Source organism: Eptatretus burgeri, chromosome 11, assembly GCF_056783735.1.
Source record: "Eptatretus burgeri isolate ZD-2024b chromosome 11, Ebu_testis_v1, whole genome shotgun sequence".
In the NCBI taxonomy this organism is placed as follows: domain Eukaryota; kingdom Metazoa; phylum Chordata; class Myxini; order Myxiniformes; family Myxinidae; genus Eptatretus; species Eptatretus burgeri.
In genome coordinates this window covers 19,562,779-19,705,278 of record NC_140971.1, presented here as the reverse complement: position 1 = coordinate 19,705,278, position 142,500 = coordinate 19,562,779, and the positions used below count along the sequence as shown (strand labels likewise).

The window sequence follows — 142,500 nt, the reverse complement described above, 5'->3', positions numbered from 1 at the left end:
CGCAGCAACAAAAGCCTGTGTGAGGGAACATCGAGGTCCATCACCAGGAACTCTGCTTGTATCCGACGAAGACCAACACCAGTGCAGTTTCCAAGTCTGCACGTGGTGTGTCTGTTTCACCCATTAGGTAAGTGTAACTAAAGAATACCTGATGCCAAAAACATGGGTGCTTGATACCCACGAACAGCAGTGCAAATTCAAAACAGGATAGTGAGCTAAAAACAAAGCCCATAATTTGCGTCCTCTTCTGTTCGGAATTGTTCATTTAATTTTGGTACTTTTCTCAAAAGTCTCAAGTTAGCACAAACATTGAAGTTTCTACACTCGATCACCCCCAAACACTCTTACTGCCCGTATAATGTTGTACGTCATGTCTTTCACTGTTTACCTGCTATTTTGCTCTGAAATGAGCCACCGCTTCAGTCGAGAAAACCCATAAATAAATAAAAATCCTATGAATGACCCCACTCCCCCATGCTTCATCAATTCCTCTTTTTCTTCAATCCAATCAAATGTCCATACTCTTTCCACAGCATCGTTGCTGCCGAAGCAACAGCAGTCATAGAATACGTTCTACTCTTCACTGAGCCTCGATAGTTAGTCAAACAAAATCAAATCGATACATCGTGGGGTGGTTTTCCACTGCCTGTTGCAGAGGTAGAAGCAGTCAAGACAGGAATTTGAAACTTGTACAGGATGCGAGCACACAATGACCTACTCTTACAAAAGACACACAGTGGGATCTTTAGCATCCTGTTAATGCTGGCACACAGGTCCCCGCTAAAGGTCCATCCGAGGTCCTGTGCACTCGATGATGCAACAACCCTCTGCCCACGAAGCACCAATTCAACGGTTATATAGTGGGGAATTGAACCAGGCTAGACAGCTCAAAGGTAAGAGCACAACTTCTGAGCTATCCCATCAACCCATCCTTATACTCACAACCTCCTTATACTATCCCATTCTCTATTCTTCCTCCTTCCCTTAAGTATAGTTCCATCATCCAACTTCCCCCACTCCACCTTTATCCTGCATTGAAAAAAATCCAATTACCTCTAAGTATCATAAAGCAACACAATTTGCTTCACTCAGTCAGTACCAGTGCACACACACAATCTCAAGCAATGGTACGCGTGCGCAGAATCACACACGGGGTCGCGTTCGCTGATCAGACATTTTGCATTCCAGGGGATGGTTTGCTATTCATTTGCTACAATCAGGGGTGATACCTTGTTAAAGTTCATCCGATTGCGTTTTCGGCTGGCAGGATGACCTCGAGATACGCACACTCACCTCAAAGCTGTCTAGTCTGGGTTTGAATCCCGACGCAACTATAAACTGTCATCCTGGTATTTTACAAGCAAGACCATTCGTCAAGGTATATGCTGTCCCTCGAATGGACTTTAAACTAGGTGTCCAGTCAACTAGCATTAGTTGGTGGATGTTAAAGATCTCACAGTCTCTACCGTGAGGAATATGCGAGCTTTCGCCGGCACCCTGAACAAGTTCCTAATTTCTGCCCAAACTACTGCTGGGAAAGTAATGGCAAACCACGCAGTAACAGCCTCGGCAGCACCAACGGTCTGTAACAGAGTATGGTACATTAGAATCAGAAAATTGTGTTTTAAATGACGTACAGGATTTCAACCCAACTAAAATAATTGTCCAAATTGCTACATCAGACTCCCTCCTGCAGCAATTGATAAGTTTTGCGAGCTCGTGCAAAAGAAAGCATTGAATAAATCTTTACCGAAAGAAAATCTGTGAATTTATGGAAAGAAATAAAAACGAACAATACGATACAAGAGCCCCCTCTGCCGATATTAATGAAAACTGCAAACATTCCGCGTTGGTTAATCTGTGCTGACCATGCCACATGATTAATGACAGCAAACGAACTGGACGTAACAGAATTCGCAATAATACAGAGCGTGCTGCAAATCGTTTAGAAAACGTTGCATGAAGGGAATGAAAAACAACCGAGTGACAAGTAAAAGCAGAGGCAAAAAAAAAACACAACTCGAAAACAACCGATGCATTTAAAAATGGTGGACCAACTTGTTGCTCAAACAATCATTAGTGAGCACATAAACAAGGCAAAGAGCTGTGTGAAGTGACGGATTCATTTGTATGCAGCCTGTGGCTGCTGGCTGCATCATTGCTGGGAGCGTGGCTGTGCCACTGAAGCAGTGCCCATTGTATGTTAGAGCAGGAATTTGAGAACTTGGTCATGGTGCCGGTGATAGCACACCTACTCTTTGCGGAGGACACCGTGGGATCTTTTATGTCCACCAACGAATACCGGCAGACGGGATAACGAATACCGCCCAGTTTGACGTCCATCTGAGGGACGGCATGCAGATTAATGAATCGCACTGCCATGCAATACAGGGATGACAAGTTATATGTGCGTTGGGATTCAAACCCAGGCTCGACAGCCTAGAGGCGAGTGTACATACCTTAAAGGCAAAGACTCCAGGCCATCCTCCCAGCCCGATGGACAAGCAAGTGACATGATGTTAAGTACTGGATTGAACACATCAATCACGAGAATAAAACAAATTTTTATTAGATGGTAAAAGGGGGGAGGGTGGGGATATAACCTACCATTTTGGATTTACAAACATATGTACTCGTTTAACTTCAGATCAGTATGAGCAGGTTCCCTGTATTTGATTCAAACTGTTGCTGTGCCGACGGTTTCACCCAAATCTTGGGCCTGTAATCGTGAAGTTACAATGTAAAGCAATGATACTGTTCAGAAAAACTTTACACTCTTCAGCTCAGCTGGCATGTATCGCTGCTCCACCGGACCTTCAAAGTTGGGGTTGTATTTATACCCAATGCCGTACCCAAGGTTTTTCATGAGGGCCGTGGGAGCGTTGCGGAGGTGGAATGGTACGGGTGGTAATGGGCCTTGATGTTCCCTCACACAGGCCTTTGCTGCTGCGTACGCTTGATACACCTCCACAGACTTTTCTGCCCTGGCCAGGTAAGTGACACATTGAGCAAGGATGACCTGCACCAACACAGGATAGGAGACAGACCAACTGAACAAAGGTTTTATTTTCTCATTTAATCAGTTGGAAATTTCTTAGAAGGTTAAAGACACATAACAATTATGGAAAATAATGTTTGTACATAAATTATACATTTTAATACAGTACACTCCAATCCACTCCAAAATCCACTATTTCTCTTTGCCGACGACTCCACCCTCTGCCGTACCATCTGTCATCCCTCAGACCGGCAAGCAGCAGCTTCTTCGCACACTGCAGATCTGGATAAAATCACAAACTGGTCCAACACGTGGAACATGTCTTTCAATCCAGACAAATCTCACACTCTCACTATGTCTCTTCGAAAGGACCGTTTAGAAACCCCCCCATCCACTTTCTCAACAATCCTCTGGAAGAAGTCTTTTCTTTCAAGCTTCTGGGTCTCAATATCTGCCATGACCTTTCCTGGGAAAGTCACATTTCCAACCTCGCCTCAAAAGCCAGTCGCCGACTGGGAATCCTCCGTCGCGCAAAGTCCTTCCTCGGCCCTCTTGAGCTCCTGACCACTTACAAAGCTTTTGTCCGTAGCCTGATGGAGTACTGCTCTCCCCTCTGGGGTGGTGCTCCTGCCGTCCACCTTTCTCGGCTTCACGCTGTCGAAACCAGGGCATTTAAGATCATCGGCATCTCCCGCAATGAAGCTGAGTCTTTGGGCCTCTCACTCAATCACCGCAGGTTGGTCGTTGGTCTTTCTGTCTTCTACAGACTCCTCTCCAGCCTTGCCCCCCCTCCTGCTCTCTCTGCGATTTGTCCCCACCACATTTCCACAGGGCGCTCAAGGTCCGCCAACAACCCCCTTCTGGTAAAACTACCAAAATCACGAATCACTGCTCATCTTCACTCTTTCATTCCTCTTTTTCCCGCCTTTGGAATAAACTTCCTCACTCTATTCTTTCCCATTCTTCCCTCCAGGCTTTCAAAACAGCTATTCACCACCACCTCTTATCTTCCCCCATCCAAATCCTCGATCTTTTCTACCCCCGATAATCCACCCAAGCCCACTTCCTTCAATTCCCCTGCTTTCCTTCCTGAAAGTCCCTGTAATGTCCATCTTCTCTTCGCCATGTTCCCCGTCCCATCCCCATCCCTCTCCCTTCCACAGTTCACCTAATGTGTCTGTTCCCCACTGTCTTGTCCCTTCCACTCCCGCCCCTCGTCTCATGCCTCCTTGCTGTGAGTTGTGTGTTAGCTCTCATACGAGCCTCGACCAAGGTATACAAAAAAAAAAAAAAAGAAGCAAAACCAGGTACTTGGCCTCAGAGAAGACAGCATTTGCACACCAACAAACTGAGGACCAAGCCTGAGCTACACAGACACAAGTTAGACAATACAACAGACAACAAAGCATAGTTTAACATGGAAAATGGGAAGAGAACACAAACAGCAACACAGGGACGAAAATATAACAGACACGACGGATCTGGTCCAGAAAACTAAGCTTTGATGAAGTGGAAGGAGAAACCGCCAAACCAATATCCACGTGCAGAAGACATGAACCGGAAGTCATTTACTCAGTCATTTTATTTTTAATTTTATCAGTTATTGAGTTATAGCTCTATTAACCTGCTTTCATCAAGAGAAATCTAGTCCAAGATCACCACCGCAAGCCAATGAAGGAGGAGATTGGGACCATACTCTGCAGAGCGTTGGTGCTGCCTCAGCCTTCTCCTTGGCTGGATCGTCACTCTGACGCAGGATACTCGAATGGCTCATTCAATCCCAGCAAGCTGGTACTCATTTTGCCGACTCGGAAGGATGACAGGTCGAGTTAACCCCACCTGTTATTAATTCAACAGCTGAGCGGGATTTGAACTCAGGACCCTAGGATCCAAAGCCTGCCACCCGAACCATTAAGCAAACACCAGGCATATACAATGAAGGTTCGAGCACATTGTCAGAACACCGGTGTTTTCACTGCAATGCACAGTTGGCGAACTGTGATGAAGTTACTCTCATATAAAATTGTGATTTTCATCGAAGGATACGAATGAGCCATACATTTTGCAGGCATTTCCTTAATATTGAATATTCCTATTTATATTGTTGTGGAGACGTCCAAAGGGACTAAAGGTAATAAATCAAAACAGTTGTGTCATTAACAAATGTATAGCATAAGTGTTAGTTTCTGTGTGACATGATAGGTCATGTCACAAAGAGTCGTTTAACAGAATCCAACATGCCCCTGCCATTATATGTGTCAGCTCCTACATTCCCCGCACCTCAATTCTCTAAATTGTTCCCCTTTGCAATTTGTCTATAATGTGCTTTAATTTTCTCGCCCTCAGAGCACGGACTAGTGTTGGCGAAAGGCCCGAGGGATGTGGCGAAAATCACCCCGCCCACTGATGAAAACCGTCTCGAAGCCACTCCTGCTCTCTGACAATATAAAAAAAGAAAGGATAGATCATTGGCACATTATTGAGAGATGAGCGAGTTGAGACCCTTCTTCTTCTTCTTGAGAGAGTGCTTCAGCTTTGGACGTTGGGCAAGTTAACCAAGTTGAGACAAGTTAAGGTTGCGATGAGCGATTCTCAAGTGTCAGCACTGTAAGGGCGAAACTGCACCTGAGTGAGAACCATCTCCGCATCCCCGAGACAGCACCAGAAATAACAGAGCACGACCTGAAGCAAACCCAGAGCCTGAACCAGGACGCAATATGTCTTGCCCGCACAAAGCTCACTGGTTCCGCTGTAACTGCAACAACCATGCACAAACATAGGGCGTGGACAGGTTTCTTTCAGTCTCATCTTCCTCCATCTTTCCTCCCAATTGTGAGAGTGTGGGCCTTAAGATACCGCACAAGCCTGACGGGATTATTCGTCGTTGCGGGGATTAGTCTGTACAGGATTTTACTCATTGAAACATTGTTTATTTGTCCTCTGCTCTTCGTTATCTCTTCAATAAACGCTATTGTAAACCATCGAAATGTTGGCTTGGTGCACAGTCCAGAATGGAACAAATAACAGTGGCATGACCAAATCCAGAGATGTTGGAAATTAATGCAAAATTAAACCTCGTTATGAGGGCACAAATGGGGTGGTTTGGTCAAGGATCTTCACTCGGCCTCCATCCCTTTCGAAATGATGAACGCATCGCAGGCAGCAGGCTTGTTTGAGTTACGGTCACATCAGAAACTGAAGTAAAGATATAGTCTGCTGTCTTGGGCCGAACAAAAAGATCTAAAAAAAAAGTTTTGATGGCATTTTTTGTTAATGGCCAACATCCATGCTTAAAATGTTCCTTGGGATGTGACAATCATCACCCGGGGGGATGCCACACTGGAGTTTTGCATTTAAAGTCATTTTGAGGTCAAAAGTCATTGGGTACATTACTACATAGAATTTGCAAGTCATTCACTTTCCGCACCCCAAGAAGCCTGAATGAGATCTGTAATATTTTAACCTCATGAAATGTTATTTTCAGACAGGTTTTCATTCGAAAACACTTTTAGAAATAGGATTAGTCATAATTCCTCCAAGACAACAACAAGACGATTGCCTCATCATTTCATTATCATATATATTGCCAATCCTTTTGTATTATCAATAAAATAAGTGCACAGATTAGATAAAATATGGTCAGACACAAATTATACCATTACAAATCAATACAAATCAGCACAATTTGTAAATTAGAATTTTTTTTTTAATTGCTTAATTTTGGTTGATAATGGTTTTTCCAGAGACAAAAATCAAAGTCCTGAAAGTTCTGAATGTAATCAAAATTTCAAAAAGTTTCAAAGAAAATCAAGAAATATATCATACATTAACAGGAATTCTTGTTTGTTCAATTTCAGGAAATGTTTGATGCATTGTTTTGAAAAAATGGAGGTCAATCCAGTTGCATGCCTGGTGTTGGCTTAATGGTTAGGGTGGTGGGCATGGGATCCTAGGATCTTGAGTTGAAATCCCACTCGGCTATTGAATTAATACCAGGTGGGGTTGACTCTGCCTGTCATCCTTGTGAGGTCAGCAAAATGAGTGCTAGCTTGCTGGTATACTGTGTCAGAGTGGTGACCCATCCAGGATTGTGTCCAACAGCCAAGGAGACTGCTTAAGCAGCACAAACACTCTGCACAGAGTATGGTCCCAATGGATGGATGGATGGATGGATGGATGGAATCCAGTTGCAGTCTTAAAAGGAAAATCTGACCATTTGTCAACAACTTACGGACTCTATCCTTTGTCAAGTTTCTAAGAAAGAATTACTGTGGATTCCCTCCAAGAAGGATAAAAAGAGGTGTGCACTGGAAAGGAGTAAATGAAGAGATGTTGTAAATTTCTCACTTTTAGACAGACTGGATGTTGTACCTCATTCTGAGTGGTTCCATCGAACAGCTCTTATAAATACTGTTTGGCTAATTGAGTGGAGTTGAGTGGAACAGATTGCATCCTGGGACTTGGTAGCTCGGCTGAAGATTAAGATCTGTCACGTGATTGCCGATTGGCATGGCACTCGCTCCTCCCAAGGACCTCCATCTGCACGGTAATGCGGCTCTGGACGCGGGATCTGATAGAAGGTCCCTGCGGCGGGGGACTGTCATGATCGTTTTTACACGACTCGCTGGAATCGAACCGGGCAACCAGGATGGCCTGGTGACTAACAATATTATAACAAATATGTTGAAAAATTATTTACATTCCTAATATATCTGAAAGGTTGTCCCACAAAATAGTTCAAATAATATGCACAAAATAGCTCATTAATATTCATGACCCTGGAAATACCGTAGGCAGCGATGCATTGTGACAGTGTCAGGCCCGAATTAACACCTCCATTGTTCTGACTGACTGACAGTTTTACTTACTACAGTCGTTGATCAAGCTTCATGCTTTTACTCCAAATTCACTTATCTATGAAAGAAGGAAATAATAAAAAGGGGGAAATGAACCAATTGGACTTCTACCCCACATCGACTCGTACACCAAAAATATAGAACACAAAAGTCTGACCAAATGTTGCAAAGCACAAGAGGAAATCCCCATTATAGCACAACAGTCCTCACCTCACACGCAGGCATGCCGATCAGGTGGCAGCCCTGGAAAGCTGCGACTGCCTGAGAGAGCGCCGCTGGATCAGCCAGGCCTTTGGATGAAACAAAAATAAAACCAGCATAAGTGATTACCTTATGTAATGGCAGTAGTTGACCAGATCACTTGACACTCAGGATCATATTAATATATGCATAAGCTCGGTTTGAATACATCCAAAGTTACCCAGAGGGAATTTAAGAGTGTGGATAGAATTTTTAACTCCGTGTGTTTTTTCTTTTTGATATCACATTTCGGCCATACTCGGAAGGACAGGATCACACCCTGACTGGTCTTTCATCAGCCAGCTTGGTTTTTATTCAGTCTGATATAAACATGGTAATTCTTCTCAGTTTCCAGAGCTTAGAATCCAAATACTTGTGCTTGTGTCAGGTCAGGTGAGATCTGTGACCTGCTACAGGTACCATGTAAACTTGTACTAACCTGTTCCATGGTCGGGTTGTCGGCGACTAAACCGTCTCCCCCACCAGGTTTTCTGGTGAGGAGGGTGTTTGCATATAGACACCCAGCAGGATTAAAAACAAAACCTGTCAAAGGGCGGAGGAGCTCCTTGTGAGCCAACGGCCATCCATATCGAGTGCCCAACTGTGTCTGCGGACGTCCTCCTGCAGTTGGGTTACTTTTTTATTAGGAGGTTGGTGGCAGAATTTGCACTCCGGCCACCGTAAAACCCTTCATTCCGCAAGAAACAAAAACGCAAAAAAAAAAAATCTGAAAACCCACTCTGTGGGGGTAATTCCTGTGCAGCTTCCTTTCGCAGGGCAGCTCACCGGATGACGGGATTGGGGCAAAGCCTTCGGGACCCCCAATCTTTGATGATAGGAGGGAAACCACGGGGTAACATCCCTGGGTCAGATTGCAGGAGAGTGTGTCGGAGTGGTGCTGAGGTGTCGTCCACCAGACGGCGGTCTCCTTGGGTTAACCTGAGGTGGTCCCTTCGGGTGGGTGCCTGGAATGTCCTAGCCCTAAGAGAGGATGATCACCTGTCTGTTATCATCTGAGCTCAAGCGTTTGGACATCGCAATTGCAGCTCTCTCTGAGGTTCGGAGACCGGATTGCTGCGAGATAATGGTGGGTGGTTACACCTACTATTGGTCTGGTCGCTCTGATGGTTATCATACCCAAGGAGTTGCTGTAGCTGTGTCCAATAAGCTGACCCCAATGATAATTGAGATAACACCGGTCAACGAGCGTATTATGAGATTAAGGATTCGTCACTCCTTAGGTGTCATTTCCCTGGTCTCTGTTTATGCTCCGACTGAGGCAAGTGATCTCACCATGAAGGACGCATTCTACGACACGCTCAAGTCTGTGGTTGATCAGTGCCCCAGACGAGATACACTTCTAGTCTTGGGGGATTTCAATGCATCGACTGGAACTGATAGGGATGGCCATGAGGTGTGTTGGTCTCTATGGGTCAGGAACTATGAACCAGAATAGCACTAAGTTCCTTGACTCTGCAAGAAGTCATGGACTGAGGGAGGCTGGTTCATGGTTTCAGCGCCCACAAGCTCATCGCTGGACTTGGTATTCCAACGCTGGCGGTGTGGCAAAGGAGATTGACCATGTCCTCATTGACGGTCGTTGGAGGATGATCCAGAACCGCAGGGTCTACCGGAGTGCTCAGTTCCTCAATACTGACCACAGGCTTGTTGTAGCAACTCTAAAGCTGCACCTTAAATCCTGGAGAATGGTACCATCCCAGCCTAGGCTGGATGTTGGCAAGCTCAGGGATGAGCGAGTAGCTGAGGAGTTTGCGAACAGGCTGAGTGGACACTTGGGGGGTCTGGGTGGTTTGGGGGGCCCTGAAGAGTTGTGGAGTGCCTTCAAGACCACCGTCCTTGATGTTGCCGGTGGATGTCTTGGAACTCACCGCAGGGCAAAGAAGAATTTTGTCTCTCAAGGGACTCTGGATACCATTGACGAGAGTCGCAGGGCCAGGCTGAATGGCAGAGCAGCTGTTCAGGGAGCTGAGGCGTAAAACTGTACGTGCACCGAGGGTGGGCAAGGAGGCCTATGTGCGAGAAATCTGTGAGGGGGTAGAGCATCACCTGTGGACAGGTGATTCTCGTCCCGCTTACAGGGGAATTCACGCATTGCGTCATCCAAGCCCATCCCACGGAGCACTGCAGTTAGAGCAGAGAGTGGTGGGCTCTTGACAGAGGAGTCTGAAGTGAAGGCCCGCTGGGCCGGTTACTTTGAGCGGTTGTACCAGGCTGATCCCCCAGCTGTCGAGTTGGACCTCAAGGGTGTGATAATCCCTGTTGCTGACCCTCGAATCAACTGTGGTCCACCTTCGCTTGTGGAAACACGGGCTGCGGTGAACCGGTTGAAACGGGGCAAAGCTCCAGGGATCTGTGGCATCCATGCCGAACTTCTCAAGGCTGGTGGAAATACTGCGCTCGTGTCGTTGCATGCAGTTTTGTGCTCTGCCTGGAACACAAGCATCATCCCAACTGATTGGAAGAGGGGCCTTGTTGTTCCTCCCTGGAAAGGGAAGGGAGATCGCCAAGACTGCAACAACTACCGAGGGGTGACGCTGCTCTCAGTGCCGGGCAAGGTCTTTGCTCGGATAATTCTTGATAGGGTTCGCCACCATCTGCTTGAGCACCAGCATCCAGAGCAGTCAGGCTTTACACCAAAAAGGTCAACGATTGACCGTATCCCTGCTCTTCGGGTCCTCACCGAACGCAGACGAGAGTTTCGGCAGGGGCTGCTTGCAGCCTATGTTGATCTCTGTAAAGCGTTCGATTCAGTGAATCGGGATGTCCTCTGGAGGATTCTTGGTCTTCGTGGGGTGCCTCCAAAACTGATCGATCTGATGTCTGAACTCTACTCTGGTACTGAGAGTGCTGTGAAGTGTGGTGGTACCATCTCTGACTTATTTCCAGTTGTTACTGGAGTTCGTCAGGGGTGTGTACTGGCCCCCACACTTTACAGCACTTGTATGGACTGGATTTTATGGAGGATGTCGGAGAGATCAAGCTGCAGTGCATCGTTTGGGAATGTCAAGATCTCGGACCCTGATTTTGCTGATGATGCAGTCATCTTTGCGGAGACTTTAGATATTCTTTTGGGGGCCCTCGAGGTGCTGAATGAAGAGTCGGAGCCGCTGGGATTACGGGTTTCTTGGGTCAAAACTAAGATCCAGGCTTTCGGTGACATCTTGGATGCTGCTGTCCTGTCTGTGTCTGTTTGTGGTGAGGATGTTGAGATCGTGGAGAGATTCACTTACCTTGGCAGTGATATTCATGTCTCTGCTGGCTGTGAGTCAGAGGTCAATAGACGTCTGGGTCAGGCTTGGGGAGTCATGGATTCACTGGATCATGGGGTGTGGCGCTGCCGGTACCTGTGCGGGAGGACGAAAGTCCGAGTCTTCAGGTCCTTGGTACTTCCAGTCTTGCTCTACGGATGAGAGACTTGGACTCTGACCAAGGATCTGAGACGGAGACTTAATTCCTTTGGTACCAGGTCTCTTCGGAGAATCCTTCGCTATCGCTGGTCGGATTTTGTGTCCAACGAGCGGTTGCTGAGAGAGACTCGGATGAGATTTGTTACCTGCATAGTCCGTGAGCGTCAGTTGCGGCTGTATGGACATGTGGCTCGTTTTCCTGACGCTGATCCTGCTCACCAGATTCTCTCAGTGAGGGAGTCTCATGAGTGGAGGAGGCCAGTGGGCCGACCACATTCTTCGTGGTTGCAGCAGGTTGACCATCATCTCAAGGAGATGGGGATGGGGCTGGCATCTGCCTGGGGGATGGCCAGACGGAGGCCCCTGGAGTACCGGCGGAAAGTGGACGCAGTGACGCGCTGTTCTGGCACATGCTCCCATACCTGACCTGAATCCAAATATTTACCGTTGCTTTAAGTCAGACTTAAACTTATTCAGGTGTTCTTAACACTCGGCCAACATGAGATTACTCTCGTATCGTGTCAAATGATGAGCTGATAAATAAACTATAACAAAGGCATGTCCGATTCAGGAAGTGTGAAAAGACCAATTATTCTGCTTTACTAACTAATGACTACAAAATATATTGTGCAGAAATAATGACTGCACAGTGGATCGTGAAACTACTTTAGAACCTCGCTGTGATACTTAAATTATTTTGTGTGTATAGGGCATCATAGTAAGATGATATACAAATAAACTGCTTATATTATAAAAGGACCAAATTTTAAGAATTATCCCCCATTATTTATGTTCACATGAATAAGGAAGACATCAAAAGGAATCATAATTATAGTACCTTCATCAGAGAGACAAAAAACATCCACAACTGAATCTCCCATGTTAACACCCACAAGATGAGATCCATCGTTTACCATGTCCACCGCTGTCGGCTGACACGGTTTCATGGACAAGAGTTGTAGCCTTGTATTGAGGTTGGAAACAGGAATTTGCCACTTTTCTCAATCAAAAAATGCAAAAAAAACAAAGCATTTGTGGTCTTTCATAAACAAAACATTTACCAGACTCAATGACACAATGGTTAGAGCCTTCAATCTGAGCATGGTAGGTTGGCAGTCGGAACCCCGACTGAGTCATGACAAAGACTTAAGAAGTAGTACATGCTGCTTCTTCACTTGACACTCAGCATTTAAAAGAAAGGATAGAGCATGGACAAACAACTCCAGGTTGGCAACCATTTTGCAGACTTGATGGCTCAAATGGCCTCCTCCTGTGCATTGAAGTTCCTTGAAAGGGAACTCATATTGCAAGAGGTTTTACTCTCATGGAATGGTTAAGATAACAAATAAAAGACAGAACAACAATAGGAATGTTTTTTAAAATAGCACAGAGAAACAAAGATAGATAATCACGAGGAATCCCTTACCTACATCTTCACAAGCAAAACAAATGAGGCGTCGAGCGATGAAAAGGGGGCTCTCGCCCCCCTCAAGCATGCGTGCAAGCCAGTACAGTCCAGCATTTTCATCAGAACCTCGCAGTGACTTGTGAAGAGCAGAAATACAGTTGTAATGTTCCTCTCCTGAATCAAGCACACAGGAAGAAGTATGAACACTGTTCCACAAAGTCTCAAGTAAAAAAAAAAAATACATAAGTAATAACTCAGTGTCCTCAAGTAAGGCTTCAAAATTCACTCTTCTCTAAAAGTTTGGTCTCCTTTTTACATTAAAAATGTCTCAAGAAAAGGTCGGTCAAACAGCGAGTAAACGCAACAAATGTGAAATGACATATTGTAAACGATTCGGAGGTGGCAGCATTCACACCCTACTCTTGACAGCCAAATGTTGAAGATTCGGCGTCACTTAACAGCACCGCCGTCTCCGGGGTTATAACACCGGCTGGCTCGGCACAGGTCTCAGGTTACACGCCTCAGATCACGATACCAAAATACACCTGTGCCTTGCCAGTTGGCGAAGTAGACCCCGGTTACAGACTGGGTTTGTCAGAGACAGAGCGAAGTCTGCCAGTCCGTAACCATTTTGGTTTTAAATACAAATCGAGTGAATTGTTCCTCAGCGGGGCACGAATAAACTCAAAGCGGCAACTTTCATACGAATCAGCCAGATTTATTGGGGACACATCGGGGAACACGACACAAGCAAAACATTCACGACAATGTTATTATCATTCTATAACCCACTCTTAACTAGGGAGCTACGGGTTTCGAAGGGAACCCTAGCGAGATAAACCTTAGACAACATGCAGACAAGACACGGAGTACTTGGTGATGCCTCATGGATGAGAGGAAAAGTGTCAAAGGCACGAATGCGGCTCGTGACAAGCCGATGTCGGATTCGAGCACCCAGCTCGAGCATGCAGCGTGGCAAAATGGCGCTCGTACTCCTTCTCCCGGCACCGCTTGCGTACCAGCGTCAGCGCGTTCAGCCCCCGTAAGGTCGACGGCACAAGAGCGGAAGATCCATGGTGTGCTTCAGCTGGCTTTTCACAAGGTCCAGCATACAAATCCAGGCCTGGCCTGCTCACCAGACTAGGCCAAATCGGGGTGTTGGGCGCCGCAGGCAGATCGACGGGATTACAAGATGTGTCGAGCCGTGCTGTGAGTAGGGACAGTCAGAGGCTCCGTCACTGGACTCCGGATGAACCTGTCGATGACCTCCTCATAAAAGTCAATCGCCGACTCCCCTCATGCAGTTCATCCTGCCTTCCTGGGGCTCGCTCTTCTCATGAAAGCCGATCGCATAAAACCCTCATGCAGCTCCTCTTACTGCCGATCGCTCGACTCGCCGCTCAGGCAGTTCTTCCTGCCTTCCTGGGGCTCGCTCTTCTCACGAAAGCAGATCCCAGACTCACAAAGCAGCCAGTTCCTTTTGCCTTTTGGGGCGGCCTTTTCATGAGAAAGCCGATCGCAAAAACCCTCATGCAGTTCTTCTTACTGCCGATCGCCCGACTGACACAGCCGTCCCTTATACAGCAGATCGCGACTCAACACTCTGGCAGTTCCACCCTTTCCTTCCCAGCGCTCGCTCTCTGGACACTCCCCCGGGGACCTGTGATTGGTCCATCGCTCAAAATTGCAGCTGCCCTCCACCAATCGGCTGCCGACACCTCTCGCGACCGACACTCTCAGAGCGCTGGGCGGGGAATGGTTCAGAGGGGGAAGGAAGAAGAAGAAACCTCCTCTTGGCACACCACCACTGTATAAACAATGGACAGCCTGCTACACCTCCAAACACACATGTAACGCCCATTTACCGAACAAGCTGACGAAACATGCATTTAAGGGGGAATCTGGGCTAATCCTATATTTAATAACACAATAATGGCCATTTCCGCAACAATATTTCATAACCAGATATATATATATATATATATATATATATATATATATATATATATATATATATATATATATATATATATATATATCTTCTTCTTTCGGCTGCTCCCATTCGGGGTCGCCACAGCGGATCATCCGTATGATCCGCATTGTGATTTGGCACATGTTTTACGCCGGATGCCCTTCCTGACGCAACCCTGGTCGCCTCTTACGACACAGGGATATGGTACACTTATTTTAACCGGGGTATACACCGGCCCAGTATACTGGTACTCATTTCGCTGACCTCGGAAGGATGACAGGCTGAGTCAACCCCCATATATGTATATATATATATATATATATATGTATATATATGCATATATATATGTATATATATATATATATATATATATATATATATATATATATATATATATGTATGTATGTATGTATGTATGTATGTATGTATTTATGTATGTATGTATGTATGTATGTATGTATGTATTTATGTATGTATATATGTATATATGTATGTATATATATGTATGTATATATATGTATGTATATATATATGTATATATATATATATATATATATATATATATATATATATATATATATATATATATATATATATACATATATATACATATATATATATATATATACATATATATACATATATATACATATATATACATATATATACATATATATACATATATATACATATATATACATATATATATATACATATATATATATATATATATACTCTTTGCACCCTCTGGCTGTGATGGTGAGCATCAGCCACAGATTATGTTTCACACGGAAAAACCACATAACCTGCAGAGAACAGAAGCCTGTCAACCACCCAGACGATTGTTCCCGCCAAAGCAAACCAAAATAATTTGCCAACCAATGTACTGGGGATGACTGGAGATGGTGGTGAAGTTGTTTTGAAAACCAGGAGGGAAGAATGAGATTGAAGAGAGTGTGGAAGGTGGTTCCAAAGGTGGGAAAAGAGGAATCATTGAGTGGAAGTGAGCAGCGGTTCTGGATTTTGGCAATTTCACCAAGAGGGTGTTGCTGGTGGACCGCATGCATCCTGCAGGTATCTGGGAGAAACAAAGCATGGAGAGAACAGAGATACATACTAAGGATGCAAGACCAGCCAGAAATGAGGCGGAAGAAGACAGAGAGACCACCGACCTGTCGGTGATGGCTAAGTGATCGGCCCACAGACTCACTTCATCGCGAGAGATTCCAATGATGTTGAAAGCCTTGGTTTCCATGGCATAAAGCTTAGCAAGATGTGAGGCAGTGGAGCCAGCCCAGAGGGTCGAGCAGTACTCCGTCCAAGTGCAGATGAGAATCTTGTAGTTGGATAGGAGCTCAGGTGTGCAAAGGAAGGACTTTGCACGGCACAAGGGAAAACACTGCTGCCTGTCTGCCAGAAGGATGAGGGATGTCACCGCAGTGAGTTTTTATTGCCACGTGGTCTGATGTGCAGCTCAAATGGGTGGGGGGGGGGGGGATGAGGTGGGTTGGTTGAGTCCAATTTAATGATTAGAGAGGGTAAGGACATTTCATCTGGTTTTCCACCTCCACTGAAACGGTACAATTATTTTTTTCTTGGGGATTCCATCTAGGTTAATTACCTTGCTTAATAACCAGCATGGTGTAAACCATGTGTCTTGAGCTATGAGGCATTGCAAACCACTCAGCACCACCACATTAAAATTGGCCATTCGTGAAGCACCTGCTTCAGCATTTTATAGTTTCCACATCTGACCCATTCACAATATAATGTAATTTCATGATTCTCTTGATTATAATCACTTAATGCAGTGATTCTCAGAAAATTATTTCCTGAGATGTCAACCAAATTAGAAAAGAACAAGACAAGAATGGGAGGAAGGGATAGGGGAGGGAGGGAGAGAGATGAAAGGGAGGGCAGGAAAGGCAAGCAATGGGGAGGAAGTAGTGAGGAAGGGAGAAGATAGGGTAGAAAAAGGGGAGGACTGGAGAGGAAGGAGAGAGAGAAGAAAAATATACACAGTGTATATATATATATATATATATATATATATATATATATATATATATATATATATATTTATTTTACAACCATGAAAAATTATCAAGGGCCAGATGAAGTGGCAATTTTCGGGAAATTAAAACCCAAAGCTTCACATGATATCGGCATAATTAATTGTGAACGTATGCTATTGTTGAGAAGAACCAAGTATCCAAAATGTTCAAAATATAGATTTCTTTCTGAAAAAGTAAAATATATACAAAAACAAATGTTGATCTCGACGAGAGCTTGCATGCATGGATCTAAGGATATAAGAATATGAATGAACTAAAGTAGTTCCCAACCTGTAGAGAGCAGACCAAGAGATCAGTAAGGCCATCGAGGAGAGGGGTTGGGGGGGAGGGTCCATGGGGAAAGAAAAGGTAACATTAGATTCCCTGCATTGTAAAATGATGTCACACACTGCAACTTGCCCTCAGGAGCAACCATTAGAGGAAAGCCATGTTTCACCCTGCTCATGTCATAGAACCTAACCCTAACCAATGACAGTGATACATAGTGATCTACAAATCGTTTGGAGGTTTGGAATCGCTGTCACCCACAAAAAATTGGTAAAAGCCCTGTCACACCTAGACGTTTTAGCCAGCGTATCCAGATGTATGAAAAATTTGTCTAAAACGCTGGCGTACGTCGAATACGTTATGGGTAAGTTTGCTATACGTTGAGAGCATGCTGAAGCACGCTGGCATACGTCGTAGTACGCCGAGCTCGTCGACAAATTTTAAGCATGCTCAAAATTTTTCGCCGTATGCCAGCGTATGACTCGCACGTTCCGCATACGCTGGCCATAAGTTGTAGGGCACGTTATGCGATCGTTGACACACGTTACATGTAAGTTACTCATGAGTCGAAACACGTCGAGGTAATGTTTAACGTACCCGAAACTTATTTCTAACGTATGAGTAGCGTGCTTTGAACCTATGTGTAACGTATCTCCAACGGATATTGACGTATGTAGATGTATTTGATTGATGTCTTCCGGACGACCACAGAACTTACTGAACGTGTTTCTAAATTACAGCTACCGTATAATGGCGTATTGGCAGCGTTTAGGGGAATTGGTATATAAAAATGGGCTTCACAGGAGGAACCCGTCAGTGTTTCAGACTCCATGGTGAGTAGATATCCATGTCAGTAGTATCAGTAGTAGTAGTAGTAGGTGAGCGTGTCAGTCGTAGCAGTAGTAGTTGTAGCAGCAGTAGCAGCAGTAGTAGGTCCATGTCAGTAGTAGTAGGTGAGCGTGATGGGGAGGGTGTGGGTGATGATGGATCCTCCTTGCGCCCGCGCCCGCGCCCGCGTCCACGGCCAGGAGACTTCTTGGCAGCATTCTTCGAAGTTTTCTTCGGCATGACGATGATGTTGACACTTCGATGTCGAGCTTGGTTATGATTAAAATCGTCGAGCGGCAGCGTCCATTTAAATCGTCGAGCGGCAGCGATTTAAACCGTTGAGCGGTAGCCTATTAATAGGCTACGCCAAGTGATCGTCAGCGATACGCTGCCGCGCTATGCATACGTTAGACTATCGTTGGGCATACGTTGTGAACGCCGACAACACGCTAAGCATTCGTTGGTGTAAGTTATCGAAACATTCTGTGTACGTTACTAATATGTTATGCATACGCCCAAAACTGAAAAAAAAACATCAATAGTTCAGCATAGAAAAACATTTTTTTTAAATGCCAAAGAAAACTTAGAAGAATGCTGCAAAGGCGTCTCCTGTCCGTGGCCGTGGACACGGACGCAAGGAGGATCCATCATCACCCATACCCTCCCCAGCACGCTCACCTACTACAACTACAACTACTGACATGGACATCTGCTCACCATGGAGTCTGAAACACTGACGGGTTCCTCCTGTGAAGCCCATTTTTATATACCAATTCCCCTAAACGCTGCCAATACGCCATTATACGGTAGCTGTAAGTTAGAAACACGTTCAGCAAGTTCTGTGGTCGTCCGGAAGACGTCCATCAAATACGTCAACATGCGTTTCAGATACGTTACACATAGGTTCAAAGCACGTTACTCATAGGTTAGAAATAAGTTTCGGGTACACTAAACATTACCTCGACGCGTTTCAACTTATGAGTAACTTACAAGTAACGTGTGTCAACGATTGCATAACGTGCCTACAACTTGTGGCCAGCGTATGCGGAACGTGCGAGTCATACGCTGGCACAAGTCAACAAATTTTGAGCATGCTTAAAATTTGTCGACGAGCTCGCCGTACTACGAGGTATGCCAGCGTGCTTTTAACGTATACAAAACTTACCCACAACGTATTCGACGTGTGCCAGCGTATTTGGCAAATTTTTCATATGTTGGCATACGCTAGCTAAAACGTCAAGGTGTGACAGGGCATGACGGTGATGTTGACACTTCGATGTCTAGTGCGGTTATGATTTAAATCATTGAGCGGCAGCCTATTAATAGGCTACGCCACGTGATCGTCGGCGATACGCTGCCGCACGCTATGCATACGTTAGACTATCATTGGGCATACGTTGTGAACGCCGACAACACGCAAAGCATTCGTTGATATAAGTTATCGAAACGTTCTGTGTACGTTACTAATACGTTATGCATACGTCCAACTCGTTATGAATACGCCCAAAACTGAAAAAAACATCAATAGTTCAGCGTACGCCAGCGTTTTACATACATTTTGATATGTTGCCATATGCTGGCTAAAACGTCAAGGTGTGACAGGGCCCAAAACACTGAGCTTGAGGATGTTAAACAGCAGAATAAAATCGGATTTTAAAACATTTTATCCTGAATATTAAAGTTTTTCACATAGATTTTAATAAAATACAGTATAACAAAGGATACAAAATAATCAAATGCAGAGTTTATTTATATATTATAACTATACCTTGTGTACAATTCATCAAATTGCTCAAATATAAATGCATATTGAATTTAGACGATCAGATTTTAAAAAATTATCACAAAAGCATGTCCAATTTAGAATGGCACTCGGAAAGGCGCATATCTCCACCAGGCTGAACAGTTTACATTTTGTATCACACCGATCGGCCTGATCAGGATCTGGATCTGAACCAAAATCAAATTGGCTCGTTCTCGTCACCTAATCAATGCATCCACCAAGTTTTGCCATCGCTTGTCCACAACTTTTTGAAACATCATGCTCCATTTCATTTTTGGCCCATCTCTCAATGGTGAAGAATCACTTGTAAAATTAAAATAAATGATCATATCTGGATCCAAATCTTCATAAAATAAAATAAATTTGTTCTTGTCACTCACCCAACCTATCCACCAAATTTAGACTAAATCCATCCACAACATTTTTGAGATATCCTGCTCACAAACAGACAAACACAACAGACAGACAGGGTAAAAACATATCTTCAGTCAACCTTTCGTGGCGGAGGTAACGAGAACAAGCAATGAAAGATTGCAGCCCCTCGCTAGGACTTGTTTTGTGTGGTTTTACAGTATTATTTTATAGACGAACTCGCATCTAATTGTACCACATACTTTACAGACGTACTCACATTCCATCATAATTGTACATACCTTATCGAGGTATTCGGTTGGAAAAAAACAAAACAAAACAGAGAACGTGTACTAATGGCTACCTATAGGTGGCATTTGTGGCCTACGTTAACACATTCTGTGCAGTCACATAAAGAAACAGATGCAAATCCAATACCCTCTCTTCTGTCTGGCGAGGGTAATAATAATGGCTAATCCAGGAACTCGAAAAAAAATTTTTGTTATTGCCAAATTGACTTTATATTGGAGATGACAGTGTGAATCATTAGTTCTGCTGTCGTTCAAGGATATGGTGAAGGTGATCAAAGTTTCTATAAAGACAGTCTCTAAGATTTTTTTTGGTTAGCATTTGATGATCTCATCTGAACACAGTGGTAATGATTGTTATGTTTAACATGATGAAGTGAGGTTTGGCAAGCAAGACATCTGTCTTAAATCTCTATTAAAAGAACAGCATGCTCATGGATAACACACAAACTTCTGTTTAAAGTTTTTTGTTTAAAATAATAAAAATAATAAATAATAATAATAACTGCCTATCAGCAGAGAAACATTCTTTCAGGATACTTCAATATACAACTCAATCAAATATTGGGAAGTGATGTTGGGAGTTGTGAGTAAGAAACATCCTTGGGGAAGTAATACGAACCGTCGACGTCACGGATCAGAATGGGAAATGACGGAGGGGATGATGATACCGTGAAAGATGGATTGTAATCGTAAACTACTGGAAAGGTCAAAGATATACAAAAACAGAGGAAGAAAGAGGAAATAGTCACATAAATTCAAATGAGGATTCCTTGTTCACTTTGCAATGGAAAAGAAAAAATGGGGAGAGTGGATTAGCTCATTTAATCAATTCCTTTTCAGCCGTATCAAGTCACGATCTCGCTATTGGGATTATTGCAAAGGACATCATTTATCAGAGATTATCAGAATAAGACACACATGGCTAGTTGAAGGTGACAAAAAAACGGGTTGGAAGGAATCAAAAGCAGGGTTTGTTTCGTTTTGTTTTTTAACCCTTTGTGTGCTGCGGTCGCAGATTTGCGATGAAGACAAAAAATAAAAATAGCAATAAATCTTTTTCTTTTAATTTTGGTTATCTGTCTAACTTGACACCCAAGTTGTGTTTTTTTGCAAATACTACTTGAAATTCACAGTCTGATGAAAAAAATTAATCAAGCAACAGGGAACGATGCTGCCGTAAACAATGCAGCACGCAAAGGGTTAACCAAACATAGTAAAAACGCTATTCGATAGGTTGACTAATTGGTAATGATAGAGAGGTTCCAAGCAAGACAACATACTGTACATACATGCATACAAAACATTTTGCAAACAAAGAACATTTCTCAAAGTTTTATTTACTTTTTTCGTTTCCAGTTGTTGCCTGTGATGCGTGACGTTACATTTATTGCTAATAGCATGCCCACAACAAAGAGCAGCGTTTCCTGGTTTATAGAGATCAAGTGATGATAAATGGTGATGAATGCAATATGACGATCTTGATAAATTTTGACAATAAAACTTTGAGAAATGTTCATTCAATCACAAACATCCAACTGCATCATGATATCCCATTTCATTCATATGTTTATTACGGTTCGAATTTAGAACGGTAATTTGTGGACACCCTGTATACGAACGAAAACAATCCTAATTGAATCCTACCATTCAAAATACTCGAAAGTACCGATAAATATCACAGAAAGAAGTCGAACAGCAAATTGGAAAGCAAGTAGGTTTCCTGATTGATTTGGGGTGACAACGAATGGTAGATGAGAGGAAGTGACTGCGTATGGATGAGGATTGAAGGAATTGGTCGGATGGGTTAAGCACATGACATCTCCCAGCTAATAGAGTCAGACTAGAGCGGTACCTTCCATATCAGATAGAGATCGCTACAGATCTGTCACTCTGTGTGTCAATCCATGTGACTGTGAGTGGAATGGAAGCTAAACATTGCATTTTTGAAATTGTTCATACTTTCCATCCAATACGGGTTTTTAACAATCCCAAAACAGGTCCGCGTGTTTAAAGAAAGAAAACAGGTCAACCTGCAAAATACGGGTCACTTGCCATCTAAGAATAAGGAACACACACATATGTATGTAATTATATATATATATATATATATATATATATATGTATATATATATATATATATATATATATATATATATATATATATATATGGAGTACATGAGGATATATATATATATATATATATATATATATATATATATATATATATATATATATATATATATATATTTGTCACAAGACCCAAGCATTTCAGTTACACAATAACAAAAAGTATAAAATTGGCATTGTGACTCAAACAATTAAAAAAAGGTCAAACCTGCTCGATCATACAGTAAATGGGATCTCTGCAAGCCCTCTTTTACATGCTCCTCTCTTATGAGCACAATGGAGCAGCTGTGAGGGTGAAGAGGCTGCTCGGGTCCCTCTACTCCAGGACAAGAAGCCACTTGGGACTGTACGGCCATCTGCAATCCATTCAGGGCCACCCTAGCATCTCCATCACACAGATATGCAAGTGTGTTCAATACTTTTCTTTCCACATGGATGCACGGCCTGCAAACAATGATGGCACTGAGAAAACAGTACGATAGTGATGAAGTGTCATCCTTAAAAAAAAATCCCCATTGACTTCTCATGAGATTAAACAGGTGACATTAAAAATGTTGTCAGAGAAAACTCCAAACTGCACCTTTATATTATTTAATGGGGCTTATAGGAACACAAAAGCCAAAATACTTTGGGTTCTGCATGTACTCCCATGTACATTCTGTGGGAGCAATTCAACACTTGGATTAAAGAAACAATAAGGTATTCTTGGATCAATGAATAAACATGTTAAAGGTCTTACATGTGGTTAACTTTGTTCGGTATCATGTGCGAAATTGAACTCTTTTGCTCATAATATTTTTTCTATATTTCTCTCTTTCTTACCTCTGCCACTGAAGGTGGACGGATGTCATATTTTCACTCCAGTTTGTCTGTTTGTCTGTGAGTAGGATATGTCAAAACATTATGGATGGTTTTTGATGAAATTTGGTGGACAGGTTGGGTGTGTGACAAGGACGAATTGATTCGATTTTGGTAAGGATCCGAATACAGATAGGAGAGTTATTTTTTAAGTTTTCAAGTGATTCTTCAGCATTCAGAGATGGGGCCAAAAACGATATATAGCATGATATTTCAAAAAGTTGTGTTCAAGTTATGACAAAACTTCATGGATGAGATGTGTAGGTGACAAGAACAAGCTGATTAGATTTTGGTTGAGGTCCGGATGCAGATATGGTCTATCGGTAGGATACAAAACGTAAACTGTTCAGCTTGGCAGAGGTATGCGCTCTACCGAGTGCCTTTATAGTTTTTTCTAAATGTCTACGGAGAGGTGAACTCAAATTGTTTTTTAAGGCTAACTTGGCGGCTGCACCTGGATGAGTTTAAGGCTACAGGAATAGCAACAGAAACCCAAATCCTATCCAGGTTCCTCCTGATGGTTCCAATGCTGTACCTGGTCTTTTATTTGGTTCAATGTCGATAAAAAACCAAGAAGCAAATAACAATGTAACTGAAAAAAAACAAAATGGTAATATATTTTAATCTGCTTGGAAAAAATACATTGCCTAATATTGTATTTGGCCCAAATGACATCTTCAACAGGTAGTGGAGAAATCTTGCAAAAAAATTCGGTAAGAATTTTCCAAATAAAATTTGTCATTTGACTACATTGTTCAAGGCTACCTAACTTGGCTGCCTAAAATATCATGTGCTATATGTAACTCTCATTCTTGAGCATGTGGAGTTGGTCCAGAGAAAATGATAGCTGTAGGCAGGCTCCAAGCTACTGACAAATACTCAATGGGATAGAGTGAAAGAATAATTAGATGGCCAGGAAAGAAAATCCTGCTCTGTAAACTAGTGTACAACATATACCAGGTGCATGGATCATGAAAGAATCAACTTTCTTTCATGTTCCTGTTACAAGTGACATGAATAGGGTATAACAAAGGGGTGTGGTGGAGAGGTGTTTTGTTCATTGTTGAAGATATATGTGATCTCTGCTACCATGGAGCACTGGCTGAGAATGGTGCTGAGAAAGGTAGCAGTGAAAAATATAGCTGCGAGTGAATGATGCGTTTTATTTTCATTGAATGATGTGAGAGCCAGAGGTGTTTCATTATGGCTCCCATAGAATACTGGCTTGGCGGTGTTGGTACCAGCTTTTCAGAATAGTCCCAATGTACACTCTGTATGTCCTAAAGTCTATATAGTGTATAATGGAGCAAGAGTTTATATGCATGTATATATCTATGTATGTATTCTCTATACCCATTAGTCCACCCACAATTGTAACCTGAAAAAGAAAAAGGAAAATCATACGTCCGCCTTTTTGGTAAGCCGAATACATCTTCGGAGGTGTCATATTTACAATCGTCATGCTTTCCCAATACGCTTTCCGTTCAATGTTAAACAACCTAAGAGATTGTTAAAAGGATGATCAAATAGAGAAAGGTTGGAGCCAATTGGCATCATGGGCCTTGTGAAGATGACAATACGTGTAGGTCTCAGGCTTCAGGTTTTCGACTTCAAGCCTCGTGCGTCAGTCTATGGCCCAGTGCAATTGGAATTATCCGAGCTATATAACCATGATGTATTATATATGCACAGAAGCAGTACGCATGTTTTTGCTTCCAGTATCTAACCCAGGTTATTTTTATTTTCGGGTGCGATTGAGGCAGCGGTCTGTTGCCTATACACTGCCCAAATAAAGGGACAGGCCAGAAGAACGTGTTGCATGCTCGGAACAAGATTGCCCATCGGGCAGGTACTCTGCGAGTTATTATCATACATTCAAATAATGGAATTGAGAATGGTAGTCATAGTTGGAATTGTCGATCGTTTATATATTTGTGTTCTACAAATGGCTATGACCAAAGATTTAGCATTTCTGAATTGGATGCAAGATCGGGATTGCAACTAGTGGGTGGGGTGGGAGGTGGGGGGGGGGGAAGGGGGGAAGCATGTCGCGGTAGCTTTTAGATCCGAAGAGACTTCTACTTCACTTTGGAAGCAGTCTCTTCATTCACTGAGAGAAGGGATGCCATACAAATCAAGTTGCTATTTTATAACAGAATATAAGGATATGCGATGCAATGGAGGGCACACTTCTGGATACACTCTAGTTCATCTTTCTGAGCAGTGGTCAGGCTCGATCCCCAGACAGGTGATCCAAACTCAAGTAATGGGCGAATGTACACTGTTACGAATCTGGCAGCCATGAGCACTAAACATTCAGGTCCCAAAGATCAGTTATATTGTTGTGGGGCTGAGGATCGGTGGCGAGGATGGCCACTAGAGAGAGCAGTAGAGTCGCCTCCACCGAACACCCGGAATTTAGGTCGCGACTTTCGGAGAAGTCCGAAAGTCCACGGGTCCTTCAATATTATTTACAATAATAGTCAGGGAGGGAGACACAGAGCAGAACTAGAGGGGGAGCACTCGGGAGAGTGCAAAACCTCCGCCGCCAATACTGCTGGGTCACTCAAGTGAACCTTATGTCTTATTCATTAAATATGATGTCAACAGTGCTGACAGAGTTATAGTTCTTTTCTCCAACATTTTTTTTGGGGGGGGAGGGGTGGGGTGGGAAATCACTTAAAACATGTAGAAATGCAAAAAAAAGGAATCGAAATTTTGTTGAAAAAAAAAGTTGCAAAATTTTTTTTTTTTGGGGGGGTTGGAAATCACTTAAAACATGTAGAAATGCAAATAATTTTTTTTCTCCAACAATTTCTTTTGGGGGGGGGTAACAATTTTTTTTGGGGGGGGGGGGTTGGAAATCACTTAAAACATGTAGAAATGCAAAAAAAAAAACATTTATTTTTCTCTTAACAATTTTTTCTTTTTTGGGGGGGGGACCGGGTCCAAAATCTAATGGCATGATCCTTGGACCATACCTAACCCCCCCACCAAGTTTCGTCGAAATCCGTCGGAGAGTTTTTCCGTAATACTGTTCACAAACAAACAAACAAACAAACACACAAACAAACAAACTAGAGGGGGAGCACTCGGGAGAGTGCAAAACCTCCGCCACCAATACTGCTGGGTCACTCAAGTGAACCTTATATCTCATTCATTAAATATGATGTCAACAGTGCTGACAGAGTTATAGTTCTTTTCTCCAACATTTTTTTTTGGGGGGGGGGGTTGGAAATCACTGAAAACATGTAGAAATGCAAAAAAAAATTTCTCTAACAATTTTTTTTTGGGGGGGGGCCAAGGCCAAAATTTAATGGCATGATCCTTGGACCATACCTAACCCCACCCCCCGCCCCGACCAAGTTTCGTCGAAATCCGTCGAGGAGTTTTTCTGTAATACTGTTCACAAACAAACAAACAAACAAATAAAATAAACCAATGTCACCTGCAGGGTGACCCTATCTTGCCAAAAGGTGACCACGTGTGACTTCTTTAAGGTCACACTGAGGTGAACAGAGCTGCTATCCACCAGTAGCGACTCCTTGAGGAATATCTGCCTACGAGAGATTCCGATGAGAATCGTTCTACAGAGTAACCATGAAAAATATGCTTTTTCCTCATGTCACCAAATGACGTCATAATGTCTCAAGCTTGACATATCTAGAAAGCACTCATCGAGGTGTTCAATTTGAGGTACTACACGATATGGTTCCTAAAACTTGAAAATTTGACCTTGGGGTCAAATATGTTTGACCTTTGGCGCTAACCATGAAGGTCAAGGCCAATCGCCACCAAAAATTAATCAGCTGAGCGCCAGACCATGAACTATATTTCCATGAAGTTTGAAGATGATCCGATCAAAATTACTCAAAAAATAAGGGTTTCGTCGACTCCCCTGATTTGCGACAAAGTGACCTTGACCTTCAAAATTTTATGCGCTGAAAGGGACCTCTATAGGCCTCTGATATGCGAAGTTACAAAAATTTCCAATGATAACTGTGCTCTGCAGAGTGATTTATACGTGATTACAGACGAAAAAAAAAAAAAAAAAAAACATATGAAGGTCAAGGCCAATCGCCACCAAAAATTAATCAGCTGAGCGCCAGACCATGAACTATATTCCCATGAAGTTTTAAAACGATCCGATCAAAATTACTCAAAAATAAGGGTTTCGTCGACTCCCCTGATTTGCGACAAAGTGGCCTTGACCTTTGACCTTGACCTTCAAAAATTTGTGCACTGAAAGGGACCTCTATAGGCCTCTGATATGTAAAGTTACAAAAATTTCCAATGATAACTGTGCTCTGCAGAATTTTTTCTACGTGATTACAGACAAACAAACAAAACAAACAAAAAAAACATACAAGCTGACTAACATATCTTGCAAAAACTTCGTTTTGGCAAGATAAAAAAAAAACATACAAGCTGACTCACATATCTTGCAAAAACTTTGTTTTGGCAAAATAAATATGCGTTTGCCTCATAAAGTCACCAAATGACGTCATAAAGTCTCAAGCTTGACATATCCAGAAAGCACTCATCGAGGTGTTCAATTTGAGGTACGACACGATGTGGTTCCTAAGACTTGAAAATTTGACCTTGGGGTCAAACATGTTTGACCTTAGGTGCTAACCATGAACGTCAAGGCCAATCGCCACCAAAAATTAATCAGCTGAGCGCCAGACCATGAACTATATTCCCATGAAGTTTGAAGACGATCCGATCAAAATTACTCAAAAAATAAGGGTTTCGTCGACTCCCTTTATTTGCGACAAAGTGACCTTGACCTTTGACCTTCAAAATTTTGTGCACTGAAAGGGACCTCTATAGGCCTCTGATATGCGAAGTTACAAAAATTTCCAATAACTGTGCTCTGCAGATTTTTTTATACGTGATTACAGACAAACAAACAAACAAACAAAAAAAAAACAACAAGCTGACTAACATATCTTGCAAAAACTTCGTTTTGGCAAGATAACAAACAGAAAGGGGTGAAAACAGTAACCTCCATCCATCTTCGAAGTTGGCGGAGGTTAACAAACAGAAAGGGGTGATAACAGCAACCTCCGATCTTCGATGGCGGAGGTTAATTATACCGAATAAAGCAATGTACAAAAACAAGGCACTTACGCAATTCTACTTAACAGGACAGGCCCACACACAGACACGCACACCCAAAAAGAAATGGACCCGGTCGGGTCTTTATTCGGCTCTCCAGCCGAGGAGGATAGTTCGGCTGGGAGTCAGAACGGTTGGCTCCCTGGCCGCGAGCGTGCGGCTGGTCGATCGCACTTTCGGAGCTCGAATCGTCGAACGCCCTGGGAGCGCCTTTGTGAACCACGTGGAGGGACTCGAACCCACACGGTCAGCTTCACGCCAAGGAGAAGACCAGGGGCGAAGACCGGCGACCACCAAGGAGTGCCCAGCAGGCCAGAACACAGGGGAGCGGGTGGTCGACCAACAACACGACCACCACCTCAAGAACCATGAACTCCAACACTTTGACCAACCACGAGCACCACCAACACGAGCACCGACACCAGCTCCGACACTTTTTTCACACGCACGAGCAGCTCGCGATCCTTCTTATCCCCCCCCACCCCCTTCGCGGGGTGGAGGGTCTGCTCTGTGGTAATCTCACTCCTGATTGGACGAGATGAACATTCCATCTTGCTGGGGCAGGAGTTGGCTCTGAGGCGATCTCACCCCTGATTGGGCGAGATGAACATTCCATCTTGCTGGGGTGGGAGTTGGCTCTGAGGCGATCTCACCCCTGATTGGGCGAGATGAACATTCCATCCCGCTGGGGCGGAGTCGACCTCACCCCACCTACGCCGTGGCCCCAAACACGTGCGTGATGGAATGGGGAGTGTGAAGACATGAAGGAATGGGGAGGGAATACTGATGTAAAAGCTATCTAGAAAGAAACTCGCAGCACACGTACATCAAAAGTAACCCATTAAACAAGGGGAAGGATTATAACTATGAAACACACACTTACCGATATAACTGTTCTACAACGACCTGAATGTTGAGTGCTCATGGCTGCCAGATTCGTAACAATATCGGTTAAGTATGTGTTTGTAGTCAGGGTCCCGTTCCTATGTTTAATGGGTGATAAAGTGTTCGTGCGCTGCGGAGTTACTTTCGATAGTTAGGGTTTTCTTTTACATTTCTTTATATCCCCAACAACGCCCTGCTAGCGGCACGGTGGACCTCCAGAGCGGTGGCGAGCGAGCACGTGCGTGGGCGGAGTTCAAGGGCATGACATCCCTCTTTAGCCAATCGGCAAGGAGCGCCCCCTTCCTCACTCAACACAATCGCCATTAGGCACGTGTTCCTGGCTATGGACGTGGGCGGGGCCCTCGCACCAGATCCAGACTCCACCGACGAGGGCAAGGGCATGCCCTCTGGCCAATCAGGACGCTCATTGCTTCAGAGCCGGCTCCACCCAGAATAGTGGGAGTTGCTCCGCCTACCGTGGGCCTGTCCAATGGGGGACCGCCAACAGACCCGAACGATGGAACCGGCCAATCAGGGGGGGGGCGAGTTGCATGAGGAGAGATCCCTCCCACCTCACAAGAGGAACGAATATGGGAGGGGCGCGTTCTGTCTGCAGCTGGCTGTCTGGGTCTGAGGCGCGAGCTGGCTGGTTCCCTCCGATCTGCACTCATCTTGCCGGTTCCTGATCGGCTCGCCTGGCCTGCCGGCGGTCTGTCCGGTCCGCCTTCGGGCCGGTTGGCATCCATCATTGATCCTCAGTCTTTGGAGCTTGGAGCGGCATCGTTGCGGTGGGTTCGAGTCCCGCTACGAGACCCGAATGAGGAGACCGCACGAGGCGGAAAGGTGCACGCCGGACTCTGGCCTTCAGCTCCCCTATCCTCCGAACTGAAGGGCCGAATAAAGGCCGCAGCCACCATTTAGTGTGTGTGTGTGTGTGTGTGTGTGTGTGTGTGTGTGTGTGTGTGTGTGTGTGTGTGTGTGTGTGTGTGTGTGTGTGTGTGTGTGTGTGTGTGTGTGTGTGTGTGTGTGCCCAGTCTGATAAGTAGAACTGTTAAGTGCCTTGTACATTAATTGCATTTCTTTATTCGGTATAACTCTGCTCTTTTTGTGCTTCCCCTCCCCGATCATTGTTAAATAAAACCCCTCTAGTTGAATGTACCAGCTCGTTGTTGTGCTTTCTATCATTGACTTAGCACTGTGCATATTGGAAATTAGGAAGGCCGTTGGGCCGTAATTGTTCATTTGGATCAACGGATCTTGGTAATCCTCGCTCGGTTTACACCCGGTTCGGGCTCGGTATACAGCCCGTTCCGCCCGAGGTCCGTCGAGGGTGGGGCTCCCCGGTAGTTGGACGGCGTGAGTATTTAGGTACATTGGAATAGACAATCAACCCTATCTCACGCCGTCAAAGTATTGGCGACCTCGGTCCATAAAGGGACCCGTGACCCTCAGAGTTATCCAGAGGGGCATGACCTAAATTCCGGGGTGTTCGGTGGAGACGACCCTACTGCTCCCTCTCGCGGTCGTCCTCGCCACCGATTCCCGGCCCACAACAATACTTTATGCATGGTAACCACATCGCTCATGCCAGGTCCACTTTTCTTAAGGATGCTTAGTATGCACAACTGACAAGTTGCACAAGATACAATGAGTTGAACCTGGCTATTTCACTTTAGGTCTGCTTGTCTTACTATCCCAATAAGTAACAATGAGCTATCCCTCTTGAGACAAGTATTATCACCACACAACTGTACTTCCAAAAGTGTGTCTGCATAACTTTTCATTTTTCTCGCTTGGGTCTCAGTTGGGATTTTGGCTGGGGTCTCAGAGGTGAGAGTCGGGATGACCGACTGGAGATGAGAGTTGAGGTGACCGACTGGGGATGAGAGTTGAGGTGACCGACTGGGGATGAGAGTTGAGGTGACCGATCGGAGATGACTGGTGATGAGTTGGGCACACCATTACAATCCTGAGAATAAGAGAAGGTCAATAGAGTACCGCCACAAAAGATCACCAGCCCCGACTTGGCTGTCAGATTTTCATCTCTTTCTTAAACCTTCGGGGGGGAACATCTTTCTTCTGACAATGATGTCAAGGCTGCTGTGAAGCGCTGGTTAACTCAGCAGAATGCACAGTTCTATTATGACAGCATCACTAAACTATTTATACATTGGTATAAATGTGTGGACTACAGTGGTGATTATGTTGAGAAATAATTTTACACCATGGTGGAATAAAGATTGATGTTTCGTTTGAATATCTTTACTTGGTTTGGAGAAAATGAATAAGAGGCATTACTGTTCAACATATGTTCGTAATATTACAGGAAGAAGAAAAGAAAAACTCACTTCCCAGCTGCTTCTGGATGCATAAATTCTCCCTCAATCTCATCTGTCGCAGAGTTGACGATGGAAGCGCCAAGTGAGTGCACTGCTCGATGAAGAATCTTTTCTACTGCCTCCACCGAGAGCTTGTCCAGCACGACAACACGGCAACGGCTGAGAAGTGCCCCATTTATTTCGAAAGATGGATTCTCTGTCGTGGCGCCGATGAGAGTAATGGTGCCGTTCTCAATATGAGGCAAGAATGTGTCCTAAAGATTGGCAAAAAGAAAAAGTGTGATATTTGCATCCAGCTATCTGAAGAGTAGCTTCATATCATGCCATGCAAAACAAAACAACTCATCGGTAATGAGGCCTATCTACATATGAGGCCCGGATTGGCCCCGTTCAAAGCTATGAGAGTGGAAAGGCAAAACAATCATGTAAATTGGATATTTTCATGGGCAGGCAGGATGGCCTAGCATAAGGCACCCTCCAATCTGAGCTGTCTAGCCTGGGTATGAACCCCGACGCAGATATAAATTGTCATCCCAGTGTTTCAAAGGTACAGTGATCTATCGATGCATGTGCCGTCTTGGATGGACGTTAAGCTGGGAGTCCCGTCTGCTGGCATCAATTGGTGGACGTTAATGATCCCGCAGTGTCCTTTGTGAAGATTTGGCAAGCTATCGCCAGCACCATGAAACAAATTACAAATTCCTACCTGAAATACTTAGTTGAGCATCAGGCCTGGCCAGCAGGTTCGTGTAAGACATGGCCTAAAAACTTCCCCGGCCAACCCCACAAGAACGTGGGAATAGTTGTGGCCATTGAAGAAGAAGAAGTTCTTTTGATTTTGTGGACAAAAGTCTTTTTTTTTTTTTAGGGACAACCACAAAACCTTTTTCTTATGGCTTATATATAAATACTTTGTGTCTTGTTCTACCCAATGCACATTACATTTATGGATTGCTTGTGGGGTTTTTTATTTCATGGTGCAAAAACAAAGTTTGCCCAGTTTAGTGTTCCCACGACAAAAATTAACAGAATTCATTGAATTCAAACTTTTGTGAACACTGAAGTCCTCACAATACAGTGATGAGCAAGTACAATGACAACCTGCTGGCTCTTGTTGAATCGATGGATTTCGTCAATGAAGAGTATCGTCTTGCGTTGGCACAGTCGCTGTTCATTCTGTGCTTGCCGGATAACCTCGCGGATGTTGGCCGTCGTGGCACTGGTCGCAGAGTGTGTGACAAAGCGCGTGTTACCTCGACGGCGGCACAAGTTGGCAATGACATGTGCCAAGGATGTCTGCAGATGAGATAAAACAGGTTTTTGCTTCAGGTGCAAACAAATGTCTTTGCACAGAAATAAAGCAATTATCTTTAACCCTGTGGGTATCATTGTCGTAACATGTAACACACTGAACATAATACTCAGCTTTGTTTCTTCCTACGATAGTCTGCATCAGTGTTCAGGACAAAGGTATTATATCATGCTTGGACTGCCAGTCATGAGCTTAGCGGGAAATCATTAGTATCATCAAACATGGTTCACGTGGGTCACAGGGTGATGATGATGCTGCAGAGCATGCCAGTGTGCACTTAATACATATCAACATCCAACAATTAACTTCACACTTTTTAGCCTGTGTGTGCGAAACAAAAAGAGGGGTTAAGCAATTGGTTCACTTTGTCTGTCTGTTTGCAGATGTCAGTATGTGATCGAGGAACAACTTAGACAATTGAATGTTATATTTTGAACACTGTAGAACAAGAACGAGAACACAAATCGGAACACAAACCTGCAGTTCATCAGAACTTTGGTTCTGAATTTGACAATTTTTTGGAATGTCGACCCGATCACGCATGACCACAGTATTTTCTTTACTCTGCCTGTCTGGCAGTGAACCAAAATTGAAAATCATTACAAACCGGTAACTGTTTTTAAGGGTGTCGTAAAGGACACAAGCACCAAGCACAAATAACTGATGAAATGTGTTAAATAAGGTGGTGTAAAAGACGCTGTATCAACGACGGTAAACACTTCAAAAAGTTTCACGACAACCTTTAAAATCATTATTTTATTTAAAATGAATTGTACACTTGAACACTGTAGGCCAAAAATTGCATTCTTGGCACTATGAAAAACCTCCAGTTTTGCAGGACTTGAACAAAATATTGTGGCATTTTATGCCATCTCGACCAATCAAATTTGCTGTTCGCTCTCTCAGCATTGGGGATGTCGAGATTCAGACAAAATGGCGGCTCGTAGGAAATATAGATCGTGTTCAGAAACGCAACAAACAAGAGTTGAAAAGACTCATTCCCATGTCTGTTTTCTCAAAAATGTGTAGCATAACGATATTCTATGACGTCTCTAATTCAATTAGCCGTTCATAAAATAGTGCAAGTGCTTAAAAATGGCAATAAAACATTGCAGAAGAATGAAAATAAACATTTCCAAGAAAACTGTTATGATTTCGATTTTATCTGTCTTTAAAGATGTCATTGGAGGGTATTACACTGCAAATACTGAACATACAGAAGTCTGTTTCAATATAATTAAAGAGAAAAATTTACAGGTTCGCATGGGAAGAAGGCCGTTAGACGATAATTTATTCCTTACACTAGCAAATGCCACCCGTCGCTTCGCTGACGGGAATACTATGGGGGGGGTGGGAGAGAAAGAAGAGGGGGGAGAGAAAGAAGAGGGGGAGAGAAAGAAGAGGGGGAGAGAAAGAAGAGGGGGGGAGAGAAAGACGGGGGCAAGAAAAAGAGGGGAGAAGAGAGAGAGAGGGGAGAGTGAGGAAGTGGTGGGGGAGAGAAAGAGGGGGGTGAGTGAGGAGGTGGAGGGGGAAAGAGAGAGGAGGGAGGGAGAGCGAGAAGTGAGAGTAAGGGAAGGCAAACGTGCAGTGGAGTGTTAATTATGATTCATACTGTTTCATCAAAATTATTCTGCATCGAATAACAGTGAAGATGGAAACAAAATAATGTCTGAAATCCATTTTCTACCTGTCATACTATAAATACCACCCGGAGGCAAACAACGCCCGGACATGTCCAGACATAAATGCAGTCCGGAAACAAACACCGCCTGGACACGTGTGGAGACAAACTCCCGTCCGGACATGTTCAGAGACAAACACCAGCCGGACACGTTCGGAGACAAACACCTATGGTGTTTGCTATGGATAGGCAGTCCCTCTGGGGGACAGGGCAGTGAATACATTAAATCATACAGCTTAATTTTGTTACGTTCCTAAATTTTTTGTTCACTCAATATAATTCTCCAATCAGTAGAAAAAGATAAGTTTAATGCTTTGGAAATTTCACTTTTTCTTGTGGATGTATGGAGAAGGGAACATCGCCTTGCTTGCTTAAAGTAAATAGGTATATCAGCTTAGTTACAAGACTAGTTATTTCTTTAAATTATCAGATTTTACTCCAGATTTCGACACTTGTTTAGTCCGGACAATATCCAATGCTCTAAACTGAAATAATATTTTGATGATATACATTAATTAGTCCGTGAGAGTAGATCATGGAAAATCGGATCATTTCATGCATGAAATGGCTCCAAGCTCCTAATTCGAAAACTATAGTACTTACAAAAGCGATACATACAATGATTCTTAGCTATGATGAACAGACATGCGATACGAGTGAGGTAAGTGAAAACACAACAAACAATCGATGTTAAGAAATTGTTCCGGCGTGTTCCAATTCAAGGCATGGTTGAGCAGGCCAAAAAACATGGCGGCTTCAGACCCCAACGAGGTAACCGGCCAGAATACGCCTTAAGACCCCAGCGAGTGAGGTGGCCGAGGATCGCCTGATGAAGGATATAATTAAATAAGGCCGTTAATTATCTTCAAAAGGGGTGTTTTAATGAACCCAAACACACAATTTTCAGTCTTGTACTTCCTTGGAGTTTTCTTAGTGTGCATACAAAGTTTCAGGCTACTATGTTACATGGTTGAGTTATGGAGGAGGCACACTAACACACACACACTAGTATAGATATATGGTAATTGTGGAAGTCCTCAACACAACTTTGATACATGATGCATGCCCTCACTCTTCCGACACACACGATATGGCATGTGTAATTTGTGTGGAAAGAGGGAGGGCATGTCTCCACTCCTCCCACACACCAATGGCCCGTGATACATGGCTCCACTCCTCCCACACAGCTCAGCTTTTTGTTTTTTTGTATACATTGTCAAGGCTCGTATGAGAGCTAACATACAGAACATATAAAAAAAGGAGCAGGAGACAAAAGGGGCAAGAGAGAGAGAGAAGCACAAACAGTGGGGAACAGAGACATCAGGAGATCTGTAGAAGGGAGATAGATGGGGCGGGGAACACAGAGTAAACAAGATGGACACGACAGGGATTTTCAGGAAGGAAGGCAGGGAATTTGAAGGAAGTTGGTTTGGGGTGGATCAACGGGGGTAGAAGAGATCATGGTTGTGGAGAGGGGAAGATATGAGATGGTGGTGAACAGCTGTTTTAAAGACTTGGAGGGAAGAGTGGGATTAAAGAGAATGTGGGAGTTTGTTCCAGAGGTGGGAAAAAAGAGAAATGAAAGAGTGAAGGTGAGCAGTGATTCTTGATTTTGGCAGTTTTACAAGAAGGTGGTTGCTGGCGGACTTTGAATGCCCTGCGGAAATATTGTTAAAGGGCTGGGTATCGGTGGCGAGGACGACTGCTAGGGGGAGCAGTAGTCTCCTCCACCGAACACCCGGAATTTAAGTCGCCACTTTCGGAGAAGTCCGAAAGTTCACGGGTCCTCAATGGACCAAGTTCGCCAAGAATCCGGAGGCGTGCGGTAGGGTTAATTGCCAACTTCAATATACCTAATTACGCAAATCGCCAGACTACCGGGGAAACTTACCCTCGGTTGGCCCCATCCGAACCGAGTCGCTGTTATCGATTCAAATTCGACATACCCCGAGCGGAAGGTACCAGAGCCGCACTGGACCAAATGAACAGTTATCGAGAAGAGAAAAATCAAGTAAATGTACAGACACTTAAACGGTTCTCCTTTACTACTGGCGCCACGAACACACACACACGGACACCCAAAAGAATTGGACCCCGTCGGGTCATTATTTGGCTCTCCAGCCAGAGAGGACAGTTCGGCTGGGAGTCAGAACGGCTGGCTACCTGACCGCGAATGTGCGGCTGGATGACCTGGCTCGGTGGGACTCGAACCCACAACCTTCGAATTGCCGGCGAGGAGGCAACTCAGCACGCGAGCGGGGCAAGAACAACTCACGAGTGCCGGATCGCTCCTTCAATATCCCCTCCTCTCCCGAGGTGGGGAGGGGGATTTGTCCTTCTCCAACTCGCCTCCTGTTTGGACGGGGTGTGTAAGGCGACGTGCTGACTGTTCGTGATTTGTCGGGGGGGGGCGTGCTGAAGTCTCTGCCCCCAGAAGAGGGTCTTCTGTTGGCACTATCTCTGTGCCCATTGGCTAGAGAGCGGAAGACCATGCTCGCACCCCTGTGATTGGCCGAGAGAAGCGTCATGACATTATTTGGTGCGAAATCCACACCAAAGCGCTCCGTGCCCATATTTGGGCCCCGCCAGAGCGAAACACTCCGTGCCCATATTTGGGCCCCGCCAAAGCGAAACACTCCGTGCCCATATTTGGGCCCAGCCAGAGCGAAATGCCCCATGCCTATATTTGGGCCCAGCCGGAGCGAAACGCTCCGTGCCCATATTTGGTGGTGTTGGATGATGGTGGGAGGGAAGCGCGGACAGGTGTCGTTGTTGTTTTTGTTGGAGATATGTAAAAGAAAATGCTAACTATCAAAATTACTCAGCGCACGTACATGTAATTCCCTTTAAACAAGGGGAAGGATTCTGACTATGAAACACATACTTATCGATATAACTGTTCTACGGGACTCTGAATGTTGTGTGCGATGATTTCCAGATTCGTAACAATACGAGGGGGACAGAGTACAGACAAAGTAGGGGAAGGGCAAGGCGCAGGGCGCTCTCTGTGAATAGTCTCCCCAATATTTCCGCAGGGCACTCAAGGTCAGCCAACAACCCCCTTCTAGTAAAACAGCCAAAATCACAAATCACTGCTCACCTTCACTCTTTCCCCACCTCTGGAACAAACTCTCACACTCTCTTCAATCCCACTCTTCCCTCCAGGTCTTCAAAAAAGCTGTTCACCACCATCTCTCATCGTCCTGCTATTTGTTCCCCACTATTTTGTGCATCCCTGTCTCACCCCTCTTATCTCCTGCCTTGTTATATGTTCTGCGAGTTCGCTCTTACACGAGCCTTAATGTGGTATACAAAAAAACACAAGGTCATGTTAAAAGGTTAGAGTACGATATGGCAAGGATGGTCCAAATGACCTTTTTTATTTTTCACTTCCACTGTCCCCTAAAGGTTTTACTGTGCACTAAATGTTGCCGGACTCGAGTCGGAATCGGGCCAAGTCTGAGTCCTTGGCATTTCCGAGTCCGAGTCCCCCCCCCCGCCCCCCACACCAAAAAAAATTATCACTGCCTCAAGGCAAAATTGACAAATGACGGACAAAATGTTTCATCTCATAGAATACCACATTCAGCAGAAAACACCAACAAAACATTTACCTTTCCACATCCAGGGGGCCCCCAGAAAACGATGGAGGGGATCTCGTTCCCCTCAATGAGAGTTCGCAGGAGCGTGTTGGCCCCAAAAGCTTTGTCCTGTCCAATGACATCGTCCAAAGTTTCTGGTCGCAATCTTTCAGCGAGGGGCTTGAAGTCCATCCGTGCATTCTTTGGGCCTGAAACGGAGACGTTCGAGTTGACGGAAGCAGATGTAACGAGTGTGGAGCCGTTCGGGGAGAGCACACCGTCGGTATCAACGTTCTCCTCGCCACCTGGCACCTGGGAATGCTCTTTCGTCGACTGGAACATGGACAACAAGGTCCTATCTCTTGATATACCAGCCTTCTTCGTGTTGTCAATCTTGGACCTGGAAGTAGTTGCAAGAGAAGAAGGCGACGCTGAGATGGTGGGACATGTTTGAGATGAAGGCCGAGCTGGACTGGGAGATTGATGTGCGATTCCTGATGGAGCAGGTGATTGCGAGAGGGGTGGTTCAGAAGACTCTGAAGGACTTGCTGCAGATGGACAACTTTGGTTTCGAGTCGACGACGATGGGATTTGAGTTGTTGTTGTTGTTGATGTTGAGGTTGAGGTTGAGGAGCATGGGGTTAAACATGGTAAACGAGTCTGACAAGTGGACGACGTCATGGTCGATTGAGATAGTGCTTGGCTTTTCGAAGCTGCTGAACGTGTGAGCACGCACGCCGACTTGTCGAGTCTGGCCTTTTTCGGTCGAGCATCCGCACGAAGAAGACATCGATCCAAATGGGCGTTGATGTCGCTGGAATGAATGCACGTCGAACATACAGGGCAAAGTGTCCCGGCTCCGGCCATGGCTCCACAAACACACCGCCTCGTATTATATAAAATACCGGCGACTTAAGAGAGAGCGTTAAAATACGCGCCAAGCGGACTTCACCAATCGCGACCGACCACGTGATCTTCCTCAGCGATGGCGAGCGAAGCCGAGCAAGCTCTTAAGTACCTCACTGAGGTGGAGGAATTGGCAGAAGATGTGCTGGCAGATCGGCAGCAGGTATACCGGGTTCCAGGATCGTGGGTCTGTGTCTAAATAATACGGATGTATTCAAGAGAGCACGAGGACGAGTTTACGTGCGCTTCACCTAGCGACCTTACCGTTGGCGACCGATGAGGCCTCGGTATCCCTGAGTAAAAGTATCGAGCTGCTCTACCTGTGGGAGTTCCTCCGCCACGTCCACCGCACCACAGATCACTCAAGGCTTTACCACCGATGATATATTCGGCGAGCATGGAATCCCTCGGCCTAACCTGAGGCCCACCTCGAAGCCTGAGGCCTACTTCGAAATCGGTCAATTTTTTTTTAACGTTTTGCGCATTACTGCTTTGGTGAATTTTTTTTCTTTGATCGTTAAATTATTTAATACAAACAGATTTTTTTCCAAATCGCGACGAGATTCGCGCGACAAGTTCTGTGCCGCGCCCACCCTGCTGCTGTCTGTCCGCCACGTGTGCGCACGTTTGTTTCATCGCGATGCTGTTTTCATTCTCGGTTGCCATGGCGACGTCCTGCTTTCCTCCCAGGCGCCGATAGTACTAATTATTCACCGAACTCAAAGGAATTTCGTCAGGGCACCTGCACACGACGGCTTGCAACTCGATTCGAAACATACCATGTGATCTTTTAACGTGTACAAACAACCCAGGCATCTTTAATGGACTCGAATCCGAAGAGCGGCACTGCCACAAACAATAATAATTAATTTTATTGCCCCAGAAGTTTTCAAATGAAATGTTTACAATTTAATCAAATCATCGATTAAAATTTATAAACGTTCATCGCATGAAAATGATGTGAGTGTTTTACTTCCTCCTCCACTCAAGCTGGGTTGAGGTGATGTTTTCACTCCTGTCTGTGAGCGTGATGTCTCAAAATGTTGTGGACGGATTGGGATGAAACTTTCTGGACAGGTTGGGCGTGTGGTAAGAACAAGCTGATTCGATTTTGGTGAAGATGTTAGTTCAGGCTGTTCAGCCTGGCAGAGGTGTGAGCCCGACCGAGAACCGAGTGCGGTACGAGTTACTAGTCGTAGGCGTCCACAACCATCCTTGACCATGTTGTGGAACGTCGGCCGAGGCCCTCACTTGTTTTTTCCTTCCATTCCACCCTCAATTTTTCATCTTTATTCGCTTCTAAGTTCGTTTTCTCCGCATCTTCTTGAAGCGACTGACACAAAACTTTCAACATAGGAGCACCTACCCTTGGAGAACCCATTCTAACAAAGTTGCGTGAACATTGGATGGAAAACGTGTCCGGTGTTCCAACAAGCTCAAATGAGCTAAGATCCTCGTCCTCTTAATGATGACGTCATAAGAACGAATATGACGTCATTGTGATGTATCAGGTTTGCGATAAATTATCTGTGCTCATGCCCGGCTTGATTCCCGCAACCAAAATTCAAACAGCTTGCCTAGTTTCGGAGATAATGGTGTAGGCGATTTCCATTCGCGGCGATATTATGATGTCAACTTTTTTCTCGGAAGAATTTCCAAAATCGGAGATGGTTACTGCCTGCGCGTGGGCTTTCTGCATATACATGGCAAGTTTCACGAAGATCCGATGAAAACTCTTGGTTGTGAAACAAAAAGTCAAAAAATAGGAATGACGTCATAAAAATTGATATGACGTCATAGTGATGTATCATATGTGCGGTAATTAATCTGTGGTAATGCCCTGTTCGATTCCCGCAAACAGAATTCAAAAAGCTTGCCTAGTTTCGGAGATAATTTTTTAGGCGATTTCCATTAGCGGAGATATTTTGACGTCATAACTTTTTTTTCTAGGAGGAATTTTCAAAATCGGAGATGGTTATCGTCTGCGCAGGGTATTTTTACATATATATGCCAAGTTTTAGGAAGTTTCGATGAAAACTGGAGGCTGTGAAACAAAAAAGTCCACAAGAACAACAACGTGAGTAAGACTTAGAGATCCTCCACGAGGATCTAAAAAGTCTGTTTTCTGCAGGTATCGGTTGCAGGGTGCTTGGTATTATTATAATTATTCTATAAAGTGATGAAGGACAATGCACAAAATCTTGCCCTCATTCAGCTTGATTGTTTTCATGTTCCAGGTTATTGACTTGGATCAAAAGAGGAATTTTAACCGTGAAGCTATAAGATCACTGCGGACGGAAAAATCAACAGGTGAGATCAGCATGCTTTGGATAAGTGCTTGGCAAAATTACTTTCAAAAAAAAAAAAATGAAAGGTTCTTCCTTCATCTTTCACTTTCACTGTTGGTTGTGCCACTTGATAGTCTTTATGAAGATGATGCATTATGTGAAAAAGTGTTGGTGAGATCTTATTCTATTTGCAGTCGTGGAATGACGATCATTTACTGAGATTGAGTGAGCTGACAGGATGGCCTAGAGATACGCACACTCACCTCTAAACTGTCGAGTCTGGGTTTGAATCGCGACACAGATATAAACTGTCATCCAGGTGTTTCACAGGCAAGGTGAGGGGTCGATGTGTGTGCCATCCCTCGGTGGATGTGAAATGGCCATCCCGTCTGCCGGCATTTGTTTGTGCATGTGAAATATTCCCTGGTGTCCTTCACAAAGAGTAGGTGATCCTGGACAAATTAAAAATCCTTAACCGTAACTAGGAGAGGGCAGCCACGCTCTCAGCGAATAATGCTACTCCGCAGCCTTGTGATGCATACAAAAGAAGAAGACGAAGATTAAGTTTATTGTGTGAATAGCTGTTTACAAAACAGTTTGGTCTGTCATTGCAAATGTTATTTTATATTTAATTATTATGAATTATTAATTTGTTCGGATTTTTAAATCGGGTAACTGTATATCTATCTATCTTCTATATATTACTAAAACTCTCATCTTGTATGTATATATATATATATATATATATATATATATATATATATATATATATATATATATATATATATATATATATATATATATATATATGCATGTATGGATGTATGTTCCCGAAATACAGCCAAAATGGGACACGAGAGCGCAAAAATTTTTGACCACCTTACTCACCATTCTCCTGCAGTGTGCAATATCAAGTTTCGTTAAAATCGGGCAACGAAAAAAAATATTAAAAAATCAATTCCCTATTCAGTCAAGTAATCTTTGGGAGAATTTGATCAATGCAAACAACCTCAGCGATATAGTTCGCTGGAGCTATCTTTTGTATTTTTAGATCCTCGTGGAGGATCTCTAAGTCTTACTCACGTTGTTGTTCTTCATCTTCTTCTTGTGGACTTTTTTGTTTCACAGCCTCCAGTTTTCATCGAAACTTCCTGAAACTTGGCATATACGTATATGTAAAAATACCCTGCGCAGACAGTAACCATCTCCGATTTTGAAAATTCCTCATAGAAAAAAAAGTTGACGTCAAAATATCTCCGCTAATCGAAATCGCCTAAAAAATTATCTCCGAAACGAGGCAAGCTTTTTGAATTCTGTTTGCGGGAATCGAACAGGGCATTAGCAGAGATGAATTACCGCACATATGATACATCACTATGACGTCATATCAATTTTTATGACGTCATTCCTATTTTTTGACATTTTTTGTTTCACAACTCAGAGTTTTCATCGGATATTCGTGAAACTTGCCATGTATATGCAGAAAGCCCACGCGCAGGCAGTAACCATCTCCGATTTTGGAAATTCTTCCTAGAAAAAAAAGTTGACATAATATCGCCGCTAATGGAAATCACCTATACCATTATCTCCGAAACTAGGCAAGCTGTTTGAATTTTGTTTGTGGGAATCAAGCCGGGCATTAGCACAGATAATTTATCACAAACCTGATACATCACAATGACGTCATATTCGTTTTTTATGACGTCATCATTAAGAGGACGAGGATCTTCGCTCATTTGAGCTTGTTTCTTGAAATGATTTATTTTAAAATCTCAAGCATTTAGTATACACAAAGAACGATTTATTATTAAGCATAAAATAAACCGCCATTTTGATCTAATACTTCCGTGTTCATGAATAAATAAAATTGTGTTTCGAAGAATACACACAATAATTTCTTCGACTTTCTTTTCTCCGTTTTTTTTTTTTCACATTGACGCGCAATATCAAGTTTCGTTCAAATCGGGCAACGAAAAGAATTATTAAAAAATCAATTCCCGATTTAGTCAAGTACTCTTTGGGATTATTTCATCAATGCAAGCAACCTCAGTGGTGTAGTTGGCTGAAGCTATTTTTTTTTTTCTTGAAATGATTTTTTTAAATCAACCGCTGTCACAACGGGAACCCAACGGGTTCGCGGGTCGTGTAGTGTAACATAAATCCGGTCATAACAACATAGAACATAGATCTGGTGATTTGTCCACCTGAATCGTGGGCAGTTTGCTTCATTATTATTGAGGCTTTGTCCAACATGTGTTACCTTGGGGTTTTTTTAAATTTATTTTACATTTTTTACAGGGTCAAAGGCTCATTCAGGAGCTGTCACACAAATGATGCACACACGTGCAGACAGATAGAGACATTGACACCAGATATGACACTGGACCAGGGGTGGGCAACCCAAATAACAAGAAGAGCCATTTTTTAAATTCCGTCAAAAACCGAGCCACAAGGCATGTAACCTCGAAGTTTTAAACCTCTTTTTCACGTGTGTGGAATCAACCCTGATAGATACCAACCCATGGGGTTTGCTTGTGTTCTATCCTTTAAATACAGAGCATCAAGTGAGGAGAGCAGCACGTACAATTTTTATAATCGTTGTTATGACTTGGAAAAGCTCGGAATGGAACCGCCGACCTCCCGGACTAAGAGTGGACACTCTAACCACAATGGTATCGAGTCTGGTTAACCTCATTATCAAGTGCATACCACATGGGATACATAGGATTTTCCTTTGGCTACTTCAATATAGGACAGGGTGCACACAAGCTTAGAGCAAGAATTTCAGAATTTTTTGTTCATGGTGCCGGCGATAGCTCTCCGACTCTTTGTAAAGGACCCCGTGGGATCTTTAACATCCACCAACTAATGCCATCAGATGGGAAATCCTGTTTAATGTTCACCCGAGGGACGGCACACACATTGATGAATCACCCTGCCTGTGAAACACTGTGATGACAGTTTATAGCTGGGTTGGGATTCAAACCCAGGCTAGACAGACAGCTAAGAGGTGAATGTGCATGCCTCTCGGCCATCCTGTCAGCCCAATCACCTGTGGGATTAGCACCAATGTATGATTGTTTCACTGGTGAACATCATGTGGATGTGCCATTCGGCGGGATTCAAATGGACAAGTTGCCTCGATGATTGGCCAGAAAATAAACATTTCACAGTGACTATGACATTTTGGAAATTTTCTTTATTAACTTGTAAAATGTAAATTAATCTCACAAAAATGCCTGTTGTGGGAAGGCAATGGAACGTGTTTGCAGACATATTTTTGTTGAAGAAAATTCATACTTTTGTAATATATTTTAATTGGACACTGTACTTTACATGATCCACAAGATTTATCCCATATTGATTCCCATTGTTTTATTTTACTAAGTGTCGCTTTTGCCGAGGTGCTCTTCTCAGTTTCTCAATTGATCCTCGTAGACTCTAACTCCGTTGTTTTTGTTGCATTCCAGACAAGGTGTGGGTATGTTTTGGAAGAACGCTTATAAAACTGACCAACTCTCAAACTCTGGAGATGCTTCAAAAAGGTAATGAACAGTGATATTGGGTTTTATTTTAACTATTGGAGAACATTGTTTTGACATCGCAAAGAGGTTGGTGGTGTCTTCTGTCTTCTACTCTGTCTTCTACCACCTCCTTTCTGGTTTTGCACCCTCTGCTCTTTCCATGTTCTATCTCCCCAAGGTTTCTGCAGGGAACATGTGGTCCACCATCAACTCCCTTCTGGTGAAACTACCTAAATCCAGACTCACTGTTCCTTCTTTCTTCTACATTCTCTTCAATCTCTTTCTTTCCTTTAGGTCTTCAAGAGATCTTTACCACCATTTCAGATCATACCCTATCCACTACTCGTACTACTATTACTAATCCGTGTGCCGAAGGGGCGTAGCCAGTGCTGGATTAACCATTAGGCAGACAAGGCATGTGCCTTAGGGCCAGGCAAAAATTCAGCCCAAAAATTATTTTCACATTAAATATTTGTCTTTTTTGTATTAAATATTTTGTTCTTGAATCAGTTCATCTTTTGTCTGGGGTCCATTTCCATGAGCCCAAGATCTAATTAAAAATTTTCAGGCCATTCTCTAATGTTTCAAAATGTGCCTTAGGGCCAGCCGAGGCTTAATCCGGCACTGGGCGTAGCAACGCCCTATTTAGTGGGGCCGATTAAGTCGGTATCCCACAAGAATCTTTCAGTTGATGGTACAAGCTCCAAATTTGGTATACATGTGCTTCAGGACCCATTCTCTCAGAAAAGTACGTTACCCACGTTGAAAAACAAAATGGCCACCATTTTTCAAGATGGCCGTCTCATAAAATAGGAAAAAGGGTTTTCAGTGCTAAACATCTATAAATAGGAACATGCTATTGATCCAAATGTTAAATAGATTGTATTTTGACTGGAGAAATCTATTTTGTCACTAATATTCGAAAATGGTTTCAAGATGGTGGCCATTGCAAGATGGTGGCCATCAGTACTTTTGTAGCTGTCTTACAAAATTATCACAGATATTGCTGGACAACATCTGTGATCATGTATTGAGGTGATGCGGTCAAGCTCTATTACATTATGTGAATAAGAGTGATGTTAAAGCACAACCAGGGCACACTGGTGACATCACTGCTGTGAGACTCAGCATGGGGTTCAGTGTCAGCTTATAGTGTACTACTTGTAGCTGGAGTTTACTAACCTAAACTGTAGTTTGTAGTATACTTGAGTGTCCCAAATGCTATCTAATAAGCCCCTGTATATATTTCAGCTAGAAGTATAGCTAGTTGTAGTATTACACTATTAGATAGCCGCACCTGAATTGACAGGATGTGCCAGCACGGGAGAGCCGAGCCAAGGGTAACGGCTTCAGTTACCCGGAAGGTGTACAGATCGCACGGGACTTAAATGGCACTGGATGAACGATCGGGCTCGGTGTAGGGCATTTGTATGTATGAACCAAGTTGTATCCCATATCTCAATGTGCTTATGTATTTTGGTGGTAAAAGGATAAACCCTCGGCCTTAACCTGTTCAATATATCCACGAATAATCCGTTGAGTTGTACTCCTAAAACTGACTGGAGGAAATGTGCCTCTGTCAGACTGATACAAAAGAAGAGTCGAAGTCTCCCCCAACCCGTTATGAGTGTAGTTCTGATGGTTATTCCATGATAGCAAAAAACCTACCACAATTTCAGGCAATCCACCAGTTACCGATCAGGTTAGACCCATCCAGATTGGATGAAGGAGGTGGTATTGAGGATACACTGAGGCAAAATAGTGCCAAGTACCACCAAAATTGTCGCAAAATGTTTGACAGCTATAAACTTGAGCGTGCCACTAAAAGAGCAGCTGAAATTCAAAATGATCCAGGAGAAGGGCACTCACAAATGCGAAGAACTAGCATGGAAGTGCAACGGTGTTTCCTGTGTGAAAAGATACAACCAAAGTCAAAGTTGCGACAAGTCATGACCATGCAGCTAAATGAGAGGCTTAATGAATGTGCTCGCAATCTTAATGATGGCAAGCTTTTGGCTGTCTTGAGCGGTGGAGATGTGGTTGCCCTGGAACTGAAATACCACTACTCTTGCTTAACAGCTCTGTATCAGAGAGAGAGAGAGAGAGAGAGAGAGAGGGCACACATTGCAGCCAAGAACAAAGAAAACGTCCAGTCATCCCAAGAAAAGGAAGTCTTCCCTTTGGTGTTCTCTGAACTTCATACCTATGTCATTGAGACAAGAAACAGCAGTGATGGGCCTGTTTTGTTTCGACTTGCTAACTTGGTGAGTCTTTACAAGGAAAGACTTGAACAATTTTTTAACAGATATACCTGATGTGAACTCTACCAGACTGAAAGAAAAGCTTTTGGCAGAGATACCTGAGTTGGAAACCTACAAGGATGGACGTGATGTTTTTCTGACATTCAAGAAGGATGTCGGTCCTGTCATGTCAGAAGCATCAACCTACTCTGATGCCATCATTCTCGCCAAAGCTGCCAAGATATTGCGTATAGTAGGCACATGCTTGATCACAAATGTAAATATGAGGGCAATCTTCATGAGACTTCAGTATATGATTCATTACCTCCAGTTTTGCTCCAATTTGTCTGCATGATTGAGCATGGAGCAGATATAAAGGCTCAACTGAGGTTTGGAGCAACTACAACTGACCTGGCTATGGCTCAGCTCCTTCAATACAACTGCTTTGCCAAATAAAGAAGGTGCTGCCACACACAGGCATTCCAGAGACAGAGAAACCCCATTTCCGGTCTACATAAGGATGTCTGTTCATGCTAAGACAAGAAAGAGACACCTAGTAGAAATGCTCCATGACCATGGTCTCAGTATTCCATATGATCGAGTACTCGACATATCAGCTCAGCTGGGAGATGCAGCTGTAGCCAGATATGTAGAGGAAGGTGTGGTTTGTCCTCCCAAACTGAGGAAAGGTCTTTTCAGCACATCTGCGATGGATAACATCAACCATAATCCCTCTTCCACAACGGCGACCACATCATTCCATGGAACCAGCATATCCATCTTTCAACATACAACATCAGAAAATCAAGGAGAAGTACGGGAACCAATTCTAATTAAGAATACCAAAGTAAAGAAAGTCCCAGAAATCCCCGACTCGTATACAAATGTCTATCCTGAGTTCTTCACAACAAAGAACCATTCTCCTCCCAAAGGCAAAGTTACATATGAATCTCTGCCAAGTCTCCCCCCTAACCAATGAATATGAGTGGTTGCAGAAGGTTAGCCTCACACAAGAAGTACATGACAATGTTAACATCACTTGGTCAGCCCATCATGCAGAGAAAAAGAGAGGTCTTGCATTTGAAGTGAGTATTACAGCACTTCTGCCCCTCCTTCGTAATGAAGCTCACTCAGTTGCCACTGTAAGGCACTCCATGAACAAAGTCAGGGATACTATTGCACACCTCAACCCAGGACAGGTCGCTGAGATAACTGCAGACCAGCCTATTTATGCACTTATCAAACAAGTCCAGTGGCACTGGCCTGACCTGTATGGTGAGGATAAATTTGTTGTCATGTTTGGGGGCCTCCACATCGAGATGGCTGCTTTAAGGTCTCTTGGAACCCTACTTCAAAGCAGTGGGTGGACAGGTGCTCTTGTGAAGTCCGGGTGGCTTCTTCTGGAATGGCAGAGTCCTTTCTTTCTGCCTTAAGTGTCACAAGAACACGCCATATGCACCAAGTTACAGCGTGTCATCTCTACATGCTCCAAAAGGAAGCATATGAGCATCATTGTGTAGAAGAGAATGAAGAAGCTCTGGATTTTGATGACTGGTGTGAGAAACACAGAAAAGAGAGTCCTCAATTTCAATTCTGGGATCTTGTGTTGTCAATGGAATTGGTGACGTTCTCATTGGTCAGGTCTTTCAGGGAGGCCAACTTCGGTTTGTATTGCGAAGCACTGGCTGCTCTAATCCCCTTGTTCTTTGCAAACAACAATGTGAACTATGCCAGATGGCTTCACATCCATCTTAGAGACATGGTCACTTTGGAACACACTCACCCTGAGGTCTTTGATGAATTTTAATGAATCCCGTCTTCAAGAAGTTAAGTCAGTACCCACCAGTCGTGGAAAATGCAGACTACAACGTCCTTGAGAAGTTTGTCATCACCATGTATGACAAGAACAGCAAAGGTTATAGGTTTATCTTTGTGAATTTCAAAGTAAAATGTATTTGATAACACCCGATTTCTGGGCTGTTTGCCGTGTTGACATGTTTTCTAAATTACAGAGCTAATTTTTTTTTTCCACCCGTCACATGACGATTGGCAGCTATTTATAAAAATTAATGTTTATGCACATCTGCTTGAAACGTAACGCAACGTTGTTAAAATCATTTGTTTCGTGAAATTCCCCCAAAAATAAGGGTGAAAGCTACTCGAGATTGCTGGGTTGTATACAGTACTTACTGTAGTCAGTAATCACACTGACTCCAATCTGCGGATTCCCGAAAAATTGCCGGTGTGTGTGTGTGTGTGTGTGTGTGTGTGTGTGTGTGTGTGTGTGTGTGTGTGTGTGTGTGTGTGTGTGTGTGTGTGTGTGTGTGTGTGTGTGTGTGTGTGTGTGTGTGTGTGTGTGTGTGTGTGTGTGTGTGTGTGTGTGTGTGTGTGTGTGTGTGTGTGTGTGTGTGTGTGTGTGGTTGTTCATAAAGTGTAACATTTTCTTTCTCTGCTAACTTCCCTCCCCCAACCCCGCTCTCTTAGTCCCATCCTCACTCTGCGCCCTCCTAATACAGTGCAGCATCCTCATATATATATATATATATATATATATATATATATATATATATATATATATATATATATATATATATATATATATATATATCTGGGCAGTGATTGTGCAGATGGTGTTTGTCTTCAAACATGTCCGGGCAGTGTTTATCTCCAGGTGTTTTTGTTTGTCTCCGGACCTGTCCAGGCGGTGTTTGTCTCTGAACGTGTCCAGGCAGTATTTATAGTATGACCGGTTGAAAATGGATTTCAGACATTATTTTGTTTCCATCTTCACTGTTATTCTATGTATAATCATTTTGATGAGAGAGTATGAATCGTAATTGACACTCCACTGCACGTCTGCCTTCCCTTACTCTCACCTCACACTCTTCCCTTCCCCCACCCCTCTTCACTCTCCCTCCCTTCTTGCTCCCCCACCCCTCCTCACTCTCCCTCCCTCCTTGCTGTCCCCCCCTCGCTCCCTCACACACCTCCTCGCTCCCTCACACACCTCCTCGCTCTTTCCCCCTCCTTAGTATTCCCGTCAGCAAAGCAGTGGGTGGTATTTGCGAGTACAAAATAAAAGCCATTTTATGATGGAAAAAAAAAAGAAAGAACAAAAGATGAGAGAAAGCTTTCAAAATAAAACTGTTACAATCCCAGCACTTGCTGTGAACAGCTGAATATTTATACAGATTTGTACATTAAAAGTACTTCTGATTGTTTGAAAGGTGTTATGTTAACGTTTTTAATCCCGCTCTTGCAGACCAGGAACAGCTGAATGAAGAAATCGATAAGATCCATTCTCAACTCAAAGTGAAAGTGAACAATTTGAATGATGCACAAGGTGTGTTTATCGTTTAATTGGGATGAATTTTTCATTTCCTTTATACAAAGGGATGTTTGTTTGTTTTTGTATACATGATTGATGCTCGTGGAAGAGCTAGAGCAGAATGGAAAGGGGGAAACGCCACCGGTGGGATCAAGGGGTGGGGAAGAAGGCCACATGGGGGTGAAGAAACTGCACACAATCTCAATGAAACGAGATAGGTTCAGGAAGAAAAGGAAAGGGAAGGCGGGGATGAAACAAAAAAGTAACAAACTAACCGACAACTAACAAATAAAAAGGTGTGATGTAGAGGGGGAAAAGATCACAATAACCTGGAAAAGAGGAGTGTTTGGGAATGGGGTCATTTGGGGTGGAGGGGGGGGCAAGTGGGGATGAGGTAGAAGAGATCATGAGTATGGATAGGGAATGAGAAGATGGTGGGGAACAGCTGTCTTGAAACCCTGGAGGGAAGAATGGGGCTGAACAAACTGGGGAAGTTGTTCCACAAGCAAGAGAAAAGAGGAACAAATGAGTAGAAGTAAGCAATGAGTCTGGATTTTGGGAGTTTAATAAGAAGTGGTTTACTGGCAGATCATGTCTGCCCTGCAAAAACATGGGCAGGACAAAGCCAATGTATGGCAAGGGGTGCAAGACCAAAAAGGTGACGGTGGAATGCATCCATCCATCCATCCAATGGGACCATACTCTGTGCAAAGCGTTGGTGCTGCCTTAGCAGTCTCCTTGGCTATTGGACACAATCCTGGACAGGTCGCCACTCCGACACAGTAATCCAACATGCTGGCACTCATTTTGCCAACCTCGGAAGGATGTCAGGCAGAGTCAACCCCACCTGGTATTAATTCAACAGCCGAGTGGGATTTGAACTGAGGATCATAGGATTCCAAGCCCACCACCCTAACCATTATGCCAACACCAGGCAGAGTGCAATACAGAAAGGCCACCAACCTGTCTGCGATGTGGAAGTAAAACGCCAAGACACTCGACTTCATCATGAGATATCCAAATTATATTGACGGCCTTGCTTTCCTTAGCATCAAGCTGAACAAGATTTGAGGTGAGGGCACCAGCCCAGATGGGAGAAGAGTACTCCATCAAGCTGCGAATTGACATCATGTCAAGCTGTTATTTATTGTGGTATTGGCAAACATAAATTACATACAAACATACATATACGAGGTCCGTCTAAAATGTAACAGGACTGAGCCTGCTGTGTGCTCCACTTATACAACTTGAATGAACAGGTTGCGTCACAGTCTTTCACAACATTCCAGCAATATATATGATTGGTGATGGTTGACTGCGCTCATTGTGTGATTTTTTTTTACAGGTCGTGCTTTTATTTACACGTTGTCTAGTTTGAGTCGCCACGCTATGAGTCGTGAGCAGAGAGCCAATCTGAAGTTTCTTGCCAAGCTTGACAAAACACCTTCCAAATCCTTCGCAATGCTGCAGCAAATCTATGGGGAATAAACGATGTCACGTGCACGTGCATTTGAATGGCACAAGAGGTTCAAAAAGGGACGGGAGGAGGTTGAAGACGATCTACGGTCTGGAAGACCTTCAACGAGCACAACAGTGGAAAACGTCAAGTGTGTGAAGCAGATGGTGTGCGCAGATCGTCGACTCACGGTGCGGATCAACAAGGACACTGTCTGGAGCATCATCACTGAAAATCTCGAAATGTGCAAGATGTGCGCAAAGATAGTCCCCAAGCTGTTGTCCGAGGACCAGAAACAGCAAAGAGTCACTGTCTGTCAAGACATTATCGAGTGCCTCGGCGACGATCCAGACCTGCTCGGGAGAGTCATTATTGGCGATGAATCGTGGATATTCAAATACGATCCCGAGATGAAACGGCAGAGTCGTCAGTGGAAAAGTCCGGCATCACCAAGACCAAAGAAAGCAAGGAAGTCGAAGGTCAAGGTGATGCTCATCACACTTTTTGACATCAAGGGCATCGTCTACTTCGAGTTTCTATCACAGGGTCAAACAGTGAATCAATACGTGTACAAGGAGATCCTCCGGCGCCTCATGAGATCAGTCCGGGACAAGAGGAGGGATCAGTGGAAAAACAACGCCTGGTTGCTCCACCATGACAACGCCCCTGCTCACAGTGCCCTGAGCATCCGACAGTTTCTGGCGGAGAGGAACGTGCCAACTCTGGAGCAACCCCCGTATTCACCAGACTTGGCCCTTTGTGATTTTTTTCCTATTCCCCAAGCTCAAGGGGGTGATCAAGGGGACCCGATTTCCTGATGTGGAGGCCATCAAAAGGGCTGTGACAACGGAGCTCCGGAGGATTCCAGAAGAAGCCTTCCGGGGGTGCATCGAAGCGTGGTAGAAGAGGATGGTCAAGTGTGTGAGACTGGAGGGAAACTATTTTGAAGGGGACAAGCTGTGATTTCAATATATTTTTTGGAATAAAATTTCTGTGAAGTCAGTCCCCTTACTTTTTAGACGGACCTCGTAAACACACATAGCCTACACACATTTTAAAATAAAAAAACAGAAACCTAAAGGCCCGGTCACACCTTGACGTTTTAGCCAACGTATGCCGATTTTTGAATTTTTTTTCTAAAACGCTGGCACACGTTGAATACGTTATGGGTAAGTTTTGATAACATTGAGAGCACGCTGAAAAACACTGCCATACGTCGTTGTACGTTGGCTTTAAACGTTGTACTTTTCGGTTGTCCTCAAATTTTTGCATGCTTGAAATTTCACGACGTATGCCGGCGTATGACTCACACGTTCCGCTACGCTGGCCACAAGTTGTATGCACGGTCTGCGATCGTTGACAGACATCAACACATGCTACTTGAAAGTTAATCATAAGTTGAGACACGCCGAGGTAATGTTTAGCGTACCCGAAACTTATTTCTAACCTATGATTAACGTGTAGTTGGCACGTTACGCGATCGTTGCCACACATCGACAGACGTTACTTTTAAGTTACTCATAGGCTGAAAGACGTCGGTATAATGGATCGTCCTTGCGTCAGCGTCCACGGCCACGGCCAGGACACTTATTTGCAGCATTCTTCAAACTTTTCTTCGGCATGACGAGGATGTTCACACTTCGATGTCTAGCTTGGCTATGATTCCAATTGTCCATCGGCAGCGTCTATTTAAAATAGTCGAGTTTGAGCGTTTTAACACGTTCAGAAGAAACGCTTCAAATTTCCAAACCCCAGCGTCAAAAAACAAAGGCGAGTGACAGCAATTGAAATCGTTCATTGTAAACAATGAAAATAGCTGAGTGGTACCGTTTAAAAGTCGTTGAGTGTAAAAAATATCCAATTGTTGAGCTGCAAGCATCTACTTTCAATAGTGGAGATGCAGCCATTTAAATCGTTGAGTTTATCATTTAAATGGTTAAATCGTTAAACGCAAGGACGATCCATCATAACCCACACCCTCCCCCTCACACTCACCTACTACTGCCAACATGAACAAACTACTACTAATACTAATACTGATACTGTTACTGCTGACATGGACATCGACAACACTGTTGGGTTCCCCTTTTATGAGCAGCATTTTTAAATACCAATTCCCAAAACTGCTGGGAACACGTCTTTATATGGCAGTTGTAAGTTAGAAACACATTAATTTTTTTTTTTTTTGTCGACCGGAAGACGTCATTGGAATACGTCTACATACGTCGATGTGTGTTGGGACTACGTAAAGAATTGGTTCAAAGCACGTCAAACATAAGTTAGAAATAAGTTTCGCGTAAAAAAGACATTACCGCGACGTGTTTCGACTTATGAGTAGCTTATAAGTAGCCTTTGTGGACGTGTGTAAGCGTCCACATATCGTGTGTAAAACTTATCCCCATCGCATGCGGAACGTGTGTCATACGCCGAGTACGTCGTAAAATTTTGAACATGTTTAAAATTTCTTGATGTACTCTACTTACTACGACGTATGATAGCGTACTTTAGCGTTCTACTCACGTATACCAAACTTACTTATACCGTATTTGACGTGCCCCAACGTTTTAGACACATTTTTCTTAGGTCGGCATACGCTAGCAATATCGCCAAGGTGTGACCGCGATGTTGTCACTTCCATTTCTACGGCAGTTATGATTCGAATCGTTGTGCGTCAGCCTTTTAATAGGCTATGTCACGACATCGTCGGCGATGCGTGCAACGCGCTATGCCTAAGTTAGACTATCGTTGGGCATCGGTCGTGTAGGCCGACAACAGGTTCAGCATTCGTTGGTATAAGTTATCTATAACACAACGAAACGTTCTGTGTCTGTTACCAATGCGTTATACATAAGACCAAGTCGCTATGAATACGTCCGAATCTTAAAAAAAAACATCAAAAGTTCAACGTAAGCCAGCGTTTTACATACATTTTAATACGTTGCCATCGCTGGCTAAAACGTCAAGGTGTGACCGGGCCTTAACGAGTGAGAAATGATCACACTGTGGTCACAACCTGCAACACATAAAAAAAACCCAGGCAGTGGAGATTCAGCAGAGGCCAACAGGCCTAATGTATTAGGCCCACCAGAAAACCAAGATGGTGGCCATATCATTTCGTCTGGGTGCTGTGGTGGGTGTAGTCATCAAGATGGTGACATTCGCCAGGTAAAGTCGAACAGATTTTACCTTCACCCACTTAAATCAAGTCAGAAAAAGTTCAAAACAACTTTGGCAAAAAAAGTCACCATGAAGCCACTGAGACCACAGAAGGGAGTGTAGACACAAAGTCGATCCTTTATCATATTACTATATTGATTCCTGGAGTTACCATATTTTAAAGACAATGATGTGTTTTTTTAATTTTTAATGAACCCATTCACTTTTAAAATGATATAACATTACCCTTTCAAGGATACCTCAATTTGGTAAGGTGGATTCATGTCTCGCTGACTGCACTTGCACACATGATTGGTATCAAAGGAATGTAATAACTTGAATGTATTATTTTAATTTTGAATTATTTTCCTTCCTTCCAGGAAAACCAGGACTGAAAGGCTTTGATCTGATACCTTTGATGAAGATGGAAATGTCCTCCATTCACAAATGCTTAAACAGATGACGCAAGCGGGAATATTTTGGTTGCCATATATTGAAATGTCAATAAAATGATCGTTTCTTTTGGTGAATGTGTTTTGTCATCTAAACTACTATGAAAGCCCATCAGAAATAACGGGTTGGAGTTATTGTATTCAAAATATTCAAGGAGACTGGAAGATATGAGGTTTCGTAACAAGAAAAGAAGCGTGATGTTAAAACACTACATATGCAAATGCAAACATATTTTCTTTATCTTCTGGGACGTTTCATTTCGACCGTACAGCCTTGTGAGCGTGCCAAAGTCAGAAGCATCGGCCCAGCATCGTGTGCTCATATCTTCATTTATTAGACATCCTACAGACGTAAATTAACACTCGTTTTACTATCCGAGCATTACACATCACATGCAGCGAATTTCACCTTCCTGTGCCTTGTATTTATTATTATTTTTTTAAACGCTTCTTCACTACCCTTAAGGCTTGGTTTGCAACTCACCATCTCCATCAACAATAGAAGAGACGTAATTACTATTATGGAAAATGGTTTTCGATTTGTTTTTGTTTATCCTGAAAAATAGACCGCAGTAAACACACAGTCGTGTTCAAAGATTGGCCTTAAAACCCTTAAAAGATATGTGCCCCCCGCACCCCCCCCTTTTCCCCATATTTGCGCAGGGTGCTCAAGGTCTGTCAGCAACCCCCTTCTGGTAAAACTACCAAAATCACGAATCACTGCTCACCTTCACGCTTTCATTCCTCTTTTTTCCTGCCTTTGGAACAAACTCCCACACTCTCTTCAATCACACTCTTCCCTCCAGGTCTTCAAAACAGCTGTTCATCACCATCTCAAATCTTCCCCATCCAAAACCACGATCTTTTCTACCCCCGCTAATCCACCTCCTTCGTATTCCCTGTTTCCTTCCTGAAAGTTCCTGTAGTATCCATCTTGTTTACCCCGTGTACTGCACCCCATCCCTCTCCCTTCCACAGATCTCCTTATGTCTCTGTTCCATACTGTTTTTTTCCTTCCCTCTCCCACCCCTCTTGTCTCCTGCTCCCCTTGTTGTATATTACTTGTACGGGGCCGTACGTGCAAAAAAAAAGAAAACTTTCAAACCGCATGCCAGAAACAACCACACAGGCCGTTCCTTCGTTCTCGCGTGGCCGTACGTGCGTGCCTGTATGTGCAAACCAAAAAAAAAAAACTTTCAAACAACCACACAGGCCGTTCCTTCGTTCTCGCGTGGCCGTACGTGCGTGCCTGTACGTGCAAACCAAAAAAAAACAAAAAACTTTCAAACAACCACACAGACAGTTCCTTCGCTCTCGTAAATGACGACTGGATTGGGGCATTGTGTTTATCTATAAATGCTCATAAGAAATCGAGAAATTATTATAATACAGTAAGTCATCACTATCCGGAAGTGGTGCGTGCCCGTACGGAATGTTCACATGCATTCCACGAATTATCACTTGCATTGAAGTAACAACTGCTGTGATACTTACACACAGAGTTAATTAAAATCCAAATTAAAATCAAGTTTACCTCCCTGTCTTTGCTTGCCATGACATTCGCTGCCATTGACCATTGCCACTCCTACGCCACGGTAACTAAATGGCGCCCTTTCCCCATCAGCCATGCCGACGCAGCAACGTGTCTTGTCATTGGTTTGGTAAATAAATGGCCGCAGCAACGTGTCTTGTCATTGGTTTGGTAAATAAATGGCCATAACTTGGGAAGCACTTGGCCGATTAATACCAAACCTTGAAAAGGCACATACTCAGGTCCCCAGCAATATATCTGGCAAGTTTCAATTAGATCGGACCAGTGGTTGTCGAGAAACAGCGGTCACAGACACACACACAGATGCTGGAATTATAGATAGACTAGTGCGTGCCCGTACGTGCGTGGCCATACGTGCAAAAAAAAAAAACTGGATTGGGGCATTGTTTCAATTATATCGGACCAACCGTATCATAAATGGCCATAACTTGGGAAACACTTGGGAAGCAGCTGAAACGGATGAAGAAGAACGATATCAAACTTTGAAAAGGCACATAATCAAGTCCCAGTGTCAATTGTGACATCATATTAAAAAAAAAAAATTTGTGACAATCGTGACGTCAGAGCACCGTGTCCTGTCATTGGTTGATAGATAAATGGCCATAACTTGGGAACCGCTTGTCCGATTAATATCAAACCTTGAAAAGGCACATCCTCAGGTCCCCAGCAACATTCCTGGCAAGTTTCAATTCGATCGGACCAGTGGTTGTCGAGAAACGGCGGTCGCAGACACACATAGACACACACAGAGATTGCTGGAATTATAGAAAGATGTGTGTTTGCTCTCATATGAGCCTCGACTGTGTCCAAAAAAAAAACCCTTCTTAAATTTTCCTTTTGAAAGGGGGCAGACTTACACACACTGCTTTATAAAGGTAGATAATTTGCAGAATTATCCTGTCCATTGTGCAGAAAATGAGAATGATTGGAGGAGTTGATTTATTTCGGTCTGTGTTCCTCACAGTGAGAACGAAGTATTCCACAGGAGTGATAAACAAGTAACTAGAATGACACTCAGAAGAGCGCATACCTCTCCACCAGGCTGAACAGTTTATGTTTTGTATCCCAATAATCGGCCGTATCTGCATCCGGACATGAACTAAAATGGACTCTGCTTGTTCTTGTCACCGATTATGCAACTCATCTACCAAGTTCCATCCGAATCCGTCCAATTTTTGGAAATGTCATGCTATATCATTTTTTGCCTCATCTCTCAATCGTGAAGAAACACTGAAATAATTATATATGTATAATGTATATGTATATATGTATAGAAAGACTCACCCAAATCTCTCACCTGTGAATGGGGGGAATAGCCAATCAGCTCTCACCAAATCAACTAAGCCACCCAGGTGGCTACGATTATATAAATAATTGACACCTCCCACACTTCTCCAGCTGAAGAAGAGTCCTGGATGACACCTCACACACTCCTCTAATCTGCATGTAATTAGTGGTTTCACTTTAAAATTAAGCTCCCCCACTAATCAAAGGAGTTTTAAGGTGCAACTCACTTGGTCAACTATCAAGGCAAACATGAAGACCAAGGAGCTTTCCAAAGAAGTGAGACAAAGTGGTGGAGAAGTACTGTTCAGGAGAGGGTTATAAGAAGATTTCAGTCACTCATTATCCCTCTGAGTATGGTGAAATCCATCATTAAGAAGTGGAAAATGTATCATACCACCCAGACTCTTCCCAGATTAGGTCACCCGTCCAAACTCAGCAGTTGGGCAAGCAGGAAACCGGTTTGGGATGTCACTGTAAATCCAACAATGTCTTTGAAAGATCTGCAAGGCTATTTGTCCGAGATGGGGTCAGTGTTCATCAATCAACAATATCCTGTTCCCTTCACAAAGCTGGCCTCTATGGACAGGTGGCAAGAAAGAAGCCATTAATGAAAAAGACACATGTAAAAGCTCATATGGAGTTTGTGAAAAAGCATCATAATGATACTGCAGCATGTGGAGAAACGTTTTGTGGTCAGATGAGATAAAAATTTGAACTTTTTCATCTAAATTCTTAGCATTACGTCAGCACAAGCCCAACACTGTACATACATTACCAAGTCAACACCATCCCTACTGTCAAGCGTAGTGGTGACAGCATCATGTTATGGGGCTGCTTTTAATCAGCAGGGACTGGCAATCATGTCAGGATAGAAGGGACAATGGACGGTGCAAAGTACAGGAGAATCCTTGATGAAAACCTGCTCGAGTCAGCCATGAATCTGAAACTGGGTCGGAGATTTACATTTAAGCAGGACAATGATTTGAAGCACAAAGCTAAAGCCACACTGGAGTGGCTGAATAAAAAGAAAATAAATGTTCTTGAGTTGTTCAATCAAAGTCCTTGAACCCAATTGAACATTCATGGCGAGACTTGAAGATTGAAGTACATCGACGATCCCCTTCAAACTTGGCAGAACAAGAACAATTTTCACGTGAAGAATGGGAAAATATTTCACCATCTCACTGCAAAACTGGATGAGAGGTGGTCAGTGGGGGGGAGGTGGAGGAGGAGAAGGAAGAGGAAGTCGTGTGGACAGGAGGTGTAAGGGAAGAAGGGAAAGATTAGTTGTTTTTAAAATCTTTTAAGACATTAAACAGAGAGTATAGTTGGGAGGACTTGAAAGAGTGGTAAAGGGATTGAGGTGAAAATAAAAAGCTGCAGGTAATAAGGAGAAAAAGACAAGAAAAATGATCGTGCACATAACCTAGGAAAAGGTGAGGTCTCAAAGAACCCGAAATGAAAAGTCCGAAGAATATTCACAAATTGGCACGTTTTAAAACAAAACTGAACTAGAAACACCCAGTAAGCACGGAGACAACAACATGCAAGTAAAATGGCAACAAAAAAATGACCGAGAAAACATCTTTTGAGAAAGTCGAGAGAGATGAAGAAGACACCACTGAAGCTCAAAACCAGAATCGGAAGTGAACCGCTTTCAGGTTGCAATGTTTAATTTCCTCCTCTCATTCTGTTCATTCATTCCCTTGCTTGTGTCTCAGATTTGCCCCACTACCAGACAATTATTTCAAACGTTCCATCTCCTTGTTCGTGCATGAACCTCAATATTAGAGAAAGAATCACCCCCATAATTATATTTACTAGTACGTGCCCGTAAAAAAAAATAATAATAATAATAAATAAATAAACCACACAGGCCATTTTTTCGCTCTCACGTGCCCGTACGTGCGTGACCCGGAAGTTTGATATTATTTGCAGTTACGATTATTCGCAATTTTTTTTAATACCCAATTATTCAATTGGCGCCAACGTATTTTACCTTTTCCCAATGTCGTGGCAAGGAAAAACAAAAAGAGAAGAGAAGAGAGAGAAAAAAATTACTTCCTGGTTCGGAGCATACCAGCACTCTGATGTTCCCAAAATTTATACACCGTCTAATATGAAAACGATCATAACTTGGGCCATTGTGTTTATCTATAAATGCGCATAAGAAATCGAGAAATTATTAGAATACACGAACTCATCACTCTCCGGAAGCCCGTACGTTGTCACCGTAATGGGGAACGTGGCTGTGCTTCCCTTCCCCATCGGCCACGCCCACGCAACAACGCGTCTTCCCATTGGTTGGTAAATAAATGGCCATAACTTGGGAAGCACTTGTCCGATTAATATCAAACCTTGAAAAGGCACATCCTCATGTCCCCAGCAATATACCTGGCAAGTTTCAATTAGATCGGACCAGTGGTTGTCAAGAAACAGCGGTCACACACACACACACACACACACACCCACTCACACACACACACACACACACACACACACACACAGACTCACACACACACTGACACACACACACAGCTGGAATTATAGAGAGATAATGACACCCAAATATATTTTGAGGAATGCAATTGTAATGAAAAAAAAAAAAAGATCGGACCAGTGGTTGTCAAGAAACAGCGGTCACACACACACACACACACACACACACACACACACACACACACACACACACACACACACACACACACACACACACACACACACACACACACACACATACACATACACATACACATACACACACACACACACACACACACACACACACACACACACTGCTGGAATTATAGAGAGATAATGACACCCAAATATATTTTGAGGAATGCAATTGTAATGAAAAAAAAAAAAAGAAGTCACTCAATACAAATATTTTGAATCATCATTCTGGGTAAACCCTTTCAGTAAAGCAAACTACAATCACAGTCAAAACACTCCATTTTGAAATCATAAAAAAATAAACAACATCATTTACATGATGAGAAATTTCAACACAACATTGTTTTTTACACTGAGCAAGAGGAACCTTTCCTTCACAAATGTAATAATTTATCTCAGAATACCTGATCTTTCAGTAAATTAAGGCAGAGGGGTACAGGTAGAAGAAACTTGTTGAAGAAAGGACAATGATAAATATCTCATTTTATTTAATAACCTTTGATCAGCAATTATCTAAGGCCTGTTTACATAATACATTCAGGACAAATAGAAAGGGTTGCCTGGCAGTGTTGCTCTGTTTGTAACTATGGAATATGAACTGGGTCAGAAGCATGCTCAAAAGCACCTTGACACTACACCTCAGACATCAAGAAGGATTTAACTGAGTAACTGCCCAACATCACCATGCTTGACTATTCAGAGGAGAGGCAATTAAAATGGCAAAAGATGAAACTGTGCGGTACCTCACATGAAATGTGTGCGGTACCTCATGATAAGTCTCACGTGCAGACTGTGAACATGCTGTGGTGCGACAATGCCCCACAGTATAATTTACGTTCTTTCGTGCAAAGGAAATGTTTATTTCACTTTGTCTCAGGAAAACAAACTAAAAGGCATTCATTTTTTTGCTGTTTTCAAGGAGGGTGGCACGAGCTCAGCTTTTTTTCATCAAGGAGAGCTCTCTTTCATAGTAAAGTTTCGATATTCTTCCTCACTGGAGAAAGTGCAATCAAAAATATTTTCAGGTCACCTTCACCCTGTTCGTTATTGCCTGGAAGATACCTCGATTCTTCGTACCTAAAAGATGGTGACCTACACCGAAGCAAGGCAATGCAAAGGGAAACCTGAATGGAAATGTGCTGTGGTTCTGATTTTTCAAATTGATCGTACGGCCTCGGCTTCAGAATGAAAGACCAATCAATCCAACTTGCTCTTGCATTCTTGAATTCTAAGCAGATTTCCTGCTCCTCTCTCTGGCCTCTGATTAATCCATGGACCATCTTTCGAAAGAGCCTTTTCCAGCCAAATACGACTTCTCTGGTTGGTTGGAATTTCCTTAGATGGGTGTCCGGAGGTGGAACAGAATCCTCTGAAATCTCTAATTTACCATCTTGTGTTTTTGTACAAACCCATCTCGAGGGAAACAAGTTGTGACGTTTTTTTTTTTTTTTAATAAATTTGTTCTGAGGGTTATATTTACAATGATCACTGAACCCCTTCCTGAATGACCACTGAAATCCTGAATTCCACAATGACCTGAATGACCACTGAACCCCTGAACCGTATGGTGTAATTTTGGTGTGTAATCTCCTGATGGTTGTAGTCTCCATTTACAAGTTTCAGAAGGTGGAATTGAGTTCTCCGAGGACTCAAAGTATCCACCTCCATTTTGGAAAAGGGTCTCATTTCATAGACCAAGCTGTGAAGTATTTTTGTTCTCAAAGTTTTGGTCCAAGGGTTCTTTTCAGGATCGTCACCGAGGCCTGGGCAGCCTCCAGTTGTTGTTGTCCAGATGCAATGTTTTGTTGACAATGTCCACACTTGACGAGATCATCTTGTCACACGTGAGCATTTTATGTTCATTTTCAAGGATCTGACTTGGTTTATGTTTCCATGAATGTTCTGGGACGGGGATATTGAAATGCTTACAGATGTGCCAGTGGATTACTCTGCAGATGCTATCATGGATATGTATAACTGTTTCGACAGGAGTTTTTTTTATACCCTGAAAGGAAGTGACTGATACTTTGTTTCTACCCCACAAAACTTGCATTTGTCAGATTGGCTCAATCCCGCCATTTTCTTCAAGGCATTGGTGCAGTGTCCTTGAGCATTGATGAAGACTCGTTCTCCATCCCAATTAATTTGACCTCTTCTTAGCCATTTCAATTAGCCTTCCTTGTCGATCCTTATCCTGTCAAGCTCTTTTTCAAATCTTCCTGCTCTTTTGTCATTCTCCCATTTGTCAGAGTAGATTTGCTGATATTTATTTTGGTAATTTTTTTTTCTTTGCAATCATTGTGGCTGTGTGTTTCTGTTTTGCTTTCTTGTGGAGGTGTTTCTGTTTCGGTATTCGTGATTTTTTTCAATCACGAACAATTGATGTCACGTGGTCTGACAGCCATATTGGATTGAGCGAAAATCTTTACAAAATTATTTCTCTTGAACCGCTTCATCAATATCTTGACTTCGAGATGACCTAGGATCATGATTCCAGTGGCTAAATCTACATTTTTGGGGGAAATAAATCCAATGGTGATAAGTAGAAATCAGTACAGATGATCAATGGCACAGGTTTAGGTCACCATCTTGGATTTTTAATGCGCATAACTGAAATTTACGCTTATCTCCTTATCCTGGCTCCAAGGTGACATAGGAACCTGATCTAAGTGGGTATCTGAACAAAAGTGTACTTAGTGCAACAAGTCAGTGTGCAGGTACATAATCTAGTGCTGGCATTTGTAGGTTTATCTGTGGTGATTGTAATTGCAGTTATTACGTTAGCAGAGATGCCAACTTTTGGAAATCAGAATTAGGGAGGATTTTCAACAGACACCAAATTATGTGCGCCAAGCGCACATCTCGAGCGCGGAGCGCTCGACCCTTGCGCCGGGGTCCATGGCCCGCCTTAGGGCCCTGGAAGCTCTGGGGTTCTAGACGCTCTCTAGTGCCCTCTGAGCCCTATTTTGGAGCATTTAACATGTTAAGAATTCCCACTTTTTGAACAAAAAAAGGGGAAAATTGTGCACTTTTTAATGTTACATGTATGTTAATATTAGTAAGTTAGGGGACAATCAAAGATTAACAAAAAGCACAAAAGAAGCAATATTTTTCTTACCTTACTGGCTGGTACTACTGCTGCTTGCTTTTTCCATGGCAGCTTTGCTGAGTGACAGCTGTGGCTAACTTTTGTGCCGTGTGGTTAGCTGTGTGGCTAACCCTAACAGCCCTTCTGATTATGTCTTTGCTGTATTCTCTCTGGTAGCAAGGGGTGCTATGAGCTAGTTTTTCAATTAAGAGAGCTTCCAGGGTTTTGACACTCAAATTGGGACGAAATTCAGTATGATTCTTCCGTACAAGACTGAGTGCCCGCTCACATGATGCGTTCGAATGAGGAATGACCAAGATTCCCTTCATCACTTTGCTCAAATTAGGATACTTCTTGGCACCAGTGCAGGGATCTGTGAGCTGTGAAATCCGATGCCACTGCTCATCCACTCTCACTGTCTCAGTAGCAATTGTAGCTATGGAGGCGTCTGCCTGGTAGTGAGCGAATTCACTCTCAAGACTGTCTATGTCACTATCACCGCCACTGAACAGACAGGGGAATTTCTTGATGAAAAACTCCACACAGTCAAACCCCACTTCTTGGTGTAGCTTAACATCCAGCACCTGAGCATGCTTGGCTAATTCATCACCTAGCGGCCAGGTTTTGAAGATGTAATTGCAGGCTTTCACATAATATGAGCGAACTGCACTGAAGAAACCTTGGATGTCTGACTCACTCAGAGTGAAGGTGGATTTCTTGAGACTCCTTTGTTCCCTTATATACAGTTTGGCATCGTTCCCAATCATGAGGTCCTCATCATTCTTCTGATGATTTCTGTCAGAGAAGGGTACATTTACCAGAGCAACCGATGACACCGATGGTTTCAAAAACCGTACGAAGATATCTTTCAGAAGACCATTCAATTCAGAAGACCAGAAGACCAAGATCAGGAGATGAATACAGGGTTCGTCTCTTTGGAGCAGAAGATTCCCCTTCTCAAAAAGCTTGTTAGCATATCGAAGGAAGAAACAATAGAGTTTTGTTTGTGGAGACAAGAACATCCTGTTGACACGTTTTTCTCTAGATTCCTGCACAGTGTTTGAGGAAGATGCGCTTTTAGTTGTAGAACTCGTAGTACACTTAGCCGCAGGAGATCACGCTTGCGTTTACTGCCAGCAGAAGAGGTCAGACTCGTAGTACCAGATCCAATTTTACGTTTGAGGAGAGAGCTTGGAGGTAGGTGCAGCCAAGGAAGAAGACCTCTGATTCGAAGGTTTTGCTGAGCTTCTATCAAGTGATTTGGCAAAAGCAGAACTTAACTTGGGTCCTTCTTTGCCTGTAGATGGGACTATCACAGTCTTTCTCGACTCTGAAGGGATCTGCTTTGTAGATGAACGTGATGAAGGGCCGGTGATGCTACCTGCTCTCAGCATTGGTTTTGGTGCTGTCCCTGCTGTCTTCTTCGCAGCAGATACTGCAGTGGTAGTGGTGAATGCTGCTCCACTAGTGCTTGATCCTGCAGTGCCAGTACTGGCAGTAGATACAGTGCCGTCCTTCTTGCTCGTTGTTAGAGTCTTGGCTACAGTTGGTTGCATTTTTCTTCGGACTTCTTCTTTGAAGAAGAGGCGAAGTGGCTCCCACTGTTCAATCAGCCTGTCTAGGCACTGACCAAGGGACAGCCACCTTGTTGCGACATGCTTCAGAATCTTGTGTGTCGGGGCATCACAGAGTTCTTGCAGTGCTTTCACTCCTTTGACGCGTTTACTACTTTTGTCCAAGTAGTAGTAAATATCGATGAGAAAGTCATCTAATTCAATGGGGAAGGCCTGAGCCGCCTTCTTGGCCGTATTATGTGCATCATATGGCAAGGGCATCCCATGATGTAGCACTCTGGATTTTGTTTGTGGATATAAGCAGCGACTCCTTTGTGCTTGCCCACCATGACAGAGGCATTATCAGCACAAAAGGAAACACAATTTCCCCACGGAATTTTCCTGTCACTGAACTCATGATCAAGCAGTTTGAAAATGTTTTCTCCAGTGGAATCTTGTTTGCACGCAGGCAAACTTAGCAAACCTTGCTTCACAATCCCAGCACTGTTGTCATAGTACGAAATCAGGACAGGATATAGCTGGGCCTCACCACTGTCATTGCTACCGTCTGTAGCTAGGCTAAATGGAGCTAGTCTAGCAATATCGGCAATAGATGAAGCAGTAACATTTGACAACTCACCAATTACACTGGTCAACAACAAATTTGTTGTCTGCATTTTTTAAGCTGATTTAGGACGAATCTGATGCGCTGAATCCAAAACTCACATTAGTTTTGTTCAATCAGGTCAAGTTTTTGAGATATGGCCACATGTCGTTTTTTACATATTTGTTCACATGTACGCATGTGTGGAGCATTTTAGAAGAAGTTGGTGGGCGTAAAATGTCATGTCAAATAATTGTTTTGATTGGAAATAATTATTTTAATGACAAGAAGTATTCAGGTACGATAGTTCTAGGTGATTATGTCGAAAAGGGATCAGTTTGAAGTCATAAAACCTCAAAATCTTCCAAAAATTGGTGAGGCAAAGCATAAAGTTCGTGGATCAAAACTAAAGTTAATGGGGCAGATTTTGTAATAATGTGATACAAAAAAGTTGTATTTCTTGAAATAACGAACTCTGAAGAATGTACAATACCTACATGCGCCAATTTATGACATGCGCTTCTGCTCAAGCTTGGAGTGCCACAGTACGAACCCAAACATTGGAGACTGTTCATTGACAGCAGCAAGCGATCACTGAAATGTGTTCTGCTACACAACGGCAACCAGTTTGCCTCTGTACCCATTGCTCACTCGACTACACTGAAGGAGAAGTATGAAGCGGTGAAGTACGTGCTGGAGAAAATTGGTTATGATCAGCATAAGTGGTATATTTGTGTTGACCTGAAGATGGTGAACTTTTTGTTGGGACAACAGTCTGGCTTCACCAAGTACCCATGTTTTCTGTGCATGTGGGATAGTAGGGACCGTGCTCAGCATTACACGAAGAAGGACTGGCCTGTGCGGGAGGAATTGGTGCCATGCAAAGAAAGAAACGTCATCAACGACCCTCTGGTGGACAGAGACAGAATACTCTTCCCACCGCTGCACATCAAGCTCGGCTTAATCAAGCAGTTCACCAAGGCTCTGGACAAAGATGGTGACTGCTTCACTTACTTGTGCCAGGCTTTTCCAGGATTGACCATGGAGAAGTTGAAAGCTGGCATCTTTGATGGTTCTCAGATCCATCAGCTCATCAGAGATCCAGAGTTCAAAAACTCAATGAACGAAGTGGAACTGGAAGCGTGGAATACATTTGTTTTGGTAGTGAAGAACTTTCTTGGCAACAATAAGGCCAGAAACTACTCAGAACTTGTCAACAACATGCTGACTGCTTTCAGAAACCTGGACTGCAACATGAGCATCAAGATGCACTACCTATTTTCACATATGAACCGGTTTCCTGAGAACCTGGGTTCAATGAGTGACGAGCAGGGGGAGAGATTCCATCAGGACATGAAGGAGATGGAGACCAGGTATCAGGGTCGCTGGGACGCAGTCATGATGGCTGACTACTGTTGGAATCTGAAGAGAGACCTCCCTGCCGCTGAACATTCCAGGAGTTCGAAGAAACGGAAGTTCAAGCCCTGAAGTTTGAACAGTGGTGACGCAACATGCAATTTACTTGTACTTACCTTTATCAATGCCCACCATTCAGATGACAGTAATCGATGTTTCTATCATGTAATCAATAAATGTTGTTGGCAAAACATTTTTTTTCTTAAAAACATGTTTAGGATGATATGTGTTGACAAAAATCAGCTGATAATGCCACAAAATGTAATTGATTTTGTCACAAGATCTGATTTTTTTCAAATCAACTTAGCACAAAAACCTGACCTGATGGAGAGAAACGGATGCCATTTCCTGATTCAGCAGTGCCCGAATACCCTAATTCACTTGTAGAAATCTAGACAACATTCAGAAAGTAAAAAATTGTTGACCAGTGTTCTTTTTTTCTTCTTTGTTCTTGTTCTTTTTTTTTTTTTGTTCTTTTTTTTTTTTTTTTTTTTTCTTGCTTTTTGTTCTGTTTTTTTTTTGTTTTTTTTTGTTCTTGCACATCTTGCACATCTTGCAAGTTTTTGTTCTTGCACATCCATACTTTGAAGCAACTTTTGAATCTGGAAACATCTTTTGAAATAGAGGTCCAGCATGATCTGAGACTGATATGGGCAAGTTATGTTCCACAATAAATCCACTAAAGAGAAGTTCCGCTCGGGTAACATCCTCTTCCTCGCTTGTCCCTTGTTTGGTGAAATAATTCAGAAGTGTACCGGTACTCGTGCTCGAAGATCTCTCCTTTGCAATGTCTGTGTGCCGTTTGCTTCCAAGTGCTTCCGAATATCATCGCGACCTCCGTGCTCAACTGAAATATCAACGCTGCATACTGTACAATACGCATGATGAATTCCTCTTTCAGACTTTCGAATACACGGGTATTGGAGACTGTATTCGGTCTTGTACTTCTGAGACCATTTCTTGGTCTTCGTAAGCTTCTTTTCTGCCATTTCGTAATCAACATCGAGGGCTTGAAGCATCGGTAACTTCGAAGTCGATGTTCCACAGCTGCAGCGCGACTCGTAGAACTCTAGCGGCTGTTAAACACCGCACGGTGGTCGCGACCGCCGGGCTGGTACGGGCCCAGCTGCATGCAGTGAGCGTATCGCATGCATATACACTGTGCATACATACCGCATGCACTGTATTGCACACAAACCGCATGCACTAAATCTCAGTGCATGATCGCCTAAGCGAGATCCAGACCCAATGTTTCGCTGCTCCTCATTTGAATTTGCATTTTTTTACGTACAATTTGGTAGCAGCGAACGTTATGGAGTTACCACATGCTATACGTAGCAGACGATGCTTTTCATTCAATTCTCATACTAATACATTCTGATTAGTGAACAGTGCAAAAATATCAAAATTTCGGGAGGATAAGGATAGTGATCGTAAGGGCGGGAGTTTGGGTGAATTTTCGGAAGCCTCCCGATGAAATCGGGAGGGTTGGCATTGCTGCGTTAGTATCTGCAGGTATTAGAGGAACATCAAAATAATTCAGACGAATCCAGATACGTTGTTGTTTCTACACGGCTGGTGTGTATGCAGCATGTCCAAGCTAACGCTAGTTAGCACATGTTAGCTGTGTTTCCAGGTATGTCAACTGCAAAGCCTCTCTGACTATTTTTTGGATGTACATTATACCTTACAGATTGTACGTGTAGTATTGGGTGTTGTATGTTAATGGGTGGTGTTTGCTTTTCTTTTTGCAGACCTGTATTAGAGCAACATGAGCAAGATGTCTCAGCTTCATCAGCTTGGAGCAGAGAGACAGGGTCAGGAAATAATTAACTTGAAGCTGTGCATACTCCATCAATCTGATGACCAATGTAAAGGACACTTGGTATTACATCCTAGACTAGATTCCTACCAGAAGATACTAGATACAGTAAAGGAGAGAGCCAGCTTGAAAGATGGAAACTATGATGAAATGCAAAAGTGGCTCACAGATATCAAAAAAGAAATACTATGTGAAGAGCATGCATTTTAGCATCGCAGCTGTTACCTGGTCGCGACTAACAAGGACCACATTCAGCAAGCCCGAGACCGCTATGAACATGCATTATCCACTGGGTCATACCCTGCCAAAAGACGTGGACAGAATGGAGAAAGCACTGATATGGATGAACCAAGCTCCAATGGACACTGAAACTCTGGGCTCAAGTCAAGATGGTCATCCAAGTTGCAAAATTGCACTAGTGGATGGCATGGTTGTTGTCCAAAAGCTGACAAAGAAGCCAGCAACAGTAATAACGGTCAAAAATTTAAGTGAATGGTTCTACGGCAGACTGATGTCTCTAACCAGAGACTACGATGAGGTGATTCTGGTGTTTGATACCTACAAGGCGGATCTTTGAAGCACATCACAAAGGGAGAAAAGAAGACAAGGAAAGGATCCAATCCAATACCAAATCAGAGATGACACAAACATCAAGAACATTGCAATGAGCCGCTTACTTTCTCATGACCAAACAAAGGTTGATCTGACAGAGTATCTGGCATCAAAGACGGTTGAATACAGCAAAGAATCCCCCAAGCTTGTCATTGCTTCTGCTGCAGGACACACCAAGAGCAACAGTCAATTGGACTTTGAAGGCAACAACCATGAAGAAGCAGACACCTTGTTGATCCACCATGTAGTTCTGGCTTCACGTCGCAATCCATCCGATGCACATCTCATGTTTTTCTCCCCAGACACAGATGTACTGGTGCTGGTTGGAGCAAATTATGAAATCCTGCTGAAAAATACTTGTGTTTCAATGGCATCTGGGATTTTAGAAGTGAAACCAATATGGAAAGCTCTGGGTGCAGATCGAGCAAAGGCTTTGCCGGCATTTCATGCATTTACAGGAGCAGACAACACTGGGCGGTTTTCTAGAATTGGCAAAGCTACCTGGCTGAACATCTACCTAAAAGCAGATGATCATGTTGTCAAGGCTCTGCAAATGCTGTCTCAAACCAGTGACGTGACAGAGGATCAGCTATCTACTTTTGGCTGGGTTTGTATGCACTGTATACTTACCTAAGGGGATCCAAATCGACAACATCCCTGAACTGAGATGGTATCTTTTCTGCAAGCCCATGGCAGAAAGTGACAAGCTTCCACCCACACTTGGTGCTCTCAAGCAGCATGTCCTACGAGCCCATATCCAGGCCAGAGTGTGGGGTCAGGCAGACATCGCCCAGGAGTTCCTTGACCCACTACAGAATGGCTACTACAAGGACGAGGATGGCCAGCTGAAAACAATGACAACTGAGTCCCTCCCAGCACCAGAGGCCATCAATGAGATGGTCAGATGTCAATGCAAAGCAGACTGTTCTTAACACAGATGTTCGTGCAATTCAGTGGAGCTACCCTGCACGGAGCTATGTCAGTGTAGCACTGACTGCCAGAAAGATGAAGACTCTTGGGATATCACATTTGCTAGTGACAGTGATGGTGATTGTGAGGACGATGGAGATGTGTAGCAGACATGACAGTTTGCTTGTGTGTAAACTTTGGGTGTCAAATTCCGAATATCTTTTTTCTTTTTCTGTTCAGCTATGCATATTAAAATGCAAGATAGACACCCATACATGTGTCATTGACATTTGTAATTATCACCATTGGATTCCTTGCCCCAAAAAATGTAGATTTTGCCACTGGAATCTTGTTTCTCGGTCATCAAGGAGGCGAGATATTGAGAAACTAGTGTCGCCAGTTTTAAAAATCCAAGATAGCCGCCATAATGACATCTGAGAAAATGGAATCAAACATTTTCTAATTTGTTAGGCTATTAGGTTTTCAAAAGTATATCGTTTTCATAATCTGCCAAAAATTAGAACGAAATTACATAAGGAACCTGACTATTTGTTTCTCGATTAATTTCTGTTTCTGTTATTGTGATTAAATTTGAAATTTCAGCTGTTTCTGTTTTGCTCTCGTTCTATTCTCCGTGTAGCACCTCTCTTGTTCTCTGAGGTGTGCAATTTTTGATGTCGATATAAATGCGATAAATCGCTAAGTGTTTTGTTACAGATGGAACACTTGTAAGACTTCTCTCCCATATGTATTGCTCTTTGATGTCGATCTAAATGTGACAAAGAAGAAAATGTTTTGTTGCATTCAGAACACTGGAAGGGCGTCTCTCCTGTATGTACTTTTTGATGGCGAGCCAAATTTGATGGACAATTAAATGCCTTGGTGCACAAAGAACACTGGAAGGGCGTCTTTCGTGAATGTATATTTTGATGTCGATATAAATTTGATAAACAATTAAATGCCTTATTGCATTCAGAACATGTGTGGGGCTTCTCTCCGGTGTGTATCAATTGATGCTGCTTCAACCTTGCGAGAACAGGAAATGCCTTGCTACATTCAGAGCAATGGAAGGGCTTATACTCCCTGTGTATTCTCTGGTGAGTGTATAAATATGATGTAGTACTAAAGTTCTTGTTGCAGACAGAACACTTGAAGGGTTTCTCTCCCGTGTGGATTCTGTGATGTTTACGTAAAGTTCCTGACTGACCGAATGCCTTGCCGCATTGTGAGCACTTGAAGGGCTTCTCTCCCGTGTGGATTGCGTGATGTTGACGTAAACCTGATGAAGTAGTAAATGCTTTGCTGCACAGATGACATTTATATGGCTTGTCTCTTGGGTGTTCTACTTGATGATAAATCAAAGATGATAACTGATAAAATTCCTTGCTACACACATTGCACTTGTATGGAATCTTTTGGCTGTGCATTGTTTGACATCTCTTTAAAGATGTTAATGAGCTAAACGTTTTCTTGCAAACAGAACACTTGTGCAGTTTCTCGTTCCTTTCAATTTCCTCGAATGTCGTAATACAATTGTTGTTCTTTGTCGGTACACTGGTGTATTTGTTGACTTCCCAACAAGAAATCTGTGCCATGTTCTGATTGAAAGAAACCTCTGTATCAAGCAACTGGGAACTTGACTTGGGATAAGAAACCATTTCCAATTGATTCTCTGCAAATAAAATTCAGAAAAGCATCAATAATCACTTTTGTTGTGAAACATGCAACATCAAAATAAAATGTATGAAGTACTCCATTTCGATGTAAAAATAGTCCGATGTCTGAACTCGTCTTTCACAAGGTACAAGCTACAAAGGAAGCATCAAACAAATACACAATTTGGTGTCTGTCTGTCTGACCACAATACATCCAGTCGTTCCTCATCCAATCTTAAACTAACTTGCCAGAGGACTAAGGATCACACGGTAGAGGTTGGCGTGACTTCAGTAACTTCATCCCCCCCCCCACCCCCGCCTCCCGCCTCTTCAAGGTGGTTTTCTTCCATGGACGAACGCTGTGTTAAGATATATAGCTAGCTTATTGTGGCGTTTCGTGGGGGCACACCTTATTATCACCAGAAGGAAAAATTATAATAACCACAAAATATTCAGTAAATTCTGTCGAATGTACGATTCCCTTTTTCAACAGTTTCTACTGATATTTAGCACTAGACTGAAAGAAATTTGGAGAAAACCCAGCATTCATGAGGCATCCTGTGCTTTTCGCATTCCCCGCAGCCCAACAGACCCGAAACGTCTCGACTTGCGAGGCCTTGAGGTATGTCGTATGCCTGTTGTTGGCTTAATGGTTAGGGTGGCAGGCATCAGATCCCTCGGGTCCTGAGTTCAACTCCCACTTGGCTGTTGAATTAATACCAGGTGGGGTTGACTCTGCCTGTCATCCTTCCGAGGTCTGCAAAATGAGTACCAGCTTGTTGGGATTGAATGAGCCATTCGAGTATCCTGCGTGAGAGTGACGATCCATCCAGGATTGTGCCCAATAGCCAAGGAGACTGCTTAAGCAGAACCAACACTCTGCAAAGAGTATGGTCCCAATGGATTTGGAGGTATGTCGTAATGACCTGAGGTAAAGGTGATGAAATGAGTCCTTACGCATGATGTATCCCATTGCCTGTCCAATTTTTCAAGGCATCAGATTATATGAGTATGGAGAGAGTGCATGGACCATTTATGACATGCATTGGGGCCTCATATGTGATTTCTCCTGACCATGGCTTCAAATGTGACGTGTGATATCGCCCCCAACACACTTACAGCCAAATTGTGAACGTTATTTGATGCAGAACCCCATTCCTTAAGACCCAGTCACACCTTGACGTTTTAGCCAGCAATGGAAACGTATTAAAATGTATGTAAAACGCTGGATTACGTTGAACTTTTGATGTTTTTTTTAAAGATTCGGACGTATTCATAACGACTTGGTCTTATGCGCAACGTATTCGTAACGGACACAGAACGTTTCGTTGTGTTATAGATAACTTATACCAACGAATGCTGAACCTGGTGTCAGCCTTCACAACCTATGCCCAACGAGAGTCTAACTTAGGCATAGCGCGCTGCACGCATCGCCGACGATGACGTGGCGTAGGTTATGAAAAGGCTGCCACACAACGATTCAAATCATAACCGCCGCAGAAATGGAAGTGTCAACATCGCAGTCACACCTTGGCGATCTTGCCAGCATATGCCGACCTCTGAAAAATGCGTCTAAAACGCTGGCGCACGTCGAATACAGTATGGGTAAGTTTGGTATACATGAATAGAACGCTAAAGTACGCTATCATACATCGTAGTAAGTGGAGTACGTCTTGTAATTTCAAACATGTTGAAAATTTTACGACGTACTTGCCGTATGACACACGCTCCGCATGCGATGGGAATAAGTTGTACGCACGATATGCGATCGTTGACACACATCGACACACGTTACTTGTCAGGTGCTCACAAGTCGAAACACGTCATGGTAATGGTTAGCGTCAGTGTTCCAGACTCCCGGTTTTTTTTTTTTCTTCGGTATGACGGTGTTTAGTGTACAGTGCGGTTATGATTTAAACCGTTGAGCGGCAGCCTATTAATTATATTATATTATAACCGCACTAGAAATTGAAGTGTCAAAATTACCATCATACCGAAAGAAGGAAGAAAAAAAAATAAAAAAAATAAAACCAGGGAGTTTTACTTTCTCCAGGGAGTTTTATACCAGGGTATGGGAGTAGTGAGGGGTGATTACAGGATGGGGATAGGGAGGGAATGATTACCGTATGGGGTAGGGATGGATGATCCCGGGATGGGGGTAAGGATGATCAAGACAAAATAAAACCAGGGAGTTTTATAAGGTGGGAGGCAGGGGCACCAGCCCAGAGGGGAGAGCAGTACTCCATCAGGCTGCAGATGAAAGCTTTGTATGTGGGCAGGAGCTCAGGTGGGTCGAGGAAGGACTTTGCACGACGGAGAATTCCCAGTCAGCGACTGGCTTTGGAAGCCAGGTTGGAAATGTGGCTTTCCCAGGAAAGATCATGGCTGATAGTGCTTTCCAAAACTGTGGCAGAGACAGCCTGGTTTCAGCATTTACTCCACCCATCAAGTGCAGACATGGTCTGACTCTTCCTCTTCTTCCCTCAAGCCTTCAAGATCATTGGAATCAAACACGATGAGGCCGAGTCTATGGACCTATCACTTTGCCATCGCAGACCTGTTGGTGGTCTGTCTTCTTCCTCCTCCTTTCTCGTCTTGCACCCTCTGCCCTCTCCGTGCTTTGTCCCCTACCCTCCAATGTTTCTGCATGGTTCACATGGTCCACCATTGACCCCTTTCGAGTGACTCCCAATATCCAGGAGCACTGCGCACTTTCACTCAGTCGTTCCTCTTTTTTCCAACTGTGGAATCAACTTCCACATTTTCCTCAATCTCACTCTTCCCTTCAAGTTTTCATAACAGTTATTCACCACCATCTCAGATCATTCCCCAACAAAAACAATAATCTTTATACACCCATTAAACCACCCCCACCCCAACAAAATTTGCTTCTTTATCCATCCCGTCCAACGCCTGCATTCTCCCCTACCCCTCATTCTTACACGTGCATCTGTCTCCGTTTATTTGGCCTCTTGGCACTGCTGTTGACATTTCACCCTTCTGTTTCTACTGTTCCTTTTGTTATGCCGTGTCCTGATCTGTTCTCTGTTCTAGCTCTTCCATGAGCACTGACCCTGTAACAAAACATATAAACAAAAAAACACACCCCGCATGGTTAACTTCTCCAGACTTTCATTTTCTGCACTAGTATGATAGTTTCTGTTTTAGCATCAGCACTTCTAATGTGTAGCATTTGATGTGGTGGTCTAACTTATTCAAGTGCTGATTTATTTGTTCTTCTTGCCATCCATGGAACTTTTCACATTAGTCTCAAGCACCAGATTTTCTTTATCACTGTCCATGACAAAATAATAATGTTAATCGACACCTACACACACATGACCCTCACTCTCATAGCCGCCCCCCACCCAAAGGAGCAGGTGTTTCTAGTTCAATAAATGTCAGAAATTAAAACCTTCCCAACAAGAGAGTTCACATGACACCCCACTCCACGCAGTCTTGAGAAAAAGGACATTGGAAAGGTCTGTTAAAGGGGAACCCAAACGATCAGACGACCTCAACGCTAATCGATCCCTTGATATCCTAGAAAATAGATACAATGTGTCTTTCTCAGATTTGTGATTTATATAGTCAAATTTTGCGAGTAAAAGTCGAAACCTACTTCTTTGTCACGATTAGCAGGGATGTCACACCTGGGAGTCAACCGCCATTGTCATACAATCTACGGGTTACATCACGGAACAATTTAACTCAAACGGCGAATAATTTTCGATTTCCCACAAGTATGGTTTCATGCTACACCAATGGCTAAAATACACCAAGTTTGCCAGAAATTGGATGAGGTTTGTCCGAAATACCCGCGTGTGGATTGAGCCTACAAAATGTTCGCTGTTGTGTTCAGAACATTTTACAGAGCACGGTGATAAAACAGAGAAGACGAGACCTTGTGGTCATCCACCACGATTAAGAAAAGATGTCTGTGCTTTGCTGTGTCCCACCGTCATGTTCACTGTGTCGTGCCATGTCCCACCGTTGTGCCATATCCCATCGTCGTGTCTGTGCTGTGCCGTGCCTGTGCTGTTCTGTATCATGTCCAAGCATCATGTCTGTGCTGTTCTGTGTCATGTCCAACCATCATGTCTGTGTTGTTCTGTGTCATGTCCAACCATCATGTCTGTGTTGTTCTGTGTCATGTCCAACCATCATGTCTGTGCTGTTTTGTGTCAAGTCCCACTGTCGTGTCCATGCCATGTCCTGTCCATACTGTGTCGTGCCGTATTTCTGCTGGAGTAATATAACTGATTTATTAATTAATACAAAATCCCTTATAAACTGTCAATTTAATGGAAAAGCAAAAGCTACCAATTTGTAGTGAGCAGGTGACCAGCGTTTTCATCTTCACGAACACTTCCATGTCAACATCTTCGCCTGAATCACTTGCATCAGGGTTGAAACGATACGGCTCCATAATTCCACAAAAAGCGTTTCCATCACTAGATTCGTTTCCAATAGTTTCTTCCAAATCCCACAGATCACCCTCAAAAAGCGAGAATTGTCGACAATGTAGAGCATTCTTCAGGACTTTGTGATTGGCAATTATATATATATATATATATATATATATATATATATATATATATATATATATATATATATATATATATATTTCTCATCAAGTTAAACTGTGAATAATGATTTTCAATGGTTTTCAAATATACATGCTGTTAGGCATGTATACATGCTCGGCTGCATCTGATCTGGTAAGGTGATCCAGTTTGAACAAGGCATAGCGAGGGCGTGTCCCCCGGTCATTAAACCATGTGACCTTTAGGTAAACGGTATTAAACAGAGGACCCGAAGTCACGTGATCGAGTTATATTGCGATTCCGGAGAGTCTGGTGGAAACCCGAGGTAGCTTCCCCCCTCGTGGTCTTCTCGTCCCCAACCCCGGGTCCGCAACAATATAATTCAATTGAAATAAAATGAAGATTTTAAAGGTTGCATTAAAAAAATCTAAATACTTTTTACGGGAGCTTGCCACCCGCCGTTGATGAGTCGTCTTTTAAAACCACCTTATTTAACACGTTACATTAATTCTTCGTGCCTGTTTGTCCTTTATGGCATCCCTAAAAACAGTAACTTTCCTGGTTGGAATGATTTTCAATTTTATTTCACTGTCAGATAGGCAGACAGACAAACAATTATCTCACTCCTCTCTGCACATGCGGGATCGGGAAGAGATTCCGTACAATTTGCTAAATTCAGAGCCAAAGTTCTGCTAAACTGCAGGTCTGAGTTGTGATTCATGTTCTACAGTGTTCAAAATATAAAATTAATTTGAAATCAAGTAATTCCTCAATCAGAGACAGAGAGACAGAGTGAACAAATTGTTTGAGCCCGCTTTGTATACGATAGTAAACAATTTTGTTGTTCTTCCCTCACCTCGTCGGTCAACCACTCCTAGTCGGAAGCCGACAACCACTTGTCCGCAGCAAATCAAACTGAGTAAATTTGGTGTGCAACAGAGATACATGGAAACACATTCGAGATACCACAATAGAGAGACCAAAATCTCTTCTTTTAGAATGGAGGCTGGGTGACGACTTGGTAACAGCGTGGGTAGTTTGGACGGCGCACCGCAGGCCAGGGTGGTGAGCTCGACTCCTGAGCCTTGGAGATGGTGGCATAACGGCAGGGTGCCCTTTAACATGGCACGCACAGCTTTGGGAGGCCAATGCTTGGGACCCGCCATGCATGAAGGCAGTCACAAAGTTTATGTTGGCCGTAGCCACGCGCGGTAGTTGGAGTTGCAACTGGACCTTTCAGGACGCAGCATCCCGCTCTTAATCACCATCATCCAGCTCTGTGCCGTACATGTGCAACACATGCCCAGTACAATGCTTGCCTGCACAAGCCGTACCATACCCAACACGAGTTTGTGTCTTGCTCAAGCCCTTGCTCATTATCCATTGTTGTGTGAGCCTCAGTATTTATATTTGTCACCAAAGTGGGTTGTGGGTTATATCTTTTCGTTGTACACAAGTGTGTGCGTGCCTCCCTACTTCTTTGTCCTTTGAGTGCTCTGTCCTGTTTATGTGTCATCGCGTCATGTCTACCCTTATCCCCGATTGTATTTGCAATAAATCCATTTTAATTATAAGAGAAATTGTCCTGGCTTTTTATATCCCATGTGTTGCGTCGCCTGGTAAGGCCTCAGATTGTAGTGACACTTAGGTTTTTTTTTTTAAATTGTTAAGAACCGTGAATTGAATGCAGAATAGCAAAACTACTGGAACGATGGGTGGTTAGTCAGACCCGTCGACAAGACAACGTTATGAAAAGGTGCTGATGTTTCGAGTTTCATCCTTTGCCCCGAAGTGAAAAAGCCCCGGCAAAGGATAAAGGCCAGAATGTCAGCACCTTTTCATCTTTCACGGCAAATAAATCGACCATTTTCTTTGTGTTTTTATTCCCTTGTGCAGCCCACACAGACCGCTAGTTCTGTGCTAGAATTAGAAACTACATCTAAATATTATGCCTGTGATGGATGTTTAAGAGAACATGAATTTTGAACGATATTTTCTCGAACAACAGTTTAACTGTAATGAAAATGTAAATTACATTTCATCATTCCAGTCGGTAACTCCATCTATATATTACAAAAACTCTCATCTTGTATATATGTATGGATGTATGTATGTATGTTCCCAAAATGCAGCCAAAATGGTACACGATAGCACAAAAGTTTTCAGCCCACCTTACTCACCATTCTCCTGCGGTGTGCAGGAACAAATTTCGTTCAAATCGGCAACGAAAAAACAATTTAAAAAATCAATACCCGATTCAGTCAAGTACTCTTCGGGATTATTTAATCAAAGCAAACAACCTCAGCGGTATAGTTTGCTGGAGCTATCTTTTTTTTTTCTTTTCTTTTTTTTGAAATGTTTTTTTATCAACCGCTGTCACAACGGGAACCCATCGGGTTCACGGGTCATCTAGTGATCATTAAAGACATGCTTGTAATAGACAAGAAAGAGGCAAAAGAAAACAATTTGCATCACGTCAACGTGACATTAACGAGGAGTTGGTACCACAAGGCAGGTAGGAATGTGATTAGCACTCGTATAAAGGACCCTGTGGTAACTGTTATCTTACCCTATGATGAAGGGTGTGTTTGCATGATACATTTAGTTGATTTGGATGAAGGCTTCACAAGATGCATGTCCTGAACACGTACGTATCTAGCTGTGAATAAACAGCAATTCCAGAAAAACGAAGAAACACACATCACCTCAACCACTTTAAACACACCATGTTACAAGGAAAATGCAAAAACGTCACTGAAAGGAGCATTTACCTCTCAGAGGACAATGGACGAGTTCAGGTTCAACAAACAGCTTCCCATCAATACCTGCAACAACATAGTCATAACATTTATCTTTATGTTATCTCCATTAATGGGATTGCAAGTTGGTAACCGATTGAGAGCAGTCCACATGTGTGTTCCTCACAAATATCTCGAAAAATCATGTGACGTTTCAAAGTACAGATAAAAAAAGATAAAATTTGGTTTATTAAGGAGCTGGGTATTTATGTTGTTACACTGCCTTGAGACAAGACCAACAATAAGAGAGCGAGTGAACAAGCTTCAGTACAATGTACGTTCATCAATGGGACAACCAGAATGTCGTTGTGGTTCAGACCTTTGTCTTCAATGGATGATTCATCGATGAACTCGGACTTCACCTTCACTTTAACAATAAAACCTGAAACAAAAATATCTCATTAAAACTAAGCAATGGCATGAATGAATCAAAACACTTTATATATATTTATTTCAAGAAAAAAAGTTTTAAAAAATGAGAAATTATGTAAAAACTCGAGAGAAGCCAATTGGAGCACGAGCCCACGTCCCGCAGTGCTGGATACTGCTATTAAGAGTTTCGTATTATTGAGGACATTGTACAGGACATATGAATTTAATTAAACAAACATGCCTACGCATAACAGGCTTAAACTGCATCTCTCTCCACACAGCTAATCGTTATGTCATGGAGCTGTTCAGGTTCAACAATGTTCAGGTTCAACAATATATATATATATATATATATATATATATATATATATATATATATATATATATATATATATATATATATATATATATATATATATCAATTTTGAAGGCGTGGTAAAACCCTCTAATTACCTCCACCACCGAAGATGGACAGACATTATGTTTTCACCTCTGTTTGTCTCTCTGTCCATTTGTGAGCATGATATCTCAAAATGTTATGGTCAGGTTCGTACGAAACTTGGTGGAGAGGTTGGGTGTGTGACAAGGACTAAGTGATTTGATTATGGTGAAGATCCAGATGCAGATAAAATTTATATTTTAATGTTAAACTCAATCTCAATCTTGCATATGACAAATTACAGCTCACAGTTTGAAGTCGAAGTTGGACAGCTGAGTCACAGCATTATTGATCGTTGGATTGCCCTAACTAAATAAATCATCAAATTTCCGAAGGTGACACTCGTTCACAATGTGACGAATAGTCTCATCTGGGTGATCACAGTCATATTTTGGGCAGTCACATTGTTTAAGTGATTCTTCACCATTTAAAGGTTAGGCCAAAAACTATATATGGCACGATATCTCAAAAATTCAGACGGATTTGGAAGACACTTGGTAGAGAGGTTGGGCGTGTGACAAAGAAGTAATTAAATTTTGATGATAATTTTTAAAGGTTATGGACGGGTTAGGCGAAAGCTAGTTGGATGAGTTTGGTCGGTGACAAGAACAAGCTAATTAGATTTTGGTTCAGGTCCGGATGCAGATCTGGCCCATCAATGGGATAAAAAATGTAAACTGTTCAGTCTCGCTGGAGGTATACGCTCCACTGAGTGCTGTTCCAGTGAAATAACTGTGTTTATTGCGTAAATCATAGTAATAAATAAACTCAGCACACTTGTGCCTGAAACCTGATACACCATCGCAACGCTCCAAGAATAGTAATATTATTTTTTATGAGAGAGTTTGCATTTTTACAACCACAGGTAGTCATCAGGTATTTGAGAGTTACAGCCTAAAGGTCCATGTTTGAAGCATCTCCAAGCCCGACGCATCACGGTACGTTTCTCAAAGCACACAAAGTAAATATATAAATATTCAGGATATCCGAGAAAATATCTGGGATCCACATTGACATGATTACCGTTTGGAATGCGATTGATATTCCTGATTTGTATAAACTCAAGTAAACAGGAATGGAGGAATGAATAACATGGCTGGGATTTTCATTCACAATTTAATACCAAACTTCATGGATATTTGTTCCTCGGAAGAAATAACAAGTAACGGATACACCACTCTTGTCAAGTTTACTCTGGATTGTAACATTATTATCATAAACAATGACAACGAAATCATCAACAATGTGTTTGTGATTCAAACCTTCATCTTGAGGGAACGAATCATCGACAAACTCGGATTTCACCTTCACTTTTATAAAATCTGAAACAAAAACAATCAATTTAAACCAAACGATAAATGTTCCAACCAAAAGTCTTGATCACAATATGGTAGTAACAAGTGCTCACTTTACAATCTCAATGATATATTTAACCCCACCTACCCCTGTATATGATAGGGGAAGGATTATTGCTTTTTGTTATCGGGGTTATTTGTACAATGAGCGCTACAATTATGGTACCACAGAGTTTCTTACACCCCCTTCGGAGGACAAAACCAACATTGAGAATATTTATTTTCTTCCTGCACTTTTAATTTCCAAAATTTACGAGCTGTATCTCTGAGCTGGCTCACTTTCAAAATGAAATTTTGCATCAATAATGTGAATACGAAGTATGCGGAGGTGACATCGTTTGACCTTGACAAAATTTTAAGGTCATGACCTAATTATCGACATTTTTACATTTTCCACCATAACTTGACGAAGCTTTGTCCCATCAGAAGGAAATTGCCCTCTCTGGAGAGCTGAGAACAAGGCACATTTACGATTTATTTATATTCTTTTCTAATAATAGTAATATGATGCTATCATCATGACCACTATTGTTACGAGAAGCAGCCTTGGAAAAAGGGCACGATAATCTATCGATACACCTCAACACAGCGTTTGTCCAAGGTAGAAACCCCCTTGAGGAGAGAGGACAAAAAAAGTCACTACAACCTCCATCGTATGATCTTTAATCGCCCTGGCAAGTTTGATTGAGATTGGATAAGCAACGATGACATATTTTAGTATGATGCAAAAACAATGATGCAGTTCACATGATGTTTCGCTTTATTTGTTCGAACTCTAATCCAAGATGGTGGATCATACACGTGGTGACGTCACATGTATACATGTTCCACAGTGCACAGCATGAACCAGCACAGACTATGTACGGTAACAGGAAGAGCAAGGAACGGAGGCAACGGCACGTACCCGAACCCGACTCTTCGTCAGGTGGATCGACACTGGACCAGTGGTCTGCGGGAGAACCTCCTGCACTGACCGCGCTTCCTCCATCGGAACCGCTCGTAGATCCCAGAGGGTTCGTTCTGTGGTCTTCACCAGAGAGATCTTGGTTCATGGTAAACCGGAGGGGACTGTAAGGTAGAGCATGATAAAGTATGGTACTGTAGGGTAGAGTGCAGTAAAATAAGGTAGCGTGCAGTAAAGCATGATGCTGTAAAGCAATATGTAGTAAAGTTTGGTACTGCAAAGTAGATGTCGCAGAGTACAGTATTGTAGAGTGTAGTAAACGATGGTACTGCAAAGCAGTGTGCAGCTCATGTGTTGTAAAGTACAGTATTGCACAGTAGAGTGAAGTAAAGTACAGTATTGTAGAGTGTAGTAAAGTTTGGTGCTGTAAATTATAATGTGAAGTATGGCATTGTGAAGTTGGGAGTAGTAAAGTGTGGTACAATAAAGTAAAGTACAGTATAGTAAAGTATGGTACCGTAAGGTAGAGTTTAGTAAAGCCTGCTACTGTAAGGTTATATAGGATGAAGTAAATCACGGTACTATAAGGCACAGTGCAGTAAATAGTGCAGTAAAGTTTGGTACAGTACTGTATGGTTGTAAAGAGTGAAGTAAATCACGGTACTGTAATGTAGATTGTAGTAAAGCATGGTACTATGGTTATAGAGTGTAGTAAAGGTTGGTACTGTAACGTAGATTGCAGTAAAGCACGGTACTAAGGTTATAGAGTGTAGTAAAGGTTGGTACTGTAAGGTTATAGAGTGTCGTAAAGGTTGGTACTGTAAGGTTATAGAGTGTAGTAAAGGTTGGTACTGTAAGGTTATAGAGTGTAGTAAAGGTTGGTACTGTAAGGTTATAGAGTGTCGTAAAGGTTGGTACTGTAAGGTTATAGAGTGTAGTAAAGGTTGGTACTGTAAGGTTATAGAGTGTAGTAAAGGTTGGTACTGTAAGGTTATAGAGTGTAGTAAAGGTTGGTTCTGTAAGGTTATAGAGTGTAGTAAAAGTTCATACTGCGAGGTTATAAAGAGAAGTAAAGGTTGGTACTGTAAGGTTACAGAGTGAAGTAAAGGTTGGTACTGTAAGGTTACAGAGTGTAGTAAACGTTCATACTGCGAGGTTATAAAGAGAAGTAAAGGTTGGTACTGTAAGGTTACAGAGTGAAGTAAAGGTTGGTACTGTAAGGTTACAGAGTGTAGTAAAAGTTCATACTGTGAGGTTATAAAGAGAAGTAAAGGTTGGTTCTGTAAGGTTGGTACTGTAAGGTTACAGAGTGAAGTAAAGGTTGGTACTGCAAGGTTACAGAGTGAAGTAAAGGTTGGTACTGTAAGGTTATAAAGAGTGAAGTAAAGGTTGGTACTGTAAGGTTATAAAGAGTGAAGTAAAGGTTGGTACTGTAAGGTTATAGAGTGAAGTAAAGGTTGGTACTGTAAGGTTATAGAGTGTAGTAAAAGTTGGTACTGTAAGGTTATAAAGAGTGTAGGAAAGGTTGGTACTGTAAGGTTATAGAGTGTAGTAAAAGTTGGTACTGTAAGGTTATAAAGAGTGTAGGAAAGGTTGGTACTGTAAGGTTATAGATTGCACTAAAGTATGGTACTAAGGTTATAGAGTGGAGTAAAGGTTGGTACTGTAAGGTTATAGAGTGAAGTAAAGGTTGGTACTGTAAGGTTATAGAGTGTAGTAAAAGTTGGTACTGTAAGGTTATAAAGAGTGTAGGAAAGGTTGGTACTGTAAGGTTATAGAGTGTACTAAAGATGGGTACTGCAAGGTAGATTGCACTAAAGTACGGTACTAAGGTTATAGAGTGTAATAAAGGTTGACACTAAGGTTATAGAGTGTCGTAAAGGTTGGTACTGTAAGGTTATCAAGAGTGAAGTAAAGGTTGGTACAGTAAGGTTATAGAGTGAAGTCAAGGTTGGTACAGTAAGGTTTCAGAGTGTAGTAAAGGTTGGTACTGTAAGGTTACAGAGTGTAGTAAAGGTTGGTACTGTAAGGTTATCAAGAGTGAAGTAACGGTTGGTGCAGTGAGGTTACAGAGTGTAGTAAAGGTTGGTACAGTAAGGTTACAGAGTGTAGTAAAAGTTCATACTGTAAGGTTATAAAGAGAAGTAAAGGTTGGTTCTGTAAGGTTACAGAGTGAAGTAAAGGTTGGTACTGTAAGGTTATAAAGAGTGAAGTAAAGGTTGGTACTGTAAGGTTATAAAGAGTGAAGTAAAGGTTGGTACTGTAAGGTTATAAAGAGTGAAGTAAAGGTTGGTTCTGTAAGGTTGGCACTGTAAGGTTATAGAGTGTAGTAAAGGTTGGTACAGTGAGGTTCCAGAGTGTAGTAAAAGTTCATACTGTAAGGTTATAAAGAGAAGTAAAGGTTGGTTCTGTAAGGTTGGTACTGTAAGGTTACAGAGTGAAGTAAAGGTTGGTACTGTAAGGTTACAGAGTGAAGTAAAGGTTGGTACTGTAAGGTTATAAAGAGTGAAGTAAAGGTTGGTACTGTAAGGTTATAAAGAGTGAAGTAAAGGTTGGTACTGTAAGGTTATAAAGAGTGAAGTAAAGGTTGGTTCTGTAAGGTTGGCACTGTAAGGTTATAGAGTGTAGTAAAGGTTGGTACAGTGAGGTTCCAGAGTGTAGTAAAAGTTCATACTGTAAGGTTATAAAGAGAAGTAAAGGTTGGTTCTGTAAGGTTGGTACTGTAAGGTTACAGAGTGAAGTAAAGGTTGGTACTGTAAGGTTACAGAGTGAAGTAAAGGTTGGTACTGTAAGGTTATAAAGAGTGAAGTAAAGGTTGGTACTGTAAGGTTATAAAGAGTGAAGTAAAGGTTGGTACTGTAAGGTTATAAAGAGTGAAGTAAAGGTTGGTACTGTAAGGTTATAAAGAGTGAAGTAAAGGTTGGTACTGTAAGGTTATAGAGTGAAGTAAAGGTTGGTACTGTAAGGTTATAAAGAGTGAAGTAAAGGTTGGTACTGTAAGGTTATAGAGTGTAGTAAAGGTTGGTACTGTAAGGTTATAAAGAGTGAAGTAAAGGTTGGTACTGTAAGGTTATAAAGAGTGAAGTAAAGGTTGGTACTGTAAGGTTATAAAGAGTGAAGTAAAGGTTGGTACTGTAAGGTTATAGAGTGTAGTAAAGGTTGGTACTGTAAGGTTATCGAGTGTAGTTAAGGTTGGTACTGTAAGGTTATAAAGAGTGAAGTAAAGGTTGGTACTGTAAGGTTATAGAGTGTAGTAAAGGTTGGTACTGTAAGGTTATAGAGTGTAGTAAAAGTTGGTACTGTAAGGTTATAAAGAGTGTAGGAAAGGTTGGTACTGTAAGGTTATAGAGTGTAGTAACGATGGGTACTATAATTTAGATTGCACTAAAGTATGGTACTAAGGTTATAGAGTGGAGTAAAGGTTGGTACTGTAAGGTTATAGAGTGTAGTAAAGGTTGGTACTGTAAGGTTATAAAGAGTGTAGGAAAGGTTGGTACTGCAAGGTTATAGAGTGCAGTCAAGGTTGGTACTGTAAGGTTATAGAGTGAAGTAAAGATGGGTACTGCAAGGTAGATTGCACTAAAGTACGGTACTAAGGTTATAGAGTGTAATAAAGGTTGACACTAAGGTTATAGAGTGTCGTAAAGGTTGGTACTGTAAGGTTATCGAGTGTAGTTAAGGTTGGTACTGTAAGGTTATAGAGTGTAGTAAAGGTTGGTACTGTAAGGTTATAGAGTGAAGTAAAGGTTGGTACTGTAAGGTTATAAAGAGTGAAGTAAAGGTTGGTACTGTAAGGTTATAGAGTGAAGTAAAGGTTGGCACTGTAAGGTTATAAAGAGTGAAGTAAAGGTTGGTACTGTAAGGTTATAAAGAGTGAAGTAAAGGTTGGTACTGTGAGGTTATAAAGTGTAGTAACGGTTGGTACAGTAAGGTTATAGAGTGTGGTAAAGGTTGGTACTGTAAGGTTATAGAGTGAAGTAAAGGTTGGCACTGTAAGGTTATAAAGAGTGAAGTAAAGGTTGGTACTGTAAGGTTATAAAGAGTGAAGTAAAGGTTGGTACTGTAAGGTTATAAAGAGTGAAGTAAAGGTTGGTACTGTAAGGTTATAAAGAGTGAAGTAAAGGTTGGTACTGTAAGGTTATAAAGAGTGAAGTAAAGGTTGGTACAGTGAGGTTACAGAGTGTAGTAAAGGTTGGTACTGTAAGGTTACAGAGTGTAGTAAAAGTTCATACTGTAAGGTTATAAAGAGAAGTAAAGGTTGGTTCTGTAAGGTTGGTACTGTAAGGTTACAGAGTGAAGTAAAGGTTGGTACTGTAAGGTTACAGAGTGAAGTAAAGGTTGGTACTGTAAGGTTATAAAGAGTGAAGTAAAGGTTGGTACTGTAAGGTTATAAAGAGTGAAGTAAAGGTTGGTACTGTAAGGTTATAAAGTGTAGTAACGGTTGGTACAGTAAGGTTATAGAGTGTGGTAAAGGTTGGTACAGTAAGGTTATAGAGTGTGGTGAAGGTTGGTACTGTACTGTAAGGTTATATAGTGTAGTTAAGGTTGGTACAGTAAGGTTATAGAGTGTAGTTAAGGTTGGTACTGTCAGGTTGGTACAGTAAGGTTACAGAGTGTCATAAAGGTTGGTCCTGTAAGGTTATAGAGTGGAGTAAAGGTTGGTACTGTAAGGTTATAGAGTGTAGTAAAGGTTGGTACAGTAAGGTTATAGAGTGTAGTAAAGGTTGGTACAGTAAGGTTATAGAGTGTAGTAAAGGTTGGTACAGTAAGGTTATAGAGTGTAGTTAAGGTTGGTACTGTAAGGTTATAGAGTGTAGTAAAGGTTGGTACTGTAAGGTTATTAAAAGTGAAGTAAATCACGGTAATGTGAAGTAGAGTACAGTAAAGCATGGTACTGTCAGGTAGAGTACGGTAAAGCACCGTGATGTACAGCACAGTAAAGCACGGTACTGTAAGGTACAGTACGGTAAAGCACGGTACTGTAAGGTTATAGAGTGCAGAGAAGTACGCTACTGTAAGGTAGAGAGTAGTACACAACAGGTACACTATGGTAAATTAATATAGACCTTGAGGTTGTGTTCTGGAAAAAGTAAAACACGTGTCACGTACCTTCTCCAAACCATCTTATTCGCGGTTTCAAGACAACAGATTCTTCCCGTTAATCACGTGATCTCCATCATTGGCGCGAAAAATGTAATATATATAAATATATATACATATATATACATATATACAAATATATATACATATACATATACATATACATATACAAATATACATATACATATATATATATATATATATATATATATATATATATATATATATATATATATGTATCGCTAATCCACCTCCTTCGTATTCCCTGTTTCCTTCCTGAAAGTTCCTGTAGTATCCATCTTGTTTACCCCGTGTACTGCACCCCATCCCTCTCCCTTCCACAGATCTCCTTATGTCTCTGTTCCATACTGTTTTTTTCTTCCCTCTCCCACCCCTCTTGTCTCCTGCTCCCCTTGTTGTATATTACTTGTACGTGGCCGTACGTGCAAAAAAAAAACTTTCAAACCGTGTGCCAGAAACAACCACACAGGCCGTTTCCTTCGTTCTCGCGTAGCCGTACGTTCGTGCCTGTACGTGCAAACCAAAAAAAAAAAAACTTTCAAACAAACACACAGGCCGTTCCTTCACTCTCGTAAATGACGACTGGATTGGGGCATTGTGTTTATCTATAAATGCTCATAAGAAATCGAGAAATTATTAGAATACAGTAAGTCATCACTATCCGGAAGTGGTGCGTGCCCGTACGGAATGTTCACATGCATTCCACGAATTATCACTTGCATTGAAGTAACAACTGCTGTGATACTTACACACAGAGTTAATAAAATCCAAATTAAAATCAAGTTTACCTCCTTGTCTTTGCTTGCCATGACATTCGCTGCCATTGACCATTGCCACTCCTACGCCACGGTAACTAAATGGCGCCCTTTCCCCATCAGCCATGCCGACGCAGCAACGTGTCTTGTCATTGGTTTGGTAAATAAATGGCCGCAGCAACGTGTCTTGTCATTGGTTTGGTAAATAAATGGCCATAACTTGGGAAACACTTGGCCGATTAATATTGTTGCGGATTCGCGCCCGCCGGCGTGCGAGCGGCCACGTAACTCTAATCGCGGCACGTCGCCCACCGGACGGACAATCCCGTCGTAACCCTCTCGGACTAACGCCGGGAACTAGTCACGGGTGCGCCTTTCGGCCTCACCACGATCGTGCCAATCGGCCCCCCGCGTGGGATAGGGTTGCTCGCCAAATTCGACCTACCTAAGTACCCACACGGAGGGTAGACCGGGCGATCGCACCTCGCCACAGGTCGACTTCGGACACGGGCCACTTTAAGCGACCCGTTCCGTACTATCGGGATAACCGAGCGGTGTTATCGTCGGCCTCGACGGTTCCGATTAATTCTTGGGCGTATTTAGCCCACTACCAACCCTTTACGTGAAGTAAGATGGAGATTCAATGAAAGAAAAGACGAAGCGAAACGGGAAAACAGTTCAACATAATTCACATTTATTTCGTGATGGCACACGGATAGCACACATATACAATTATACACCAAAAGCAAATGTAAAAGTAGAAGAAACACACAATAATGCACAAAAAGCAAATGTAAAAGCAAAACACAATGCAGATCTACCACCGACTACCGAGCACACGGCAACACTTATACAGTTTTACTTCACAGACGGCGCCGACAACACATATACTCAAAGCAAAAGAAAAAGGGACCACCCTCCACTATGAGGGGGCAGACGGGCCTGGGGCCGAGACCGCGTCGAGCCTACCCGTCTGGTGATGAGCCGCAAAATGGCGGTGGCGCCCCGACTCCGCGGGCCTCGCGGACAGTGTCTGGTATGGGGTGGGAACGGGGCCCCCCCTTCTCGCACTATCTCAGCGCGGGGGGGGGAAACAGGAGGGGGTTGTTGATGCTCAGGGGGATGAGGATACCTCGCTGGCTCGGGTCCCGCGACGAGCGTCTCCACCGCGACCTCGGTCGCGTTATCGGCCTCTCCTCTCCGCAGCTCCCCGACTCTGACACGAGCGCCCTCTCGACTGCCTTCGCCGCCGCCACCTCTCCAACTCTCCCACTCTCCACAGCTCCGTCCAACTGCTTTCTCCGACTCTTCTCTTGACTGACTCTTCCCAACTCAACTTGCTCTTGACTCTTCCCAACTCAACTCAACCGACTCTTCCCAACTCAACTCCGAACTGACTCCTACTACTCCTTTTCGGCGAGCGAACGCGGCCCTTTATAGCCCCCCGTGGCTTCGCTCTTTCACCTTCGACCCTTTACCTCTGGCTGGCTCCCCATTGGACAGAAGAAAAGTGGGCGTGAATGCTTTTTGATCCGCGAATCTGCATATAGCGACCACACTCCGACGCACCTGGAGGCGGGGCCAAAATCGCCCCACGCTGGCCGATAGGACGGAACAGAAGTGGGCGTGAGTCGTTTTTGATCCGATTGCTTCGGAAAGGCTGGCTTTTCTGCACCCGCTGCTCAGTGCGCGCCCTGCACGAGTTCAGGATCGGCGCCCACAAGCGGCGCGGGAATGGCGGCGACGCGATGGTTGCGAGAGCGAGATGTGACGGTAAGGGTCATGGCTGTTGGTGTGAAGCGGCGTTGCGGTTGGTGGTTGTTGTGTGATGGTTGTTGAGACGTGGTTGGTGGTGGTTGTGGTGTTGTAATGGCGGCTGGTCCAAAATAAAGATAGCAAAAGAAAAACGGCTATCTAAAAGGGTCGCAGCCCGACTGAATGACATTTATTTCCTCTAAACAACGGGTTTGGGCCTAACTACACATATACTTACAGAGATATCTCACCTAAGGGACCTGAATGGTGGTTTGCGAATTTCGTCAACCATAACACTACCCCCTCCCCTTTTTACAGACTCGTCCCGAGTCGTCAAATTTTCGTGTGCCATCATGTGTAGTTTTCCCCTAGTACATTTTACCTACGGATCCCTGAGTGCAACATTCATGGTATTCGTGTCCCCAAAATAAATAACCTGAGAGCTGAGTAACTACCTAAACAAACTCACTCACTCGGACGACTTAAATAAAATTGCCGGCGCGAAGACAGACATGCCGGGGCGCACTCATATTTACAGTACATCTTAACCTTTACTTACAAATTTTACACTAAACCATGGCCCAGGATCAATGAACTCTGCAAAAAGAAAGCAGTTAGCAGGGATCCAGGCTGCTCGCATGCGGTCTCTGACTCAAACAATGCAGGTGACAGGGAACGTGGCCGGCTGCTCACACGCAGTCCAAGGCCTTCCCTTTTGAACTGAACGCAGTGAACCACAACGGTGCATGGGCTGCACAAATGCAGTCTCCGTGCCAGCTCAAGTGGCACACGCAATGAACACAACGAATGGATGGATGAATGGACGCAAACACGGTGCACGGGCCGCCACTGCAGGCCCGTGTTGTTGCTGCCAACAGGGCAGTTCTCGCAGCTTGCAAACTGTTGCTTTCTGATCCTGGCGCACATGGCAATGAACAAGGGGGGGGGCAAAGCAAAATTGAACGGGGGCTGGTGAACATGGGCAGTGGGCATGGCATGGCAAGGGTGAGCAGGCAAACAGCCTGCAGAACAAGGCCGCTGCAGGCAAACACAGCCGGCAGACGATCTGGCCGGCACAGGCCTTGAAGCACAGCAGCTGCAGACAATCCGACCGACACAGGCCTTGCAGCACAGCAGCTGCAGACGATCCAGCCGGCACAGGCCTTGCAGCACAGCAGCTGCAGACGACAGGCCTTGCAGCAAAACAACAGCTGCCGATGAAGTGGGCCGGCCTTTGCCTTGCAGCAACGCAGCCAGTTGATGAAGCTGGCCAGCCTTTGCCGTTCAGTGGAGGTTGGTGGAGGGAGTGCGGTGGTGCTGGCCACTCGGAAGGCGGGCTCGGACCTACCCTACGGTCTCCCTCCCAACCTATCGCCTTTGCCTGTCACTGTCTATACCCACTCCCTTAATTTGTCAAACCCCAATTTAGCCCCAACTCATTATTATTATTATTATTTTTTTTTACTTCCCCACAATAAATCGTCCCCTAACACCCTGTACTGTCCTTGTTCGGCTCACCTATCCTGTCACCTAGCCTACTCCCAACCCCTACGTTCCCTTCCCGGAGGGGAACAAGGGAGAGCTAGCGTCCTGTGCCGAGGCCCAATCCAAGCCTCAGAATGGCCTCCCCAGAGTTCAGCGATCTATAACACAAAGTGGGTCCAGCGGCCCACAACGAGAGCGAGGGGATGGATGGTGCGGAGGGGTACACTTCTTAATCTACCCTAACCATTAACCTGTTAAACTACCCCGGGGCTTTCAACAAGCGCCTCTCGCTTAAACTATTGGTTCTAACAACCTAGATTCCTGTCGCCTGTGTTGGTGTCCTCACAACTTCGGGCCTTGCCCCCCAATTTTCTCTCCGTGCCCTCACACGGTCTCATGGCTGGGACACGTGGCTCCCTTTGGCAGGCACGACCCTCTGCCGATTCTCCCGCTATGGCACCCCCGGGCACTACACTGCCTCCGAGCCTACCAGCTCCCTAAACACCGGGGAGTGCCCCCAATGGCACCTCCCCTGAAACGCACACGTGGCAGGCTGGCTTCCCAGGCCCCTTTCCGAGGGTCACCCGTGCCCACAACACTGCCCACGTGGCTAACGGCGCCCCGGGCCCCCGCACCAAGCAGGCGCACCCGTGCCCACTACGCTATCCCGGCCCCCCATGGGCCCTTGGCCTACCACGGCCGACTAGCCTGGTGCCCGGGGTACCCACTCAGCGATACTCACCTTTCGCAGCCACGCACCCAGCCCGTCAACAGGGCTCCTGCACCCCTCCAAACGGGTTTCGAGCCTACATTCACACCAACAACAAAACGACCTCCATTTTTCAATTTAACTAACCCCCTAACTCACTCTACACTGACCCCGGGGTCCCTTGGGCGGGAGTCACTCCTCCCCCCAATCACTCATCGCACCATGCATTCCAGACTCGCTCCATTCACACAGACCTGCTGGCCTCACTCACTCACGCAGCACATGCTTCCACTTCACTCACCAACTCTTCAACACACTCACCGCTGAACTCTGCCATCCTTCTAACTACATCCCCTAACTAACTCGTGCTCCCACGTCATCCCTTACACTAGTAGCACGTTCCTTTTAACCTACGTAGCGAAGCTACGTCCCCACTACACATCCAAAGTCTGTCTCTGTCTCCAAAATAATCCCATACTCCATTTTCCCAACCTAAATCTCGCTACAATCCCTCCAACTAATCCATTCCACGGACTCCATGAGGACTTACCCCTGCCCCATGAAGTCAGTCTAGCTATGCTAACCCTTCCCCCTAACTCGTTTCCATCCTGTGCCCTGGTAAGGGGGTCTTCCACCCCTTGCCCGGGAATCCTGTGCACCCGAAAGTGAGGCTTGCTTTTTATTTTTTTTCCACATGCGCAGCACCAGCGCGGCAACTCACAGCTCGCACACTTTGTACCTGCCAGTGACGTCATGCAGCTGCACGTGTACCCCGTCCCTCCTTGGACGGTACCATCCGGCAGGGATACCCCTCCTGCCGGATTCCAACCCCGCGTGCAGCCATGACGTCACCGTGCGCATAAAAAAAAAACACAAGCCCCACGTCTCGAGGGGTTCCCCACGCGAACACATGTGCTTTGCCCGTTGGAGCTTAACACACACGATCGCGTGGAGAACCCGTCCGGTCCAAATCCGTAATCCTGCCTAAACTTTGTCCGTCCGCGGGATCGGCAAATCCACCGCTGGCGTTTCCGGACCGGGACTTCACTCTCGCAAGCGAGCACGTGGGGCCTCGTGCGTTGCACAGCACGGACCGCGTGTTCGCTGCTGGGTGAACCCGGCATGGTCCCCGAAACAACTACAGCCGCTACCCGGCTTTCTTTCCTCTGTCGCAGTCTCCGTCTCCATTCCACACACGCTCTCCCGCGTGTTACAACGCTAACACACCTCACCATTAAACTCACACCGGGAGACGCGGCTGCATGTTCACACATGCCGACCGACATCTCCCTTACACACAACGACCTTGCACACGCTGTCTCTCTCACACTCGGCCGCTCACTCACGCATGCCATTTCCCTTGCACACGTGGCTCCACTCGCTCGCGGCCTTTCACTCACTCGTGCCATTTCCCTCACACAAACCATACTATTCACACACGCGGGGGCACTCGCTCGCGGTGCCTCACTCACACACGTGGGGGCACACACACACGGTTCCTCATCCACACACGGCATGCTGGGAAGCACGCCTTTTGGCACACTTGCCACTACACCACTCACACACGCGGGGACACTCGCCCACGGTGTCTCATCCATACTGGAGGTTTAATCCACACACGGGGACGCACTCACACCTTGCACCACACACACAGGGACAACCACACTGGGGATTCGTGTCCCCACAAGGGTCTCCGGGGCCTCTATACCCCCCAAGCTCTCCGTGCACCTGTCCACAGCACCCGTCCCCTCAAACTCGCAAAGCACGACCGAACTCACCTGGTCGTGACTCGCCTCAAGGGGGCATACTCCCTCCCCTCGTTCCTGGAGGAGGCCATCCAGCTGCTCGCACTGGGTCCCGACACGCTCCGCGAGCTCACCCTCATCGTCCTCCACTACCTCCGTGTGTGTGCGTGCGTCTCTAAACCCGTCATTATCATGCAGTCTCTCCTCTATTTTTTCTGTCTCCCGTGTCTCTATACATTTTCTCTCCTGGTTCCTTTTTTCTGTCTCTTCCTGGTTCCTTTTTTCTGTCTCTTCCTGGTTCCTTTTTCTGTCTCTTCCTGGTTCCTTTTTCCTTCCCATCTGAGTCGTTCTTTCTCTCTGAGCCCCATTAGCTGTTCGTTCTCCCTCCGTAGCTCCTCAATCTCCGTTGACTCCAATCTCGCTCTCCGTTTTAGTTGTTCAATTTCACACTCATATAGTTGTTGTTTTCTCTCCCACTGTTCCTCCTGCTCTTTGTTTTCCAATCTCATCGTTTCTTTCAATTGGCTCATTTCCTTCCTGTGTTTCATTCGCTGTTCTCTCACTACTCTTCCTCGTTTCCTCTCCTGTCCTTCCTTCTCCAGTTTCATGGTTTGCTTCATTTGGTTAATCTCCTTTTTGTGTTTCATTCGCTGCTGTCTCATTACTCTTCCTTGTTTCCTCTCCTGTCCTTCCTTCTCCAGTTTCATGGTTTGCTTCATTTGGTTAATCTCCTTTTTGTGTTTCATTCGCTGCTGTCTCATTACTCTTCCTTGTTTCCTCTCCTGTCCTTCCTTCTCCAGTTTCATGGTTAGCTTAATTTGGTTAATCTCCTTTTTGTGTTTCATTTGCTGTTGTCTCATTACTCTTCCTTGTTTCCTCTCCTGTCCTTCCTTCTCCAGTTTCGTTGTTTGCTTAATTTGGTTAATCTCCTTTTTGTGTTTCATTTGCTGTTGTCTCATTACTCTTCCTTGTTTCCTCTCCTGTCCTTCCTTCTCCAGTTTCGTTGTTTGCTTCATTTGGTTAATCTCCCTTTTGTGTTTCATTTGCTGCTGTCCCACTACTCTTCCTCGTTCCCTCTCCTGTCCTTCCTTCTCCAGTTTCATGGTTTTCTTGATTTGGTTCATCTCCATTTTGTGTTTCATTCGCTGCTGTCTCATTACTCTTCCTAGTTTCCTCTCCTGTCTTTCCTTATCCAGTTTCATGGTTTTCTTCATTTGGTTCATCTCCATTTTGTGTTTCATTCGCTGTTCTTTGTCTATCTCCTCGTACTCCAGCCTCAGCTTTTCTTTCAATTGGTCAACCTCAGATTCATGTTCTTTTTGTTTTCTATTCCATTGTTCCTCTCGTTCTTCCCTCTCCAATCTCGTTGTGTCCTTCAATCTCCTGATTTCTCCTTCCTGCTTCATTCCTTGCTCCTTTACTTTCTCCTCGTATTCAAACCTATTTTTTTCCTTTTGTCGTTCAGTTTCAAATTCATACTCTTTCAGTTTTCTATTCCACTGTCTTTCTTGTTCCTCCTTCTGCAATCTCGTCATTTCTTTCAACTGACTGATTTCTTTCTCCTGTCTCATTCGTTCTTCCTTCATTACTCTTTCTTGTTCCTCATTCTTTAGTCTGGCCTTCGCTTCCAGCTGTTCGATCTGTACAGTGTGGTTTCTTAAAGTTTCATTTTCCGTTCTTTTCCTTTCCTCTTTTAACACTCTCAGTTCGTTTTGTAGTTCCCTCTCTTTGTTTTGGTGTTTCTGTAACTCAGAAACTTTCTTTTCCAATTCCTTTCTCATCTCCGCACACTCAGACTTTGCTTTGGCTTCTAATTGTTCAATCTGCTCAGTGTGGTTCCTTAACGTTTCATTCTCTGCTGTCGTTCTTTCTTCTCTCACCATCCTCAACTTGTTTTGTAATTCCTTCTCTTTGTTTTGGTGTTTCTGTAACTCAGAAGCTTTCTTTTCAAATTCTTTTCTCATCTCCGCACCCTCCGACCTTGCTTTGGCTTCTAACTGTTCTTCCGGCTTGCTCTTGTGGTTTTCTACCAGTCTTCCCAGTTCCTCTGTCTCCGTTTTTCCCTCCAGTCCCAGCTTATCAACTCTCTTCGTCATGTCTTGAAGTCTTTTCTCACACTCCACCGTTTCGACCTTCAATCCCTCCTCTGTCTCCTCCTGGCTTTCTTTTAATTTTTCTAATACCTTCTTTACCTCGTGTCTTGTCTTACATGTCTCCCGAATTATTTTCTCGCCCGCCCCGACCGCGGGCCTGACAGCCGTTGCACTCCCCCCCAGCTCGTTCGTCCCAGCACGTGGCAGCGCCATTTTCTCGCCCGTGGTCCGCGTTTCGCTCCTCGCCATTGCCATAATGCCTGCCTGCAGGCCTATGCCCATGCTCTGCATCTCACCCCGCATTTCTTTCATTTGTTTTTTCCCTTCGAGTGCGTTTCCATCCATTTTTTTATTTTCCATTTGTTGCGTATTTCTCTTCATTTCGTTGTTCCTTTCTTTCATTTCGGCATTCCTGTAATCCAGTTTGTCATTTATGCTCTGCGCGAGTTCCATAATCTGCCGCATTGTCACCTGCCCTGGCCACTCCCACTGACGACATTTAGTGGTGGAGTTATAATAAAAAAACCGACCAGATGAACGGCATCGATGCCTTTCCCAACCTTCTGGTACGGGTTTCTCTTGCACGGTGATCTCGTCCTGAGCCATGGATTCTACATTACTATTACACATACCGAATCCACCAGCACCCGCTCGCCTTGAGACGCCATCTTGCTTCTCGTAAAGGGTTAATTTCACTCGCTCGTAATTTGGAGGGAATCGGGGGTCGCTCCTCTCACCCCTGGACCGATTCCCGTGAATTTAGCTGGAGACAGGAGAGCCCGTTTTCCCGTTCTCCTCTACCAGTGCCGCGAGGAGGGCGATGAGTTTATATCGCACGACCTGACACCAGTGTTGCGGATTCGCGCCCGCCGGCGTGCTGACGGCCACGCAACTCGAATCGCGGCACGTCGCCCACCGGACGGACAATCCCGTCGTGACCCTCTCGGACTAACGCCGGGAACTAGTCATGGGTGGGCCTTTCGGCCTCACCACGATCGTGCCAATCGGCCCCCCGCGTGGGATAGGGTTGCTCGCCAAATTCGACCTACCTAAGTACCCACACGGAGGGTAGACCGGGCGATCGCACCTCGCCGCAGGTCGACTTCGGACACGGGCCACTTTAAGCGACCCGTTCCGTACTATCGGGATAACCGAGCGGTGTTATCGTCGGCCTCGACGGTTCCGATTAATTCTTGGGCGTATTTGGCCCACTACCAACCCTTTACGTGAAGTAAGATGGAGATTCAATGAAAGAAAAGACGAAGCGAAACGGGAAAACAGTTCAACATAATTCACATTTATTTCGCGATGGCACACGGATAGCACACATATACAATTATACACCAAAAGCAAATGTAAAAGTAGAAGAAACACACAATAATGCACAAAAAGCAAATGTAAAAGCAAAACACAATGCAGATCTACCACCGACTACCGAGCACACGGCAACACTTATACAGTTTTACTTCACAGACGGCGCCGACAACACATATACTCAAAGCAAAAGAAAAGGGACCACCTCCACTATGAGGGGGCAGACGGGCCTGGGGCCGAGACCGCGCCGAGCCTACCCGTCTGGTGATGAGCCGCAAAATGGCGGTGGCGCCCCGACTCCGCGGGCCTCGCGGACAGTGTCTGGTATGGGGTGGGAACGGGGCCCCCCCTTCTCGCACTATCTCAGCGCGGGGGGAAACAGGAGGGGGTTGTTGATGCTCGGGGGGATGAGGATACCTCGCTGGCTCGGGTCCCGCGACGAGCGTCTCCACCGCGACCTCGGTCGCGTTATCGGCCTCTCCTCTCCGCAGCTCCCCGACTCTGACACGAGCGCCCTCTCCACTGCCTTCGCCGCCGCCACCTCTCCAACTCTCCCACTCTCCACAGCTCCGTCCAACTGCTTTCTCCGACTCTTCTCTTGACCGACTCTTCCCAACTCAACTCCGAACTGACTCCTACTACTCCTTTTCGGTGAGCGAACATGGCCCTTTATAGCCCCCCGTGGCTTCGCTCTTTCACCTTCGACCCTTTACCTCTGGCTGGCTCCCCATTGGACAGAAGAAAAGTGGGCGTGAATGCTTTTTGATCCGCGAATCTGCATATTACGACCACACTCCGACGCACCTGGAGGCGGGGCCAAATCGCCCCACGCTCGCCGATAGGACGGAACAGAAGTGGGCGTGAGTCGTTTTTGATCCGATTGCTTCGGAAAGGCTGGCTTTTCTGCACCCGCTGCTCAGTGCGCGCCCTGCACGAGTTCAGGATCGGCGCCCACAAGCGGCGCGGGAATGGCGGCGACGCGATGGTTGCGAGAGCGAGATGTGACGGTAAGGGTCGTGGCTGTTGGTGTGAAGCGGTGTTGCGGTTGGTGGTTGTTGTGTGATGGTTGTTGAGACGTGGTTGGTGGTGGTTGTGGTGTTGTAATGGCGGCTGGTCCAAAATAAAGATAGCAAAAGAAAAACGGCTATCTAAAAGGGTCGCAGCCCGACTGAATGACATTTATTTCCTCTAAACAACGGGTTTGGGCCTAACTACACATATACTTACAGAGATATCTCACCTAAGGGACCTGAATGGTGGTTTGCGAATTTCGTCAACCACAACAATATCAAACCTTGAAAAGGCATATACGCGGGTCCCCAGCAATACACCGAGCAAGTTTCAATTAGATCGGACCAGTGGTTGTCGAGAAACAGCGGTCACAGACACACACACAGATGCTGGAATTATAGATAGACTAGTGCGTGCCCGTACGTGCGTGGCCATACGTGCAAAAAAAAAAAAACTGGATTGGGGCATTGTTTCAATTATATCGGACCAACCGTATCATAAATGGCCATAACTTGGGAAACACTTGGGAAGCAGCTGAAACGGATGAAGAAGAACGATATCAAACTTTGAAAAGGCACATAATCAAGTCCCAGTGTCAATTGTGACATCATATTAAAAAATATATATTTGTGACTATCGTGACGTCATAGCACCGTGTCCTGTCATTGGTTGATATATAAATGGCCATAACTTGGGAACCGCTTGTCCGATTAATATCAAACCTTGAAAAGGCACATCCTCAGGTCCCCAGCAACATTCCTGGCAAGTTTCAATTAGATCGGACCAGTGGTTGTCGAGAAACGGCGGTCGCAGACACACATAGACACACACACAGAGATTGCTGGAATTATAGAAAGATGTGTGTTTGCTCTCATATGAGCCTCGACTGTGTCCAAAAAAAAAAACCCTTCTTAAATTTTCCTTTTGAAAGGGGGCAGACTTACACACACTGCTTTATAAAGGGAGATAATTTGCAGTATTATCCTGTCCATTGTGCAGAAAATGAGAATGATTGGAGGAGTTGATTTATTTCGGTCTGTGTTCCTCACAGTGAGAACGAAGTATTCCACAGGAGTGATAAACAAGTAACTAGAATGACACTCAGAAGAGCGCATACCTCTCCACCAGGCTGAACAGTTTATGTTTTGTATCCCAATAATCGGCCGTATCTGCATCCGGACATGAACTAAAATGGACTCTGCTTGTTCTTGTCACCGATTATGCAACTCATCTACCAAGTTCCATCCAAATCCGTCCAATTTTTGGAAATGTCATGCTATATCATTTTTTGCCTCATCTCTCAATCGTGAAGAAACACTGAAATAATTATATATGTATAATGTATATGTATATATGTATAGAAAGACTCACCCAAATCTCTCACCTGTGAATGGGGGGAATAGCCAATCAGCTCTCACCAAATCAACTAAGCCACCCAGGTGGCTACGATTATATAAATAATTGACACCTCCTACACTTCTCCAGCTGAAGAAGAGTCCTGGATGACACCTCACACACTCCTCTAACCTGCATGTAATTAGTGGTTTCACTTTAAAATTAAGCTCCCCCACTAATCAAAGGAGTTTTAAGGTGCAACTCACTTGGTCAACTATCAAGGCAAACATGAAGACCAAGGAGCTTTCCAAAGAAGTCAGACAAAGTGGTGGAGAAGTACTGTTCAGGAGAGGGTTATAAGAAGATTTCAGTCACTCATTATCCCTCTGAGTATGGTGAAATCCATCATTAAGAAGTGGAAAATGTATCATACCACCCAGACTCTTCCCAGATTAGGTCACCCGTCCAAACTCAGCAGTTGGGCAAGCAGGAAACCGGTTTGGGATGTCACTGTGAATCCAACAATGTCTTTGAAAGATGTGCAAGGCTACTTGTCCGAGATGAGGTCAGTGTTCATCATTCAACAATATCCTGTTCCCTTCACAAAGCTGGCCTCTATGGACAGGTGGCAAGAAAGAAGCCATTAATGAAAAAGACACATGTAAAAGCTCATATGGAGTTTGTGAAAAAGCATCATAATGATACTGCAGCATGTGGAGAAACGTTTTGTGGTCAGATGAGATAAAAATTTGAACTTTTTCATCTAAATTCTTAGCATTACGTCAGCGCAAGCCCAACACTGTACATACATTACCAAGTCAACACCATCCCTACTGTCAAGTGTAGTGGTGACAGCATCATGTTATGGGGCTGCTTTTAATCAGCAGGGACTGGCAATCATGTCAGGATAGAAGGGACAATGGACGGTGCAAAGTACAGGAGAATCCTTGATGAAAACCTGCTCGAGTCAGCCATGAATCTGAAACTGGGTCGGAGATTTACATTTAAGCAGGACAATGATTTGAAGCACAAAGCTAAAGCCACACTGGAGTGGCTGAATAAAAAGAAAATAAATGTTCTTGAGTTGTTCAATCAAAGTCCTTGAACCCAATTGAACATTCATGGCTAGACTTGAAGATTGAAGTACATCGACGATCCCCTTCAAACTTGGCAGAACAAGAACAATTTTCACGTGAAGAATGGGAAAATATTTCACCATCTCACTGCAAAACTGGATGAGAGGTGGTCAGTGGGGGGGAGGTGGAGGAGGAGAAGGAAGAGGAAGTCGTGTGGACAGGAGGTGTAAGGGAAGAAGGGAAAGATTAGTTGTTTTTAAAATCTTTTAAGACATTAAACAGAGAGTAGAGTTGGGAGGAATATAAAGAGTGGTAAAGGGATTGAGGTGAAAATAAAAAGCTGCAGGTAATAAGGAGAAAAAGACAAGAAAAATGATCGTGCACATAACCTAGGAAAAGGTGAGGTCTCAAAGAACCCGAAATGAAAAGTCCGAAGAATATTCACAAATTGGCACGTTTTAAAACAAAACTGAACTAGAAACACCCAGTAAGCACGGAGACAACAACATGCAAGTAAAATGGCAACAAAAAAATGACCGAGAAAACATCTTTTGAGAAAGTCGGGAGAGATGAAGAAGACACCACTGAAGCTCAAAACCAGAATCGGAAGTGAACCGCTTTCAGGTTGCAATGTTTAATTTCCTCCTCTCATTCTGTTCATTCATTCCCTTGCTTGTGTCTCAGATTTGCCCCACGACCAGACCATTATTTCATACGTTCCATCTCCTTGTTCGTGCATGAACCTCAATATTAGAGAAAGAATCACCCCCATAATTATATTTACTAGTACGTGCCCGTAAAAAAAAAAAATAATAATAATAAATAAATAAACCACACAGGCCATTTTTTCGCTCTCACGTGCCCGTACGTGCGTGACCCGGAAGTTCGATATTATTCGCAGTTACGATTATTCGCAATTTATTTTTTCATACCCAATTATTCAATTAGCGCCAACGTATTTTACCTTTTCCCAATGTCGTGGCAAGGAAAAACAAAAAGAGAAGAGAAGAGAGAGAAAAAAATTACTTCCTGGTTCGGAGCATACCAGAACTCTGATGTTCCCGAAATTTATACACCGTCTAATATGAAAACGATCATAACTTGGGCCATTGTGTTTATCTATAAATGCGCATAAGAAATCGAGAAATTATTAGAATACACGAAGTCATCACTCTCCGGAAGCCCGTACGTTGTAACCGTAATGGGGAACGTGGCTGTGCTTCCCTTCCCCATCGGCCACGCCCACGCAACAACGTGTTTTCCCCCATTGGTTGGTAAATAAATGGCCATAACTTGGGAAGCACTTGTCCGATTAATATCAAACCTTGAAAAGGCACATCCTCATGTCCCCAGCAATATACCTGGCAAGTTTCAATTAGATCGGACCAGTGGTTGTCAAGAAACAGCGGTCTCACACACACACACACACACACACACACACACACACACACACACACACACACACACACACACAGACACAGGCACAAACACACACACACACACACACACACACACACACACACACACACACACACACACACACACACACACACACAGACACAGACACACACACACAGAGATTGCTGGAATTATAGATAGATAATGACACCCAAATATATTTTGAGGAATGCAATTGTAATGAAAAAAAAAAAAAGAAGTCACTCAATACAAATATTTTGAATCATCATTCTGGGTAAACCCTTTCAGTAAAGCAAACTACAATCACAGTCAAAACACTCCATTTTGAAATCATAAAAAAATAAACAACATCATGTACATGATGAGAAATTTCAACACAACATTGTTTTTTACACTGAGCAAGAGGAACCTTTCCTTCACAAATGTAATAATTTATCTCAGAATACCTGATCTTTCAGTAAATTAAGGCAGAGGGGTACAGGTAGAAGAAACTTGTTGAAGAAAGGACAATGATAAATATCTCATTTTATTTAATAACCTTTGATCAGCAATTATCTAAGGCCTGTTTACATAATACATTCAGGACAAATAGAAAGGGTTGCCTGGCAGTGTTGCTCTGTTTGTAACTATGGAATATGAACTGGGTCAGAAGCATGCTCAAAAGCACCTTGACACTACACCTCAGACATCAAGAAGGATTTAACTGAGTAACTGCCCAACATCACCATGCTTGACTATTCAGAGGAGAGGCAATTAAAATGGCAAAAGATGAAACTGTGCGGTACCTCATATGAAATGTGTGCGGTACCTCATGATAAGTCTCACGTGCAGACTGTGAACATGCTGTGGTGCGACAATGCCCCACAGTATAATTTACGTTCTTTCGTGCAAAGGAAATGTTTATTTCACTTTGTCTCAGGAAAACAAACTAAAAGGCATTCATTTTTTTTGCTGTTTTCAAGGAGGGTGGCACGAGCTCAGCTTTTTTTCATCAAGGAGAGCTCTCTTTCATAGTAAAGTTTCAATATTCTTCCTCACTGGAGAAAGTGCAATCAAAAATATTTTCAGGTCACCTTCACCCTGTTCGTTATTGCCTGGAAGATACCTCGATTCTTCGTACCTAAAAGATGGTGACCTACACCGAAGCAAGGCAATGCAAAGGGAAACCTGAATGGAAATGTGCTGTGGTTCTGATTTTTCAAATTGATCGTACGGCCTCGGCTTCAGAATGAAAGACCAATCAATCCAACTTGCTCTTGCATTCTAGAATTCTAAGCAGATTTCCTGCTCCTCTCTCTGGCCTCTGATTAATCCATGGACCATCTTTCGAAAGAGCCTTTTCCAGCCAAATACGACTTCTCTGGTTGGTTGGAATTTCCTTAGATGGGTGTCCGGAGGTGGAACAGAATCCTCTGAAATCTCTAATTTACCATCTTGTGTTTTTGTACAAACCCATCTCGAGGGAAACAAGTTGTGACGTTTTGTTTTTTTTTAAATAAATTTGTTCTGAGGGTTATATTTACAATGATCACTGAACCCCTTCCAACTGTAGATCGTTTTTGTAATTTTCCCAGGATAGTTTTCAAAATCTCAGTGAGGTTCTTTTTCACTATGGTGTAATTTTGGTGTGTAATCTCCTGATGGTTGTAGTCTCCATTTACAAGTTTCAGAAGGTGGAATTGAGTTCTCCGAGGACTCAAAGTATCCACCTCCATTTTGGAAAAGGGTCTCATTTCATAGACCAAGCTGTGAAGTATTTTTGTTCTCAAAGTTTTGGTCCAAGGGTTCTTTTCAGGATCGTCACCGAGGCCTGGGCAGCCTCCAGTTGTAGTTGTCCAGATGCAATGTTTTGTTGACAATGTCCACACTTGACGAGATCATCTTGTCACACGTGAGCATTTTATGTTCATTTTCAAGGATCTGACTTGGTTTATGTTTCCATGAATGTTCTGGGACGGGGATGTTGAAATGCTTACAGATGTGCCAGTGGATTACTCTGCAGATGCTTTCATGGATATGTACAACTGTTTCGACAGGAGTTTTTTTTTATACCCTGAAAGGAAGTGACTGATACTTTGTTTCTACCCCACAAAACTTGCGTTTGTCAGATTGGCTCAATCCCGCCATTTTCTTCAAGGCATTGGTGCAGTGTCCTTGAGCATTGATGAAGACTCGTTCTCCATCCCAATTAATTTGACCTCTTCTTAGCCATTTCAATTAGCCTTCCTTGTCGATCCCTATCCTGTCAAGCTCTTTTTCAAATCTTCCTGCTCTTTTGTCATTCTCCCATTTGTCAGAGTAGATTTGCTGATATTTATTTTGGTAATTTTTTTTCTTTGCAATCATTGTGGCTGTGTGTTTCTGTTTTGCTTTCTTGTGGAGGCATTTCTGTTTCGCTTTCTTGTGGAGGTGTTTCTGTTTCGGTATTCGTGATTTTTTCAATCACGAATAATTGATGTCACGTGGTCCGACAGCCATATTGGATTGAGCGAAAATCTTTACAAAATTATTTCTCTTGAACCGCTTCATCAATATCTTGACTTCGAGATGACCTAGGATCATGATTCCAGTGGCTAAATCTACATTTTTGGGGGAAATAAATCCAATGGTGATAAGTAGAAATCAGTACAGATGATCAATGGCACAGGTTTAGGTCACCATCTTGGATTTTTAATGCGCATAACTGAAATTTACGCTTATCTCCTTATCCTGGCTCCAAGGTGACATAGGAACCTGATCTAAGTGGGTATCTGAACAAAAGTGTACTTAGTGCAACAAGTCAGTGTGCAGGTACATAATCTAGTGCTGGCATTTGTAGGTTTATCTGTGGTGATTGTAATTGCAGTTATTACGTTAGTATCTGCAGGTATTAGAGGAACATCAAAATAATTCAGACGAATCCAGATACGTTGTTGTTTCTACACGGCTGGTGTGTATGCAGCATGTCCAAGCTAACGCTAGTTAGCACATGTTAGCTGTGTTTCCAGGTATGTCAACTGCAAAGCCCCTCTGACTATTTTTTGGATGTACATTATACCTTACAGGTTGTATGTGTAGTATTGGGTGTTGTATGTTAATGGGTGGTGTTTGCTTTTCTTTTTGCAGACCTGTATTAGAGCAACATGAGCAAGATGTCTCAGCTTCATCAGCTTGGAGCAGAGAGACAGGGTCAGGAAATAATTAACTTGAAGCTGTGCATACTCCATCAGTCTGATGACCAATGTAAAGGACACTTGGAATTACATCCTAGACTAGATTCCTACCAGAAGATACTAGATACAGTAAAGGAGAGAGCCAGCTTGAAAGATGGAAACTATGATGAAATGCAAAAGTGGCTCACGGATATCAAAAAAGAAACACTATGTGAAGAGCATGCATTTTAGCATCGCAGCTGTTACCTGGTCGCGACTAACAAGGACCACATTCAGCGAGCCCGAGACCGCTATGAACATGCATTATCCACTGGGTCATACCCTGCCAAAAGACGTGGACAGAATGGAGAAAGCACTGATATGGATGAACCAAGCTCCAATGGACACTGAAACTCTGGGCTCAAGTCAAGATGGTCATCCAAGTTGCAAAATTGCACTAGTGGATGGCATGGTTGTTGTCCAAAAGCTGACAAAGAAGCCAGCAACAGTAATCACGGTCAAAAATTTAAGTGAATGGTTCTACGGCAGACTGATGTCTCTAACCAGAGACTACGATGAGGTGATTCTGGTGTTTGATACCTACAAGGCGGATCTTTGAAGCACATCACAAAGGGAGAAAAGAAGACAAGGAAAGGATCCAATCCAATACCAAATCAGAGATGACACAAACATCAAGAACATTGCAATGAGCCGCTTACTTTCTCATGACCAAACAAAGGTTGATCTGACAGAGTATCTGGCATCAAAGATGGTTGAATACAGCAAAGAATCCCCCAAGCTTGTCATTGCTTCTGCTGCAGGACACACCAAGAGCAACAGTCAATTGGACTTTGAAGGCAACAACCATGAAGAAGCAGACACCTTGTTGATCCACCATGTAGTTCTGGCTTCACGTCGCAACCCATCCGATGCACATCTCATGTTTTTCTCCCCAGACACAGATGTACTGGTGCTGGTTGTAGCAAATTATGAAATCCTGCTGAAAAATACTTGTGTTTCAATGGCATCTGGGATTTTAGAAGTGAAACCAAAATGGAAAGCTCTGGGTGCAGATCGAGCAAAGGCTTTGCCGGCATTTCATGCATTTACAGGAGCAGACAACACTGGGCGGTTTTCTAGAATTGGCAAAGCTACCTGGCTGAACATCTACCTAAAAGCAGATGATCATGTTGTCAAGGCTCTGCAAATGCTGTCTCAAACCAGTGACGTGACAGAGGATCAGCTATCTACTTTTGGCTGGGTTTGTATGCACTGTATACTTACCTCAGGGGATCCAAATCGACAACATCCCTGAACTGAGATGGTATCTTTCCTGCAAGCACATGGCAGAAAGTGACAAGCTTCCACCCACACTTGGTGCTCTCAAGCAGCATGTCCTACGAGCCCATATCCAGGCCAGAGTGTGGGGTCAGGCAGACATCGCCCAGGAGTTCCTTGACCCACTACAGAATGGCTACTACAAGGACGAGGATGGCCAGCTGAAAACAATGACAACTGAGTCCCTCCCAGCACCAGAGGCCATCAATGAGATGGTCAGATGTCAATGCAAAGCAGACTGTTCTTAACACAGATGTTCGTGCAATTCAGTGGAGCTACCCTGCACGGAGCTATGTCAGTGTAGCACTGACTGCCAGAAAGATGAAGACTCTTGGGATATCACATTTGCTAGTGACAGTGATGGTGATTGTGAGGACGATGGAGATGTGTAGCAGACATGACAGTTTGCTTGTGTGTAAACTTTGGGTGTCAAATTCCGAATATCTTTTTTCTTTTTCTGTTCAGCTATGCATATTAACATGCAAGATAGACACCCATACATGTGTCATTGACATTTGTAATTATCACCATTGGATTCCTTGCCCCAAAAAATGTAGATTTGGCCACTGGAATCTTGTTTCTAGGTCATCAAGGAGGCGAGATAGAGAAACTAGTGTTTGAGGGTCGCCAGTTTTAAAAATCCAAGATAGCCGCCATAATGACATCTGAGAAAATGGAATCAAACATTTTCTAATTTGTTAGGCTATTAGGTTTTCAAAAGTATATCGTTTTCATAATCTCCCAAAAATTAGAACGAAATTACATAAGGAACCTGACTATTTGTTTCTCGATTAATTTCTGTTTCTGTTATTGTGATTAAATTTGAAATTTCAGCTGTTTCTGTTTTGCTCTCGTTCTATTCTCCGTGTAGCACCTCTCTTGTTCTCTGAGGTGTGCAATTTTTGATGTCGATATAAATGCGATAAATCGCTAAGTGTTTTGTTACAGATGGAACACTTGTAAGACTTCTCTCCCATATGTATTGCTCTTTGATGTCGATCTAAATGTGACAAAGAAGAAAATGTTTTGTTGCATTCAGAACACTGGAAGGGCGTCTCTCCTGTATGTATTTTTTGATGGCGAGCCAAATTTGATGGACAATTAAATGCCTTGATGCACAAAGAACACTGGAAGGGCGTCTTTCCTGAATGTATATTTTGATGTCGATATAAACTTGATAAACAATTAAATGCCTTATTGCATTCAGAACATGTGTGGGGCTTCTCTCCGGTGTGTATCAATTGATGCTGCTTCAACCTTGCGAGAACAGGAAATGCCTTGCTACATTCAGAGCAATGGAAGGGCTTATACTCCCTGTGTATTCTCTGGTGAGTGTATAAATATGATGTAGTACTAAAGTTCTTGTTGCAGACAGAACACTTGAAGGGTTTCTCTCCCGTGTGGATTCTGTGATGTTTACGTAAAGTTCCTGACTGACCGAATGCCTTGCCGCATTGTGAGCACTTGAAGGGCTTCTCTCCCGTGTGGATTGCGTGATGTTGACGTAAACCTGATGAAGTAGTAAATGCTTTGCTGCACAGATGACATTTATATGGCTTGTCTCTTGGGTGTTCTACTTGATGATAAATCAAAGATGATAACTGATAAAATTCCTTGCTACACACATTGCATTTGTATGGAATCTTTTGGCTGTGCATTGTTTGACATCTCTTTAAAGATGTTAATGAGCTAAACGTTTTCTTGCAAACAGAACACTTGTGCAGCTTCTCGTTCCTTTCAATTTCCTCGAATGTCGTAATACAATTGTTGTTCTTTGTCGGTACACTGGTGTATTTGTTGACTTCCCAACAAGAAATCTGTGCCATGTTCTGATTGAAAGAAACCTCTGTATCAAGCAACTGGGAACTTGACTTGGGATAAGAAACCATTTCCAATTGATTCTCTGCAAATAAAATTCAGAAAAGCATCAATAAGTCACTTTTGTTGTGAAACATGCAACATCAAAATAAAATGTATGAAGTACTTCATTTCGATGTAAAAATAGTCCGATGTCTGAACTTGTCTTTCACAAGGTACAAGCTACAAAGGAAGCATCAAACAAATACACAATTTGGTGTCTGTCTGTCTGACCACAATACATCCAGTCGTTCCTCATCCAATCTTAAACTAACTTGCCAGAGGACTAAGGATCACACGGTAGAGGTTGTCGTGACTTCAGTAACTTCATCCCCCCCCCCCACCCCCGCCTCCCGCCTCTTCAAGGTGGTTTTCTTCCATGGACGAACGCTGTGTTAAGATATATAGCTAGCTTATTGTGGCGTTTCGTGGGGGCACACCTTATTATCACCAGAAGGAAAAATTATAATAACCACAAAATATTCAGTAAATTCTGTCGAATGTACGATTCCCTTTTTCAACAGTTTCTACTGATATTTAGCACTTGACTGAAAGAAATTTGGAGAAAACCCAACATTCATGAGGCATCCTGTGCTTATCGCATTCCCCGCAGCCCAACAGACCCGAAACGTCTCGACTTGCGAGGCCTTGAGGTATGTCGTATGCCTGTTGTTGGCTTAATGGTTAGGGTGGCAGGCATCAGATCCCTCGGGTCCTGAGTTCAACTCCCACTTGGCTGTTGAATTAATACCAGGTGGGGTTGACTCTGCCTGTCATCCTTCCGAGGTCTGCAAAATGAGTACCAGCTTGTTGGGATTGAATGAGCCATTCGAGTATCCTGCGTGAGAGTGACGATCCATCCAGGATTGTGCCCAATAGCCAAGGAGACTGCTTAAGCAGAACCAACACTCTGCAAAGAGTATGGTCCCAATGGATTTGGAGGTATGTCGTAATGACCTGAGGTAAAGGTGATGAAATGAGTCCTTACGCATGATGTATCCCATTGCCTGTCCAATTTTTCAAGGCATCAGATTATATGAGTATGGAGAGAGTGCATGGACCATTTATGACATGCATTGGGGCCTCATATGTGATTTCTCCTGACCATGGCTTCAAATGTGACGTGTGATATTGCCCCCAACACACTTACAGCCAAATTGTGAACGTTATTTGATGCAGAACCCCATTCCTTAAGACCCAGTCACACCTTGACGTTTTAGCCAGCAATGGAAACGTATTAAAATGTATGTAAAACGCTGGATTACGTTGAACTTTTGATGTTTTTTTTAAAGATTCGGACGTATTCATAACGACTTGGTCTTATGCGCAACATATTAGTAACGGACACAGAACGTTTCGTTGTGTTATAGATAACTTATACCAACGAATGCTGAACCTGTTGTCAGCCTTCACAACCTATGCCCAACGATCGTCTAACTTAGGCATAGCGCGCTGCACGCATCGCCGACGATGACGTGGCATAGGTTATGAAAAGGCTGACGCACAACGATTCAAATCATAACCGCCGCAGAAATGGAAGTGTCAACATCGCAGTCACACCTTGGCGATCTTGCCAGCGTATGCCAACCTCTGAAAAATACGTCTAAAACGCTGGCGCACGTCGAATACGGTATGGGTAAGTTTGGTATGCATGAATAGAACGCTAAAGTACGCTATCATACATCGTAGTAAGTGGAGTACGTCTTGTAATTTCAAACATGTTGAAAATTTTACGACGTACTTGCCGTATGACACACGCTCCGCATGCGATGGGAATAAGTTGTACGCATGATATGCGATCGTTGACACACAGACACACGTTACTTGTAAGGTGCTCACAAGTCGAAACACGTCATGGTAATGGTTAGCGTCAGTGTTCCAGACTCCCGGTTTTTTTTTTTTCTTCGGTACGACGGTGTTCATGTACAGTGCGGTTATGATTTAAACCGTTGAGCGGCAGCCTATTAATTATATTATATTATAACCGCACAAGAAATCGAAGTGTCAAAATTACCATGATACCGAAAGAAGGAAGAAAAAAAAATAAAATAAATAAAACCAGGGAGTTTTACTTTCTCCAGGGAGTTTTATACGAGGGTATGGGAGTAGTGAGGGGTGATCCCAGGATGGGGATAGGGAGGGAATGATTACCGTATAGGGTAGGGATGGATGATCCCGGGATGGGGGTAAGGATGATCAAGACAAAATAAAACCAGGGAGTTTTATAAGGTGGGAGGCAGGGGCACCAGCCCAGAGGGGAGAGCAGTACTCCATCAGGCTGCAGATGAAAGCTTTGTATGTGGGCAGGAGCTCAGGTGGGCCGAGGAAGGACTTTGCACGACGGAGAATTCCCAGTCAGCGACTGGCTTTGGAAGCCAGGTTGGAAATGTGGCTTTCCCAGGAAAGATCATGGCTGATAGTGCTTTCCAAAACTGTGGCAGAGACAGCCTGGTTTCAGCATTTACTCCACCCATCAAGTGCAGACATGGTCTGACTCTTCCTCTTCTTCCCTCAAGCCTTCAAGATCATTGGAATCAAACACGATGAGGCCGAGTCTATGGACCTATCACTTTGCCATCGCAGACCTGTTGGTGGTCTGTCTTCTTCCTCCTCCTTTCTCGTCTTGCACCCTCTGCCCTCTCCGTGCTTTGTCCCCTACCCTCCAATGTTTCTGCATGGTTCACATGGTCCACCATTGACCCCTTTCGAGTGACTCCCAATATCCAGGAGCACTGCTCACTTTCACTCAGTCGTTCCTCTTTTTTCCAACTGTGGAATCAACTTCCACATTTTCCTCAATCTCACTCTTCCCTTCAAGTTTTCATAACAGTTATTCACCACCATCTCAGATCATTCCCCAACAAAAACAATAATCTTTATACACCCATAAAACCACCCCCACCCCAACAAAATTTGCTTCTTTATCCATCCCGTCCAACGCCTGCGTTCTCCCCTACCCCTCATTCTTACACGTGCATCTGTCTCCGTTTATTTGGCCTCTTGGCACTGCTGTTGACATTTCACCCTTCTGTTTCTACTGTTCCTTTTGTTATGCCGTGTCCTGATCTGTTCTCTGTTCTAGCTCTTCCATGAGCACTGACCCTGTAACAAAACATATAAACAAAAAAACACACCCCGCATGGTTAACTTCTCCAGACTTTCATTTTCTGCACTCGTATGATAGTTTCTGTTTTAGCATCAGCACTTCTAATGTGTAGCATTTGATGTGGTGGTCTAACTTATTCAAGTGCTGATTTATTTGTTCTTCTTGCCATCCATGGAACTTTTCACATTAGTCTCAAGCACCAGATTTTCTTTATCACTGTCCATGACAAAATAATAATGTTAATCGACACCTACACACACATGACCCTCACTCTCATAGCCGCCCCCCACCCAAAGGAGCAGGTGTTTCTAGTTCAATAAATGTCAGAAATTAAAACCTTCCCAACAATAGAGTTCACATGATACCCTACTCCACGCAGTCTTGAGAAAAAAGGCATTGGAAAGGTCTGTTAAAGGGGAACCCAAACGATCAGACGACCTCAACGCTAATCGATCCCTTGATATCCTAGAAAATAGATACAATGTGTCTTTCTCAGATTTGTGATTTATGTAGTCAAATTTTGCGAGTAAAAGTCGAAACCTACTTCTTTGTCACGATTAGCAGGGATGTCACACCTGGAAGTCAACCGCCATTGTCATACAATCTATGGGTTACATCGCGGAACAATTTAACTCAAACGGCGAATAATTTTCGATTTCCCACAAGTATGGTTTCATGCTACACCAATGGCTGAAATACACCAAGTTTGCCAGAAATTGGATGAGGTTTGTCCGAAATACCCGCGTGTGGATTGAGCCTACAAAATGTTCACTGTTGTGTTCAGAACATTTTACAGAGCACGGTGATAAAACAGAGAAGACGAGACCTTGTGGTCATCCACCACGATTAAGAAAAGATGTCTGTGCTTTGCTGTGTCCCACCGTCATGTTCACTGTGTCGTGCCATGTCCCACCGTTGTGCCATATCCCATCGTCGTGTCTGTGCTGTGCCGTGCCTGTGCTGTTCTGTATCATGTCCAAGCATCATGTCTGTGCTGTTCTGTGTCATGTCCAACCATCATGTCTGTGCTGTTCTGTGTCATGTCCAACCATCATGTCTGTGCTGTTTTGTGTCAAGTCCCACTGTCGTGTCCATGCCATGTCCTGTCCATACTGTGTCGTGCCGTGTTTCTGCTGGAGTAATATAACTGATTTATTAATTAATACAAAATCCCTTATAAACTGTCAATTTAATGGAAAAGCAAAAGCTACCAATTTGTAGTGAGCAGGTGACCAGCGTTTTCATCTTCACGAACACTTCCATGTCACCATCTTCGCCTGAATCACTTGCATCAGGGTTGAAATGATACGGCTACATAATTCCACAAAAAGCGTTTCCATCACTAGATTTGTTTCCAATAGTTTCTTCCAAATCCCACAGATCACCCTCAAAAAGCGAGAATTGTCGACAATGTAGAGCATTCTTCGGAACTTTGTGATTGGCAATTATATATATATATATATATATATATATATATATATATATATTTCTCATCAAGTTAAACTGTGAATAATGATTTTCAATGGTTTTCAAATATACATGCTGTTAGGCATGTATACATGCTCGGCTGCATCTGATCTGGTAAGGTGATCCGGTTTGAACAAGGCATAGCGAGGGCGTGTCCCCCGGTCATTAAACCATGTGACCTTTAGGTAAATGGTATTAAACGGAGGACCCGAAGTCACGTGATCGAGTTATATTGCGATTCCGGAGAGTCTGGTGGAAACCCGAGGTAGCTTCCCCCCTCCTGGTCTTCTCGTCCCCAACCCCGGGTCCGCAACAATATAATTCAATTGAAATAAAATGAAGATTTTAAAGGTTGCATTAAAAAAAATCTAAATACTTTTTACGGGAGCTTGCCACCCGCCGTTGATGAGTCATCTTTTAAAACCACCTTATTTAACACGTTACATTAATTCTTCGTGCCTGTTTGTCCTTTATGGCATCCCTAAAAACAGTAACTTTCCTGGTTGGAATGATTTTCAATTTTATTTCACTTTCAGATAGGCAGACAGACAAACAATTATCTCACTCCTCTCTGCACATGCGGGATCGGGACGAGATTCCGTACAATTTGCTAAATTCGGAGCCAAAGTTCTGCTAAACTGCACGTCTGAGTTGTGATTCATGTTCTACAGTGTTCAAAATATAAAATTAATTTGAAATCAAGTAATTCCTCAATCATAGACAGAGAGACAGAGTGAACAAATTGTTTGAGCCCGCTTTGTATACGATAGTAAACAATTTTGTTGTTCTTCCCTCACCTCGTCGGTCAACCACTCCTAGTCGGAAGCCGACAACCACTTGTCCGCGGCAAATCAAACTGAGTAAATTTGGTGTGCAACAGAGATACATGGAAACACATTCGAGATACCACAATAGAGAGACCAAAATCTCTTCTTTTAGAATGGAGGCTGGGTGACGACTTGGTAACAGCGTGGGTAGTTTGGACGGCGCACCGCAGGCCAGGGTGGTGAGCTCGACTCCTGAGCCTTGGAGATGGTGGCATAACGGCAGGGTGCCCTTTAACATGGCACGCACAGCTTTGGGAGGCCAATGCTTGGGAACCGCCACGCATGAAGGCAGTCACAAAGTTTATGTTGGCCGTAGCCACGCGCGGTAGTTGGAGTTGCAACTGGACCTTTCAGGACGCAGCATCCCGCTCTTAATCACCATCATCCAGCTCTGTGCCGTACATGTGCAACACATGCCCAGTACAATGCTTGCCTGCACAAGCCGTACCATACCCAACACGAGTTTGTGTCTTGCTCAAGCCCTTGCTCATTATCCATTGTTGTGTGAGCCTCAGTATTTATATTTGTCACCAAAGTGGGTTGTGGGTTATATCTTTTCGTTGTACACAAGTGTGTGCGTGCCTCCCTACTTCTTTGTCCTTTGAGTGCTCTGTCCTGTTTATGTGTCATCGCGTCATGTCTACCCTTATCCCCGATTGTATTTGCAATAAATCCATTTTAATTATAAGAGAAATTGTCCTGCCTTTTCATATCCCATGTGTTGCGTCGCCTGGTAAGGCCTCAGATTGTAGTGACACTTAGGTTTTTTTTTTAAATTGTTAAGAACCGTGAATTGAATGCAGAATAGCAAAACTACTGGAACGATGGGTGGTTAGTCAGACCCGTCGACAAGACAACGTTATGAAAAGGTGCTGATGTTTCGAGTTTCATCCTTTGCCCCGAAGTGAAAAAGCCCCGGCAAAGGATAAAGGCCAGAATGTCAGCACCTTTTCATCTTTCACGGCAAATAAATCGACCATTTTCTTTGTGTTTTTATTCCCTTGTGCAGCCCACACAGACCGCTAGTTCTGTGCTAGAATTAGAAACTACATCTAAATATTATGCCTGTGATGGATGTTTAAGAGAACATGAATTTTGAACGATATTTTCTCGAACAACAGTTTAACTGTAATGAAAATGTAAATTACATTTCATCATTCCAGTCAGTTACTCCATCTATATATTACTAAAACTCTCATCTTGTATATATGTATGGATGTATGTATGTATGTATGTTCCCAAAATGCAGCCAAAATGGTACACGATAGCACAAAAGTTTTCAGCCCACCTTACTCACCATTCTCCTGCGGTGTGCAGGAACAAATTTCGTTCAAATCGGCAACGAAAAAATTATTTAAAAAAATCAATACCCGATTCAGTCAAGTACTCTTCGGGATTATTTAATCAAAGCAAACGACCTCAGCGGTATAGTTTGCTGGAGCTATCTTTTTTTTTTCTTTTCTTTTTTTTGAAATGTTTTTTTATCAACCGCTGTCACAACGGGAACCCATCGGGTTCACGGGTCATCTAGTGATCATTAAAGACATGCTTGTAATAGACAAGAAAGAGGCAAAAGAAAACAATTTGCATCACGTCAACGTGACATTAACGAGGAGTTGGTACCACAAGGCAGGTAGGAATGTGATTAGCACTCGTATAAAGGACCCTGTGGTAACTGTTATCTTACCCTATGATGAAGGGTGTGTTTGCATGATACATTTAGTTGATTTGGATGAAGGCTTCACAAGATGCATGTCCTGAACACGTACGTATCTAGCTGTGAATAAACAGCAATTCCAGAAAAACGAAGAAACACACATCACCTCAACCACTTTAAACACACCCTGTTACAAGGAAAATGCAAAAACGTCACTGAAAGGAGCATTTACCTCTCAGAGGACAATGGACGAGTTCAGGTTCAACAAACAGCTTCCCATCAATACCTGCAACAACATAGTCATAACATTTATCTTTATGTTATCTCCATTAATGGGATTGCAAGTTGGTAACCGATTGAGAGCAGTCCACATGTGTGTTCCTCACAAATATCTCGAAAAATCATGTGACGTTTCAAAGTATAGATAAAAAAAGATAAAATTTGGTTTATTAAGGAGCTGGGTATTTATGTTGTTACACTGCCTTGAGACAAGACCAACAATAAGACAGCGAGTGAACAAGCTTCAGTACAATGTACGTTCATCAATGGGACAACCAGAATGTCGTTGTGGTTCAGACCTTTCTCTTCAATGGATGATTCATCGATGAACTCGGACTTCACCTTCACTTTAACAATAAAACCTGAAACAAAAATATCTCATTAAAACTAAGCAATGGCATGAATGAATCAAAACACTTTATATATATTTATTTCAAGAAAAAAGTTTTAAAAAATGAGAAATTATGTAAAAACTCGAGAGAAGCCAATTGGAGCACGAGCCCACGTCCCACAGTGCTGGATACTGCTATTAAGAGTTTCGTATTATTGAGGACATTGTACAGGACGTATGAATTTAATTAAACAAACATGCCTACGCATAACAGGCTTAAACTGCATCTCTCTCCACACAGCTAATCGTTATGTCATGGAGCTGTTCAGGTTCAACAATGTTCAGGTTCAACAATATATATATATATATATATATATATATATATATATATATATATATATATATATATATATGTATATATATATATATATATTGTTGCGGTTTTCGCGCCCGCCGGCGTGCTGACGGCCACGTAACTCGAATCGCGGCACGTCGCCCACCGGACGGACAATCCAGTCGTGACCCTCTCGGACTAACGCCGGGAACCAGTCACGGGTGGACCTTTCGGTCTCACCGCGATCGAGCCAATCAGCCCCCGCGTGGGATAGGGTTGCTCGCCAAATTCGACCTACCTAAGTACCCACGCGGAGGGTAGACCGGGCGATCGCACCTCGCCGCAGGTCGACTTCGGACACGGGCCACTTAAGCGACCCGTTCCGTACTATCAGAATAACCGAGCGGTGTTATCGTCGACCTCGACGGTTCGATTAATTATCGGGCGTATTCAGCCCACTACCAACCCTTTACGTGAAGCAAGATGAGGATTCAATGGGAGGAAAAGACGAAGCGAAGCGGGAGAACAGTTCAACAATAAAGCACATTTATTCGCGGCACACGGGAAGCACACAAATACAATTCCACCAAAAGCACACAAAAAAAAGAAAACACAATTCCATTTACACAAAAAGCAAATATAAAAGTGAAAACACAGTGCAGAGCTAATACCGACTACCGAGCACACGGCAACACTTATACAATTCTACTTCACAGACGGCGCCGACAACACATACCCAAAACCAAGGAAAAGAACATCCCCAAGAATGAGGCGGGCCTGAGGCCGAGACCGGGTCGCGCCTACCCGTCTGGTGATGAGACGCGGAGCGGCGATGGCGCCTCACTCCGCGGGCCTCGCGGACAGTGCCTGGCAGGGGGGTGGGAAAGGGGCCCCCTTGGTCGCACTATCTCAGCACGGGGGGAAACAGGAGGGGGTTGCTGATGCTCGGGGTATAGAGGATCTTTATTATCCCTGGTGTGCGTCTCCACCTCGGCCAGGTCGCGCTGCCGGCCTTCCTCGGGCGTGCAGCTCCCGGCACCGTCGCGAGCACCCCCTCGTCTGCCTTCGCCGCTGCCGCCTCTCCGCCTCTGGACTCTCCACCCTGGACTCTTCTTTGGGCTCTCCTCGTTCGACTCTCTTCAGCTTCTCCAGCTACTGCAGGCTTCGGGCTCCAGACTTCCACACTCTCTGACTGACGAACACGGTCCTTTTATCCCCCCGTAGCTTCGCCTTTGACCCCCTCCCTTTGACCTTTCACCTCGCTCCCCATTGGCCCGAGAAAAAGTGGGCGTGAAGGCTTTTTGATCCACAAATTTGCATATATCGATCGTCCTGGAGGCGGGGCCCGCGTCGCCCCTCGCTCACCGATTGGACGGCAAAAAGTGGGCGTGTGTCGTTTTTGATCCGTTTTTGAAGCACAAAATCCGTGATTTTGTACACGCTGTTCAACGTGCGCCCTGCACAAGTCCAACACCGGTACCCACAGCGGGGCAAGAACGGTGGCGATGCTACGGTTGCGAGGTGTGACGTGAAGGTCGTGGCGGTTGTGGTGAAGCGGCGTTGTGGTTGGTGGTTGATGTTGTGGTTGTGGTGGTAATCATGGCGGTTGGTCCAAAATAAAGATAGTAAAAGAAAAACGGCTATCCTGAAGAGTCGCAGCTCGCATAAATGACATGTATTCCCACTAGACAACGGGTTTGGGCCTAACTACACATGCACTTACCGAGATACCTCACCTAAGGGACCTGAATGGTGGTTTGCGAATTTGGTAACCACAACACTACCCCCTCCCCTTTTTACAGACTCGTCCCGAGTCGTCAAATTTTCGTGTGCCATCATGTGTAGTTTTCCCCTAGTACATTTTACCTACGGATCCCTGAGTGCGACATTCATGGTATTCGTGTCCCCAAAATAAATAACCTGAGGGCTGCGTAACTATCTAAACAAACTCACTCATTCGGACGACTTAAATAAAATTGCCGGCGCTAAGACATACATGCCGGGGGCGCACTCATATTTACAGTACATCTTACCTTAACTTACAAATTTTACACTAAACCATGGCCCAGGATCAATGAACTCTGCAAAAGAAAAGCAGTTAGCAGGGAGCCAGGCTGCCCGCATGCAGTCTCTGGCTCAAAACAATGCAGGTGACAGGGAACGTGGCTGGCTGCTCACACGCAGTCCAAGGCCTTCCCTTTTTGAACTGAACGCAGTGAACCACAACGGTGCATGGGCTGCACAAACGTAGTCTCCGTGCCAGCTCAAGTGGCACACAACGAATGAATGGATGAATGGATGGACGCAAAACACGGTGCACGGGCTGCCACTGCAGGCCCGTGTTGTAGCTGCCAACAGGGCAGTTCTCGCAGCTTGCAAACTGTTGCCTTGATCCTGGCGCACATGGAAATGAACAGGGGGGGGGGGCAAAGCAAAATTGAAAGGGGCTGGTGAACATGGGCAGTGGGCATGGCATGGCAAAGGTGAGCAGGCAAACTCAGCCCGCAGAATAAGGCCGCTGCAGGCAAACACAGCCCGCAGATGAACTGGCCGGCACAGGCCTTGCAGCACACAGCCAGCAGATGAAGTGGGCCGACACAGGCCTTGAAGAAAAAACAGCCAGCCGGCAGATGAAGTGGGCCGGCACAGGCCTTGCAGCACAGCAGCTGCAGACGATCCAGCCGGCACAGACCTTGCAGCAAAATAACAGCTGCCGATGAAGTTGGCCGGCACAGGCCTTGCAGAAAAAAACAGCCAGCCGATGAAGCTGGCCAGCCTTTGCCGTTCAGTGGAGGTTGGTGGAGGGGGTGCGGTGGTGCTGGCCACTTGGAAGGCGGGCTCGGACCTACCTACCTGTCTCCCTCCCACCTATCGCCTTTGCTGTCACTGTACATACCCACTCCCTTAATTTGTGAAAAACCAATTTAGCCCCCACTTATTTTTTTGTTGTTTTTATTTTTACTTCCCCACTATAAATCGTCCCCTAACCCCCTTTATCGTCCTTGTTCGGCTAACCTATCCTGTCACCTAGCCTACTCCCAACCCCTACGTTCCCTTCCCGGAGGGGAATAAGGGAGAGCTAACGTCCTGTGTCGAGGCCCAATGAAGCCTCAGAATGGCCTCCCCAGAGTTCAGCGATCTATAACCAAAGTGGGTCCAGCGGCCCACAACGACAGCGAGGGGATGGATGGTGCGGAGGGGTACATCTCCTAATCTACCCTAACCATTTAACTGTTAAACTACCCCGGGGCTTTCAACAAGCGCCTCTCGCTTAAACTATTGGTTCTAACAACCCAGATTCCCGTCGCCTGTGTTGGTGTCCTCACAATTTCGGGCCTCGCCCCCAATTTTCTCTCCGTGCCCTCACACGGTCTCCTGGCTGGGACACGTGGCTCCCTTAGGCAGGCACGACCCTCTGCCGAATCTCCCGCTATGGCACCCCCGGGCACCACACCGCCTCCGAGCCTACCAGCTCCCTAACACCGGGGAGTGCCCCCCATGGCACCTCCCCTGAAACGCACACGAGGCAGGCCGGCCTCCCGGGCCCCTTTCCGAGGGTCACCCGTGCCCACAACACTGCCCACGCGGCTAATGGCGCCCCGGGCCCCCCGCACCAAGCAGGCGCACCCGTGCCCACTACTCTATCCCGGCCCCCCATGGGCCCATGGCCTACCGCGGCCGACCCAGCCTGGTGCCCGGGGTACCCTCACGGCGATACACACCTTTCGCAGCCACGCTCTCAAGCCCGTCAGCAGGCCTCCTGCGCCCCTGCAAATGGGTCTCGAGCCTACTTTCCCACCAACAACAAAACGACCTCCATTTTTCAATTTGACTAACCCAGCTAACTCACTTTATACTGACCCCGGGGTCCCTTGGGCGGGAGTGACTCCTCCCCCCAATCACTCATCGCACCATGCATTCCCCATTCGCTCCACTCACACAGACCCGCTGGCCTCACTCACTCACCAAGCACATGCCTCACAACTCACCAACTCTTCAACACACTCACCGCTGAACTCCGCCATTCTTCTAACTACATCCCCTAACTAACTCGTGCTCCCACGTCGTCCCTTAAACTACAGCACGTTCCTTTTAACACTACGTAGCTAAACTACGTCCCCTCTACACATCCAAAGTCTGTCTCTGTCTTCAAATAAATCATTTTATTTCCCAACCTAAATCTGGCTACAATCCCTCTAACTAATCCATTCCACGGACTCCATGAGGACTTACCCCTGCCCCATGAAGTCGGTCTAGCTAAGCTAACCCTTCCCCCTAACTAGTTTCCATCCTGTGCCCAGGGTTAAGGGGGTCTTCCACCCCTTACCCAGGAATCCTGTGCACCCGAAAGTGAGGCTTGTCTTTTCCCTCCTTTCCATGCGCAGCACCTGCGCGGCAACTCAGAGCTCGCGCACTTTGCACCTGCCCGTGACGTCATGCAGCTGCACGTGTTCCTCGTCCCTCCTTGGACGGCACGATCCGGCCGGGATACCCCTCCTGCCGGATTCCAACCACACGTGCAGCCATGACGTCACCGTGCGCAAAAAAAAAAAAAAAAGCCCCACGTCTCGAGGGGTTCCCCACGCGAACACATGTGCTTTGCCCGTTGGAGCTTAACACACACGATCGCGTGGAGAACCCGTCCGGTCCAAATCCGTAGTCCTGCCTAAACTTTGTCCGTCCGCGGGATCGGCAAATCCACCGCGTGCGTTTCCGGACCGGGACTTCACTCTCGCAAGCGAGCACGTGGTGGTCTCGTGCGTTGCACAGCACGAACCGCGTGCTCACTGCTGGGCGAACCCGGCACGGTCCCCGAAACAACTACAGCCGCTACTCGGCTTTCTTTACTCACATGTCTCCGTCGTCGCCTCCATTCCACACACGCATACCTGCGTGTTACGACGCACACAGTCCACTCAATCACATTCACTCCGGGAGACGCGGCTGCGTGCTCCCGCATGCCAACCGACATCTCCCTCTCATACCGCTCTCTCACACACACGGTCTCCCTGGCACACAGCGACCTTGCACATGGCCGTTCACTCACGCGTGCGGGGCACTCACCCGCGGTGCCTCACTCGCACTCCGTGCCTCATCCACACACGCGGGGGCACTCACCCGCGGTACCTCACTCATACACACGGCGACACTCACACACGCGGTCTCTTCCACACACGGTCCCTCACCCACACACGCGGGGGCACTCACCCGCGGTGCCTCACTCATACAGGCCGTTTCACTCACACCCACGGCCTCTTCCACACACGGTGCCTCATCCACACACGGCGTGCTGGGAAGCACGTACTCTGGCACCATCGCCACCACACCACTCACACACGGGGTCGCTTCCACACACGGGGACGCACTCGCACCTTGCACCACACACACAGGGACAACCACACTGGGGATTTGCGTCCCCACAAGGGTCTCCGGGGCCTCTATACCCCCCAAGCTCTCCGTGCACCTGTCCACAGCACTCGTCCCCCCAACCTCGCAAAGCACGACCGAACTCACCTGGTCGTGATCCGCCTCAAGGGGGCAGACTCCCTCCCCTCGTTCCTGGAGGAGGCCATCCAGGTGCTCGCACTGGGTCTCTACCCAGTCCGCCAGCTCACCCCCATTGTCCTCCACTGCCTCCGTGTGTGTGTGCACGTCACTTACCCCGTCTTCCTCGTGTAGTCTTTCCTCTATTTTTTCTATCTCCCGTGTCTCTGCCAACTCTTCACCCTTTACCTCCCTTGTCTCAACTATTATTTCCTTTGTCACGGCCTTCATGCCCGCCTGCAGGCATCGGCCCATGTTCTGCGTCTCACCCCGCAGCTTTTTCATCTCTTCCCTCATTTGCTGTGTATTCGCATCCATCGTCGTTTTCACTTCATTTGTATTTGTATCCATCTTTTTGTTCATTTGTTGTGTATTCGCATCCATCTTTCGTGTATACGCATCCATCTTTTCGTTCATGCCTTTCATATCCGCATTTATTTGTTGTGTATTCGCATCCATCCTCGTTGTCATTGCCGCCAGCATGGCGCATAGCTGGGCCATGTCGGGTGCGCTTGAGTGAGCCGTTTCGGCAGGGGTTGGGGAAGGGTTTTGGTGGAGAGGGGGGGGGGGAGGTGTCATACACGGCGGCCGCTGCCGCACCTATTTCGGGCTCTGGGTTCAGTTGGGCGAGTCCGTGTTCCTGCACAATCAACATTTCCTGCACGGGGATTCCATCCTGGACCATGGATTCTACATTACTACACATATACATTTCTAATACCCCCGGCTCCCGCTCGCCTTGAGACGCCATCTTGCTTCTCGTGAAGGGTTAATTTGCTCGCTCGTAATTTGGAGGGAATCGGGGGTCGCTCCTCTCACCCCTGGACCGATTCCCGTGAATTTAGCCGGAGACAGGAGAGCCTGTTTTCCTGTTCTCCGATATCAGTGCCGCGAGGAGGGCGATGAATTTGTATCGCACGACCTGACACCAGTGTTGCGGTTTTCGCGCCCGCCGGCGTGCTGACGGCCACGTAACTCGAATCGCGGCACGTCGCCCACCAGACGGACAATCCAGTCGTGACCCTCTCGGACTAACGCCGGGAACCAGTCACGGGTGGACCTTTCGGTCTCACCGCGATCGAGACAATCAGCCCCGCGTGGGATAGGGTTGCTCGCCAAATTCGACCTACCTAAGTACCCACGCGGAGGGTAGACCGGGCGATCGCACCTCGCCGCAGGTCGACTTCGGACACGGGCCACTTAAGCGACCCGTTCCGTACTATCAGAATAACCGAGCGGTGTTATCGTCGACCTCGACGGTTCGATTAATTATCGGGCGTATTCAGCCCACTACCAACCCTTTACGTGAAGCAAGATGAGGATTCAATGGGAGGAAAAGACGAAGCGAAGCGGGAGAACAGTTCAACAATAAAGCACATTTATTCGCGGCACACGGGAAGCACACAAATACAATTCCACCAAAAGCACACAAAAAAAAAAGAAAACACAATTCCATTTACACAAAAAGCAAATATAAAAGTGAAAACACAGTGCAGAGCTAATACCGACTACCGAGCACACGGCAACACTTATACAATTCTACTTCTGACAGACGGCGCCGACAACACATACCCAAAACCAAGGAAAAGAACATCCCCAAGAATGAGGCGGGCCTGAGGCCGAGACCGGGTCGCGCCTACCCGTCTGGTGATGAGACGCGGAGCGAGCGATGGCGCCCTCACTCCGCGGGCCTCGCGGACAGTGCCTGGCAGGGGGTGGGAAAGGGGCCCCCTTGGTCGCACTATCTCAGCGCGGGGGAAACAGGAGGGGTTGCTGATGCTCGGGGTATGAGGATCTTTATTATCCCTGGTGTGCGTCTCCACCTCGGCCAGGTCGCGCTGCCGGCCTTCCTCGGGCGTGCAGCTCCCGGCACCGTCGCGAGCACCCGCTCGTCTGCCTTCGCCGCTGCCGCCTCTCCGCCTCTGGACTCTCCACCCTGGACTCTTCTTTGGGCTCTCCTCGTTCGACTCTCTTCAGCTTCTCCAGCTACTGCGGAAGGCCCGGGCTCCAGACTTCCACACTCTCTGACTGACGAACACGGTCCTTTTATCCCCCCGTAGCTTCGCCTTTGACCCCCTCCCTTTGACCTTTCACCTCGCTCCCCATTGGCCCGAGAAAAAGTGGGCGTGAAGGCTTTTTGATCCACAAATTTGCATATATCGATCGTCCTGGAGGCGGGGCCAAATCGCCCCTCGCTCACCGATTGGACGGCAAAAAGTGGGCGTGTGTCGTTTTTGATCCGTTTTTGAAGCACAAAATCCGTGATTTTGTACACGCTGTTCAACGTGCGCCCTGCACGAGTCCAACACCGGTACCCACAGCGGGGCAAGAACGGTGGCGATGCTACGGTTGCGAGGTGTGACGTGAAGGTCGTGGCGGTTGTGGTGAAGCGGCGTTGTGGTTGATGTTGTGGTTGTGGTGGTAATCATGGCGGTTGGTCCAAAATAAAGATAGTAAAAGAAAAACGGCTATCCTGAAGAGTCGCAGCTCGCATAAATGACATGTATTCCCACTAGACAACGGGTTTGGGCCTAACTACACATGCACTTACCGAGATACCTCACCTAAGGGACCTGAATGGTGGTTTGCGAATTTGGTAACCACAACAATATATATATATATATATATATATATATATATATATATATATATATATATATATATATATATATATATATATATATATATATATCAATTTTGAAAGCGTGGTAAAACCCTCTAATTACCTCCACCACCGAAGATGGACAGACATGTTTTCACCTCTGTTTGTCTCTCTGTCCATTTGTGAGCATGATATCTCAAAATGTTATGGTCAGGTTCGTACGAAACTTGGTGGACAGGTTGGGTGTGTGACATGGACTAAGTGATTTGATTATGGTGAAGATCCAGATGCAGATAAAATTTATATTTTAATGTTAAACTCAATCTCAATCTTGCATATGACAAATTACAGCTCACAGTTTGAAGTCGAAGTTGGACAGCTAAGTCACAGGATTATTGTTCGTTGGATTGCCCTTACTAAATAAATCATCAAATTTCCGAAGGTGACACTCGTTCACAATGTGACGAATAGTCTCATCTGGGTGATCACAGTCATATTTTGGGCAGTCACATTGTTTAAGTGATTCTTCACCATTTAAAGGTTAGGCCAAAAACTATATATGGCACGATATCTCAAAAATTTAGATGGATTTGGAAGACACTTGGTAGAGAGGTTGGGCGTGTGACAAAGAAGTAATTAAATTTTGATGATAATTTTTAAAGGTTATGGACGGGTTTGGCGAAAGCAAGTTGGATGAGTTTGGTCGGTGACAAGAACAAGCTAATTAGATTTTGGTTCAGGTCCGGATGCAGATCTGGCCCATCAATGGGATAAAAAAATGTAAACTGTTCAGTCTGGCTGGAGGTATACGCTCCACTGAGTGCTGTTCCAGTGAAATAACTGTGTTTATTGCGTAAATCATAGTAATAAATAAACTCAGTACACTTGTGCCTGAAACCTGATACACCATCGCAACGCTCCAAGAATAGTAATATTATTTTTTATGAGAGAGTTTGCGTTTTTACAACCACAGGTAGTCATCAGGCATTTGAGAGTTACAGCCTAAAGGCCCATGTTTGAAGCATCTCCAAGCCCGACGCATCACGGTACGTTTCTCAAAGCACACAAAGTAAATATATAAATATTCAGGATATCCGAGAAAATATCTGGGATCCACATTGACATGATTACCGTTTGGAATGCGATTGATATTCCTGATTTGTATAAACTCAAGTAAACAGGAATGGAGGATGAATAACATGGCTGGGATTTTCATTCACAATTTAATACCAAACTTCATGGATATTTGTTCCTCGGAAGAAATAACAAGTAACGGATACACCACTGTTGTCAAGTTTACTCTGGATTGTAACATTATTATCATAAACAATGACAACGAAATCATCAACAATGTGTTTGTGATTCAAACCTTCATCTTGAGGGAACGAATCATCGACAAACTCTGATTTCACCTTCACTTTTATAAAATCTGAAACAAAAACAATCCATTTAAACCAAACTATAAATATTCCAACAAAAAGTCTTGATCACAATATGGTATTAACAAGTGCTCACTTTACAATCTCAATGATATATTTAACCCCACCTACCCCTGTATATGATAGGGGAAGGATTATTGCTGTTTGTTATCGGGGTTATTTGTACAATGAGCGCTACAATTATGGTACCACAGAGTTTCTTACACCCCCTTCAGAGGACAAAACCAACATTGAGAATATTTATTTTCTTCCTGCACTTTTAATTTCCAAAATTTACGAGCTGTATCTCTGAGCTGGCTCACTTTCAAAATGAAATTTTGCATCAATAATGTGAATACGAAGTATGCGGAGGTGACATCGTTTGACCTTGACAAAATTTTAAGGTCATGACCTAATTATCGACATTTTTACATTTTCCACCATAACTTGACGAAGCTTTGTCCCATCAGAAGGAAATTGCCCTCTCTGGAGAGCTGAGAACAAGGCACATTTACGATTTATTTATATTCTTTTCTAATAATATTAATATGATGCTATCATCATGACTACTATTGTTGAGAGAAGCAGCCTTGGAAAAAGGGCACGATAATCTATCGATACACCTCAACACAGCGTTTGTCCAAGGTGGAAACCCCCTTGAGGAGAGAGGACAAAAAAAGTCACTACAACCTCCATCGTATGATCTTTAATCGCCCTGGCAAGTTTGATTGAGATTGGATAAGCAACGATGACATATTTTAGTATGATGCAAAAACAATGATGCAGTTCACATGATGTTTCGCTTTATTTGTTCGAACTCTAATCCAAGATGGTGGATCATACACGTGGTGACGTCACATGTATACATGTTCCACAGTGCACAGCATGAACCAGCACAGACTATGTACGGTAACAGGAAGAGCAAGGAACGGAGGAAACGGCACGTACCCGAACCCGACTCTTCGTCAGGTGGATCGACACTGGACCAGTGGTCTGCGGGAGAACCTCCTGGACTGACCGCGCTTCCTCCATCGGAACCGCTCGTAGATCCCAGAGGGTTCGTTCTGTGGTCTTCACCAGAGAGATCTTGGTTCATGGTGCACCGGAGGGGACTGTAAGGTAGAGCATGATAAAGTATGGTACTGTAGGGTAGAGTGCAGTAAAATAAGGTAGCGTGCAGTAAAGCATGATGCTGTAAAGCAATATGTAGTAAAGTTTGGTACTGCAAAGTAGATGTCGCAGAGTACAGTATTGTAGAGTGTAGTAAACGATGGTACTGCAAAGCAGTGTGCAGCTCATGTGTTGTAAAGTACAGTATTGCACAGTAGAGTGAAGTAAAGTACAGTATTGTAGAGTGTAGTAAAGTTTGGTGCTGTAAATTATAATGTGAAGTATGGCATTGTGAAGTTGGGAGTAGTAAAGTGTAGTACAATAAAGTAAAGTACAGTATAGTAAAGTATGGTACCGTAAGGTAGAGTTTAGTAAAGCCTGCTACTGTAAGGTTATATAGGATGAAGTAAATCACGGTACTATAAGGCACAGTGCAGTAAATAGTGCAGTAAAGTTTGGTACAGTACTGTATGGTTGTAAAGAGTGAAGTAAATCACGGTACTGTAATGTAGATTGTAGTAAAGCATGGTACTATGGTTATAGAGTGTAGTAAAGGTTGGTACTGTAAGGTTATAGAGTGTCGTAAAGGTTGGTACTGTAAGGTTATAGAGTGTAGTAAAGGTTGGTACTGTAAGGTTATAGAGTGTAGTAAAGGTTGGTACTGTAAGGTTATAGAGTGTAGTTAAGGTTGGTACTGTAAGGTTATAGAGTGTAGTAAAGGTTGGTACAGTAAGGTTATAGAGTGTAGTAAAGGTTGGTACTGTAAGGTTATAGAGTGTAGTAAAGGTTGGTACTGTAAGGTTATAGAGTGTAGTAAAGGTTGGTACTGTAAGGTTATAGAGTGTAGTAAAAGTTCATACTGCGAGGTTATAAAGAGAAGTAAAGGTTGGTACTGTAAGGTTACAGAGTTAAGTAAAGGTTGGTACTGTAAGGTTACAGAGTGTAGTAAAAGTTCATACTGCGAGGTTATAAAGAGAAGTAAAGGTTGGTACTGTAAGGTTACAGAGTGAAGTAAAGGTTGGTACTGTAAGGTTATAAAGAGTGAAGTAAAGGTTGGTACTGTAAGGTTATAAAGAGTGAAGTAAAGGTTGGTACTGTAAGGTTATAAAGAGTGAAGTAAAGGTTGGTTCTGTAAGGTTGGCACTGTAAGGTTATAGAGTGTAGTAAAGGTTGGTACAGTGAGGTTATAGAGTGTAGTAAAGGTTGGTACTGTAAGGTTACAGAGTGTCGTAAAGGTTGGTACTGTAAGGTTATAGAGTGTAGTAAAGGTTGGTACTGTAACGTAGATTGTAGTAAAGCATGGTACTAAGGTTATAGAGTGTAGTAAAGGTTGGTACTGTAAGGTTACAGAGTGAAGTAAAGGTTGGTACTGTAAGGTTATAAAGAGTGAAGTAAAGGTTGGTACTGTAAGGTTATAAAGAGTGAAGTAAAGGTTGGTACTGTAAGGTTATAAAGAGTGAAGTAAAGGTTGGTTCTGTAAGGTTGGCACTGTAAGGTTATAGAGTGTAGTAAAGGTTGGTACAGTGAGGTTACAGAGTGTAGTAAAGGTTGGTACTGTAAGGTTCCAGAGTGTAGTAAAAGTTCATACTGTAAGGTTACAGAGTGTAGTAAAAGTTCATACTGTAAGGTTATAAAGAGAAGTAAAGGTTGGTTCTGTAAGGTTGGTACTGTAAGGTTACAGAGTGAAGTAAAGGTTGGTACTGTAAGGTTACAGAATGAAGTAAAGGTTGGTACTGTAAGGTTATAAAGAGTGAAGTAAAGGTTGGTTCTGTAAGGTTGGCACTGTAAGGTTATAGAGTGTAGTAAAGGTTGGTACAGTGAGGTTACAGAGTGTAGTAAAGGTTGGTACTGTAAGGTTACAGAGTGTAGTAAAAGTTCATACTGTAAGGTTATAAAGAGAAGTAAAGGTTGGTTCTGTAAGGTTGGTACTGTAAGGTTACAGAGTGAAGTAAAGGTTGGTACTGTAAGGTTACAGAGTGAAGTAAAGGTTGGTACTGTAAGGTTATAAAGAGTGAAGTAAAGGTTGGTACTGTAAGGTTATAAAGTGTAGTAACGGTTGGTACAGTAAGGTTATAGAGTGTGGTAAAGGTTGGTACAGTAAGGTTATAGAGTGTGGTGAAGGTTGGTACTGTACTGTAAGGTTATAGAGTGTAGTTAAGGTAGGTACTGTAAGGTTGGTACAGTAAGGTTACAGAGTGTCATAAAGGTTGGTCCTGTAAGGTTATAGAGTGGAGTAAAGGTTGGTACTGTAAGGTTATAGAGTGGAGTAAAGGTTGGTACAGTAAGGTTATAGAGTAGTAAAGGTTGGTACTGTAAGGTTATAGAGTGTCGTAAAGGTTGGTACAGTAAGGTTATAGAGTGTAGTAAAGGTTGGTACAGTAAGGTTATAGAGTGGAGTAAAGGTTGGTACAGTAAGGTTATAGAGTAGTAAAGGTTGGTACTGTAAGGTTATAGAGTGTCGTAAAGGTTGGTACAGTAAGGTTATAGAGTGTAGTAAAGGTTGGTGCAGTAAGGTTATAGAGTGTAGTTAAGGTTGGTACAGTAAGGTTATAGAGTGTAGTTAAGGTTGGTACAGTAAGGTTATAGAGTGTAGTTAAGGTTGGTACAGTAAGGTTACAGAGTGTAGTAAAGGTTGGTACAGTAAGGTTATAGAGTGTAGTAAAGGTTGGTACTGTAAGGATAGAGTGTTGTAAAGGTTGGTACTGTAAGGTTATAGTGTCGTAAAGGTTGGTACAGTAAGGTTATAGAGTGGAGTAAAGGTTGCTACAGTAAGGTTATAGAGTGCAGTAAAGGTTGGTACAGTAAGGTCATAGAGTGTAGTTAAGGTTGGTACTGTAAGGTTATAGAGTGTAGTAAAGGTTGGTACTGTAAGGTTATTAAAAGTGAAGTAAATCACGGTAATGTGAAGTAGAGCACAGTAACGCACGGTACTGTAAGGTACAGTACGGTAAAGCACGGTACTGTAAGGTTATAGAGTGCAGAGAAGTACGCTACTGTAAGGTAGAGAGTAGTATACAACAGGTACACTATGGTAAATTAATATAGACCTTGAGGTTGTCGTGTTCTGGAAAAAATAAAACACGTGTCACGTACCTTCTCCAAACCATCTTATTCGCGGTTTCAAGACAACAGATTCTTCCCGTTAATCACGTGATCTCCATCATTGGCGCGAAAAATGTAATATATATAAATATATATACATATATATATATATACATATATATATACATATACATATACATATATATATATGCATGTATCGATCGAGATATATATATATATATATATATATATATATATATATATATATATATATATATATATATATATATATATATATATGTATCGCTGATCCACCTCCTTCGTATTCCCTGTTTCCTTCCTGAAAGTTCCTGTAGTATCCATCTTGTTTACCCCGTGTACTGCACCCCATCCCTCTCCCTTCCACAGATCTCCTTATGTCTCTGTTCCATACTGTTTTTTTCCTTCCCTCTCCCACCCCTCTTGTCTCCTGCTCCCCTTGTTGTATATTACTTGTACGTGGCCGTACGTGCAAAAAAAAAACTTTCAAACCGTGTGCCAGAAACAACCACACAGGCCGTTTCCTTCGTTCTCGCGTAGCCGTACGTTCGTGCCTGTACGTGCAAATCAAAAAAAAAAAAAACTTTCAAACAAACACACAGGCCGTTCCTTCACTCTCGTAAATGACGACTGGATTGGGGCATTGTGTTTATCTATAAATGCTCATAAGAAATCGAGAAATTATTAGAATACAGTGTCATCACTATCCGGAAGTGGTGCGTGCCCGTACGGAATGTTCACATGCATTCCACGAATTATCACTTGCATTGAAGTAACAACTGCTGTGATACTTACACACAGAGTTAATTAAAATCCAAATTAAAATCAAGTTTACCTCCTTGTCTTTGCTTGCCATGACATTCGCTGCCATTGACCATTGCCACTCCTACGCCACGGTAACTAAATGGCGCCCTTTCCCCATCAGCCATGCCGACGCAGCAACGTGTCTTGTCATTGGTTTGGTAAATAAATGGCCGCAGCAACGTGTCTTGTCATTGGTTTGGTAAATAAATGGCCATAACTTGGGAAACACTTGGCCGATTAATATTGTTGCGGATTCGCGCCCGCCGGCGTGCGAGCGGCCACGTAACTCTAATCGCGGCACGTCGCCCACCGGACGGACAATCCCGTCGTGACCCTCTCGGACTAACGCCGGGAACTAGTCACGGGTGGGCCTTTCGGCCTCACCACGATCGTGCCAATCGGCCCCCCGCGTGGGATAGGGTTGCTCGCCAAATTCGACCTACCTAAGTACCCACACGGAGGGTAGACCGGGCGATCGCACCTCGCCGCAGGTCGACTTCGGACACGGGCCACTTTAAGCGACCCGTTCCGTACTATCGGGATAACCGAGCGGTGTTATTGTCGGCCTCGACGGTTCCGATTAATTCTTGGGCGTATTTAGCCCACTACCAACCCTTTACGTGAAGTAAGATGGAGATTCAATGAAAGAAAAGACGAAGCGAAACGGGAAAACAGTTCAACATAATTCACATTTATTTCGCGATGGCACACGGATAGCACATATACAATTATACACCAAAAGCAAATGTAAAAGTAGAAGAAACACACAATAATGCACAAAAAGCAAATGTAAAAGCAAAACACAATGCAGAGCTAATACCGACTACCGAGCACACGGCAACACTTATACAGTTTTACTTCACAGACGGCGCCGACAACACATATACTCAAAGCAAAAGAAAAAGGGACCACCCTCCACTATGAGGGGGCAGACGGGCCTGGGGCCGAGACCGCGTCGAGCCTACCCGTCTGGTGATGAGCCGCAAAATGGCGGTGGCGCCCCGACTCCGCGGGCCTCGCGGACAGTGTCTGGTATGGGGTGGGAACGGGGCCCCCCCTTCTCGCACTATCTCAGCGCGGGGGGGGGGGAAACAGGAGGGGGTTGAGGATACCTCGCTGGCTCGGGTCCCGCGACGAGCGTCTCCACCGCGACCTCGGTCGCGTTATCGGCCTCTCCTCTCCGCAGCTCCCCGACTCTGACACGAGCGCCCTCTCGACTGCCTTCGCCGCCGCCACCTCTCCAACTCTCCCACTCTCCACAGCTCCGTCCAACTGCTTTCTCCGACTCTTCTCTTGACTGACTCTTCCCAACTCAACTTGCTCTTGACTCTTCCCAACTCAACTCAACCGACTCTTCCCAACTCAACTCCGAACTGACTCCTACTACTCCTTTTCGGCGAGCGAACGCGGCCCTTTATAGCCCCCCGTGGCTTCGCTCTTTCACCTTCGACCCTTTACCTCTGGCTGGCTCCCCATTGGACAGAAGAAAAGTGGGCGTGAATGCTTTTTGATCCGCGAATCTGCATATAGCGACCACACTCCGACGGCCAAATCGTTTTAGGGGCCGATTCCGACGACGGCCGATTTGTAAGATGGCCAAATCGCCCCACGCTCGCCGATAGGACGGAACAGAAGTGGGCGTGAGTCGTTTTTGATCCGATTGCTTCGGAAAGGCTGGCTTTTCTGCACCCGCTGCTCAGTGCGCGCCCTGCACGAGTTCAGGATCGGCGCCCACAAGCGGCGCGGGAATGGCGGCGACGCGATGGTTGCGAGAGCGAGATGTGACGGTAAGGGTCGTGGCTGTTGGTGTGAAGCGGCGTTGCGGTTGGTGGTTGTTGTGTGATGGTTGTTGAGACATGGTTGGTGGTGGTTGTGGTGTTGTAATGGCGGCTGGTCCAAAATAAAGATAGCAAAAGAAAAACGGCTATCTAAAAGGGTCGCAGCCCGACTGAATGACATTTATTTCCTCTAAACAACGGGTTTGGGCCTAACTACACATATACTTACAGAGATATCTCACCTAAGGGACCTGAATGGTGGTTTGCGAATTTCGTCAACCACAACACTACCCCCTCCCCTTTTTACAGACTCGTCCCGAGTCGTCAAATTTTCGTGTGCCATCATGTGTAGTTTTCCCCTAGTACATTTTACCAACGGATCCCCGAGTGCAACATTCATGGTATTCGTGTCCCCAAAATAAATAACCTGAGAGCTGAGTAACTACCTAAACAAACTCACTCACTCGGACGACTTAAATAAAATTGCCGGCGCGAAGACAGACATGCCGGGGGCGCACTCATATTTACAGTACATCTTAACCTTTACTTACAAATTTTACACTAAACCATGGCCCAGGATCAATGAACTCTGCAAAAAGAAAGCAGTTAGCAGGGATCCAGGCTGCTCGCATGCAGTGTCTGACTCAAACAATGCAGGTGACAGGGAACGTGGCCGGCTGCTCACACGCAGTCCAAGGCCTTCCCTTTTGAACTGAACGCAGTGAACCACAACGGTGCATGGGCTGCACAAATGCAGTCTCCGTGCCAGCTCAAGTGGCACACGCAATGAACACAACGAATGGATGGATGAATGGACGCAAACACGGTGCACAGGCCGCCACTGCAGGCCCGTGTTGTTGCTGCCAACAGGGCAGTTCTCGCAGCTTGCAAACTGTTGCTTTCTGATCCTGGCGCACATGGCAATGAACAAGCGGGGTGGCAAAGCAAAATTGAACGGGGGCTGGTGAACATGGGCAGTGGGCATGGCATGGCAAGGGTGAGCAGGCAAACAGCCTGCAGAACAAGGCCGCTGCAGGCAAACACAGCCGGCAGACGATCTGGCCGGCACAGGCCTTGAAGCACAGCAGCTGCAGACAATCCGACCGACACAGGCCTTGCAGCACAGCAGCTGCAGACGATCCAGCCGGCACAGGCCTTGCAGCACAGCAGCTGCAGACGACAGGCCTTGCAGCAAAACAACAGCTGCCGATGAAGTGGGCCGGCCTTTGCCTTGCAGCAACGCAGCCAGTTGATGAAGCTGGCCAGCCTTTGCCGTTCAGTGGAGGTTGGTGGAGGGAGTGCGGTGGTGCTGGCCACTCGGAAGGCGGGCTCGGACCTACCCTACGGTCTCCCTCCCAACCTATCGCCTTTGCCTGTCACTGTCTATACCCACTCCCTTAATTTGTCAAACCCCAATTTAGCCCCAACTCATTATTATTATTATTATTTTTTTTTACTTCCCCACAATAAATCGTCCCCTAACACCCTGTACTGTCCTTGTTCGGCTCACCTATCCTGTCACCTAGCCTACTCCCAACCCCTACGTTCCCTTCCCGGAGGGGAACAAGGGAGAGCTAGCGTCCTGTGCCGAGGCCCAATCCAAGCCTCAGAATGGCCTCCCCAGAGTTCAGCGATCTATAACACAAAGTGGGTCCAGCGGCCCACAATGAGAGCGAGGGGATGGATGGTGCGGAGGGGTACACTTCCTAATCTACCCTAACCATTAACCTGTTAAACTACCCCGGGGCTTTCAACAAGTGCCTCTCGCTTAAACTATTGGTTCTAACAACCTTGATTCCTGTCGCCTGTGTTGGTGTCCTCACAACTTCGGGCCTTGCCCCCCAATTTTCTCTCCGTGCCCTCACACGGTCTCATGGCTGGGACACGTGGCTCCCTTTGGCAGGCACGACCCTCTGCCGATTCTCCCGCTATGGCACCCCCGGGCACTACACTGCCTCCGAGCCTACCAGCTCCCTAAACACCGGGGAGTGCCCCCAATGGCACCTCCCCTGAAACGCACACGTGGCAGGCTGGCTTCCCAGGCCCCTTTCCGAGGGTCACCCGTGCCCACAACACTGCCCACGTGGCTAACGGCGCCCCGGGCCCCCGCACCAAGCAGGCGCACCCGTGCCCACTACGCTATCCCGGCCCCCCATGGGCCCTTGGCCTACCACGGCCGACGAGCCTGGTGCCCGGGGTACCCACTCAGCGATACTCACCTTTCGCAGCCACGCTCCCAGCCCGTCAACAGGGCTCCTGCACCCCTCCAAACGGGTTTCGAGCCTACATTCACACCAACAACAAAACGACCTCCATTTTTCAATTTAACTAACCCCCTCACTCACTCTACACTGACCCCAGGGTCCCTTGGGCGGGAGTCACTCCTCCCCCCAATCACTCATCGCACCATGCATTCCAGACTCGCTCCATTCACACAGACCTGCTGGCCTCACTCACTCACGCAGCACATGCTTCCACTTCACTCACCAACTCTTCAACACACTCACCGCTGAACTCTGCCATCCTTCTAACTGCATCCCCTAACTAACTCGTGCTCCCACGTCATCCCTTACACTAGTAGCACGTTCCTTTTAACCTACGTAGCGAAGCTACGTCCCCACTACACATCCAAAGTCTGTCTCTGTCTCCAAAATAATCCCATACTCCATTTTCCCAACCTAAATCTCGCTACAATCCCTCCAACTAATCCATTCCACGGACTCCATGAGGACTTACCCCTGCCCCATGAAGTCAGTCTAGCTATGCTAACCCTTCCCCCTAACTCGTTTCCATCCTGTGCCCTGGTAAGGGGGTCTTCCACCCCTTGCCCGGGAATCCTGTGCACCCGAAAGTGAGGCTTGCTTTTTATTTTTTTTCCACATGCGCAGCACCAGCGCGGCAACTCACAGCTCGCACACTTTGTACCTGCCCGTGACGTCATGCAGCTGCACGTGTACCCCGTCCCTCCTTGGACGGTACCATCCGGCAGGGATACCCCTCCTGCCGGATTCCAACCCCGCGTGCAGCCATGACGTCACCGTGCGCATAAAAAAAAACACAAGCCCCACGTCTCGAGGGGTTCCCCACGCGAACACATGTGCTTTGCCCGTTGGAGCTTAACACACACGATCGCGTGGAGAACCCGTCCGGTCCAAATCCGTAATCCTGCCTAAACTTTGTCCGTCCGCGGGATCGGCAAATCCACCGCTGGCGTTTCCGGACCGGGACTTCACTCTCGCAAGCGAGCACGTGGGGGCCTCGTGCGTTGCACAGCACGGACCTCGGGCTCGCTGCTGGGTGAACCCGGCACGGTCCCCGAAACAGCTACAGCCGCTACCCGGCTTTCTTTCCTCTGTCGCAGTCTCCGTCTCCATTCCACACACGCTCTCCCGCGTGTTACAACGCTAACACACCTCACCATTAAACTCACACCGGGAGACGCGGCTGCATGTTCACACATGCCGACCGACATCTCCCTTACACACAACGACCTTGCACACGCTGTCTCTCTCACACTCGGCCGCTCACTCACGCATGCCATTTCCCTTGCACACGTGGCTCCACTCGCTCGCGGCCTTTCACTCACTCGTGCCATTTCCCTCACACAAACCATACTACTCACACACGCGGGGGCACTCGCTCGCGGTTCCTCACTCACACACGTGGGGGCACACACACACGGTGCCTCATCCACACACGGCATGCTGGGAAGCACGCCTTTTGGCACACTTGCCACTACACCACTCACACACGCGGGGACACTCGCCCGCGGTGTCTCATCCATACTGGAGGTTTAATCCACACACGGGGACGCACTCACACCTTGCACCACACACACAGGGACAACCACACTGGGGATTCGTGTCCCCACAAGGGTCTCCGGGGCCTCTATACCTCCCAAGCTCTCCGTGCACCTGTCCACAGCACCCGTCCCCTCAAACTCGCAAAGCACGACCGAACTCACCTGGTCGTGACTCGCCTCAAGGGGGCATACTCCCTCCCCTCGTTCCTGGAGGAGGCCATCCAGCTGCTCGCACTGGGTCCCGACACGCTCCGCGAGCTCACCCTCATCGTCCTCCACTACCTCCGTGTGTGTGCGTGCGTCTCTAAACCCGTCATTATCATGCAGTCTCTCCTCTATTTTTTCTGTCTCCCGTGTCTCTATACATTTTCTCTCCTGGTTCCTTTTTCTGTCTCTTCCTGGATCCTTTTTTCTGTCTCTTCCTGGTTCCTTTTTTATGTCTCTTCCTGGTTCCTTTTTCCTTCCCATCTGAGCCGTTCTTTCTCTCTGAGCCCCATTAGCTGTTCGTTCTCCCTCCGTAGCTCCTCAATCTCCGTTGACTCCAATCTCGCTCTCCGTTTTAGTTGTTCAATTTCACACTCATATAGTTGTTGTTTTCTCTCCCACTGTTCCTCCTGCTCTTTGTTTTCCAATCTCATCGTTTCTTTCAATTGGCTCATTTCCTTCCTGTGTTTCATTCGCTGTTCTCTCACTACTCTTCCTCGTTTCCTCTCCTGTCCTTCCTTCTCCAGTTTCATGGTTTGCTTCATTTGGTTAATCTCCTTTTTGTGTTTCATTCGCTGTTCTCTCACTACTCTTCCTCGTTTCCTCTCCTGTCCTTCCTTCTCCAGTTTCATGGTTTGCTTCATTTGGTTAATCTCCTTTTTGTGTTTCATTCGCTGCTGTCTCATTACTCTTCCTTGTTTCCTCTCCTGTCCTTCCTTCTCCAGTTTCATGGTTTGCTTCATTTGGTTTATCTCCTTTTTGTGTTTCATTTGCTGTTGTCTCATTACTCTTCCTTGTTTCCTCTCCTGTCCTTCCTTCTCCAGTTTCGTTGTTTGCTTAATTTGGTTAATCTCCTTTTTGTGTTTCATTTGCTGTTGTCTCATTACTCTTCCTTGTTTCCTCTCCTGTCCTTCCTTCTCCAGTTTCGTTGTTTGCTTCATTTGGTTAATCTCCCTTTTGTGTTTCATTTGCTGCTGTCCCACTATTCTTCCTCGTTCCCTCTCCTGTCCTTCCTTCTCCAGTTTCATGGTTTTCTTGATTTGGTTCATCTCCATTTTGTGTTTCATTCGCTGCTGTCTCATTACTCTTCCTTGTTTCCTCTCCTGTCTTTCCTTATCCAGTTTCATGGTTTTCTTCATTTGGTTCATCTCCATTTTGTGTTTCATTCGCTGTTCTTTGTCTATCTCCTCGTACTCCAGCCTCAGCTTTTCTTTCAATTGGTCAACCTCAGATTCATGTTCTTTTTTTTTTCTATTCCATTGTTCCTCTCGTTCTTCCCTCTCCAATCTCGTTGTGTCCTTCAATCTCCTGATTTCTCCTTCCTGCTTCATTCCTTGCTCCTTTACTTTCTCCTCGTATTCAAACCTATTTTTTTCCTTTTGTCGTTCAGTTTCAAATTCATACTCTTTCAGTTTTCTATTCCACTGTCTTTCTTGTTCCTCCTTCTGCAATCTCGTCATTTCTTTCAACTGACTGATTTCTTTCTCCTGTCTCATTCGTTCTTCCTTCATTACTCTTTCTTGTTCCTCATTCTTTAGTCTGGCCTTCGCTTCCAGCTGTTCGATCTGTACAGTGTGGTTTCTTAAAGTTTCATTTTCCGTTCTTTTCCTTTCCTCTTTTAACACTCTCAGTTCGTTTTGTAGTTCCCTCTTTTTGTTTTGGTGTTTCTGTAACTCAGAAACTTTCTTTTCCAATTCCTTTCTCATCTCCGCACACTCAGACTTTGCTTTGGCTTCTAATTGTTCAATCTGCTCAGTGTGGTTCCTCAACGTTTCATTCTCTGCTGTCGTTCTTTCTTCTCTCACCATCCTCAACTTGTTTTGTAATTCCTTCTCTTTGTTTTGGTGTTTCTGTAACTCAGAAGCTTTCTTTTCAAATTATTTTCTCATCTCCGCACCCTCCGACCTTGCTTTGGCTTCTAACTGTTCTTCCGGCTTGCTCTTGTGGTTTTCTACCAGTCTTCCCAGTTCCTCTGTCTCCGTTTTTCCCTCCAGTCCCAGCTTATCAACTCTCTTCGTCATGTCTTGAAGTCTTTTCTCACACTCCACCGTTTCGACCTTCAATCCCTCCTCTGTCTCCTCCTGGCTTTCTTTTAATTTTTCTAATACCTTCTTTACCTCGTGTCTCGTCTTACACGTCTCCCGAATTATTTTCTCGCCCGCCCCGACCGCGGGCCTGACAGCCGTTGCACTCCCCCCCAGCTCGTTCGTCCCAGCACGTGGCAGCGCCATTTTCTCGCCCGTGGTCCGCGTTTCGCTCCTCGCCATTGCCATAATGCCTGCCTGCAGGCCTATGCCCATGCTCTGCATCTCACCCCGCATTTCTTTCATTTGTTTTTTCCCTTCGAGTGCGTTTACCATCCATTTTTTTATTTTCCATTTGTTGCGTATTTCTCTTCATTTCGTTGTTCCTTTCTTTCATTTCGGCATTCCTGTAATCCAGTTTGTCATTTATGCTCTGCGCGAGTTCCATAATCTGCCACATTGTCACCTGCCCTGGCCACTCCCACTGACGACATTTAGTGGTGGAGTTATAATAAAAAAACCGACCAGATGAACGGCATCGATGCCTTTCCCAACCTTCTGGTACGGGTTTCTCTTGCACGGTGATCTCGTCCTGAGCCATGGATTCTACATTACTATTACACATACCGAATCCACCAGCACCCGCTCGCCTTGAGACGCCATCTTGCTTCTCGTAAAGGGTTAATTTCGCTCGCTCGTAATTTGGAGGGAATCGGGGGTCGCTCCTCTCACCCCTGGACCGATTCCCGTGAATTTAGCTGGAGACAGGAGAGCCCGTTTTCCCGTTCTCCTATACCAGTGCCGCGAGGAGGGCGATGAGTTTATATCGCACGACCTGACACCAGTGTTGCGGATTCGCGCCCGCCGGCGTGCTGACGGCCACGTAACTCGAATCGCGGCACGTCGCCCACCGGACGGACAATCCCGTCGTGACCCTCTCGGACTAACGCCGGGAACTAGTCACGGGTGGGCCTTTCGGCCTCACCACGATCGTGCCAATCGGCCCCCCGCGTGGGATAGGGTTGCTCGCCAAATTCGACCTACCTAAGTACCCACACGGAGGGTAGACCGGGCGATCGCACCTCGCCGCAGGTCGACTTCGGACACGGGCCACTTTAAGCGACCCGTTCCGTACTATCGGGATAACCGAGCGGTGTTATCGTCGGCCTCGACGGTTCCGATTAATTCTTGGGCGTATTTGGCCCACTACCAACCCTTTACGTGAAGTAAGATGGAGATTCAATGAAAGAAAAGACGAAGCGAAACGGGAAAACAGTTCAACATAATTCACATTTATTTCGCGATGGCACACGGATAGCACACATATACAATTATACACCAAAAGCAAATGTAAAAGTAGAAGAAACACACAATAATGCACAAAAAGCAAATGTAAAAGCAAAACACAATGCAGATCTACCACCGACTACCGAGCACACGGCAACACTTATACAGTTTTACTTCACAGACGGCGCCGACAACACATATACTCAAAGCAAAAGAAAAAGGGACCACCTTCCACTATGAGGGGGCAGACGGGCCTGGGGCCGAGACCGCGTAGAGCCTACCCGTCTGGTGATGAGCCGCAAAATGGCGGTGGCGCCCCGACTCCGCGGGCCTCGCGGACAGTGTCTGGTATGGGGTGGGAACGGGGCCCCCCCTTCTCGCACTATCTCAGCGCGGGGGGAAACAGGAGGGGGTTGTTGATGCTCGGGGGGATGAGGATACCTCGCTGGCTCGGGTCCCGCGACGAGCGTCTCCACCGCGACCTCGGTCGCGTTATCGGCCTCTCCTCTCCGCAGCTCCCCGACTCTGACACGAGCGCCCTCTCGACTGCCTTCGCCGCCGCCACCTCTCCAACTCTCCCACTCTCCACAGCTCCGTCCAACTGCTTTCTCCGACTCTTCTCTTGACTGACTCTTCCCAACTCAACTTGCTCTTGACTCTTCCCAACTCAACTCAACCGACTCTTCCCAACTCAACTCCGAACTGACTCCTACTACTCCTTTTCGGTGAGCGAACATGGCCCTTTATAGCCCCCCGTGGCTTCGCTCTTTCACCTTCGACCCTTTACCTCTGGCTGGCTCCCCATTGGACAGAAGAAAAGTGGGCGTGAATGCTTTTTGATCCGCGAATCTGCATATTACGACCACACTCCGACGCACCTGGAGGCGGGGCCAAATCGCCCCACGCTCGCCGATAGGACGGAACAGAAGTGGGCGTGAGTCGTTTTTGATCCGATTGCTTCGGAAAGGCTGGCTTTTCTGCACCCGCTGCTCAGTGCACGCCCTGCACGAGTTCAGGATCGGCGCCCACAAGCGGCGCGGGAATGGCGGCGACGCGATGGTTGCGAGAGCGAGATGTGACGGTAAGGGTCGTGGCTGTTGGTGTGAAGCGGTGTTGCGGTTGGTGGTTGTTGTGTGATGGTTGTTGAGACGTGGTTGGTGGTGGTTGTGGTGTTGTAATGGCGGCTGGTCCAAAATAAAGATAGCAAAAGAAAAACGGCTATCTAAAAGGGTCGCAGCCCGACTGAATGACATTTATTTCCTCTAAACAACGGGTTTGGGCCTAACTACACATATACTTACAGAGATATCTCACCTAAGGGACCTGAATGGTGGTTTGCGA

General features: G+C 44.6%; 3 protein-coding genes across 6 annotated transcripts; 1 reads left to right on the top strand and 2 right to left on the bottom strand.

Moving 5' to 3' along the window:
* Positions 1 to 2,544: 2,544 nt before the first annotated feature.
* On the bottom strand, positions 2,545 to 39,288 carry WRNIP1 (WRN helicase interacting protein 1). Of its 3 annotated transcripts, XM_085845417.1 has the most exons (8): positions 38,455 to 39,288; positions 32,949 to 33,143; positions 31,857 to 32,101; positions 22,853 to 23,106; positions 12,949 to 13,104; positions 8,065 to 8,144; positions 7,867 to 7,912; positions 2,888 to 3,019 (listed from the first exon to the last, which is right to left on the bottom strand). In XM_085845417.1, exons 1-7 carry the CDS (start codon positions 39,286 to 39,288, stop codon positions 7,886 to 7,888), a joined length of 1,791 nt encoding a protein of 596 aa, XP_085701543.1. In that variant the 3' UTR covers positions 2,888 to 3,019; positions 7,867 to 7,885. The 3 variants fall into 3 exon arrangements, with proteins under 3 accessions (XP_085701541.1, XP_085701542.1, XP_085701543.1); XM_085845415.1 differs by lacking the exon at positions 7,867 to 7,912 and having other exon boundaries at positions 2,545 to 3,019; XM_085845416.1 differs by lacking the exon at positions 7,867 to 7,912 and having other exon boundaries at positions 2,545 to 3,019; positions 22,853 to 23,088.
* Positions 39,289 to 39,301: 13 nt separating this feature from the next.
* PDRG1 (p53 and DNA damage regulated 1) lies at positions 39,302 to 55,849 on the top strand. 2 transcript variants are annotated; one of them, XM_085845419.1, is made up of 5 exons: positions 39,302 to 39,490; positions 41,565 to 41,637; positions 45,086 to 45,160; positions 50,642 to 50,722; positions 55,700 to 55,849. In XM_085845419.1, the coding sequence occupies exons 1-5, from the start codon at positions 39,407 to 39,409 to the stop codon at positions 55,780 to 55,782; spliced, it is 396 nt and encodes a 131-aa protein (XP_085701545.1). In that variant the 5' UTR covers positions 39,302 to 39,406; the 3' UTR covers positions 55,783 to 55,849. The 2 variants fall into 2 exon arrangements, with proteins under 2 accessions (XP_085701545.1, XP_085701546.1); XM_085845420.1 differs by having other exon boundaries at positions 39,387 to 39,490; positions 41,543 to 41,637.
* A 12,746-nt stretch (positions 55,850 to 68,595) lies between these two features.
* LOC147016611 (uncharacterized) lies at positions 68,596 to 131,337 on the bottom strand. Its single transcript, XM_085847947.1, has 12 exons — positions 131,273 to 131,337; positions 128,018 to 128,181; positions 127,021 to 127,080; positions 117,140 to 117,202; positions 116,794 to 116,847; positions 108,480 to 109,550; positions 106,652 to 106,796; positions 83,361 to 83,554; positions 82,364 to 82,423; positions 80,610 to 80,672; positions 80,264 to 80,317; positions 68,596 to 72,962 (listed from the first exon to the last, which is right to left on the bottom strand). Exons 1-12 carry the CDS (start codon positions 131,284 to 131,286, stop codon positions 71,890 to 71,892), a joined length of 3,015 nt encoding a protein of 1,004 aa, XP_085704073.1. The 5' UTR covers positions 131,287 to 131,337; the 3' UTR covers positions 68,596 to 71,889.
* Between the last annotated feature and the right edge of the window lie 11,163 nt (positions 131,338 to 142,500).

Excerpts from the sequence above, each read along its gene's own strand:
- PDRG1 (XM_085845419.1), top strand. The coding sequence starts at position 39,407 with ATGGCGAGCGAAGCCGAGCAAGCTCTTAAGTACCTCACTGAGGTGGAG. Across the intron at positions 41,638-45,085 it reads GCGGACGGAAAAATCAACAG|ACAAGGTGTGGGTATGTTTT; the intron begins GTGAGATCAGCA and ends GTTGCATTCCAG. Across the intron at positions 45,161-50,641 it reads TCTGGAGATGCTTCAAAAAG|ACCAGGAACAGCTGAATGAA; the intron begins GTAATGAACAGT and ends CCGCTCTTGCAG.
- LOC147016611 (XM_085847947.1), bottom strand. Across the intron at positions 116,848-117,139 it reads ATCATCCATTGAAGAGAAAG|GTATTGATGGGAAGCTGTTT; the intron begins GTCTGAACCACA and ends ATGTTGTTGCAG. Across the intron at positions 109,551-116,793 it reads CGTCCATTGTCCTCTGAGAG|AGAATCAATTGGAAATGGTT; the intron begins GTAAATGCTCCT and ends TTTTATTTGCAG.
- WRNIP1 (XM_085845415.1), bottom strand. The coding sequence starts at position 39,288 with ATGGCCGGAGCCGGGACACTTTGCCCTGTATGTTCGACGTGCATTCAT. Across the intron at positions 33,144-38,454 it reads GGCCCCCTGGATGTGGAAAG|ACATCCTTGGCACATGTCAT; the intron begins GTAAATGTTTTG and ends TCTCATCTGCAG. Across the intron at positions 23,107-31,856 it reads CATCCAGAAGCAGCTGGGAA|TGCCATCATTGTTTGCAGGC; the intron begins GTGAGTTTTTCT and ends CTGTTTTCTCAG.